The 128024-nt window shown below is 40.6% G+C and overlaps 2 protein-coding genes across 9 annotated transcripts; one reads left to right on the top strand and one right to left on the bottom strand.

Moving 5' to 3' along the window:
* Positions 1-6112: 6112 nt before the first annotated feature.
* On the top strand, positions 6113-14938 carry LOC133881998 (inositol-tetrakisphosphate 1-kinase 4-like). Of its 7 annotated transcripts, none has more exons than XM_062321082.1 (11): positions 6113-6698; positions 8035-8116; positions 8319-8351; positions 11745-11865; positions 12007-12099; positions 12334-12453; positions 12549-12725; positions 13109-13164; positions 13265-13341; positions 14281-14486; positions 14583-14938. In XM_062321082.1, exons 1-10 carry the CDS (start codon positions 6565-6567, stop codon positions 14378-14380), a joined length of 993 nt encoding a protein of 330 aa, XP_062177066.1. In that variant the 5' UTR covers positions 6113-6564; the 3' UTR covers positions 14381-14486; positions 14583-14938. The 7 variants fall into 7 exon arrangements, with proteins under 7 accessions (XP_062177066.1, XP_062177063.1, XP_062177064.1 ...); XM_062321079.1 differs by having other exon boundaries at positions 6557-7076; XM_062321084.1 differs by lacking the exon at positions 6113-6698 and adding an exon at positions 7108-7908.
* Positions 14939-20184: 5246 nt separating this feature from the next.
* Positions 20185-117738, bottom strand: LOC133881396 (serine/threonine-protein kinase TOR). Of its 2 annotated transcripts, none has more exons than XM_062320313.1 (57): positions 117347-117738; positions 116416-116754; positions 116258-116332; positions 114276-114448; positions 113298-113396; positions 98734-98893; positions 98497-98640; positions 98169-98338; positions 97868-98072; positions 97596-97790; positions 91054-91206; positions 79745-79866; positions 79518-79620; positions 79333-79428; positions 66462-66592; positions 55535-55637; positions 55276-55455; positions 55116-55208; positions 54921-54956; positions 54226-54324; positions 54037-54135; positions 53758-53920; positions 50336-50460; positions 50148-50200; positions 45593-45716; positions 45237-45422; positions 38591-38743; positions 38364-38516; positions 37576-37647; positions 37302-37436; positions 37112-37173; positions 36875-36972; positions 35436-35545; positions 35184-35357; positions 35036-35101; positions 33326-33394; positions 33126-33236; positions 31798-31938; positions 31575-31703; positions 31335-31464; positions 31030-31244; positions 30329-30535; positions 29096-29209; positions 28773-28976; positions 28397-28477; positions 26480-26554; positions 26333-26399; positions 26087-26247; positions 25787-25960; positions 25351-25479; positions 25153-25236; positions 24718-24779; positions 24567-24639; positions 24349-24483; positions 21139-21312; positions 20795-21060; positions 20185-20343 (listed from the first exon to the last, which is right to left on the bottom strand). In XM_062320313.1, the coding sequence occupies exons 1-57, from the start codon at positions 117482-117484 to the stop codon at positions 20325-20327; spliced, it is 7407 nt and encodes a 2468-aa protein (XP_062176297.1). In that variant the 5' UTR covers positions 117485-117738; the 3' UTR covers positions 20185-20324. The 2 variants fall into 2 exon arrangements, with proteins under 2 accessions (XP_062176297.1, XP_062176298.1); XM_062320314.1 differs by having other exon boundaries at positions 79518-79617.
* Between the last annotated feature and the right edge of the window lie 10286 nt (positions 117739-128024).

The following is a 128024-nucleotide window of genomic DNA, read 5'->3' as shown; positions in this document are numbered from 1 at the left end:
GGTGATTGGTGGTTGGCCACCTGAAATAGCAAACTTGATGTTGCAAAACACATTGACTGGTTTGCTATGTATATATAAATTTAAACTGTCGACAAAACTTTTAATTCAAACCGCATTACTTATCGTTGTGCTGCACAACATATATACTCAACTTCCATTGAAGATTTAGCAACACAATTTTGTTTCTTGCTTAACCAAGAAACAACCATTTCACCAAACAGGAACACATAACCGCTGGTTGACTTTCTGTCATCTGCATCTTCTGCAAAATGCGCATCTATGCATCCTACAGTTTCTAAATCATTTAATCCAAAACATAACCTCATGTTTTTTATGCCTTCCAAATATTTAAATATTCACTTTACAATGCACTTGCCAATGTGTACTCCCTGGATTGGACTGATATTTACTCACCAATTCTATTGCATAACAAATATCAAGTAGTGTTTGTCATGACATACATGAAACTACCCACAACCTAGGCATAAAGGACTGATTTCATTTCTTCAATTTCTATCTCATCTTGTAGACACATTTTTTGACTTAAATTTTGACCCTTGCAAACCTGTGTATGTAAAGGTTTACATTTATCGATATCGAACCTCTTAAGCATATTTTCCTAGTCCAAGTAAAGGACCTCGAATCTGTATTTCTAGAAATTCTTAGTCCCAATACATAGGTAGCTGCACCCATATCTTTCATTTCAAATCTGGATGCCAATATTGATTTTGTCTTATTTATCATATTTGGACAATTTCTCGCTAACAATATGTCATCTACGTATAATGACAATATTGTCAATTTGTCAATGCCCCCTCCATATGTAAACACAATGATCTAGTAGACTAAACTCGAAAACAATCTCTAATATGACCTAGTATAAGTTCAAATACCATTGACTTGATAATTGCTTGAGTCTAAATAAAAATCTTTTTAACTAATAGACCGTATCTCATGTCCTTTCACTTAGAATCCTTCAATTTGTATTATGTAGATAACTCCCCACAATTCTCTGTTCAGAAATGTCGTCTTCACATCCAATTGATGCAACTCCAAATCTATTTTGGCTACCACCAACATGATTATCCTCACCGAGGCAAACTTTGTCACAGGTGAATATGTGTATCTAAGACCACCCATAATGATTTTTAAAGGCTCTTCATCCGGTTTGCCAATGGATTAATAGAGATTAAAAAAAATGTGATTGTTGATGCCAAACCAAAACTTGTTTGTGATTGTACACTAAATTTTCGGGAGAATGTTTTTGGACTCTTAAACTTTCTCTTTGTCTTTTAAAGCTTGGTGCTCTAATAGCATTGTTGGAACTTTTGAAAAAACACTAAAGAGAAATTTATGGAAGGATATTCCCATTAGGATGGAAATCCAAGAGGAAAACAAATAGAGGAATGCTAGAGAATGGTTGTGTGGAAAGCGTATCTAACCCTTATCTATTTATAGACAGTTGTGCAACTCTTCTCCTTCTCTTTTAACCTGTATGGAAGTTATTATATTCCCTGAAGATAATTAAGTGCCAGGATGAAGAGGAAGCCAAAATGGATTTGGAGTTGAAGAGGTAGCCATTTAGGCAGTAAGAGCCAAGAGGCAGCCATTCACTAATAGCAAGTCACCTTTAGTGCTGGTATTTTTTGACACGTTTGGCAAACTCGACACGAATTCAATGCAAAATTAGCAGGTTAGGATTGAGAGGTCTTACTCATTTAATTAAATAATTTTCTATACGATCTGCGAACTCGACATGGACCCAACATAAAATTAGTGAGTTAGAGTTAAGGGTTCTAACTCGTTTAATTAAATAAGTTGAATTATGTTAGCCTATATAGTATAATATCCATGTCTTTGACACTTTCTAATCCCAAATACAAATTGCAATCTCTAGTCACCTTCCAAGATGCAAGCCTTGTTGGTTAGAACCTATACCATGCAAGTTTGAAAGAAAAAAAAATGTTTTCAATTTCCACTTACTAGACAATCTATTTAAAACTACAAGTTTTGCTTCTTAAATCCAACTTGTTTAAGCTGGTAAAACAGCATTTGAATTAACTCACAAGTAGGGTTGGCAATTCGGGTTCACGAGTCGGGTTCGTGTCAACCCGACTGACCCGATTACATAAACGGGTCTGACATGAACCCGACCCGATTATTAATTGGGTTGTGACCGATCTGCGAACTCGACATGGACCCAACATAAAATTAGTGAGTTAGAGTTAAGGGTTCTAACTCGTTTAATTAAATAAGTTGAATTATGTTAGCCTATATAGTATTATATCCATGTCTTTGACACTTTCTAATCCCAAATACAAATTGCCATCTCTAGTCACCTTCCAAGATGCAAGCCTTGTTGGTTAGAACCTATACCATGCAAGTTTGAAAGAAAAAAAATGTTTTCAATTTCCACTTACTAGACAATCTATTTAAAACTACAAGTTTTGCTTCTTAAATCCAACTTGTTTAGGCTGGTAAAACAGCATTTGAATTAACTCACAAGTAGGGTTGGCAATTCGGGTTCACGGGTCGGGTTCATGTCAACTCGACTGACCCGATTACATAAACGGGTCTGACACGAACCCGACCCGATTATTAATTGGGTTGTGACCGATCTGCGAACTCGACATGGACCCAACATAAAATTAGTGAGTTAGAGTTAAGGGTTCTAACTCGTTTAATTAAATAAGTTGAATTATGTTAGCCTATATAGTATTATATCCATGTCTTTGATACTTTCTAATCCCAAATACAAATTGCCATCTCTAGTCACCTTCCAAGATGCAAGCCTTGTTGGTTAGAACCTATATCATGCAAGTTTGAAAGAAAAAAAATGTTTTCAATTTCCACTTACTAGACAATCTATTTAAAACTACAAGTTTTGCTTCTTAAATCCAACTTGTTTAAGTTGGTAAAACAGCATTTGAATTAACTCACAAGTAGGGTTGGCAATTCGGGTTCACGGGTCGAGTTCGTGTCAACTCGACTGACCCGATTACATAAACGGGTCTGACACGAACCCGACCCAACAAACACGATTAATAAACGTGTCACCCGTTTACCCGACACGACACGACACGACCTAACCCGACCCGACACGGCATCAATTTCACTGTTTTCACATGTTTCAATCTTCAATTTTAGTTTTTACCTTCAATTTTTTTTTTTTAATCGGGTTATAATCGTGTTGGCGGGTCAACCCGCGTAATCGGGTTCTAAACGCGGGTTGACCCGCCAAACGCGATTATAATCGGGTTCAAGTCATAATCGGGTTGACCCGATTATGACCTGAACCTGATTATAACAAACCCAAACCTGGTTTTTTCGTGTCGTGTTCGTGCCGGGTTTGCGGGTCGTGTCAAAAATTGCCAACCCTACTCACAAGCGATTAGGACTGTAAAGAATCGAAGTTTAGACTACTTGAACTTAACTGAATGATAAATTATGTAGGTTTGAGTTTAGCTCCTTTGCAATCATACTAAGAGCATCATCAATGGCTTAGCCATTTTTGTATTTTTAGCTAAAATATCTAATAAAAATGTTATATCTACACTATCACTATAAAAAGATTAATAAATTTGGAGTTTCCCTAAAATCCCTTATAAAGCCGAGTTTCATCTAGTAAGTAAATAATGTGGGACTTAGCACCAACTCACTCTCTATGTGGACTACTCATCTTCTCAATATGGGATCGGAATGTTACAATCGATAATACATGATGTCCTCGCCAGGGCCACATCATGCAGTGCTCCAGTATCACATGGCATTACTATGTAGCTCTGATATCATTTGTAACAACCCAGGGAAAAGCGTTAACTACATCTACGCTATCACCACAAAGGACTAGTCAATTTGGACATTCTCTAAAATTTCTTATAAAACCCAATTTCACATAGTAACTAAGCATTGAGGACCTGACGAGTATGTTAGGAATTTAAAGAAGTGAGATTGTAACACCTCGGTTTCATATTGGGAATATAGGTAGCCTACATATAGAGTGTGTGGGTACTAAGTTCCACATTCCTTACTTATTAGTTGAAACTGAGATTTATAAGTGATTCTAAAAAAGCTCCAAATTGACTAGTCCTTTTAGGGTAATAATGCAAATATAATTAGCGTTTTTCCCTGAGTCATTACATTTTCGTTGATGTTGGGTTTGGGGTTGGGTTGGTGATGGTGGGGAGCAGTGTGGTGGTTAAGTTGCTGGTAGATGGGTGTTTCATTTGGTGTTTTTGAGAGAATACAAATAAATCTAGTAATTGGGGGAAAATTGCCTCAATGTTCATACATGTGAGAGGTAGAAAACATTGCACGAGGTGATTTAGGGATTAGAATCCTTTCAAATTATTTACTTAAATTTAAGAGAATTCGGATAGGTGATTGTGAGATATCATTTATAAGACTTACTTGACAAAATAAAAATTGAGCTGTTCAACCACTTATCCAATCAGATTTGTCTCACCCCTTATCCGGTCAGATTTGTCTCATAAATTGTCTTTCAAAAATTATCAGATTAAATTCTTTTAAATAAAAAAAATAATTTTAAAAAAAATCTTGATCCGTGACGTACTATATCTCACATCAAGTATAAATAAATATATATTTATATATAAATTCAGAGAACTAATAAAGTGTGATGCGTCCCAAGTCATCACACTCTCTCCTCGTCTGAAATCCACTCATTTGTCTGTTCGGAACAACCAACATTTGTTTGGCCCAACAGGCCTCAAATGTCAGATTCCCACCCTGAAAAGATGCACCCACCTCCATTTTGGTCGGCTTCACCCGTTATCACACTACGGCAGGCAAAAAGCGACCCGAATTCCTCCATTTGCCGATCAAATAAGAGAACTTTTATGAGGTTCACGTGCTCGTGTAGAACAGGTTGATTGAGACTTGTGGTGCGGATAATAGACCTGATAAAAATTTTTAATTCAGGCCTGAGAAGAACAGGTCATTGGGTCCTCCTTTTAGCATTATTAAAAGATATCATAGCGAATGTCATTGATATTTTATAATCACGAGTGTCAACTAAATAAGATTGTCATTTGTAATTTAATAAATGATAAATTTATGTAAATTATTATATCAGTTTAAACTGTTATATGGTAGTCTATATTTTAATAGTCGACGTAATAAATATTATGCAAACTGCGTCAATTTTGAAGAAATTTGTACTAAAAATTATAGTACCCGCACTTAGGGGTGTTAGATGAGCCAAACTGCTCGTGAACTTGGCTTGACTCGACTTGTTTAAACTCGATTCGGTTTCGATTCAAAAAATAAATGAGTCTTTTGTGAATACAATAATTTGCTCGTATATTAAATGAGATATACTTGTATAAATTCGGTTCAAATAAAGCTCGTGAACTTGGTTTGTGTAAGTTCGACTCGACTCGTTCAGCTCTAATCGTTAGTTCGCTCGTGTATATATGTGTATAAAAATAATCTTTGTAAATATAAGATTCTATAATTGTAGTGTATAAATATTAATATAGTAAGCATAATATATGTATTACTACAAACGTTCCCTTTAAAATGTGAAATATAGATTAAAGTTCAACTTATACTGAATTTTAATATTAATTATTTTTTTTGAAGTAAAAAATATTACAAAACTCCAATCGAGCTCGATTTGAGGCTCGACTTTGTTAAGTTAGTCAAGTTCGAACTCGGTTAGGTTCTTAACAAGTCGAATTCGAGCAACCCTTCAAAATTCAACTCGAGCTCGAGTCGAGTTTGAACCCCTATACTATGCATTCGACTCTAGCTCAATTGGAGGATAAACTTATTTTCGACCCAAGCTTGAATTCGGCTAGACTCTTAACAAACTAAATTCAAACTATCCTTCAAAAATCGACTCAAGCTTGAGCCAAGTTCGAGCCCATATTCTATGTATTAGAGCCGAAACCGACAGCCCCAAACTCAGCTCGGCTTTGAATTCAACTCTCCCCACACTAAGAAAAAAAAAAAAGAAATTAAGCAGAAACAAAGGGCAAAATAGGAAAAACGTAAAAATCAGAAGCGAAGCTTCCAAACGCTCTTTGCCCTCCACCCCTTCACAGTCTTATATATACCAACTTCGCTCATTCTCTCAAAATACTCAATCAGTCAATCTTCTCCCTCTCTCTCCCTCTCTCTCTCTGTTTCTCTGTGCAAACTGAATTTTCTCTATAAAATCCGTCAACAAATATATGAATACACGCGCGTCTACATATATCTCTCTTTCAGTCTTTCTATATATACAGAGAGGGAGACAGAGACAGACAGAGGGAAATCTCTCTCTCTGAGAAGGTAGAGTAGAGAGAGCAGGGAAAGCAAAACAATTCCCTTGGAATTGGAATTGGAATCCGCCGCCCGAGGCATTTCATTTTCCCATTTTGTCGTTTCGATTCGTTTTCATTGAACATTCCGCTCCCAAACCCGTAATAAAAGAAAAGGCAAAAACCCCTCAAACTCTTGGACAAAACGAACAGGGGCAGAACGAGACAACGCGGAGAAAGGAAAACGAATACCGATTCCCGGTTTGATCTCTGGGATTAGGGGTTTTTGTCCGTGGGCATGAGGTTGAACGGCGAAATGGGAGAGGAGGAGGAGGAGGAGATCGGCGTGGCTGATAAACTCGTCGTCGGCTACGCCTTGACCTCCAAGAAGAAGAAGAGCTTCTTGCAGCAAAAGCTTCTCTGCCTCGCTCAGTAAAATCTCACTCATACCGTTTCCTTTCCATCTATACCATCGAAATTCACGAGTTTTGTGCAGTTCTTGATGATTCCCTTTTATCGCATTGAAATTTGCTATTTCTGTCATATATAAATATCAATACATATTTGTATGTGTACGTCCGTGTGTATTTGGGAGTCCAAGGTTCAGCTATTCAAATTTCGTTACGTGGGGTGTTTCCCCAAAGATTTGGGTGTTTGTTTTTTAGTTTTTATTTGTTTCGGGTGCTTTTGGGTAAAAGCGGCTTTTGCAGTGGTGGTTGTCTTTGTCGATAGTGGCGAGATGCGATCACTTTCGCTAATCGATCTTTGGCAACTGTTTGGATTGACTTATCTTATCGGCTTCACTTCTGGGTATCTGGAATCTATTGGTCTTTTTTTCCATTTGTTTTTTCAAATGAATTGGAATATTCTACCATAATATGCCTTTCGGATTAGTCCACAAATTACGAACCACAAGCCAATTCCTGTTGCCGTGCTCTATAGTTTATGTGATTATTCTTTTATATAATTTAGTTGTTTCCTGTGGAATCTTGGCTTTTCCTTATCAACAATGGTCATTTTCCAATGTGTCCCAAGACTTTCTGCAATTTATATTTTCTGTGATGTATTAACTGCTAGGACTATCAGCTTTTGTTCCCTACCAATGGAATCTGTATGAGGAAATTGTTTAATATTTACTAGGACTACAACTTGTGTTCCCTACCAATGGAATCTGTATGAGGAAATTGTTAAATATTTTTTTGATGAATAATAATTTATTAGAAGAAGCAAAGCTCTCATACATGAAAAGTATACAAGAGAAGCAACTTCATAAATATTTAATCAGGCACTCATGTTTGTATAGGTAGGAACTTGTGTTGTGTATGGTAGTTAGACCCTTGACGTCTGTCAGCAGCTTGGAGATTCACCTGGAATTATTTTATTCTGACCATTAGACACATACACACACACACATCGTAGTTATTCCTTTGATATTGCATTGGAAATTAGCATGGCCAAACATTACTTACAAGCTCGTTTCTGTTTGTTTACTTGATTTGAGTCCCTCAAAATGTTTAAATAGCTTAGCTCTGGTTTGTTGCTTTTAGCTTTGGCATTTTCGTTAGTGGCAACACTTTGATGGCTATCTGATCTGAAATGCTTTGTCCCGTTTTCTTAATTATGTGTGATCTCTTTTAGCTAGGTAGAAGCTACAATATTTAAATTTCTTTGTTGGGTACGTTTTGGAGGAAGGGAGCTTTTATCCGTTTGATGACTAAAGTTCCCAGACTGTTCTCCGACCAATAAAATGTTGTTATTTGTGCTGCAGGAATAAGGGGATATCTTTTGTAGCCATTGATTTAAAGAGGCCTCTGTCAGATCAAGGTCCTTTTGATGTTGTTTTGCATAAGGTTAGTAATGATTTCTTTTGGAACTCCTCTTGTTGTTCCACTTTGTGAAGTTTCTTTGGGTTTCTTGTAGTTTTGTTGGTTGTCTATGGTGTTTTGACTATAAGCTGGTGACCAGTCCATTGCTTTGCCTTTTTTCTTTTAATGTGGATAATACATATTTAGCACTCAAGTAAATGTCTCACAAGCCTTATGTTCCTTCCAGTTGTCAGGAAAGGACTGGTGCGAGGTTATTGAGGTTCGTCCATCTATACCCATCGATACTGAATATTTTAAATTGAGACATCGTAGCAGGAATTGAACCTGTGATACTGCAGTTTCTTGATATACAAGTTTTGGTATGAAGTAAATAGATGCAATCTATTCATGCTGGAGATTGAGTATCAACTAAAGGGTGACTGGTTGAACAACCAGATTTTATGACCCTCAACGCTAATTTGTGTCTGCTATAAATTGCAGAATTCTCTCTCTCCTCTTCATGAATCATGATCATATAGTTGAATCAGTGCCCATGGATCCAAGGGGATTTTACTTTCTAATGATCAATCTAGATAACTTATTTAGGCATTGGTGAGCTTGGTTGCAAAGCTTTTCTTACACTTCTGAAGTTATAAGGTTATTCTTGACTTAGTTGGACTAGAATGTTTTGTAAACGTAATTTTTTTGGTCATAATATTCGTTTTTCCAGTCAATTAAATGTGTAATTTGAATAGTTTGACTTAGTAAGCAAGATAACTAACTCAATCCTCTAAGTTCCTATACGTAATAGTTAAAATTTCACAAAGGAAGTAAAAATTGAGTAAACATGGCTCAGCGGCTGCCAAAATGTGTTCTTCATTAAATTGACATGCCTATTGAAAGGATATCTTTGACCCTCGTTCTATTTCCTTCCTTTACCTTAATTAGTCTAATGGAATTATATGATATTTAATAGTGGGCTTTTACGTGCATAACATGTACTTGTCTTGGCTTCAGTATTACAGAGAATAATGTTAGAATTTCATGCTTGATTTTCTGCTTATGCATTTTTATATATTGATATCTAATGATTTCTTTAATATTTCTATTCACGTTTCTTGGTGATTGAATTGTTGAAGATAGATTTTGATTGTATTATGTATCTATTTTTTATTTTTTATTTTTAAAAAAAAGAGAAAGAAAAAGAAAAAAAGCCACAAGCTGTTTCGGGTTTGCTTTATCCTTTTCAAGCAGTGCATTTCATTATTCAATCCAAGGAGAAGTTATCTGCAATTGGTCAATAGTATAATTAAGTCACTCATAGTATAACTGTCTCATATGCCTGCCTCTCCTTTTTCCAAAGGTTCTGGCATTCTATCTAGAGGGACTTTCTGAGGTTTATGATCGTAGAGGATGGTCCATTGTGATAACCTTCTGCCTGATCTGCTGTCTGGATTGAGTTTAGAAGGGTTTTCTTTCTATTCATTATAAGTAGATTTTTACTTATCAAAAAAAAAAAAAAAAAAAAAATTTATAATGTCCCTTAATCTTGGTATGATTAGGTATTGCCTTGACTCTTGCTGTATAAGTCAATTTCTTGATTTGAATATAGTTGAATAGGTGAACAGTGTAAAAGATTTTATACGCATATGGCGATCACCCTTGCTTGATAAAATTAGCCTTACTGTTACTGGAATTAATTTGAATGGTCTGTTCATAAAAAATAAAAAAAAAAAAAATGGTTGACTGCTTAGTTTTGCTAGACACCCTTGACAACTCAAATCGACCACAACCTCATCTTAGAAGCTGTAGGTTGGCTGTACTTAGTTCCAATGCTGATTCTCTGCATAATTTTGTTTCTTTCTCCTTCAGATGACATACAGTTTGTAGGAGCCCTTTTTATTGTCTGGCAGATCACTTGCGCAATTAGGAATTAGATAATGTGATTATTTTTAATTGACGAAAATATTTATACATCTCTTTGCTTTTTCAATCTGATAACATTCTTAAAATTGTGTTTGACTTGTATACCTAAGCTCAAGAATGTATTGTCTTCTATTCTTGAAATAGGGATCATCAATCCATCAAGGCTTTTAGAGAATGAGAAGTGCCTTTAGCCATTTTTCTATAGGGAATGAAGACATCTATATATCATTTAGGTGTCCTTTTCCACAATCCAATTTCTCTTGCAGTGCTGATGTATTCATGAACAAGTCAAAAACAAGTGACTGGGAAATTATATATATATATATATAAAGTGGATCAGTTAAAGTGCTCAGGTTGAAGACTAATTTTGGCTTTGGAAGATGATAAAGTACTTTTGAAAGGGAGGAGCCACTTTGTCTCTCCTTGAAAGGGGCTTGCTTATCAGGGACATAGGTGCCTTTCTAATCTCTTAAAAGAACCTTCTCCATTATCTGGATCTACAATCCCCTTAAATGATATCCCAAATGGCTTGAGAATGGACATCTCAAATAGTAGCTCAAATTCCTAGCAAACAATTGCCAAGGCCTTTGATCCAAAATTTTCACTGCCTGACAATATCTATGAAGGATGTCGGCAACAAGTGAAAAATAGCAGAGAGAGAATCTTGTCGCACCAACTCGGAAAGGCAAGGCTCACATGATGTAGTGTTCAGTGCCTCGTGGGTCTTAGGTCTTTTGGAGTTTTGGGATTTTAGTGTCTCGCGGGTTTGTTGGGTCTCTTTCTTTTTGGGTTGGTTTAGTTGCTCCCTTGTATACTTCCTATAGACTTAGGGGCGTATTTACGTTTTTTTAATAAAATTTATTACTTAAAAAAAAAAAAAAAACTCTTGCTAGAGTGTCAATTCACATAATTATTTGTTAAGTTCATTTTTTTTTTCTTCTTTTGGAGTCTTGACTAAATTACCTGACAAAGAATCTCTTCATTTAAGGTCCATCGTAAAGTTACGGGCACCATGCAGGATCTGTTGACCATTTAAAAGATATAGGAAGAGGGGGCAAGATACTTCATTGCTTACGTAACATGAGTAGAGTGAGCATTGAATAAATTTCTGTAGATGCTTCTCTCCAACTAAATGACTTATACAAAAGCTGTTTCATTGACTATTTCAAGGTGTCTTATTACCTTGACCTTCCTCTTGCTGCTGTAGAATCTTGGAGACCATGAACATTGAATTCAGGGCTGACTGATTTTTACAGAATTGTAATGTTATGCTCAAAATTTTGCTATTCTTGTCTTGAAATTTGTTTGAAACGCAGATCAAAACGCCTCAATCATTCTCCAGGAATCTGGACAGAAATATTCTATCCATTGTGGTTCTAGATCTGTAGAGAAAATGTTCTCCCTGACTTTAAATTGAGTATAACTGGTTCAAGTTCAGTATTTTTCAAGCTAAATCTTCATAATTGGGCACACTAGTAAATTCCTTCGAATATATTATCTATGCCAAAAAAACAAAAAGAGCTGGTTGACAGCTATTAACCCAATAATGTGGTGGTATAGGTATTAAAATTTTCGGGCATTAAATTTGTGTCTTATTGACTACCAGTGGCTGGAATATGACTGATTCCTTGCAATTAACATTTAAATTCAGTAATTTTATTGTTATTATAATAATTTGGTTAAGATTTGTTGTGTCGGTAAAGTGGGGCTTATTTTTCCCTTATCCGTTTCCTTTTCCCTTTTGAAGGAATACAGGCAAAAACATCCTGAAGTAGCAGTCCTTGATCCTCCAGATGGGATACAACATCTACACAATCGCCAGTCCATGCTTCAGGATGTGGCAGATCTAAACTTGTCTGACTGCCATGGTAATGTTCTTACTACTCTTCTTGTGAACTGAATTTTCCCCCCTTTCTAAGCCTGTTCGTTATATTTTTTCTTCAAATTGTTGATCATATTTGGTCAGTGATTTTGACTAATTTTTGCATGACTATTAATTGTTATTTTAGGCAAGGTTGGTGTTCCAAGGCAGTTGGTCATTACAAAAGATCCATCTTCTATTCCTTATGAAGTTACTAAAGCTGGGCTAAAGTTGCCACTGGGTGTGTTTCGTTTTTTTTTTTTTTTCCTTTTCTTTTTAATTTTCCTTTTTTTTTTTTTTGGGGGGGGGGGGGGGGTATAGAGAAAGTGGAGGGGGGATTTGTGTCCTAACTTTGATTCAGATTAATTGTACTTTAATAATTATTTGTGTCCTAATGTCGATTTTTTTTTTTTTTTTTTTTTTTTAAAAAAAAAAAAAAATAAAAAAATCTTTCCCTTGTTTAATTATATTTCAGTGGCAAAACCTTTAGTTGTGGATGGAAGTGCCAAGTCACATGAACTATTTCTTGCTTATGATCAATTCTCCCTAACAGAACTTGAACCTCCTTTGGTTCTCCAGGAGTTTGTTAACCATGGTATATGTTTGCAATTATGCATGAACGTCTTCCTTTCCATTCTAGCCACTATAAATAATGTTATTTGAAACTAATTTTTTACTGCTTTATTATAGGTGCCATCCTCTTCAAAGTTTATATTGTTGGGGAAACCATAAAGGTTGTGAGGCGTTTCTCTCTACCTAATGTTAGTAAATGTGAGCTAGAAAAAGTTTCTGGTGTGTGCCGTCTCCCAAGGGTTTCATCTGCTTCAGCTTCAGCAGATGATGCAGATTTGGAGCCTGGTGTTGCTGGTGAGATTACTTCTTTTTTTTTCTTCCCAAGAAATATTTTGGCATCAACTCGTTTGATTGCCTATTTTAACTACATTTTTATTTTTGGTGTAATCACTCAATATGTGTTGTTTCTTTTAACTATTAATTAATGTTCAATGGGTCGGTTCTAACTAACCAAAAATGTGATTCAATGCATTATCAAGTGACACTGAATGGGGTTGTGGTTGATCCCCAAGTTCACTCTGTTTTGGTTTATATGTAGAGCAGTTTCATATTAATGCATCAAATTTATGGTCTTTATTCAGTTAAATGAATTTAAATCGCTGAAGCACGCAAAGAGCTGCCTCAGAAGTTGGTTGGCCTTGGCAGCTCTCATCACTTTATGTAATATTGTAATGCAGAACATCCTCCACGGCCTCTGCTGGAGAAGCTTGCAAGGGGGCTCCGTCGTCGACTGGTAAGTTTTCTTGGCTCAACTTATTGTTATTTGTAGCACTAGTGACATAAATAGGTCATATGATATATTTTCCTTAACTATATTGTGCTATATTTTCTAGGGTCTCCGGCTGTTCAACATAGATATGATCCGAGAGCATGGAACCAGAGATGTCTTTTATGTGATTGACATCAACTACTTTCCGGGCAAGTATAACCTGTTTGTATTGAAGTCAAATTTACTAGAATTGAAATGTAATCAACCTATAACCTTTTTGAATCTGTTGCCTTTGAATTGAACTGGTCACTCTCTCACTGTGTTTGCATGTGTTCGTGCACAAGTGCACACTTCATGTTTATTCTGGGAATGGCATAGTTTTGCTGTAAAATCGGAATTGACTAGAATGGGAGGGTATTTGAATAATTAAACTTGCTCCAGGTTAATGCAAAACACTATGTATAATAACATCAGATCATTTCCATTCTTAGTTTTGAAAAGCATCCCTCTCCATTCCCACATTCTCAATTATGTTTTTAATAGGGCTGAAGAGACCCGTTTTATGACTTCATATCCCCATTAATACTCAACCGGTTGTATTCCTTTCTTCTTGGGCAGTCAAATACTAGAGAGCAAAATGCTATAGTTTCTTTTAGCTCTTTACTGAAATAAAATGATAAGAAGGTAATTTTGATGTTTCTCCATTCAAAAGTTCTGCTGTTGGTGATTTTAAGGCATGAGATACATCTTACACTGGACCAAATGCCAATCATTTCTTTTCATCCAAATTCTTTATAGAAGGTAATCACCTGCATATACCCATACCTGGCGGTTGACTGGAGTATGTTCACTGGTTGGACTAGTCCATAGCTAGGCCAGTGACACTGTTCATGAGTTCAGCTAAGCCTTTTTATTTTGGATATGGAAGCCCAGCTGAATTTTCCGTGTGTTTTTTCTCTAATGTACTTTGCAGTTAAACACAGGATGTAAAGACATCAACCCCCACCCCCAGGATGTATTAAAGCAAATGGAAATCTGTGTGTCTCACACGAATTCATGAAAAGTCACTGTTGTCTGTATATCCATCTGTTTGCCAAGATTGCCTTACAGTCTGTGGTGGTTGAACAAGCTTCTTATAACCTCTGCAGGGTATGGGAAAGTGCCAGACTACGAACACATATTTACAGATTTCCTTCTGAGCCTAGCGCAGAGCAAGTATACGAAGAGACCTGCTACTTAACAATTGGAAGTAGATATATCCATTGTCCATGATGTTTGTTGCAGGTGTGCTCCATGGAAATTGAAGAACACTCAAATCTAGTTTTTACGTCTGTACTAACTGACTGGTACGAAATGTCCTTTGCTCAAGCCACTACCATGTATAAAAGGTTCTCAAGGCTATCTAAGCTATTTATATTTCTGATACTCCATGCTGTTTCTAGGCCAAATGAGCAAATGTCTGGTGTCCATGTGTCCTCATAAACTTGCATTTGAGACAAATCACCACTTCCCAATCTGTATGGGGCACTGACCGATTCTCTCTTCTCGTAAAGGATTCAACCTGGTTGCCTTCCCTGACGGAAATTTTCTACATACCGAATCAAGTAAAAGAAGCGAAGCTTGACACTACAAATACCCTTCCGCTGTTTTTTAATTTTTTTTTAGTAGTTTTTGTAATTCCTTTTGTTTGTTCGTTGTTCTTTTCTTTTCCTTATCTTTTGGCTCCTGTTATTGCTATTAGCTTCGGGTTATAGACTTGCAAATCTTTATAGAAATGCCTTTTGTTCTTGATTTTAAATGTGGTTGCCAATTGCTTGTGCATTATTCCTTTGGTATTTCTTATAATTTTATCTTGTCTCAGATAGTTTTCTTCTGGAGCTTTTGAGTTAAAGAATATGGTATTATTTTCTGCAGCTTCGAGCTAAAGAATCAGTAATGAAACTAAGCAGTTGCCTGCTGCACATGAATTTTGAATTCTCTGGAATGTATTGTTGGGCCATTTAATCGTTTTGAGAAATGGTCAATTATCGTTCTGTATGGTCTCAAACGGTCCTTTTCATTGTACCAGAACATTTATTAGTTTTTCACAGCAAACGAGTTGTACCATGTAACATGTACTTCAAGCCAATGGAACATGCAATGGAGAAGAAAACAAGCACAGGTGATCTCGTCAGATGTGTTGGCAAGGTAACACTGATGCATTGGTCAATATTTGCTTAGTAAAGTAGAGAAGGAAACTCGGAAAGCTATTTTTGGGGGGAGAGAATGGCCTGTCCATATCTCTCGATATGTCGTTTTTTTCATGTCATGAGTTCTCTTTCCTCTGCACGAGCCCCGTCAGATTTCTCGCTGATATGTTGTTTTTTTCATGTCATGAGTTCTCTTTTCTCTGCATGAGCCCCGTCAGATGTCTCACCACCATTGGGTAGTGCTCTGACTAGATATGGTGTTTGGTTACTAATCATGACGAATTCAATATCACATGTTGCCTTTTGGCACGATCCAGTTTTGGCAGGGTAATGATATTGAATTCAAATGTCACTTGCTATTGTTGCATGGGGGTAAGGTGCGTGCATCAAGGTGTGGGATTGTTTGATATTCTGCCGAGAATATAAGAAGTGATTGAAATGACACAATGTGGTGGGATGAAGTTTTTATTTGGATTTGTGTATCGAGTTGTTGGGCTCTCCAGAAGCATAATTAGGTATAGCTTGCTTGTAGTGTTGCTTGTGAAATGGGCCTTAATAGGTCTATCTTTGACCTGAGGGCCCACTACCTGGAGATTATTCTTGAGTACACCAATTGTCCCTCATTTCTACATCGAATTAGACCATTTAGTCAAACAATGAGAATTTTGTCTAATATTTTAGAGGGAGATTTGAAATTTAGGTGGCCCCTACTCCCTAGGTTGGGAAAATGCATCGTTGCATTAATGAGTCGTACACCTGCTAGCTCCCTCGCATGCCCCCTCCACAAAACATACAACGCCCTTCATTGGGGAGAACTTTACATATTATAATAATTCATAGACATGCATATAAACATAACCATTTATTCATCTTTTTCTTTATCTTGTTAAGTGTGTCAAACTTGATTAATCACCGGATTTGTTAGTCTTTTTTTTTTTTCCTTTCTAGCATCGGTGTACTAAGTGTATAAGCCAACTTAACCTTTGAGTTTTGTTAAGCGTTTTACCCCACTAAACTGTTGGATTGCTAGTTTTTTTTCTCCCTTCTTATTATCGGGGTTTTAAGTGTATTGCCCCATTTAACTGTCAGGCCGCTAGTCTTTTTATCTCCATTTCTAGCATTAGTGTTAAATGTACGACGCCCACTTAACAGTTACTCAACTCAAACTTTCATAAACTCTTTTATAAAATCACATTTTTCCTTCCAACCCTCTTTCATTTGAAAAATCCTTTTTCTTCCAAAAAAAAAACTTTTTAATTTAAAGCAAGTAAATAGCACGGTAACATAACTTCATATTTATGACCATATTTAAATTTAATTTGCAGTGCTCAATATCGTAGTTAGACATGCTCATATATATACATCGTATAATGCAATATGTAAAACATTTCAAGTGCTTAGTCAATAAGTTTGTGCTTACCACTTGTTATCCCTTTTCCTTGAGAACACCCTCTTAGTATGTTTTCAAGTTCGTCTGCATTTTTCTTTTTATGTTACTTTCTAGTTTCATCTCCTAGCCCTAAGGTTTATTGGATTGTCTTCTACACAATCATTATTTTCCTGTTTCTAAGTAGCTCGTCTAGGCTGTAATGAACATGGCACTTTGTAAAATATCTCATCTGAATTGATATCGGTGTACATGTGGATGCAGTTATTTATAATATTTGCAACCGCATCCTCAAAATGCGAATCACTTTTATATATTTGTATCCGTATCATATCTTTACTAATTGTATCCGCATGGTTATTAAACACGGTTATTATCCGCTATCTGCATATGAGGTAATAGACCTTTTGGATTTATTTGTCTTTTAGCCCTTCTTTGGATCTCTATTAGGGCCTATATAAAATAATTTAAACCAATTTTTTTTTTTTTTTGTTTAAGCACTAATCTTTTGAAAATATATTGATTTTACATTACTTTTGCCTTTTTGCCCAAATATTACACGAGAAAGTAACGCATCCAATCAAACCAATCTAAACATAACATATCCATAATCCAAAACTATATATGCCATTTTGGTATTAAACACCAAAATGACGTTGTTTCGGTGAATTTATTATATATATATATAATGGGTATGTGAACAAGATTATTAACTGCATCCGCATATCCTAGAATTGCTATTCGCATCTACATATATGGATAGTGATTTTTACTAACCACATCCACGTCTGCATGTGCGAATATGGATACAGGATAAGTGTGAATAGTGGATGCAGACAGTTAATATCCGCCCGCATATACACCTATCAACTAGGTCTGGATGAAATACCGAATGAAGCGCTCTATGGTTGACCTCGTCTGAACTGATTTCGAACGAGGCTCTTTGTTCTTTATTTATCACATAGCTCATTATAGACTCTAAACAGGTCCAAACGAGAATCGTCTAGTGTTCTCATTTTCAACAAAAATTCACTTTAACTCTACTTCTAACACTTCAAAAACTCCTCTTTAGTTTCATATAATGTTTATATATTGCAGATGCACGCAAAAACACCAACTTTTTACGTGATACTTCTCCTGTTTAGAGAAAAACCTAATTTTCTCTTTTAACGACCAAAACAATATCCACAACTCGTCAACACGCCACACAACATCATTGCCTTAACACTTCAATAACAACTATCCTAATTCCTAAGGAGGCAGGGTTGGGGTTAAAGAGTGGAAATATGGAACAAGGCAACAATGTTGAACCATATTCGGAACTTGTTAGTGCAAGCAGGTTCTCTATGGGTAGCTTGGGTGGAAACTAATTGGCTTAAAAGCAGGAGCTTTTGGTAGGTTGCCATTCCTAATCCCTGCCCGTGGAGTTGGAGACAATTGCTTAATCTTAGAGAAATTGCAAAACAGTTCATCCGAGTTAAAATTGGAGATGGGATGAAGACTTTCCTTTGGTTTGATAATTGGCCTCCTGATGGGGGTTTAATTGATAAGTATGGTCCTAGGGTTATCTATGAAGCTGCAAGTAATAAGGAAGCCAAAGTTTCTTCGATTATTCATAATGGGGAGTGGTTTTGGTCAGGAACTTGATTGAATAGTGTTGCAGCTATTCAGTTTTGACTTTCTGAGGTGGTTATTGAGGGGGATGTTGATGTCCCAATTTGGAATTCTAAGAAAGGTATCTAAAATTGTGCTAATTCCCGGGAAAAATAAGAACTAAACAACCATTTGTTCCTTGGTGGAAAGTGGTTTGGTTTAATCTAGCTATTCCCCGGCATGGATTTCTATTGTGGTTGACCTTTAAGAATGCTCTGATTACTTAAGATAGGCTGTGTAGTTGGGGTGTTACTGGAAGTATGGAATGTCTTTTCTGCCATGCTAGACAAGAATGCAGGGATCACCTGTTCTTTGAATATAGCTCGAGTCGTCGGATGTGGAAAGCTGTAATGGAGGCCTGTTTGATAACTGATCTGAAATTGGAATGGGAGCAAGTTTTCACTACTGTTCAACTTGTCCGGATTAAAATTAAGCTCGTTCAGATGCTGCTTGTGTCAGAAGCCACATCACTCAAACAGTTCTGCGACACCTAGATATCCATTCTCCTCCATACGTGTATTAGTCTTGTTCGGACGAGCATCTAGTTAGCATGCACTAACTCCCTATTTCGTCTGTCAAAGCACAACGTTCGCCATTATGGTCCATTCGATCATCATCTCGTCCGATTGAAACTTCTCTTTTGTCTAGTCGTGACTCAACTAAAATGTGCTCTCCAAGTTTGTTTTTCGTGAAGATGGAACCTCTCTCTGGTCCAAACATGACTAAGCTAAAACATGTTATCCATGTTTCCTTCAGCTTGTTCGAACAAGGTCTTTCTTTCGTTCGAATAAGGCTCTTTAGTATAATATTTTCCAAGTCAATTTCTTGACCATATTGGCATATTTGACTCGAGACTTAACTAGTCTTACCTACGTATGTCAATTCCCTTGTAGGCATGATGGTTTGAGTCTCGTCCAATCGCTTGGTCCTCGTTCAGCCTTTTGGGATTCTCCTTCTTGGAATGGGTGAAATATCTTTTCGTCTTGCTCTAAAGCTATCCACGATTTGTTTATCCTCTGTATGCATTTGGCATTACCCATTTTTGGCATCTGCTTCTCTTAACTGTTCTTCTTCTATTGATTTTCAGGCCTCTTTTCTGTTTGATTGGCGCCTTAACCTTACCGCCTCCGCTTTGATCTCCGACGGCTCGCAGACACGAAAACGTTCAGGGTGCCTCCCAAGCACTTCGGGAGGTATCTCCTTTCGACTGTTCAGGCAGCTCCCAGGGCGCTTGCGCCTGTGTAGTAAAATATGGCCGTGATAGGCAATGGCCCGTCGTTTGAGTTTGAGGGCTACAGTCTCATTTTAGAGCCTGTCTCATTTTAAATTCTGGCCATTCCCCCATAAAAGGGACGGGGTTGATTCCAACCCCTTTTCAGGATTTTTTTTTTTTTTTTTTTTTTTTTTTTTTTTTTTTTTAATAAATAAATAAATTGTGCATATGACATGGTGAGATAAAATATACCCAAGTTTTTTTCCAAAGTTTTTGTGCATATATGACATGATGAGATGACCATTGATACACGTGACAATTTTTATTAATTTTATGTAAAACAGAGACCTATTTAGATGAAAAAATATACCGGATAACCTATTTATCGCATGACCAAAACTCAAAACTGATTTTTATATACATGATTAAAACTTGGGAGTATGAGATAATTTCCCAATTTTTAATTCCAACCAAGAGATTTGATAAAAAAAAATTTATTTTTTTTCCCAACAATTAGAACTTGACCATCTTGGCCTTCAATTATGCTAGGTTGTACATGTACAAAGAGGTATCAATTTCTGGAGCAATTAAAACGCAAAGACTATATGAGAAACAAAACATCTTTTTATTGATAGGAATTGAATCTATACATAAAATACAATAACACACAAGTGGAGAAAGGACTTCCCAGAAGGTCAGCTCTGTACAAAATATATACACATCATATACAATTGCCCTTTGTTTACCAAAAGGGACACCACCTGAAACAAGCACAAATGCAGTGATAATAAGATATCAGAATTTCGTGTCGATCAAACACTATCAGCATATAGCCAGTTGCAGATTCAGAAATCCAGGAAGTTTCCATGAGTACTACTATTTGAAAGTTCGATAAAAAAAAAAAAAGACAGAACGGTCGGGTCAGAAAATCTTTCACTTTTTATTAGCCTAATAAGTTTTGGACAAACTAGTGGCTGACCCAATAATGATCCCCAAGTGTAAATTGGTGATTGTTTTTACCTTGATCGGGCAATACCACAAGTTATTATATATAAAATTACTGGAGATATAATAATAGGCAAGTATAATAGGTGTGTGATGTTCATAACTGGCAAAATATTTGTGCGCTTTATATAAATCATACCTAAATAAAATAATACTTCAAATGCATGTAAAATAAAAAAGAGCAGAGAAAATAAAGCAACATCATACCCGACATAATTTTGGCACAAATTTTCATGCGATCTAGCTTGGATAATCAACTTCTGAACTTGCAGTTTAACAGATAATCCATGATCAACTTCACGGGTATCGCCAGAAATTAAGGTGCTGTGGTTTACAACATGTTGAATAGAACTGGTGGGTGCAGAAGAGGAAGTAGAAAAATCACGTCCAGTGAGTTTATTACTCATCCGAGCCATTACAACCACAGCGCGCTCATTCAAGACCTCATTAGCATCGCCAAGTTGATTAACAGCCTACACAACCAACTGATAGTATGAGCACTACCCAGTAGAACCATTTCATATTATTTTACAATCAAGATTCTGAAATACCTGAAGAAGCTCCCTTTCCCGAGCCCCCCGCTGAGGTTGAGCAAGCTCTCTATTTGGAGCAGATTCCTCAGCATTCACAACAGGAGGGACATTAGTGCCGGCAAACACTGACATTTGTGGGACTTCATTGAAGTAGAAAAGACGCCAATTAATTAGAGGATCGTGAACGAAGGCCTGAAACAGGTACAACTAAGAATCAGCTTCCTTATTCAACTGTTTGAGCAAGCAATATTTGCTATTTCTATTTCGTAGTGGGTCAAAAGGACATACAACCAGACTCAACCCCACACCACCGGAAAAAAAAAAAAAATTTTTAATTTTTTTTTGAAGAAACCCAAAACCTCTTTTTTCACCCACCCTAAGAAATAAGTGCGAGTACCTTTACCCTCTGAATTTCTGAACAACTAAACAGCCATCATTTACTTGATTTTCAATTAATTAATTTATCCTTTGGGCAGCAAAGGCATAAATAGCTAATGGCAGGACACATTTGTTTATTCCCCTTTGTCCTGGATATTATTATCCAAATTGTTGTAAATTATTTATATCCCACAATTATATTAAATCATCATTTATCTTAAGCTGATTGGAAATTATAAATTTAATCATTACTTTAACACTCTTCTTACGTGTGGACTCAAACTTCCCCTCAACAGTAAAGTTCAACACAAAATATTTAATTGAAATGGAAAATAAACTATGGAGTAAAGATTTGAACTCAAGATTTCTGCTTTAATACTATATTAAATCTCCACTTATCCCAAAAGCTATTTTTTTTTTTTTTTTGGCAAGTAAGAAGACCCTCTACGCACACAGGAACAACCAAAGCTAACCTGTAAAAACCCAACAAAACCAACAAAACCTAAACCCCCGAAAACGAAGAAAAACCCCAAAACAAACTACAATAGAACCCAAGTAAGATACTAAACAACCCACCGGCCACCAAAGCACACAAACCTACATCATGTGTGCCTTGCCTTTCCTACTCCTAGAGGGATCTTTCACAACACTATAATTGATGGAGCTATACAAATTAAGTAGCTCCCTTTTTCCTTTAGACTTTTGGCATGCAATCATCTTCTTCAGCCGAAAATCTTCTTCCATGGCATTCCTAATTGCCAAGACCTCCTCCCCAAAAGCCCTTCCAATGCCCAATCCAAGGGCAATCCCTCCCAATAATCATCTTCCTCCTCCCAAACTACGACCTCCCCGTTATGATCAAAACCGATAGGCCAATTCCGAGATTGGGATAAACCATTTCCCTCAACGGAATGAGGAATGATGCAGCCACTCGGAGGAGAGGAAGGTCCTGCAACACCGACGTCCTTGACCTCCCGCGGCAAAACGGGAGGGACAGAAACAATCGGGGGAAGATTGAGAAATTCCTTCCAAAATAGACCCTGTTTTGTTGGAGTCTCTGTCTTCTTTTTCGCATGAAACTCTTCACCCGCATCCTTAAAAAGAGCAGATCCTGCAGATAGCTTCGAAGCTTCCAAAGAGTCTAATATAAACCCATCATTCCATAACACAAAATGCCCTACCCTGAGCTCCCTAGCCCTCATGTAATAATGCTGAAAAGGGCGACTTTGTAGCAAGGGGGAGGGGGAAAAACGAATCTTCCTCCCCAACTCAAAGGCCCCTAAGGGAGAAGGAATAGTTGAGACGGAGAGCTCTACACCACACAACAGCCCAGTCAATGCCGGAGAAGCAGCCAAAGTTGCCAGAGCCGGCATCTCCGCAGTCGGCAGAGGTGGGAGGACGAACGGAGGAGCCGACTTAACTAGAGACGACCCACCCCTAGGTTTGTCTTCGCACAAAGGATCCCCATAGGGAAACTCCATCATTAACTCCGGTAGAATGTCTTCGCACAGCCTAGAAGAGGCCCCCAACGTCGTCTCTGGCATGAAACTCGACGACTAGGAGGATCTGGGTTTTGGCATGAGACAACCCAAACGCAAGCCCTTTCGTCTCAGTCCATACCATGTTGAACCCTATGACCCGCTTACTCCACGTGCGCAACTTTGAAATTACAAATTTCAAACTTGCATGTGGAAGAAAAGTCTTACCCAGCAGACGGAGAGGCTGGTCCTTACCCAATAGATCAAACGAAGAAGACTCCAAGGTAGAATAGTCCAACGCCGACCTCAGATCTGCATCTAACACCCTCACCGCTGATAGAAGGTCAAGATCACACTGTTCCACCGGCGTAACATTTCTCCCAGAAAAACGATCCCCCACGATAGGCACCTTCTTCACGACAGCGGCCGAGCCTGCCTTTAACACCTCCACAAAGGAGGGCCCCTTCGTGAAAGGAACCAAACCCGGCTATGCCTCTACTTCCTTCCCCTTATTCTCCACTGACTCATGCAAGGACCCAGACCCCCAACCCACTAAAGCAGAGAAGGAAACTACGGCCTTTCTCAGCTTGTCGGAGAATTTGATCCAACCCCAACCTCCACGTCCCTCAGGGATCAGTATAAACCCTTTTCGGCCACCCATCCTGAATGATGCTACCTCTAAGAAACGACCGGCTTGGTTACACCTTCAAGCAATCAAGACTCTTAATCCTTCCCTAAAAGATTTGATGAAGACTTGATCTTCCGGATAACCCACGAGATTCTCCAACGTCGAAGCCAACCACTTAGAACACGAAGAACTAATGAAAATTTCACCGGAGAAGCTTTTTCTCTTCTCCCCCACCCTCAGCGTCGACACCCCATCCAGAACCGATAAAACAAGTCTTCGACTCCACGATAAAACTTATCTCCATCTCAAACAACACCCAGAACCCAAGCGGCCGACCCAGAGGATGTTCACATTTTCAACGAAAAAGAGCCACAGTCACGAGACCCACCGGCTGACACCCCTACGCGAGCTACTAGTGCAACACACAAACACCTGATGCTCAAAACACTATCCCCGCACAGCAACCGGACGTCTGATAATATCCCTAAGCAAAGGGGATTAGGCCTTGTAGGGCTATCCCAAAAGCTTAAGTTGATAGGAATTGATAAATTTAATCATTGAATTAATATTTTAACAAATTATAGCTTTCATAGACCAAATGATATTACCCATATGATAGTTTATCCTATGTGGAAGTGTGTCTCACCTAATCCATACCAAGTAATTAAATTTAGAACATGAACTTGTCCTAATTGCAAAGCTTACAGAATCAAAAACATAACAACGGAGTTCTGGTGTCCATACCTCCATCATAGCCATGACGCTGTCTTTATTCGTTCGGAGAACTTGCATCACATTTTCACAAGTTGAACGGAAGTTGCCCTCGATACCACTAACCTCCATAGCTTTCACAAGCATTCTAGTCAAGCGGAAGGGCACCTACATTATGAATTCTAGAATATAAGAATTGGAACCAATAAAAATCCACAAACATGAGGAATTATTACAATAAACTGAGATACCTTCTCGGGAAACTTCTCCCGGTTCATTGAAGATTCGAAGCAGTCTCCAAAATCAATGTGCAAAATCTTGCCACTGCAACAGAACATTAAAATGTAAGATGCTGTAAAATTAATTAAAAAAGTACACCTACATTTCTTTACTATATGGTACCTAGAGCGGTGTAGCATAAGATTACTTGGGTGACGGTCGCCTAAGCCAAGTAGGTAACCCACCTGCAATGTGAGCAACTTATCTTTAGCTCACCTTAAAACTTAAAATTAGATGAGCAAATATTACAAAAAAAAAAATAAAAAAGGAAATACTAGCAGGCTCCCTGATGAAATGAGTTGTGAAGCTTTGGTATGGATAACTTAACATCGTCGTGCTTAAAAGCTACTAAATTAGTACAGAACTCACATCTATGTGCAATAAGATCATTTGACAAAGTTATGGAATGAGACTAATATTATTAATTAGCACTCTAAAGATGCACATTTAATAAATAGACTGAACTTCTGAAGCTTTTTTTTTGGGGTTGGGTGGGGGGGTGGACAACAGAAAAAAAAAAAAAATGAAAATGAAAGATGGAACAAGGTAAACACATACCATGCTCATGACTGCTAAACTTCTAGTATAATTTGTCCTCCTCTCCAGCCATACCTCAGAAGTGCGACTTTTCAACCAAAGAACCTGTTAAAAGCCAGTTCAATGCAAGCTTGGAATTACATGATAACAGCAGAGCAGAAGCCAGCAGCAATTTATACAGAGAGGAAGAAGCAATAAGTATTTCAGATGAAGACATACCCTTTCAAGGTCATTTCCTTCAGTATTTTGCAGGGCATAATCAAACACTTCCACTTTAGCAATGAGTGGCAGATGGTCATAATCTGGAGCAAAACTCAGCATATATTTGTGTTCTTGATTCAGGGCAATCTGAAACCATGAAACATTTATAAAATAAGTTATGCAGCTACTCTGAAACCTCAGGCATCCATACACTAACACTTGCAGTTAAACACCAGTTAAAAGCATCTACCCTAAAAGCTCCATGCAACCACCGAACAATACATGCCAACAAAACACAAAACATCACAGACTTGTGAGTGTGCACAAGTGCGTGTGTAAGCGTACATACACACGCACGCACGGGTGCACACACACACACACACATGGGGAGAGGTAGAGAGAACATGGGGATTTCTGAGACTAAAATGACAGCATCCAATGAACTTCAACTGACCTTTCTGGCCTCCCTGTACTCCCGAATGAGTTGGTGAAGGGTGTCACAATGTGGGACCCAACCAATCAATCCACTGTTTGGAGATAATGGAATGACAGAATATCTTTCAATATAGAGATCCTTTTCTTCCGTTTCCCTAGAATTCTTCAGCAGGGTATTAACCAAACCGAAAAGCTGTGGCAAGATCAAGAATGTCAGAGCATGTTTGTGTCTGACATACTGAGAAATAGTAACATTTATAAAGACAACAGAAACAAGATATGCTTTCAAACCCCGGAATCCTGAACTTAACCACAATACCTGCATGACACGTTCATCTTGGCGTAAATCTTCATGTCCCTTTAGCAAGAAGGCATGATCCTTACCATCACTCCCATGAATCGTCAATTTCCGAGGTCGCTGTTTAGATGTTATAATACCGAGCTGGGGTGCGAATGATCTAATTGTCACAACTGGGGAATCTGAAATATAAAAAGCATGTATATATTAGAGGACAACTCACAGGGCTAACACCAACACGTCATGAAAATATATGCTTGAACTTACCAGCACGATATGTCCCAGGAACAGCAAGCTCCAAATTGCGACATTCTATCAACTCCGGAGAGACAGACTTGTAGGAAAGAAAGAAAAAAATGTTTAATGCAAGTCTAATGGGGAAAAAAATCTCATATGAAGAAAGATTCTTCTTACCTCCAGATCCAGGGTGGTAAGACTTTGAAGCTGCTTATCTATTCTTCTGAATACATGATAATAGAGATCCCATGCCTGACCAAGACACAAATTGAAATATTAGCACCCATTGTTACCACAATATATGAAACAACTACAAGTTGACCCCTTAAGCCCAGATTGTTGCCTTATAACCCGTGTCGTGATATGACTTGAATTAATCAAGTCTTGAGTGTGGGCCCCAGCCTTTTATGGCTGATTTTTTTATCCTTTTTTCTGCACGTCTTTTGTCTCATCCGTAGCATTACTTCATGAGAAGTAATTCTCTTCCTTCACCGTGAAGTACTTGGCTGACTCTTCTTTATATATAAGACTTATTGCCACTCGGTCATGCAGAAAAGAGGAGAGAAAAAGGCTAGAGAGGCAGCAACTTCTTCGTGGCAGTAGAGAAGACAGAAAAAAGAGAAGAAAGATTGCATCTCACTTTGTAGATTCTTACTATTTGTGTTGGCCACACAGTGGCCTAGAGAATTTAGAGTATTATCTCTTTTGTATAATTCTTTTTCGAGTGAGAGTGAGATTTGGGTATACTGAGCCTTTTGGATATGAGTGGTTATCTCTGTACTACTCTTTGCACTCTACCTTTCGTTAGTGAATATTCTCCGGATCGTCTCCGCCAGTGGATGTAGGCTTATTAAGCCGAACTAATTAAACCTTGGTGTCTTGTGTGATTGTGTTATCTTCTATTCTGCTATTTTCTGTTTTATTGGGGATCCCTAAAATTGGTTTTGTCACAACAACCCGTCTGGGTAGAAAGCAGAGAACAAGCATATAAACACATGAAATATAGATTCATCATATTATAAACAGTGTAACTTTAATTCAAACAGAAGAGCCCTAGGAACCACAAAGCAAAAAATCTGGAGCAGGAGCAACTGCATGCAGATAGAAGATTCAAAGTCTGGCTATGTGCAGAGCATTCATATTACACATATAAAGGTGCATAAGATATTCTATAGTGAACTATAATTTAATAGAATCAGATAATCAGTTTTCTGAATATTAAGTAGAAAACCATTTTTCCCTGAGATGAAAAGCTTCAGCAATTTTTAGAACAGTCTTACACAAACTTGTCTCGAGGTTCTCAACTTACTGTCACAGTCGAGTTAGGCAAATGCAAAAAGAGAACTATAGTTTTACAAGCCCCCGACTAACCAGCATAGGCATTCAACTCCAAAGGAGCATTAACTTGAATGGAAAAATTCTTGTGACTGAGATTAAGAATACATGATTAAATCTGATTAAGCTCATCGTAAAAGGGAGAAAAAAGAAGCTGAACATATCAAGTAAAACATCCCACAAACGAACTAGAAAGTAGTAATGCAAAAAGATGCGGGCAATGGTTCCCCGCCACCCTAAACATGGGCCGCTGGTGTCACTATTCACCTTCATCTGAGGTTCACCTCCACTATTATGAAGCTTCTGAAGTGACTGGAGATTCATAAGCCAATGCTTCCCCAGATTACCCTTCACTTGGCTTGGCCTTCATCTGGGATTTACCTCCACCTTGTCTTTATTGGAGGTTTAAGATGTTTTTTTTTTTTGAGTTTTAGGTATGATGGTATCACCCAATTTCGGGAACCTAAAGACCGACTCAAATAAGCTTCAATCCCAACTAATTGAAGTCAGCCACTTCAATCATTTTCTCAAACTAATTCATAGTGGCTCCATGAATCCTTTTTCATAATTCAGTATTATCTGAGACAATATTGTTTGTGCATCTTAAATAATCATATCCTTTTACTACTAACCCGCACCTATCTTATCTTTCTCAAATCCTTTTCACTACTCAACTTTTTTTTAATAAAGATTGGTAAGTAAAGATTGGATATACCTCAGATAATAAAGGACCAAATTTACATTTGAAAGATTTTATACCTGAGTAAGCTCAGCATCTTTTCCAGTTCTCTTATATTTCATGCAACACTCATAAGCCTCTTGTAGTTCATGACGATAAGCCTGGAAATCATAATGGAACAGAACCGCCCATTAAGAATTGGAAGAGAAGGTTATCTTTAATGCTTTAAAGGTCAGAAAGTGAAAGAATTTCTAGAATTTTTTTAAAGATTTCCAAGCTATGGTGATATGTGACTCCATCCAACAGTTTAGGAAGTTCACAACATTTAGGTAAGCTAAACATAGAGATTAGAAGTGAAACTATGATAATACTATCCGCACACGATGCAAAATAAGCACAGGCTATTAGTTTTGTAATATAAGAGAGGACACAAACGGGTGTCAATTATGCTAAAACCTCAATGAATGCTCTCTCTTTTATGGTCGTATTATTCCTCATAGTCCCTTCTTCGAGCATTTCATGCAATGGCTCCAACGCCTTTAGCATCCCCTCAATGTTATGTTCACCAAAATATAAACGACTAGCTTCTTCCAATGCTTCATGCCACATCTCATGCCAAAGTATTGCGACCCGAATTAATTCTATCGATACAAGCTGTGCCTGTAGAGAAGAATCTACTTATAAATTCTTTTCTTTTTCGTAAAAAAAGAAACGAAAAAGAAATAGAAGAAAAGGGAGAGGCAAATAAAAATAAAAATTAAATTTAGAAATCATTTCACCTGATCCACAAGTACACCATTATGCTGCCGAACTTTGTCAACCACTTCTTGGGCAGCTGCTTTACGTGAATTACTTAGCGATTTACAAGCTACTAGAAGTGGGTACATAAGAGCCTGTGAAAGGAATTTAATGACTATAATCACATGGAACAAACAAAAATAAAATGAGAGGAAACTGTAATAATACATGACCTGCGACAAGACAGTTGAGCACAAAGAAAGTCAATCCAAGAGGTAACTTGAAGAGGGATATCACCATTCATCCAAATATAAAAGCTTTCAATTGAAACACGCCAATAACCCAATGAAAAAAATGCAATTTAACTGCATACAGTGAGGCACAGACATGCCGACAAAATATCAGCCGAAAGCTCAAGGCCCTTTTTCACCGCTTTCTTTATGCTAAATGCTTAAAGGAGAAGCCCTTTCTGACATTTTACCTTATATAATATTTATATCTATTCATCTCAAGAACGGCATCCCACAAATGCCTATCCAGTGAATGTCCTGTCCAGGTTGCCCAGTGATTAACTAAATTCTCTAGCAAATACAGCCCTTTCGATCATTTCTTCGCATGTTTGAGATATTTTCAGTGGAAAAATTCTTGTTTCCAATAAAGTAGGACGAAGGCTTAGCTGAGTTTGATTCAGTTGCAGGATATATTCTTTGTTTCATCAACAAATTTGTTTGACGATTGATGAAATGGACATGAAAATGTAACCGGTTAAATGTAAGTTCTTATTCTTTTTGTGGGTAGAGGGAGAGAGAGGGAATGAGAGTTGACATATAATGAAATGAAACGAGCAAATGGATTTTTGAGAAGATAAAACACACAAAAGGGTGAACAGCTCATTGATGTAAAGTGCTTCCTCTATATAATAATATTAGTGTTACATAGATACAAATAAAGAACTTAAAAATCCATTGACTAGCATAAGCACAATCTCAACAAGTTCCTAATTGAAAACATATAATGAAATGAAACGAGCAAATGGATTTTTGAGAAGATAAAACACACAAAAGGGCGAACAGCTCATTGATGTAAAGTTCTTCCTCTATATAATAATATTAGTGTTACATAGATACAAATAAAGAACTTAAAAATCCATTGACTAGCATAAGCACAATCTCAACAAGTTCCTAAGATTCAATTAATTTATCCAGTCACTACTGCTAACACACCACTGTTAGGATTTGAAAATCATATAAGCATAGAAACCATTGAAAGCAAACCTGTGGATGACTTTGTCCAATTCGAACCAGAAGTGACTGTATTAGTTCTCTCACAGCATGGTTATTGGAATGTATACGGGCAATTATTTGAGGTAAAACCACAAGCCACGTGTTAATATTAACATGTTCAAATCCTTTCCTTAGTGCCATTTGAACTTCTGCAGTATCTCCATGGTTAAACCACAATGTAAGAAGGCGAAGTATATCCTGAAGAAGATAGTGGGATCCAAATAAAATATCAATTAGATTCAGAGTATTGAAACACAGCAACAAGGCATGATCCAGAAACCACACGAAGGATGAATATCAAATTTCCAGGCACATACGACATGCAGTGTACAACAGAAAGCTGTGATTAAGAAATGCGGACCATATGTAAATATATATGCAAATAAATGACTGTTAATAAATTGATGTACTGATACACAAGCATTTATAAGCATTATTTCTTACAAAAAAAAAAAAAACACTCAGATTTATCAACATCCATTAACATTGCAACTCCTTTCACAACAGAAAAATAGATAGGGTAAGTTGTGTATATGCCCACATAAGCAAATCAGTTTCCAAATGTAAAGCAGCTACATGGGCAAGATGTATCCTCAGAAAAATTAACCGCACAGAATCTCTTTAAGCAGAGTGAAAAAGCCAAGGAAAAGTTCATTTTGCAAGAAGGCCTAGGATACAGGGATCTGGTTTACCTGCAAACTATCATCAACACCTTGACCATTTGCTGCACATGCTATTGAATGAAAATATCCAGTGACTGCAGCAACAACAAACCGTGCAGCAACATCGGAAAAACCTCTTATTGTATAATGAGACATTACTGCTGTATTGAACAATGCCCACATATGCCATGCATGTGCCAATTTGTTTGCATATTGAGTGGCCTTCTTGAATGACACAAGGATATCTACAAAAAACTGAAACTAATGAATATAGGAGATCAATCAGATCCTCAAAGGAAATTTAAAACCATACGCGTATTATAATCACTCATTACCTTGAATAGACTCATCGTCCAATCCAGGAGACAGTGCCCACTGCCAAGTTCCAAGTTCAAGATATACAAGGGCAAGGAGTGGCATCACTGTTTGAGTACTTGGAGCACCTGAAAGCTCTACTGCCAAATTCTACAGAATAATTTTGGGCCAAGAAAAATATGTAGTCAGAAGGCTAGAAAGTAAGTAGTGCTAGCAGAAAGTGGTCATTATGAGGGCTAAACAGAGGGAAATATATATACCTGCAGCCTAACAAATGCTTCCTTGCGCTTAACATCCTCTCCAAGTGACCACTGGTATTTCAAGTATGCCAGCATTACTTGAGGAGGCCCATGGTACGTTACATTTTCTGGAGATGTTTCGGGGTCATACTGAAAAGATTCTATAAAAAGTTAGTTAAAAAAACAAGAATGAGTACAAGTCTCAAACTCAACATCCTTGTCGGAAAATATTTGCTAAATAAACCTGTAAGAGTTTAACTAAAGTAGATCTAGCCTGGCTGATCCGCCCACTTCTTTGGCAAAGAGAAGCAAACTCGAGCCAAGTGTCAACATCTTCTGTAGGAGGTAGAACAAGTGCTCTAACTGCCAGAAGTACCTGCCAGACCTGAATATTCAAACACCAAAGAAACTTAGCAGGAGAAGTCTTGCAGTTAAAAAAGGAAACCTCTCCCAACCCATTCCACGACTTTTCTAGAATCCAACCAAAAGCATACTCCTAACCACTCCATACCAAATGCTAACCCTGTCTAACAAAAACTTCTAAACCAATCAAGCATTGTTGTCGTGTATATCCTGAAAATACCAATTTATCGCTAGCCTATTAACACGGAAAAGATGGCCGAATCTGTAACGACCCAAGAAAAAGCGCTAGCCACATCTACGCTATCACCCCAAAAGGACTAATCAATTTGGAGCTTTCCTAGAATCTATTATAAAGTCCAGTTTCACCTACTAACTAGGCAATATGAGACTTAACACCTGTGAGTTATTCATCTCTTTCCAATATGGGACCAGGGTGTTACAAACTCCCTCCCTTAAACCCCTAACGTCCTCATCAGGGCCACGTCATGCAGTGCTCCAGTACCACATGACCTGACGTTACTATGTGGCTCTGATACCATTTGTAACGACCTAGGGAAAAGCGTAAGCTATATCTACACTATCACCTCAAAAGGACTAGTCAATTTGGAGCTTTCTTAAAATCTATTATAAAGCCCAGTTTTAAATAGTAACTAGGCAATGTGGGACTTAGCACCCATGAGTATCTTTATAAACCGCTCACTCTATGTGAGCTATTCATCTCTTCCCAATATGGGACTGGGGTGTTACAGAATCGCTGTCAAACCAATTTAGATTTTATTTTGTGACAACTTTTTATGAAATCTACAAAAATTATGAAAAGAGAACCTACACATGGTTAGCATTAAGTCAAATTGAAGGCCATCAAAAGCTATACCAAAGGAATAAGCCAAGCCTGGCTGCTTCGGAGTATCCATACATTGTAGCTTCATCATAGGTAGCATGCTCAGATGAACCAAACATTTCTTACTTTAAATTCTTGCTTTTAATCATAGAGTAAACTAACTATATTGACCCAAGAATTCCACCCTAATTCCCCATCATTTCCATAAACATCACACATTCACCCAAATCCTAAAATCTACAATGAATTAGCTTTACAGTCAGGGTAAACATTGTTTCTATAAAAAACTATGTTGAAAACTTAATGTCTAATCCTGATTATAGAAAAGTAAAAAAAAAAAAGTAACAACAAATGTTACGCATATCTACCTCAACGTTTCGTTTCACTCCTTGTATGCGCTCATTCCACATATTAAGAATAAGGGCCCGCCGCCCTTCAGCAACAGAGCCAGCATGAGGAAGTGTACAATAATCAATGACCTGTTGGAGAAACAGATATATTCCCCCATATTGTGATTTCTTTAATGATTAAAGCAGAAGAGAGAATTCCAAATAATATCAGGACAAACCTCCTCTAGTTCGGAGAGCTGCTGAACACGGACCATATTGGTATAAGCACGTTCATAGCTCTCCAGAACCTGAAAATCCAAAATACAAAGATGTTTGATTATCAACTCATCAAATATGAATAATTTAGCAATGAAAATAACCAGCCTGCAGAACCCATATCTTAGAGGAAATAGCATATATGGGTTAACATAAATGTTTGAAATAGTATGCACACATATACTATTCTGTTTCAATCTTCTTTATAATAATAATAATAATAACTGCAAAATTACACCATATCAAGCATGTTTACGGATGTTAGTCAATATTTATAGAAAATTTCTATACCAGTATCCACCAACAATTCTAAAGTTGTGGGATCAAATATATCACCAAAATCAGAAATCGACAGCCACATGGCTCTACTTTAGGTACAGAATACTAACCTCTCAACATACAAGCAATGGTGGAGAGATGTCAGATTGCTTAGTACATAAAGAAACTCCTTCCAGGAGGATGCCGATCATACTTCTAAAAAGATTGTTTTAAAAAGATCCTCAACTAAAGCAAGTATTCATGGAAAACTGTATGAGGATTTCTACAGAGTGAACTTTCACTGAGGACCATTGAGCTTCCTGAGCTTGACACTAAAAGGCCTCCAGAGTAGATGCCTTCACCGTGGCATGCTAGAAGAAGTATTGGGGAGATGCAATGGATGCTTGAATCCGTGCAACATGGATTTCTCAAGAAGAATTCCACATTTATTTTCTTATTGAAAATAAGTGAGAGTTGCAAGATTATTGCTCAAGTGCTGCACAGAAAATTAATCTCTCAACTTAGTGTTGTTTTCAAAGTTCTCTCTCCTTTTATAATCTCCATAATTCAGTGTGCATGAAATTTGAGTAATTAGGTGAGATATAGCCCAAATCAGGCAAAAGCTATGATTGTCACATAGGTTGATACTAAGAAGGAAAATGATTATTTCAGCTGACAGGTTCATTGTTGGGTCAAATAAAACCCGAAATTAGGACGACGCACCAATCTGATCATTAAAGGCATTCTTCACCTTTACTGCAGTGATGCACTTTTCTTTTTTCGTTTTTCTTTCTTTCTTTCTTTTTTTGTAAGAATGTCAAACATTGACTTGTATCATATTTTAAAAATAACCAAGATGTTGACTCACCTTTGCAACTGCAAAAAAATAGATAAACAAAATAAACCCAACATAGTAACATAAAAGCTATAAAAATGACATTATTTTTTCCTAATGTGGAGTCCACCTAATCTCTATATTACAGGAGAAGAAGACTCCCTAATAAGTAATAAGATCCAACCCAAACCCAATAAAGATGAAAAAACCTAGAACTGTAATGACACATCTACCCAGACACCAAACAACCCCAAACTTAAATAACTAAAATACCCCTAAATATAATAATTTCAATTTTTTTTGCAAATCCATGACTTGTGCTGTTCTGTTTTTTTTTTCCCCCTCTTTCCTAGAATACACTTTAATGGACTATTTTTCTTCATGACATGGTCAGTTCACAAAAAAGATTTTTTACCTACCCAAAAAGAAAAAAAATTAAAAAAAAGAGGACATGGTCAGTTCTTTTAAACCTCAAAATATAGTTCACATCAAAATGTGAAACCAGGATCATGTTTTAAAGTGGAATAAGAAAGTTACAAACAAAATGCTAAGGTTTCCAAATATTCAAGAAGAAACTCACCAAAGCAGCAAGTTCTGTTGCCAAGCATTTTCTAGCTCTCTCAACGTACTCGCGCGCTTCACCGTACTGAAGGAAAAAAATTGTAAATGATTCCCAAAATCGCAAAAGGTATAGTAACGAGTATTACATTTGTGGAACATAAGCATACCTTTCCTCTACGAACTAATAAGACAGCCCTGAAAAATGTTCCATTACTGCTTCCATCACCACCAGAAGTAGTGTTCCCCAAACCCCGAAGTTTAGTTTCATCACCATCATCCAATCGAGACACATAGTCGGCCATTTGATCCCACTCCCCCATGTTCCAAGCGGCATTTGCAGCCTGACACAACCGCATAAGGAACATAAGCATGAGCAGTAAGCATACTGATAACAAACATTTTAACACCACAAGCCTAACCATTGGTGCCATTTCTAGTCGAGCAGCTGGCTCTGCTGCGATCCAATATTCCTTGCACAAGCTGTTAAGCTCCTCCCATCGAGCCAATGCAGCAAGGCATCGCATCCGCCCTGTAAAAGACACTCATATGAAGCATTTTCAGAAACTAATACAACATAGAAGATCCCAAAAATTCGAGACTCTAAAACATGACAAGGAAGAATCAGGGAAAACCCAAAAACATATCTGGAAAAAGAACCAAAAAAATAAGAAAAACACATACAAAGGAAGATGAGAGGACAATGAGAGTCAAGGAATGGCATCTAACCTCTAAATGGGAATTTGGAAAGAGGTTAACAAGAACGCCAATTAAGAAGTCAGAAACAAATAAAGAAGAATAAGTATAATAGAAGTTTCATTTATTGCTTGCACCAAGCATCAGTCAATGCGTTATTATGAAATAAAAATGTATCTCTGATGCATAATATATAACTCCTGTTGCAGCCAAATGCAACTCTAAGCAATTCATGTAAGATACCACATGAAATATTACAACACATCCATATTTTTTGATTTAAAATACTGCTAGACAGATTCTGGTAACATCATCTTATAACAAAAGGGGAAACAAAGATCACTGTTCCATCATCACCGAGGACAACAAAGATTCCTTCTTCCTTTTTTCCCATTTTCCAATAGCCCATCAACTACCTTTTCATATACTAACTTTAGAGCTAAAGTTTTTCAGACTTCACAGTTTAACTTCTCTTCAGAATACTTTATCAATCCATGTTTGCTACACATCAAGCAGATTTTTTTGGTCAATACCATTACTAATCAAATCCATGACTTCCTATGTGTAGAAAACGTTATCCAACATATTTAGTGTGTGCTGATAGCATAGATAATCTCTTGATTAGTCAAAAGTATTTCAGATACACCATTTGCACCCTTGGCTCAGCTTTGGTTATTATCTTGACGCAATGTTATCTTCCAATGGTCTAAAACATGCCAGCAGTCAGACTTGACAGGTAAGACAAAAATTGTTTTCAAGCATTATTGTCCAAAAACTGAAAATAGTCCAAGGCACTAGGCTTTAGACATGCCCCAATTAGCGATTCAGAGACAGCAACAGTGCAGGCCTTGCCATGCAAGGCTTGAAGGGAATCTTTCACCACAATATGATCTTCAAGATGAAAGGACTTGGTCAGCTTAAGCTGGCAATAAAAATTTATTCCTATTTACAAAGGTTTTTTTTTTTTCGTGGGGCCCGGGCCCAGGGAAAAAAAAATGAACTCATTCATTCTGAAGTTATCATGCAAAATAAATCTCGATATTAAAAACATTACAGCAAGCAAGAAAGCGAGAGAAAAAAAAAAAAAAAGAAAAAAAAGAAAAAAGAAAAAAAAAGGGAATACTCCAAGCAATAGTAAAAAATAAACAAGTTAATTTATACGGACCCAAAATGGCATCCAAGACAAGATGTAGACTAGATGCTTGAGAGGCTTTGGCAGTGTAAGCCTTGAGTGCATCATCCCATCGCTGCAGTTTCTCATACCTACCCAAATACAATTTAGTGTGAGTACTCTGTATCTTTTAAGATTTTCACATGGAAATAATTGAAATTGCATATGCATAAAAGACCTCCATCATCTTCATGCATGAAAATGAATAGGTAGATGAATGGTCAACATTACCATGACTCCTTCAATTGAACATCCAAATGTTGCTGGGCGTAGGTCAATATTCCAACTGCAGCCTAAAAAATAAACCTCCATCAATCAAAAGGGAGCAGATATGTACATAAAAGTGGAAGATCAAAATTAGACTCAGAAAGTAGCAGCAAAATAATAAACTTTCGAAAAGGCAAGTTTCTTTTTAATATACCTCATGCTGATGTAATTGATTGTTTATATGTATAAGCGCTTCAACTACAGCAACAGGGTTAGCATCCATCTTCTTGGAATGTGCTCCTTCGAATTCCATTTCTTTGTAGTGCAGGGCTTTAGCAAATGCACGACACTGGAATGCCATATTAATAACGCAGAAATACAAGAAACATATTAGAGAAGATGATAACATGAAACAAACTTGACAGGAAAAAAGGTTGTTTTTGAGACAGAATGTAAAATTCCAGAAACTATATTAGGAGAAAGCACACCTTTTCTGCCAGAGCACCAAGAAGGCGTATGTCAATAGGAAGAGGTTTCTCATCATGTTCCATGAATTCTGCCTGCAGAATCAGTTAATAATTTCAATAGATTGAAACAAATGTTAGTTCTGATGTAGGAAGGCACTCCTAACCTACCCTCATTGGATTTTGGATTAGGGCTTAAACAGAAGAAAAAGGCATAAACTATAGAGAATAAGTCTCATTCAGTACCACCTTTCCAACATCCCTACCAACTCTCTACCTTTGTTAATCACTTGCAGTGTGGACCTCAGGAACACAACAGCTAGATGGTTCCAAGGCATCAAAGAAAACAAACTCGACTCAGCACTTGGTGATGAAAGTAATATCATATAATGGTTGGAATGCAAACATGGCCCTATCGAGTTGGAAAGAGAGGGGGGAGGGGGAACCATCTTTGCGATCCAAGTTTCTTGGATATATTAGATTTATTGTTGGATATGGAAATTATAATATCAAAAAAGCCGAAAAACAATAAGGTAGAACCATATCTCAGATGAACTAATAACCAAGAGAATAACAATATAGCATCGCCATTAAGTGTTACATATAAGAATCTTCAGTCCCTCCAATACTTTTTTGTTCCTGACATACCAAAACCATCACCTCATATATAAATCACCACTCTCCTAACAACGCTACAGTTACTCCTCCAACCACTACTCATCAACTTCCCAGATGCTTTACTTTTCAGAGGCAGTATGTAATTATGTAACAAAAATAGAAATAGTTCATATGGTGAAAGAAAAGAGATGTACCAAGTTAAGAAGTGTTCCCAATATTTCTGGAGGAATATTTGGAGATGAAAAAGCCATCTCTAAGCTACGAACTAACTGTTTCTGACTAGTCTCATTTAGCTGTGCCCAACAGCTAACAAAACCAGCTGCAAACAACTCACGCCCAATGAAAGGCTGCAAAAGCTAAGGATCAGAACCCAAATCCAAACTCAAAAGGAAGAAAGTACAAACAATACTGTTAGCAATACCTGCAACTGCGCAAGCCTTGCACAGGTTCGTAAGGCTGGAGAAGGAGATTCCTTCAGAAGTTCAATGCTAAAATGCCTCATCCATTCTGCCCAATCTTCCTTGGTACTACGCTGAGAAGCCTCCCCAGCAGTGCGTAATCGAGCATCATTGACCTGGATGAAAAATTTATAGCTCAAATCCTCTCAACCAAATAATATAAGAGACAAGAATATGCAAGCCAAGACAAACAGACATTACCAGATCTATGAAAGTGTCAAACATACATCAGTTATTGAAATGCTAGAATTATAATTCCCAGAACAAGATAACAGTAATCATGTTGTAATAGCAGAAATCAGCAGCCACGTGAAACAAATATGCTTGTTGCAGAAGAAAGCAGAACCAGTGCATTATAAAATTCCCAGTCAATTCTAATAACAAATGCTGTTCAAGCTTTGCTCCTTACAAAAAAGGAAAAAATGTTTTTTTTTTTTTTTATAAGTAAAATTTTATAGAAATGAAAGCATAAGGCATCCCTACGTACATAGGCAGAATACACAGGAGAGCCAAAGCTGACCCGAAAAAACCCGAACAAAAACCTAACAAAAAAGCCCCAAAGACAAAACCTAGAAACCGAAATAACACCCAAAAGACAACCCACAAAAGAACCCAAGCAACGCACCCAAAAAAACCAAGAAAAGCCTAAAAACCGAAAGAGCACCAGCGAACAACCCACAAGAAACCCAAAGGCATACAACCCTACGACCTAATGGCCTTGTCTTTCCTACACCTCGAAAAAGCTTTAATGTCTCCGTAATTGACAGAACTTTGTAGATTCTGAAGCTTCCTCTTATTTTTGTGTTTCTTGCGCTCTATCATCTTGCCCCAGATTTCAATGAGCCTCTGTCTCTGTTCCTTAGTCACCCCCGGATACATCTCAGAGATCCTCCCCCAAAGCTCTGCCTCCTTCTTCCAAGCCTCCTTCTCCCAATTCTGGTCGCAAACAAAAGGCGGATCCTTCTCCTCTAGAGGCTCTGTAACCTTCTTCAAAGGGAGCTCCCGCTCTGGCGTCAACTTCTCAGCCGAAGAGATCTTCTCGCCCAATTCATTCATCCCAGCAGATAATGGAGGGGCAACACCAGACTCTGGTACCCAACTAGGAGCCTCCAAACCTTCAGAAAACTTCTTCTCTTCTACTGGAACCGCCGGGGTTTGCGCAGACTTCTTTTCTACTGATGCCGCAGGGGCTTGAGAGGACAAGGAGGAGGAAGGATCCAACCCAAACCCAACCAGCAAGGGGACAGAACCCGGAAGAGCGAACCCAGAACTGCTAGGCAGTGGGGCAGCAGCAAACCCAGGAACATCGGAAGAATCAGACCCAACAATAGTCACCGGAGGACTCGCCGGAATCGCAGGAGCAACCAAATTCACCAGAGGTACCACTTCCAAAACCAGCAAAGGGAGGAAGGTGAAAGGAACAAGCGGCTTAACAAGGGCCGCCTGAGCAACCAAAACACCAACACTTGAGCTACTAGGCTGAGGAGCCGGAGCCGGAAGAGAATCCAGAACCACCGGAGCCACAGACACTGGTGCTGGAGAAGGGGGAGAAACCCGGGGCTCCTGCAAGCTACTTGACCCAATCCCGGAAGAAGACATGGCCGTAACCAACCCAGAACCTGCCAGTGACGAGAACTCCGGCCGAGAAGAGCGCCCAAAAACGGTCGTTGACACCGGACCCGCAAACTCAAAAACTTGTGTTTGGATTGCAAACTCAGAAATTTATTTTCAATTGCATTAGAAGCACTATAGAAATTTGTGTTTGATCAAAAGAAAATTAAGTAACTGTACCAAGATCAACAATTCTAGGCGTACTAAGTTGGTATAATTTTATATAATTTGGAAACAAAGCAAAATTCATTGAGTATTAAAGTGAAAATAAAAATTAAGCAAAAATAAAGGATAAAAAAAAACGAAAAACAAAAGTTCTATGAATCCCCAAAAAGAATTCTACCTTACGGAGTCCTCTAAAAAAAAGACCCAGGCAGCAGGATGAAAGGGGTTAGAGAACTCTTCAATCTGTCTAGCTCAGTGGATTATGCTTCAAGAAGAAGTCCATCCAAAACTCGGTCACCTCGGAATCAGGATAAGGCTCTTAATCCACTATGAATATAAAAATTCTAAGTGGAAATATTAGAGGCCTTAACGATGCAAGGAAACGTACTAGCATCAGTAATTTTAGAAAAAATTGTACTATTGGTTCATGTGGTTTGCTTAAATTATAAATCACTCATTGTTGTATCAAAATTAATTCATAGATTCCTGTGGTTGGCCAAAATTACAAATTGCTCTCTGGAGTCAAATTTCGTTAAAAATTTTGATAGATTCCGTGAGGCGCCACGTTAGCACCAATAAGATTGCAACATGTGTCACTCTTAATTAAAAAAATATAAATAAATAAAAGTTAAAAAAAATATTTTTATATTCAGAAAAGAAAAAAGAAATAAGAAAAAAAACAATTGGGAAAAGGATCGAGGTGGCCACGAGCCACCACCAGAGGCTGGCCCGCAGGCCACCTCCTAAAGGAACATAGGGGTGGCACACAGCGGCCCCCGACCCTTGGGGGTGGCTGCGCGCCACCCCGAGCCCCCATGGGTGGCCTGCGTGCCACCCATGGCCACCTCTACAGGTGGTGTGCGGCCATTCCCAAAGGCCAGAGGTGGCGCGCGGCCACCCCTAGGTTCCTTTAGGGGTGGCCTAGCAACCCCCAAAGGGTTGGATGCCATTTCTTTCCCAATTTTTTTTTTTTTAAATAATAATAATTTTTAAGTTTTATTTATTTATATTTTTAATATATTTACATTTTTTTATTAAGAGTGACACATGTTGCCATCTTATTGGTGCCGACGTGGCGCCTAACGGAATTTGACTCCATGGAGCGATTTGTAAATAAGGTCAATCACAGTAATCTCTGAATTAATTTTGATACAACGAGTGATTTGTAATTTAGGCAAATCACAAGGACTAATGGTGCAATTTTTCCGTAATTTTTTAAAAAACTGGACATTTTTTTGGTGAGCAAGGAAAAATTCATTAAAAGCGCAAAGAGCGATCAAGTACACAGGGAGTATACAAGAACGACAACTTAGAAGAAGAGGAAAACAATACAAGAAAAACATGATAATTAATCACTATAGGGACAAGGAACGTAGCTGTTCAAGAATACAAAGAAAGAAAAAAGAAATGAGCTTCTCAATGGTTCTTTCTTTGTCCTCGAGCTGTCTATTGTTGGGCTCTCTCCACAAGCACCACAAGCAACTAGGAAACAGACTTTACTAGAGGAAATTAAAGTCTAGATGGTTAGAAGATGAACGCCAGTTGGCAGGGGAGGAAAGAGAAAAGAGGGATCAGTTGAAAGGTGATTTGGAAAAAGTGGCCTATATGCAAGAAGTTGGAGACAGAAATCAAGGGCAACTTGGTTAAAAGAGGGGGACCATAACACCGGATTTTTCCATTGTCTTGCCAATTCTCATAGAAGAGACAATTTTATCTCCGGCCTTTGTATTGAAGGTGGTGTTACTTCAAAGCAAGAGTTGGTAAGAGATCCAATCACTCAATACTATAAGAAGCTCTTTTCTAAAACAGCCCCTTGGAGGCCCAAGTTAGATGGCTTGGTGTTTCTTGGTTTATACCCCTTAGATGTGGGTTGGCTTGTGCGACCGTTCCAAGAGGAGGAGGTACTTCAAGCTTTCCTTAGCATGGACGACAACAAAGCTCCGGGGCCCCGATAGCTTCTCTATTGCTTTTTATCGTTCCTGTTGGTCTATAGTTAAGGCTGATATTACGAGTGTCTTTCATAACTTTCATAGGCATGAGATGTTTGAGAAGAGTCTTAATGCTATATTTATCGCTCGTCCCAAAGAAGACGAGACAGCTTGAGGTCAGGGATTTCAAACCTATCAGCCTGGTGGGTAATTTTTATAAGATTTTGGCAAAAGTTCTTGTTGGTAGATTGAAGCATGTGTTGGGAGATCTCATTTCCAGCAGCCATAATGCATTTCTTGGGGGGAGGCAAATTCTAGATTCAGTTCTAATAGCCAACAAGTGCTTGGCTAGCAGGCTTAAATCGGCGGTTCTTGGTGTTATGTGCAAACTTGATTTGGAAAAGGCTTATGATCACATCAATTGGGATTTTCTCCCCTATATGTTTTGAGGTGATGTGGTTTTGGTGCTAAATGGAGAAAGTGGATTTTTGCTTGCATTTCCATGGCTCGCTTTTCCGTTTTGATTAATGGTAGCCCGTATGATTTCTTCGGGAGTTCTCGAGGCCTTCGCCAAGGAGACCCTCTCTCACCTCTTCTCTTTGTTCTAGTTATGGATGCTTTCAACAGGATGCTCCCTAGAGCGATGGTTGGGGGATTTGTATCAGGTTTTCGGGCTAACAATATCAACAAATGATTACACTTATTATGTGCAATGCAAATAGTGAACATATCTATAATATGGATCACATTCTCCAATGCTTTGAGGCCATTTCAGGATTGAAGATCAACCTCCAAAAATCTGAGTTAGTTGCTGTGGGGGAGGTTCCTAATATAGACGAGCTGGCAGGTATTCTCAATTGTAGAATTTCTTCTATTCCTATGAAATACTTGGGTCTTCCTCTAGGTGCACCCTTCAAATTGAGAGCTATTTGGGATGGGGTAATTGAGAGAATGGAAAAAAGGTAGGCGAGCTGGAAAAAAATCTACTTGTTAAAGGGGGGCATCTTATGCTCATCAAGATCACGTTATCCAATCTTCCTACACACTTCTTTTCCCTCTTCTCGTTACCAGTAGGTATAGCTAGGCAATTGGAGCGCCTTCAGAGAGACTTTCTTTGGGATGGTCCAAACGGGGATCCTAAAATACATCTGGTTAATTGGAAGACAATTTGCGACCCTGTTTCCAGAGGGGGGTTGGGTATTAAAAAGATGATGGTATTCAACAAGGCTCTTCTAGGTAAATGGCTTCGGAGATTTGAGCATGAGAAGCATTCCTTATGGAGATAGATGATTGAATCGAAGTGTGGGCTCAAGAAAGGAGGTTGGTGCTCAGAGGAAGCTCGAGGTCCTTATGGGGTGAGCCTTTGGAGGGATATTAGAAATGGTTGGGGTTCTTTTTCCAATTTCCTATCCTACAAGGTTGGTGATGGTTCTCACATTAGTTTCTGGCATGAAGTATGGTGTGGAATAAAGCCACTTAGGCATTCTTTTTCCGAACTTTATTCCATTGCTCGAAACAAGGAGGCCTCTATGCCTAATTGTATGGACCTATCAAGTTCCTTTATCCATTGGAATCCTAGTTTTATTAGGGTGGCACATGATTGGGAACTGAAATCTTTTGACTCATTCTTTAGTCTCTTATATTCCTCAAAGACGCATCCGGGGGAAGTGGACAACTTGTTGTGGACTACCTATAGCAGCCAAAAATTTACAATGAAGAGTTATTATACTCTATTACAATCAAGTGAGCACAGTTCTTTCCCTTGGAGAAGTGTTTGGAAGGTCAAGGGGCCTCCTCACGTTGCTTTCTTCTTGTGGACAGCAGCACTTGATAGAATTCTCACGATGAATACTCTTAGAAAGAGGGACTTCTCTTTAGCTAACTGGCGTTGTCTGCGTAAAAAGAATGAGGAAATGACTAATCACCTTCTCATCCATTGCGAGTATACTTCGGCTCTCTGGCAATTGATCCTTAATCTTTTTGAAGTCTAGTGAGTTATGCCTAACATCCACGAACTTCTTCATTGCTGGAAAGTACAAGGGAGGGGACATCCCAAAGAGGCCATCTAGAAAGTTATTATTGCCATCTTAATGTGGAGCATTTGGAGATAAAGGAATCGTCCTATTTTCGAAGATAGTGAGACAAACGTGAACTTTCTTAAATCTTGTTTTTTGATATCTCTCTTGGGTTGGGTTCTTGTTAATGTACCTAACTTTGTCTCTACATATTTGGTTGATTTCATTAGCTTTTTACATTGTAGCAACTTATAGGGTTTAGGCTTGGCAATTTTGACACAACCCGCAAATCCGACATGAACACGACCCGAATATATAGGGTATGGGTTTAGGCTATAATTTATGACTCGTCAACCCGTTTATGACCCGTCAACCTGTTTATGACACGTTTATGACCCGTCAACCCATTTATAACATATTTATGACGCGTTAATTCACATTTTTTATCAAATTAACTAAGCGGGTTGACACGGCAACCCGAATTGCCAAGCCTAATAGGGTTGAATCCATATTGTATACTTTTTGTGTATGTGGGTTTAACCCTTTTTTTTCTCAATAAGATCTGAATTATTCATCAAAAAAAAAAAATTAACTATGGTAGGCTTACTCATCTTTAGAAACTTACGCTAATGATCAATTATTTCAGTTAATAGTTCTAGATCTTTCAAGTGACCCCTACCCTTAGCAATGTATCTTTACATTTAGTTAAAAAATTAAAAATTTAAAAAAAAAAAAAAAAATGTCAGTATCTAGGCTTTCCCATGGCCAGTACATTGGCTTTCTAATATATTTAAACAAGTATGGTACATACCACAGCAGCAAAATAGACTACAGATTGTCTATTTAAAGAGAGATGTGTCTTTTGACAAGTATTCAAAGAAGAGATGTACCTGATGGCCTCTGAGAGGTTTCTGCACATCAGACCCATCCTCATAGGGGTCTATATCCTTATCATCTAAAGGATCACTGATAACCTCTGTTGGGAGCCGTCGACTTAATCTTTGGGCAGCCATACTCCCCAAGATTATTGGTTCACGTCTTTGCAAGCGCTCTTCAATTTCCTCAAATTCCTTATGCTAAAAAAAATTGTAGTTAAAATCTCACATGCAAAAGATAACAGCACCAAAAAAAAAAAAAAAAAAGAAAGAAAGAAAGAAAGAAAGAAGGAAAAGAAAAATAAAAGATATATAATTAGTTAATATGAATAATAAAAATGATCTGTAATGATTAGGAAGAGAAATGACACCCGCAAGCGATGTTTCAACAAAAGTTTATGTATTGACGGGATGAAAATGGTGAAGTCCTCCCCAAGGGCTTGAGCTAAACAACAAAGTGCATCAACAGCATCCTTCCGGAGCTCATCATTCTTCCTGTAAATGAACAGTTTACACAATTCAAGCCTCATAGATGAAGTAACATAAGGCAAATAGTAGATTTTTGTTTTTCAAAAAAGAAAGAGAAAGAAAGAAAAATTCCATCATACAGAAGATGCCAGATATCTAAAATAAGGTTATAGATTTAATGATAACAGAAGCATCAAAGAGAAGAAAATACTCAACGCTTAGAGCAAATCAAAATTGTATCTCCGAGTTTAACCAATTACCATGATCAAATTTCAGTAGTGAAATCTACAATAAAGTTAGAAACAAAGAACAAAGTTTCATCACAACATCAGAACCAGATAGAAGCACGCCGTTACTTGGAATTGGCTGCAAATGATCTAGAGAAGCTTTCTTTTGATTAAAAAATCAAATAAATGAAACATTACTTGGAAAAAAAATATAGAAAATAAAAGAAAACAGAACTTAACAGTCACGTGTTAGTGCTGGAAACCGCCAATAATTTTGGCTCAATTTAAACCTTCATGTCTAACAATTTGACTAAATTAATTTCCAGGCCTTAGCTGATGGTGATTTGTTTTACAGACAAGACAAAAGAATATTCCACGCAGACATGAGCAATGTAGATTGGAATTAACATTTATGACATGCCAATAGTGTTTCAGTGTATTCCAATTATTGAGTAAAGGACACAGTTACACTTTTAAAAATAATAATGTAAGTACAATTGATGGCCAGGAGAAACAAGAAGGAACCATGTCGCATTATCTCTGCATTTTTCTTTTCATCCTTTCTTCTACCATCTATAGAGTTTGCCTCCAATTACTACAAACAGAACGAAAATAGGAACAAAAAAAAAAAAAAAGGAAGGGGGGGGGGGGGGGGGGGGGGGGGGAATCATCTCTCAACAATCATACTTATAGGTTCTGATAGCACCCTCTTGTAACTTCTGGTGTTCAATCAACTGTATTCCATCAGAATCAAACGGGCTGGTGAAAACAAGCTTTGGTGGATCTTCTAAGAGAGGGTTGTTTGATGTGAAATCATTCTATAATGTCCTACTTCCCCATGATAGCACTCATTTCCATTGGAAGAGTATTTGGCGAAATAAAACCCCCCCTTGAGAGTGCCCTTCTTTGCTTGGTTGGCCACTTTAGGAAATATCTTCATTATGGATAACTTAAGAAAGCGGCATATCATTGTGGTAGATTGATGCTGGATGTTCAAGAAGAGTGGGGAAACCATTGACCACATTTTATTCCATTCTGAGATAGCTAGTGCCTTATGGAACTCTATCTTCGGCCTTTTTAGGTTAGCATGAGTCATGCCTTGTTGGGTGATAGATCTCTTCACTTGTTGGAGAGGGCAATTTGGTAGTCCTCAAAGTGAAGAAATATGGAAGATGATTCTGTCATGCTTAATGTGGCGTATCTGAAGAGAAAGAAATGACCGAAACTTTGAAGATGTTAAGAGAACGGTGGTAGAATTGAAGGCCTTTTTCTTCAAAACCCTATTCCACTGGATGGCTGCCTATGATTGTTTTCATATTTCTAGTTGTCATGCATTTCTTGATCTTTTCTTCTTTCTCTAGGTGTTTTTTTTGTACACTTCATGCGTACTAGGGAGAGCCCTTATGGGTTTTAATGAATTTTGATTACTTATCAAATAAAAAACTTGTGGTGGTTGGAAAAAAGAACTACAGAAATTCCCTGAAATGGATCCCTCCGCTAGGATACACTAAACAAAACCGAGTATTTCTATGATCCCTACAAGGCAACTAAATAAGACTCAAAAAGTTTTTTTTTTTTTTTTTTTGTTTTTTATTTATTTATTTTATAAGTAGTAGAGAAATATTATAAAAAGCATAAAGGCGCCCCTAAGCAAACAGGAAGTATACAAAAAGGATACCAAAAAGAAGAAGAAGAAAGAAAACAGAACTCACAAAACCCAAAAACAGAAGGAAACCTAAGCACCCTAACAGGAACCAGCCCACAAAACCCAAAGAACAATACATCACAACAAGGGCTCTCGTGCCTCTCTCTGGCTAGAATCAAAACCCCTAACATCATAATTAATCAAACACTCTTCAGCTCTCTCCTCCCTTTAAACTTAGGAGTAGAGACTGAAAACTCTTGAACCTGCTCTCCATCAATTTTAGACATTAAGTCCTAAAAGCCCATTGCATTTTCCTTGTGGGAGACCCCCAACGTTTGAAAACAGAAATCAGTGACCCCTTTCAAGATCACCTCCCCTCGAAGATTCACCCACCTCTAACTAAGACGACAATAGCAGGGAGCACCCAAACATTGAAGAGACCACAAGCCTCGACGGGGCACCAACGCCCAACATCTTCTCACCCACAAACTAGGACGACGGGAGAGAAGACCCACCCACTTTAGTCGAAGGAATGATCACATTGCTCGGGAGAAGGAAGCCACGCCGAAGAAGAGGCTTATAGACCTCGTCACGAAAAGGTGCAAGTTCCAGAGAAGAGCAAGGACCCAGAGACGAACGAGGGACATTGATCGCCTCCACAGCCTTGGCGATCAAGTTCTCATTCATCTTCGCACCTTTCAGCTTCCGAGAATACCTCAGCAGCTTCATGGATTCTGACGAGTATATTGGCATCCCGAACTCTGAAATCATAGGGAGAGAGAAACAGAGTCTATCACCCAGCTCAGCCGCCTCAGAAGTGGCCAAGCCACTGACATCCTTCCAAGACTGGGAAGGAATCGCTTGACTCAAAACCGTCTCCAGTGGAACATAGTGAGTCTTGATTTGCAACACAAGTGAACTGCCAGCACTAGGCTGGGGCTCCGGACCCATCAAACCTTGACCCATCAAAACCACCTCAGGAAATGGCTTGTTGGGCTTAAAGAGAAACCTGTTCTTGGGCTTAAGCTGAAAAGAGCACCCTAAATGCCTGCCAAAGGAAGGCCTACATTTACGGGAGAGCCAACCACACAAAAAGCCCAACTCCAAAAGCCCAGCAAGAAACCGCTGCACTACAGCCTTTGCCATTATAATTCCTTCAAATTCATGGAGAAGGAGAAAGATTCTTCTCCTTTCCGACATTACATCCAATTCCTTCAGATTCAGCATCAAACCAAAGCGCTGCAAACTTAGATCAGAGAGCTTCTCACTAGACCCTGAAACTCCAACAGCACACTCCACCATCCCTCGAGAATTGGACCCTAGCTGAGATTCGAAAAAATTACCCCACAGATCTCCATCAAAAGCCTGCTCAAAAACTAGCGGACCAAGAGGCACATCTGTAGAAGCCTCCACTCGCAGCGCCGCCGCGTACGAAGGAAACTTTGAACCAAACTTCTCCCGTGACTCAGGAAAGACAGAAGAAGAAGAATAAGCCATGGCTTCAAGAAAAGCCACAACCTTACTCAACTCCCCTGCAAACCAAGCCCAACCTCTTCCGTCACTACCCTTCGCCAATAAGATAAGCCCTTGCTGACCCCCCTCAGCACACACAGCCAGTTCCAAGAAACGGCCAGCCTTCTTCTCACCTCGGCGAACGATCAAGGCTTGCTGAACCTCCCGAAAGGATTTGATGAAATCCTTCATCCCAGTGTTGCGCAACACCACCTCCACCGTTGCAACCAACCAGACTGCACATGGAAGACACAAAGACACCACTTCGGCAAAACCCTTCCTTCTCTCTTCCAACCGCACCACCGCCACATTTCCCTTCATCGAGAAGAGAAAGGATTTCGCCTCGACAAAGAAACGCCACTCCATACCCTCGCACAGAAACCACCACATCCAAGGAGGACGCTCTTGACGCACCTCCACGCATCGCTTACATCATCGCCAGAATAGGGGATCTCAGCCGAAGAGACCCCCCCAAGAACCACCAAAGATGAGAGACAACAGACCAGAACCACCAGAAGGAGCGCCTGCCAACTTCGGTAGAAACCCTCCGACAAACCTCCAGCGGCTTCCCGAGCAAACAAAGAAAGGCCTACAAAGACTGGGAAAAGGACGAAACCAAAGTGTAGAACCCTCGAAAAAAAAAATGAGACTCAAAAAGTTATAGAAACTAATTTATAAAGTTAGGTCACCATGATTGGAATAAAAATTGAATTGCATGGTTGTGCACTTATAAACAAGAAAGAAAAGCATCCGATACACACAGACGCATAGGCAGTCACAAGTGTGAATGTCACGAGAGTATATCAGACTATGCATGTGTTCTTAAGATCTTTGTCTAGGAGAACAGATAGCTCATTCTTCTAGTTCTTCTCCAGAAATCTTGGATTTTCCAGACCTTGCTTTTAAGTTTGTTTGATTAGTTTCTGGGGCAGCTGTATCTGTATTTATAATGTGATCCAATGTTGTGCCCCCTTCACATCTTTTGTTGAATCATTTACTTGTCAAACAGAAATAGAAAGAGGCAAGCTTCTGATTTGATTTATCATTTGTGAGTATGGCATAAGGGACACTGACCCATCCAAAATGAGCTTCAGGTGATGCACAAGAGAAGATATGTGACCAGTAACCTGATGAAAGAGATTAAAATGTTACTGATAACATAATCAACATAAAATCGTAAATACTACAAATACAATAACTTCGGAAATATAACCAAATGTGATCCTAAAAGCCTATTAGCTAATAAAACCATCTTTGCCAACCTGCACACGAGGGATCAATGTTGTCAAGGTTTTGATAGCAGCACCTCTTATATCCACTGAAGCATCCACTTTAAACAAGCGAATAAGTGCAGGAAGAAGTAGATGCATATGTTCATCCAATGTCCCTACAATGCGAACCAGAAAATGGAAGTTCTTAAATGTTTCGATTTTCAAAAAATTTAAAAAAGAGAATCAAGTATGTGGTAGTAAAACAGTATTATTGAACAGCCTTGAGCTCCAAAAGATAGAACCAGAAATCTTTTTTTTTAAAAAAAATTGCATAGATCCAGCATTAATGCCTCTCTAAGCACCAAACTCATCAAAATATTCATAATTATAAATCCTAAAAAATAATAAAGTCAAGTGTTAAACATCCATTGCTCCATTGGAAAAAACAGGCCCATAATCATCCCTATAATGTATAATAATGTAAAAAGGAAGGCACATTAAACCAATGCTCCCAGGCATTTTGATTACAAACTTGAGAAACTACCCCCATCATTGTTTTAAGCTGCATGGCCAGGAAGCAAAGTTCATAGAAGTTAATACTCCTACTAGATCCATCAGTTCATCAGGTAAACATCCTTTATAACATTTGGACATCATTTAATGCATTACTTGGTTCATTCAATGCATCCATATTATGAATCTTCATGTTGTGTGTTTTCCTTCTTTTGGATATTTCATAAAAGTCGCAAATTATTAATTTACTTTTGGCAATAACTCCAAAAGAATGAAACTTCATGTGATAGCAAAGATAATATGCTCTACAAATAATTAGCGTTTGAAATTTTTTCCTCCTGTTTTTTCACTTGGTTACACGCCCAATGGGTCTTGAACTCATAACCTTGCCCTCCACCCTATTCTTTACAGGGGGAAGAACTGCTAATAAGCGCTCCATTTAAGCTAGCGCTTATTAGCAGTTTACTTTTTACTCCGGCTGGCTTTTACACTACTCACAAACTAAAGAACGCAGTTTCACCCATGTTGCAATTTCTTGCATTAGCTTAACTGAATTCATTTCCTGCACTTACTTATTCGACCAATTGCAAATATACTTAACTAATTTCAATGAAACAATCCAAAGTAAATTGACAAATCGTTATACATAATACATTTCAGTTTGTTAACCATGTAATCCCATACCATATTCAACAAGCACTATAGTTCCATATATTTAATGCATATGCCAGAAGTCTTTTTTTTTTTTTTTGATAAGTAGAGAATTTTATAAAAAGCGTAAAGACGCCCCTAAGCATACAGGAAGTATACAAAAGGACACCAAAATAGGAAAGAGAGGGGAAGGGGAAAAACACCCGAAAAACCCAAACAGAAGGAAACCCAAAAAACCCCAACAAAACCAGCCCACAAAACCCAAAGACTAATACATCACATTAGGCCGCTTTGCCTTGCCCCAGCTAGAACCAAAACCTCTAGCATCATAATTAATCGAGCACTCTAGGTTCTTCACTTCACGACTCCCTTTAAACTTATAAGAGGAAACAGGGGCCTCTAGACGATGCTCCGTATCAATTAGAGTCATGAAGTCTACAAAGCCCTTCACATTCCCCTTGTGGGAGACCCCCAAAGTATTACAACAGAAGTTAAGATCAATCGCCGCCTCGGGAGGACCACCAATCTCTTCAAAACCACCTCCTCGCGAAGATTCACCACCTCCAAGAAAGACATAAAAGGCGGGCACCCAAGCACAGACTGGACCGAAGAGAGTGGAACCACACCCACTTCTGACGGAGGAAGAGCCGCGTCTCTCAGGAGAAGGAAGCCACGCCGAAGGAGAGGCTGACAGCCCTCGTCTTGAGCAGACGTAGACTTAGCAGGAGCTGACAAGGGCTTGGAGACAACCCCACATAACGGCCTGAAAAGATCCTTGGGAACACTGAAAGTCTCAATAGCCTCCGCAAGTAGATGCTTATCCAATTTGCCAACCTTGTTCTTTCGAGAGAATTTAAGCACCGACTTGGATTCTGACGGATAAATAGGCGTGCCAGACTCTGACATCACAGGGAGAGAGTAACGCAGTCTTTCACCTAGAGCGTCCACGCCTGGAGAGCAGTTGCCGAGAGCTGGATCAAACCCAACAAGAGTCAGAGAAGGAGCCGTCTCAGACGAAGGCGGCAAAGGAGGATCCCCACCCAGAGCTGACCTCACCAAAGCAGAGACAGTTGGTTGAACACCTAGCGTCGCGGCCCTTGAAAGGACACCAAAGCCCTCGGAAACAGAAGTATCGGCCGTCGACGACATGTTAGAAGCTTCAAAACTGGACGGAGTAGAGGACTTTTCCACGAGTAACTCCGTGGCAGAAAAAACCGGAGGAAAGGTAGAGGAACGCTCTTTTAACACAGGAAAAGAGGCTGATGAAAAACCCACAACTTCCGGCGCCGGGGGACCCAAGCCCGAAGGAACAGAACCCATACCCGCATCAGGGCCATGAACCGGAGCTAACCCATATTTCTTAGCCTTCTTAATGTAATCCACTCTTCTAAGACCCGACCTTTTAGAAAAAGACCTACAGCCCACCCTTCTGGACCTAGCCCTAAAACACATTCTGTCCAACCCAAGGCAACACTTAGTCCTGCCCATGCTTCGCTTCAGCCCATCAGAGGAAACCCATCCCAAATGAGACCTATGCGCACAAGCCCAAAGAAGCCACTTTTCAAAAATATCAAGAAGCTTCCTAAATATCCCCAACTCTTGCACTGCAACGTCACCTGCAGCCTCAGCAACATCGACTGCATCCCGCTTCTTGGAACACGCAAAAAGGTCCTTACCCAGAGGACTGGCAGAGGATCTCTCCAAAGCATAGCAGTCGACCGCAAGGCCTTTACCCAGAGGACCGGAGGAGGACCTCTCCAAGTTGTAAAATCCACCGCCAGCCGAAAGGGCTCCTGCTCCCGACCCAGTGAATAGATCTTGTCCGCCTCGCACCAGACCACCGCCGCCTTCTGAGCCAGAGGCTCACCAACAACCAGTGAGCCCACCACCTCTGCGAACGAAAAAACACCCTCAACCTTGCCCAAACTCTTCCCCACCAGAACGCCACTCGAAGAAGACGACACCACTGAGGTTCCAAAGAAAGCCAGCACTTTGCTCAACTCCCCAGAAACTCGCCCCCAACCCCGCCCGTCACGGCCTTTAGGAAATACAATCATCCCTCTACAACCCCCGAAGGGGTTAGCAACAGCCCCACCGCCAAGCCTCACATGGCTGAAATCCAGAGAGACGCAAGCTTCCCAGAAAAAGATAAAGAGGAACCAAGAGGCAGAGCTTTTGGTTATGTGTGTGTGTGTCCCAGAAGTATCTTGTTCATTCTAAAAAAAATATTCCCATGCATTACAAAGGTACTTATCGGCAATAAAATTTTAACTAGTAAGACATGATATCCAAAACTGAATAGCACTAACCGCCAAACACTTTAAGAGTATGGAGGATATCAGGAACATAGGTGTAGTCATTACACCTTTCTGCATCACTTAGAACTTGGATACAACCCGGAAGAATCCGAGGAAGATGCTTTCTAAACTCGTCATTGAGGGCCAAGCAAAGCTGTTCCACTAGGTGCAGAACCTGAGCAAAAAGTAATGTATATGTATGAAAACAATAATTGCCATAGAAATACAAGTACGATAATCAATGTAACAATATGACATGCAGGTGATTGTACCCAAAAAGACCAAACTTACTGGATAGCCAAGTGGAGGACGGCTAGTAGCTGGAAACCCGAAGGATGACCATAATTCTGAGATTAAATATAGCAACTCTTCAAGGTATTTTCGAATATGCTGCACGTGTATCAAATTCCAAACATGACATCCCGAAAAACCACAATAATCATAATATGTGTGAAATTATTGCATGACATTAAAATATACCTGACGCACAATAGACACCAAAGTTCCAAGCTTCCATGTTATTAAATCCTTCAGAGTATCTTCACATGTACGAACAGTACGAAATAGATCAGGTAAAACCTACATGTTAGGGTAAGAAGCACAGTTAAATCAAGCATATACAAACCCGGGTACTCTAAATATCAGTCAAACCTTACTTCAAAAATATGTAATTAAAAATATTGTTTAGCATACACCAGTGGACCTCCCACAAATACTGTGTCTAGATCAATGATAGACAGACAAAAACACAAAAAAACATTATACTCTTTGTCTTCATTAGTCTTCTCCCTTTTATTAGACATCAATATCCTTTTTTTTCATGAACTCAAGCAGCAATCGCAACTGGATAGAATGGGAAAACAAATAAGCTGCAATTCCCACTATAACAGGATGCACTTCTGAAAATATTAAACCTTTTTACGTTTTCATTGAAGTCTTCTAACTCGAATTATACATCTAACCTTCTTTTTAGTAAACAGAAGAAGTATATCATATTTTGATAAAATGGGAAAACTTATCAGCTGCAATTCCCATATGCTAATAAGATGAACTTCCCAAGAAAAAATTATATTTTAATGTCAAGAACTGAAGCTGAAATACATCATCTTTCACGGTTAACAGACTAAACAACTAGAATAATATGAAATTACGGCTGAAAAGTTAAAAAGACTAACCTTTGGTAAGTATGGAACGCAACCAAGACCCATCGACTAATCATGCAAAACAAAAAGTATAACAAAAAAATGACATCAGAGAACAGGGAGATTAATAGCAGTTAGGAAAAAGTCAATATACAAAAAATGAGAAAAGATAATACAAAATAAATGGAAAAAATAAAAAATAAAAAAACTTCCTTGTGCTAGACATACCTTAAATATGAACATAAGAGATCCAACCACCTTGTAGTGGTAACTAGCAAGTGAAGGGTCCCTAAGAATTCGCATGAGTGAATTGATTGCAACCTAGAACCAAAGAAACTATTACAACATGAAAAAATAACTACATTCATATATCAGGTTGATGTACTACCGTGGAATAATAATCTTCAGATGTTGCGAAAGATGGCCACAGATCCATAGGCAGATCATCCATAGACTGAACATGACCTGAATCACTGGCAGCATGGGTTACATCTCCATGTGACCCTGGCAGACGTGCTTGATTTCGTTTATATACATGAGGATCCAGAGCACCCATAATACCAAGAACCTGGAGAAGAGCAAGAATATTCTTAGTAAAAGAAATATGTACAGCATACAACATAGAAATACAGTTCATAAGTAGTTACCTTCAGTACTTCCCGTCTGGTAGACCATGCTAACTCACCATTCAGCAATTTCAAGAGTAAGATAAGTAGCTCTGGATAGTCATTATATGGAGTTATGACATACCTGTCAAATTTATACAATAAGTCATCACAATCACATATATTAAATTACAAACTGAACAGAAGAATCACATACTTCACATATACATGAATCTAGATCCAGTTGTATAAATCATCAAGTACAGTATGGTGCGGCACTTGAATTTAATGCCATAAAGTCTCTGGACTGAACTTTGTTGCACGATCAAGGAAGCAGGAAAGGGTCTGAAGGAAGATGGAAGAGGACGTGAATTCACCAAAGTCTCATCATGATTTAGTACTCAATTGTACTATTTTGTTCTAGACAAATAAGAAGAAAAAAAAATAATGAGGACTGTATCCACTGTCGATGCACGATACAAAGAAAGAGAGATTGGGAGGAAATGCTTCCAGAGAAAAATTGATGGAGGCAGCCTATTTTGCTAAGTTGTACAAAGTTGAGTTGGCACTCCTGTAAACTTTGGCGGCTGACCAAGCACCGAAATTTTTGAGCAGCTTATGGATATCCTTGATGATAGGCACTATGTTACGGACCTATGTGCGACGTAGGAAGCGTGGGCAGGAAGCTAGGGTTCAAGGAGAGGATGTAAGTGGCGGCTGTAGTAGTGGAGGATGAGAATGGAAAGTCAGTGTTTTCCAGCAAGGGTTTCGGTAGTGTTTTCCACTAGAATAGGATATTGCTATAATAAGGAACATGATTTCCACTAGAATAGGATATTGCTATAATAAGGGATACATGATTTCCACTAGAATAGGATATTGCTATAATAAGGGATTTGATGTAATTCTATTCTGCTTGTAATCTCTATTTAAAGAGATCCTGATTGATAAGAAGGCATGATCAATTTATCCTAAAAATTCTCAACTCTACCTCGAATACCTCGTATCAATCCTTCACCCTACACCATAGGTAAATCTAGGAGGTTCTATCCTGCTGGTTTGCCCACCCACAAACCAATAACTCGATCCCAGGCCCAGTCACGCAACAACTTGGTATCAGAGCCAAGTCCTGAAGTAATGGAGCAACGAGTGGAACGCATGGAGAAGGAAATAGAGAAACTAACGGAGGGTCAGAAACGCATAGAAGAGATGATGAGCGCCCTTATCTCCAAGATTCCGAACCCTTGGGAGGAAGAACAGAGTAATGCAGCAAGTTCATCAAAGGGCCGAACTGGAGGATTCAATCGAACTGAATCAGGTAATTCCTTTCCTAAGGTGGCCAAGTTAAATTTTCCAAAATTTGACGGCTCAGAAGACCCAACAAGTTGGGTGTGCCGGGCGGAGCAGTTCTTTGAATTTCAGGGGACTGCCGAGGAGGACAAGGTGGGATTGGCAGCCTATCACCTGGAAGGAGAGGCCCAACTGTGGTATCAATTGTTTAAGGAAAGTGAGGAGCAAGTGTCATGGGAAACGCTGAGGAGTGGACTGCATGTGCGGTATGGCCCGACCCAATTTGACGATTTTTTTGGTGATCTCACCAAGCTGCGTCAAACGGGGACGGTGCGGGAATATCAGGGGGAGTACGAACGCTTGCTGAGCAGGGCTGGGCGTCTTTCGTTAACACAGCAGGTGAGTGGCTTCATTAGTGGGCTGAAAGAGAGTATAAGGCCGGAGGTTCAGGCTTCTCGGCCCTCCACCCTCACGGCTGCAGTAGGGTTGGCACGGTTGTATGAGGCAAGGATGACAGCGCAACGACGGCCGACTTACCCCTATGAACCCCGAAGAACCATGGGCCAGGCGAGTGCACCACCGTTACCATCCGCAAGCCTTATGTGGAACCGATCCCCGGTGATCAAAAAGTTGAACCCGGCTGAATTGAAGGAACGAAGGGAAAAGGGCCTCTGTTTTAATTGTGACGACAAGTTCTCTCCGGGGCACAGATGTAAGAAGTTGTTCCTGATTGAAGGAATTTATGAGGAAGACAATGATCCTCCAGATGAGGAAGGGGCGCGAGGAACTTGGGAGGACGACGAACTAGAAATTCCGGAAATATCTCTCCATGCAATATCTGGGGTACAAAACCCACAGACTATGCGCATCGCGGGAACCATCCGAAAGGCCCGGGTAATTCTGCTGGCAGACACGGGAAGCGCACACAATTTTTTGAACACTGAATTGGCCGAGCGGCTGGGCTTGGACCCCGACAAACAGACGGCCTTCGAGGTTTTGGTGGCTAACGGGGAAAGACTTCCCAGCAAGGGGAAGTGTTCTGCGGTGCCAGTATGGTTGGGAGGTACCTTATTCAAGCTGGAATTTTTTCTTGTTGATCTACATGGTTACGATTCAGTTTTAGGGGCACAATGGTTGAAGATGTTAGGACCCATTCTGTGGGATTTTTCCTCACTCTGCATGAGATTTCGGTGGCAAGGGAAGCAAGTCATGCTGGTGGGATTGGAGGCACCGAGGAACAAAATGCTGGAAGGTCCAGAAATGCAGAAGGAATTGAAGCGCAACGGAGAGGGAGTTCTCCTTCAGCTATTTGCAGTACAATTGGGGATTGAGCAGTGCTGCCCAGAAGTAGACAGCCCGGACCTTCAGCGCCTCCTGGAAGAATTCCAGGAAATTTTTGGTGAGCCCCAAGGGTTGCCCCCGGTGAGACCTCAAGACCACAAGATTCCCCTGATTCAAGGCTCTTCTCCAGTGAACGTGAGGCCCTACAGGTACCCCTACTATCAAAAGAATGAAATAGAAAAGATAGTGCTGGAATTACTTAACAATGGAGTCATCCGAGCCAGCAATAGCCCATACTCCTCACCAGTTTTATTGGTCAAGAAGCATGACGGATCGAGGAGGTTATGTGTGGATTATCGCGCCCTCAATCGGATCACTATCAAGGATAAGTATCCGATTCCGGTCATTGATGAACTGTTGGATGAATTGCATGGCGCGCAATACTTTTCTAAATTGGACCTCCGTTCCGGGTACCATCAGATTCGGATGCAAGAGCAGGACATAGAAAAAACAGCCTTCCGGACGCATCACGGGCACTTCGAGTTTTTGGTAATGCCCTTTGGCCTCACTAATGCTCCATCCTCCTTTCAGTCCTTGATGAACGACGTATTTCGAGACTATCTACGTAAGTTCGTTCTCGTTTTTTTTTATGACATACTAATTTACAGTAAGTCTTGGGAGGACCATATATATCACTTGACTTGTGTCTTTGGCATTTTGAGAACTCATCACCTGTTTGTGAGAATGGACAAGTGCAGTTTTGGCCAACAGCGGGTGAACTACCTAGGCCATTTTATTGAGCAAAATGGAGTAGCTGTGGACCCTTCCAAAATCCAAGCTATGCTGGATTGGCCGAGACCTTCCAACATCAAGGCACTTCGGGGCTTCCTAGGGCTTACCGGCTACTATAGGAAGTTTATCCAGCATTATGGAACGATTGCCCGACCCCTCACTCAACTCTTAAAGAAAGACGCTTTCGGGTGGAATGAGGAAGCCAGCAGCTCATTTGATCACCTTAAGGAAGCCATGACGAAAGCACCAGTATTGGCCCTACCTAATTTTTCCAGGACCTTCGTCATCGAGTGCGATGCCTCGGGCAGTGGAATAGGGGCTGTGTTGATGCAGGACCGTCGCCCCATTGCGTTTTTCAGTCAGGCCCTTCATGGTCGTAACCTCTCTCTTTCCACTTATGAGAAGGAAATGCTCGCCCTCGTCACAGCCATTCAGCGATGGCGCCCTTACCTCTTGGGCCAACGATTTGTGGTTCGGACCGACCACCATAGCCTCAAATACTTGTGGAATCAAACTATCACCACCGAGGCTCAACAAAAGTGGCTAGCCAAGCTCATGGGCTATGATTTCACGATTGAATACAAGCAGGGGCACGATAATCGTGTTGCGGATGCTCTCTCTCGATAGGAGGAAGGAACTCTCATGGCCCTTTCTATACCTCTCCCTCATTGGATTGCTCCTATCCAACAGGAAGTTCAGCATGATTCAGACCTCCAGACTTTGGCAAAACGCATTCAGCAGGATGAAGAGGTGGGACCGTGGCGTCTACAGGGAGGGCTGATTTACTTCAAAAACCGAATCTATCTCAAGGCTGAATCACCCACAGCAGCTGCCATAATCGCAGAATTCCACAACAGTACGCATGAAGGCTACCGCAAAGGTTTACAGCGCATTCGGGCTGTTTTTTACTGGCCTCACATGCAACGGCAGCTTCGCAACTTTATAAAAAATTGTGACGTTTGTCAGCGCCACAAAGCTGAAGCCACAAAGCCCGCCGGTCTACTGCAGCCCCTGCCCATTCCCGAACAGATTTGGACGGCTATTTCTATGGACTTCATTGACGGCCTTCCTAAATCCTACGGGCGAACTACTATTTTTGTGGTTGTTGATCGCTTATCCAAGTATGGCCACTTTACTCCTCTCAAGCACCCCTACACAGCACTGCAGGTGGCCCAAACCTTCTTTGAGGTTATCTTTCGTTTGCATGGTATCCCATCTTCCATTGTTTGTGATCGAGACCCCGTGTTTACTGGGCTCTTTTGGCGGGAGCTTTTCCGCTTGCATGGGACGAAGTTTAACTTTAGTTCCGCTTATCATCCGCAAACGGATGGACAGACGGAGGTTGTGAATCGCACTATTGAAATGTATTTGCGATGCTTTACTAGCTCTTCTCCCCGTCTATGGGCTAAGTGGTTGCCTTGGGTTGAGTATTGCTATAATACGAGCTTCCACTCTGCTACTAAGCGGACCCCCTTTGAGATTGTCTATGGGCGGCCCCCCCCACCTCTCTTACCATTTGTTCCCGGGACTACTCGTTCAGCTGCTGTGGAGGAGGCATTACTCAGCCGAGATCAAGTCCTGCGGGAGGTCCGCCAGCAGCTGCTCGACGCTCAAAATCGCATGAAACAGGTGTATGATCAGTCTCATGTTGAGCGCATTTTTTCGGAAGGCGAATGGGTGTATTTACGGCTCCAAGGTTATAGACAGCAATCTGTCCACAAGCGGAGCAATCTGAAACTTTCCCCTAAGTTCTACGGTCCTTATCGAATTGTCAAACGGATTGGTCCTGTTGCATACCAGCTGGCTTTACCTCCTAAGGCTAAGATTCATGATGTTTTCCATGTTTCGGTTTTGAAGAAATGGGTTGGAAACGGGGTGCCGGTGCAAGACCATCTTCCCACTCTCCACGAGGACAGCCAGCTCCTTCCTCAAACTGTCATCGACCGACGTACTCACCATGGCGTCCCGGAAGTACTGGTACATTGGCAAGGTCTTTCCCCTGCCGAAGCTACCTGGGAACCACTCTCCGACTTTGAGCTTCGTTACCCTTCCTTTGCCCTTGTGGACAAGGGCAATTTGAAGAGCGGGGGAATGTTACGGACCTATGTGCGACGTAGGAAGCGTGGGCAGGAAGCTAGGGTTCAAGGAGAGGATGTAAGTGGCGGCTGTAGTAGTGGAGGATGAGAATGGAAAGTCAGTGTTTTCCAGCAAGGGTTTCGGTAGTGTTTTCCACTAGAATAGGATATTGCTATAATAAGGAACATGATTTCCACTAGAATAGGATATTGCTATAATAAGGGATACATGATTTCCACTAGAATAGGATATTGCTATAATAAGGGATTTGATGTAATTCTATTCTGCTTGTAATCTCTATTTAAAGAGATCCTGATTGATAAGAAGGCATGATCAATTTATCCTAAAAATTCTCAACTCTCGTGGTTGAATTAGGAGGCAGAGGTACCTCGAATACCTCGTATCAATCCTTCACCCTACACCATAGGTAAATCTAGGAGGTTCTATCCTGCTGGTTTGCCCACCCACAGACCAATAACTCGATCCCAGACCCAGTCACGCAACACACTATTGCCCAATCCATTGAGTTTCAGATTTTCGATAGCAAGTATAACTGTTGGAGATTCTCCTTCAATGATTAGGTCTTTCACGCCAAGAGTTGAAGCTTCTGGGATGGCTATGAGTGCTGCTTTTGCTTCCCCTATGCTTGAGTCCTCAGGCTGGGTTGTCGAAATCCATCCATGAAGAATATTTCCTTTGGAGTACCGGCATAAGGAGGTTAGAATGCAGAAGTTTTCTCCCCAGCAAGATCTATGTTTAGTTTCAAGTATGACTCAGGAGGCTGGGTCCATTTTTCTTGTTTAGTCGGGGCAGGCAACATGATGGTCCATCCCTCAGTGTTTTGTAGATCCCATTGATATGGCCTAATCAACCTGCCCTACTTCCCCTTTCAAGCACTCCTCCAGCTCTGGGAAACGGCCCCTCCCCCTTCCAGAAGACTGCATACCACCCGAAACGTTTTCTCATGACATGAACTTTCCTTCCCCAACCTCTCATATGCTTGACAGTCGCTCCTAAGACACTAACTTAATTGTAGTAGTCAGACTATTGAAAGACCCCTCAAATAGCCAATAATCCCACCCCTTAAAACCTGCCTCCTGCCACTCAAGACTTAAAAACTCTCTATGCCTCTCAAGTGTTCATTTAATGCATTTTATAAATATCATTTCCAATGGTACAGAGAGAAATATTGATTGGCGTTGTCCACTGTGTAACATTAGTTCAAGAAAAGGTGGAGGAAAATCCTCAAGTACCTTAATCTTCTTCTCTTTCCTTTCTTTTGAAAAGTGTAGAAAAGTCTATTAAACAGCAAAGAAAGGAGAATTTTAACTACATAATGCACTGTGCCTCAAATCATGTACTCAAGAAGTACACAAGATATTACCAAAGAACAGAAAAAGGCAACGCAAATTACAAAGGTGCTCAGGGTTTGCCTTACAAAAGATAAGGTGTCATATGCAAATAGGAGATGAGACAAGGGGAGCTCATCATTACTCCTAGTCCTCACCGACAAGCATGATAAAAGCCCCTATTCATCAGCAAACAGCAATCTACTCAAAGCCTCCATAATCACAACAAAAGGCAAAGGAGACAAATGATCCCACTGTCTCAAGCCACGAGAACTATCTAAAGAAGCGAGGGTGAGTACTATTAATCAAAAGAGAGAAACACACAGGAGAGATGCAATGTGCTAGCCACTCACACCATTTCTCTCCAAAACCACATTTCCTCAACATATACAGCAAGCAATCCCAATTAACATGATCATAGGTCTTTTCTAAATCCCATTTACAAAGCACACCCGGTTCCCCTGATCTGATTCTACTATCAAGGGAATAAGGATTGAGTCTAGTTTTTGTCTCCCCCTGATGAAGGCATTTTGAGTCTTGGAAATAACCTTCCCCAACACCGTCTTTAGCCTGTTAGCTAGGACTTTCGAGATAATTTTGTAATCGCCACCCACCAAGCTAATAGGACAAAAATCCTTAATGTCCACAACCCTTGTTTTCTTTCAAACTTACCACGGACATGGAACTCATGGAAAACATTCATGATATCTTCTTCTTCTTTTTTGATAAGTAAAGTATATCCAAAAAGCGCAAAGGGGTGCAACCCATAGTACACATGACGTATACATGAAGCCCCTAATTCAAAGAAAAAAGAGAGCACTTATCTATAAATTCAAAATAAGAACACTCATGCATAAACTGAATTTTCTCTCTCCACATAAACAACATTTGTAGCATCATTTTCTTCAAGTTCATCAAATCAGTCTCACAATCTTCAAAACAGCGTGCATTTTGTTCCCTCCATACACACCACATCAAACACAATGAAGCCATGCGCCAAATCGGTATCAAAGTCCGATTACCCTTTTGCCCCCTCCAACTCCCCAACATATCTTTTACCGATCGCGGCATTACCCACTCCACCCCAAACATTTGCTGAATCGTCCTCCACAATTCTATAGCAACCATACAATGCAGAAACAAATGGTCAATAGACTCTCCAGAAATCTTACACATATAGCACCACTCCATCACAATAATGTTTCTCTTTCGTAGATTATCCAAAGTTAAGATTTTTTCTAAAGTTGCCGTCCACACAGAATGCCACTCTCGGGGGAACCTTAACTTTCCAAATACTTTTCCACAGAAAAGAAGACTGAATAGGACTAGATAAAACCTTATAGTAAGACTTTACCTGAAAAGATTTCTTTCGCGGTGGAATCCAACACATTTTATCCTCTCCCTCACTTCTAACTTTAAGAGTCTACAACAACAATCGGGGGGGAAGAGCATAAATAAATAACAAAACCCAAAAAAAAGCAGCACCAGCAACGAAGATGGCAGGGACGTACAGTCGTGTGAAAACCACATGGGGGCGCGTGAAGGCCAAGCAGAGGCGTATGAGTCAGCTACAGGGAGCAGAAAGGCAGATGAAGACAGTGGTGAGCTGCATTTGTGGGTGGAGCTGATGGTGGATCAAGCTTTGAAAGAACCAAATATGAAACCCAAAGCAAATCCTGTAGGAGAGGGCGACGTAGCGTGCCAGAGTAGGTGGTAAGGCGAAGGTGGATAGGTTGAGGATGCGTTTTTGGGAGGATCTTGGATAGATCACCTGAGGCAATGAATAAGGCCTTGTGAGTGGCGGATAGAGCCTCAAAAAAGGCGAGAGGATCTAAAGAAAACTCTAAAGAGAAGGGGGAAAACCCTCGTTGATGGTCACGTCATGAGGGAGAGAGGAAGGAAAATCAAAGGGTTGTCCCTCCTCCTCAAGCATAGACGTGTTGCTTGGAGAGCAAGACGAGAGAAAATTTTCGAGGAGAGGAAGTCGGCTTCAAGGAGAGAGAACCCACGAGAACTTGTTTACATGGGTTTAAATAGGAGAGAATACAAACTTACCATTGAAAGAAAATACTAGGAGATTACAATAAAATAAAATCAAGGAGAATACAATAGTTTTCATCTTCAACACTCCTCTCAAGCAGAGGTATAGATGTCTCGCATGCCCAGCTTACATAACATTGAGTGAAAAACACTACTAGACACTACATTTGTCAAGATATCCACAAGTTGTTCACCTGTCTTCATATACGGTGTGCAGATAATACCTGCTCAGAGTTTCTCTTTACGAAAGTGTCGATCAATTTCAACATGCTTGGTTCAATCATGTTGGACTGGATTGTAAGAAATAATAATTTTTGCTTTATTGTCACAATATATGAATATAGTCTCATAGAATCCTCGGAATAAAACCCAAGCTCTTTCAAGAGTATCTCCAACCATAATATTTCGCTCTCCATGAGCCATAGCTCTAAATTCAGCTTCTGCAGTGGATCTGGCAACCAATGTATAATTCTTCTAGATCTCCGTGATAAAATGCATTTTTCACATCAAATTGGTGGAAGGACCAATCCAAGTTTCCTCATAGTCAACCCCATAGGTTTGTGTAACAACTTTTGCAACTAACCTGGCCTTCTATCCGTCCACAGAACCATCGACTTTATGCATAATAGTAAACACCCACTTGCATCCAATAGCCTTCTTCCCATTAGACAATTTAACAAGATCTCAAGTCTTATTTTGTGAAGGGCTTTCATCACTTATTGCATCACTATCCTCCACTTTGGATCACTAAGTGCCTCCTGTAGATTTCTAGGAATAGACACAGATGACAATTTGGACACAAAAGAACGACATGTTGGTGAAAGGTGCTCATAGGATACAAAATCAGATATGGGATGGTGAGTACATGAACAAACTCCTATGCTTTGTGCAATAGGGAGATTCATCTCATCAACCACAGGTATTAGAGAATTTGATCAGGGATAGAAGGATATTAGGACTGTATTCCCCGCAAAAGCCAAACAAAATTATCATAGACGTTCCTAAAAGAACATGCAACAATACAAACCCCCACACACTCTACAATCTTTTCCACCACCATCCTATCCCACATTAACAGGATCCCCCTAGAAGCACCTCTTGACGCTAAATAACATCAATCTACATGCTGACAGCCCCATAAACTATGCACATCAACCCTAACAAAAGCTCCAATTTGGTCTCTTATAAAAATGCAATATCAGCCTTCCATTCTCTATGTAGGTTCCCAGCCCTACACCTTTTATCCCTCTCATTCAACCCTCTAACATTCCAAGATAATATTCTAGGCCTCATAAATAACATAATGAACCCCTCCCATTAGCTCTGCATGTCCACCCTTCAGGTCATAACTGATGGAACAAGACAATCTTTTTGACTCTCGATTTCATTTATTAATTGACTTAGACAGAGCGACGGGGTAGGGAATGAGAATGAAGAATTCAGATATCATGTTCCATTAATTATGATTTCAAAGGCGGAAGCACCAGCCGAGGCAAACTTGAGGGTAGGGGTTTCTTTGGTTCTTGATGAAGCCTAAGTTGCTTTCTTGAAATGTGAGAGGGTTAAAAAGGATAACCACAAGGAATTATTTTTTTTTTTCTAAGTAATCCACGGGGAAAGGATAAGCACAAGATAATTTAAAATGAGGTTCCACCCAATCCCAATACACTTCCGATGACTTATTCTAATACAGCCCAAGAAATTAGATGAAGTTAGAACTCAGCAACATTCCTTTATATAGAATTTTGTTTCAAATAGAATTTGGATGCCACAACAATTCAAGAGTGTCCTTGCGTAAGATTTTTCAATTGGACATCAATGACACCAAAAGACAAACCCGCACCGAACTCTAGCCCCAAACTCCTCTCATATGCAATTGCACCAATACTAAAATTGAAAGTCAGCTGATAGATGGAATAGAGCAATAGAAACGATAAAGAAAAGCAGCTCAAGTCTAACATGAATAATTAAACAATTGAAACCTAAACATCATATTACAACGAATTTCAGCATTATGCTGCTCATGGAACAAATCTTATGGGCAATATCCCATTTAATCTTAAATACTATCTCATGACTACATAAATATATCTTAAAATAAATGATATATCATAAAGCAACATCAGAAACATGACACATACCCAGTGCTCTGCACAACTTGACCAAGAGTAGTAACAGCCACTTCACGTTTTGTAACAGCTGCTCCATCCAATAAAGCATCAACAATTAAAGGCATAAGTTCAGGAATGTATTGTCTCATTGAATACCCACCCTATACAAAAAGTACAACCCAAAAACAAGTAAGAGAATATATGGGAAATAGAGAAAAGAAATTCTCATTAATTATGAGGCAATCATATAAGAACTCATCACCAAACATTATGAACACTAATTGTCAGTATACCGGGACAGCAAAATAGAAAAGGATAAGTATTAAACTAAAAAAAAAAAAAAAAAATCCTGAATTTAACTACCCACTCAGCCAAAAATTAATAAATATAAATAATCGAAATATCACTAAAAGTGCAAAAGACGCAACCCAAGTACACAAGCTGTATACAAGAGAAACACCTAACTAGAAATAGAAAACAAGTAGAGAAATTCATGAAAACTAACAAATTAAGATCCAAGGCACCTGTCCAATGGTAAAGATTTTTGAAGAAGAAATACTTTAGTTCCACCACCGTCTTCCCGTGGTCTTTCAAACATCTATCATTTATTTCCCTCCAAAGACACCACAAAAGGCAAGGCAGAACCATCTTCCACACAGCTGCGCACTGAAGGCTACCTCTCAACCATCTCTAACAAGCGAAAAGGTCTACTACACTTCTAGGCATAACCCAAGCTAACACAAGACAACTGAAGATAGTACTGGACAAAGCACTAGTGATCTCGCAATGGAGTAGAAGATAATTTGCAAGTCCTCCCACTCCTTTTTCACATACAACACTAGTTAACCACAATGACACATTGTTTCCTTAGGTTATCCATGGTGAAGATCTTCCCTACGCCAGTTGTCCAAGCAAAAAACGCCGCTTTCAAGGGAACATTAAGCCTCCAAATACTCTTCCAAGGGAGAGCAATGCTCTCATGGGGTACAAGGACGTTATACAGAGATCTAACATCAAACAACTCTCTCTTGGAAGGGACCCAATGTAGCTTGTCTTTCCATCTTGTCTCAATCTAAGAGAATACAACAAATTAAAAAAACAAAGTAAAGACATCCACTTCCCAATCATGAGCTGCTCTAATAAAAGTTATATTCAACTGGTGAAAACCACAAGATAACTCCAAGTAATTTTCCACTAAAGCATCTTATACACGAGCAATACTATACAAAAATGGGAAAGATTCCTTAAGTGCCTGGTCCCCTCACCACTAGCCGCGACAAATTTAATCTTGGAACCATCACCCACCTCAAACCTGGCATGACCAGAAAATTCCACCAGCCCCTCCTGATATTTTTCCATAACCCCACTCCATACAACCCATGAACCTCAATAGAACACCACCCACCCCACGAGCTGTCATACTTAGTGCCCACTGCGACTATCCATAAGGCCTCTCTCTCATGCACATAACACCAAAGCCACTTCTCCAAAAAAGCACGGTTGAACAAAAACAAGTTTCAGACCCTCAACCCTCCCTCAGAAATCGGGGAAAAAAACCTTGTGAAATTTGAACCTATCACCTAGCCCACCCCATAAGAAATTCCGTTGCAGTTTTTCTAGGCGATTGGCAACGCAAGCAAGAAGGGTGATGTAGGACAACACTGGGTTGAGAAGAAAGTTTGGAAAGTGAAGAAGCGAAGAAGGAGAAACTGAGAAGAGAAGAGAAAAGAAGCAAGAAGAAGCACCACAGAAAGTAGAAAACAGAAAAGAGAGAAGAAAAGAGGGAGACGACAAAATAGTCATTCAATTCTTAATTCATTGTAAGCTCAAGAATACAACAGAAAATTAGGTTTAAATAGACTATGGACTAAACCCTAACCCTACTCTTACTTAGGCTAATGGCCCACTAAAATAACAAAAAGTCCAAAATAAAATAATACAACCCGTCTCTAAAAAAACATAATAAAACAAAAATCCAAACTAATAAAAAAGACCAATAATGATCCAGCTCTCAATCACCCAACCACAAGGTCATGGGCTGGTGTGATCTGTGGCTCGTGTCGGGTGCCCCACATCAAAGGGGGAAAAGAGACATAAAATACATATGCAAATTGAAGATGATACTTTTGATTGAGATAATTCTCCCACCCTTAGACAAATACATCATTTTCCAACCCGCCAAACAGCACTCAATCTTCTCAACAAGACCATCCCAAATTGATTTAGCCTTAAAAGAGCTCCCAGCAGAAGGCCAAAATACTTCAAAGGTAAAGAAGACACCCCACAACCTGGATACTGGCCAACCCATCAACGTTATTGACATCACCCACAAGAACCAATTCTGACTTGACCAGATTAATTTTCAAACCTGATATAGGTTCAAAACATAAAAATAAGGCACAGAAATAACAGAGGTGATCTGGGTTAGCCCCGCAAAAAATAAAGTTTTCATCCGCAAACACAAGATGAGAGATGTGAAGCATATTAGAGATCCAAGACCCCAGTAAAGCCTAAAAGAAAGCCCCCATCTACAATAGCAGATATCATTTGACTAAGAGCCTTCCATTACAAAGATAAAGACCAGAGGAGATTAAGGCTGAGCATGGGGCGGGGGGGGCGGGGATGCCCCTTTTTTGGCACCGCCCCGCACCCTTGCCGGTTGCGAAAATCGCACCCACAAACCGCACAAAATGGGAAGAACCCGTGCGGTGCGGGGTGATGCGGGGTGGGGGTGATGCGAGGCGGGGGGTGCGGGTTATGCGGGGTTATGCGGGTTTAATACCTAGATCTAGAAAAATGAGAAACCAAACCAAAGCTAGATTTTCTCAGGAACCAAACAAGAAAATCAGATTCGAACAATACCGGATTCAAACAAAATCAGATTCAAACAAGAAAATCACAAACAAATCACAACCACCAGACTCAAACAAATCACAAAAAAAGGATGAGAGGCCACTGACCTCAGGATTGGCGACTCGGCGAGGCCTCCTGAAGCGAGCGTCGACGATCTTCCCACCGTTCCCGGTCTCCTCGCCAACCCTGACGTTCCCACCGTTCATGACGTTGCCACAGAACCGGTGACTCGGCGAGGCCTATCGACTTCCATAATTCCATTGGAGCAGACGTAGCACGACGGAAATCGTGAAGAAGAAGAAGAAGAAGAGGGGAAGGGGTGCGGCGCTAGGGATTAGGAAGAAAAGAAATGAAAAAATGGGAAGAGGGGGGGGGGGGGCGACACTGCTAGGGTTAGTAGGGTTTTTTTTTTTTTTTAACTGTGCGGGGCGGGGCGGGTCCCCGGGGTTTTTTAAAACCCCAACCCGCAACCCGCCCTGCACGGGTATATCAATTTTTGACCCGCACCCGCAACAAATCACCTAAAACCCGAGATTTTAGGGGCGGGTTGGGGCGGGGGATGCGGGTATTTGATCAGCCCTAGAGGAGATAGAGGCTCTCCCTGTCTCAGACCACCGGAGCTACTGAAGAAACTAGAAGGAGAACCATTCACCAAAATAGCAAAGTGCACTGAAGAAATACAATGTGCTATGCAATTACATCATTTCTCCCCAAGACCACACCTCCTCAAAAAGTACAATAGGAACTCCCAATTAACATGATCGTAGGCCTTCTCTAAATCTAGTCTGCAAAGCACTCCTGGAACACTAGATTTGATCCTGCTAACGGAAACTGAACCATTGACCAACAAAGACTCCATGGAGCTATTTCTCCTATTCGAGTTAGCCACTCGATGGAAAAACTTTGTGCATTTTATCCCCCCTCTCTTAGCCAAAGAGCCCTCGACTTTTGGCCCCAACTCAACTCCTCCGACAAGGTTATCATCTCCAAATAACCAATAACTATGTATTTCCTAATCTTCTCTTCATCACATAACACTCTCTCTTCCTCTAAAGCATCAAGAACACTCAACTCCTCCAAGAGATTCTTTTTCTTGTTCTCCACATTGTCAAACAAATGCTTGTTCTAGACTCTTAAGTCAACTTTCAAAGCCTTAAGTTTGTGAGCCAAAGTGAAGCTCGGAGAACCTTGAAAATGAGAGGAAGACCACCACTGTTTCACTCTGTCCACAAAGCCTTCGACCTTTAACCACACATTCTCGAACTTGAAATATCTTCCACTGCTCTGAATGCCTCCACAATCGAGGAGAATGGGAAAAATGGTCTAAGCAAAGTCTAAGCAACTTCTTCTAAGACATCTGGAAATTGGGCTTCCCATTCCAGAGAGACTAGGAATCTATCAGTTATGGACCAAAAGGAGGGGTCTTGGTTATTAGACCATGCAAAATTTCCCCGTACAAAGGGAATATCCATAAGGCCCGGATCAAAAATAAAGTCTAAAAAGTCCACCATAGCGGGACAAAAAGGGGCTTCACCTGATCTTTCACTAGGAAAAAACAAGTGACATTGGAGTCACCTCCAATGCACCATGGCAAGTTCCACAAACTAATCAAGCCAGCCGGTTCCTCCATAAGCCCCTCCTATCACAATCGGAATTAGGCCCATAGACAACCGCAAAAGCCCAAGAGAAGCCATCTTCAATGTTTCTAAAGGAGCAAGCTACAGTAAACTCCCCCACACACTAATCAACTTTCTCCAACACCCTTTATCCTACATAGTCAAGATAGCACCAAAGGCCCCTCTAGAAGATGCATAACACCAATCCACATATTGACATCCCCAAAAGCTACACACAACACTACTGGAAAATGAGCTCCAATTTAGATTCCTGCAAACAAATAATATATGCCTTCCATTGTCTGAGCAGGTTCCTGAATCTAAGGCATTTGTCAAGTTCATTCAAGCCTCTTACATTCCAAGCCAAAATCTTAGGCTTCATAAAAACCAAGCATTGCCCTCCCCTTGGCTCTGCCTCGACTACAATTCCCACCTTTCGAATCATAGTTGCTGGAGCAGGATAACCTTTATAATTCTCTATTTTCTTTATTACCCAGCTTGGAACTAGAGCCCAACTCATTATGAGAATGTCCCACTTCGACAGCAGTTAGCGAGGCCATATATTCCTCTTCAAAACCTTCACACAATACCCCCACACAATGCCTAATTTCCCTCACTTTCTGTAAAACCCAAGCTGAAGACTTTGCTCCTGCAGGTGTCTTCATCGGGGGAAAGGGGGCAAGAACTCAGTGGGATGGGTTCCACCCCAAAGAAAACTTCCAAATCTAAGTAGGGCAGTGTTGCATCAACAATAGAGACATTCCTTAGCCAAAATATTAGTTCTGCATTTGCACAGAACGGAAAATAACACCAATGTACAGCATACCTGGCCCAAACTACTAAAATTTTAATGTGATAGAGGAAGGGTCATAGATGAGGTCTGTGAGTCGATGGTCTGTTGAGTCTAAGGACTTCGACTTGTCGGTGGTGGGAGGTTCTACTGGGATTCGGATACGAGACAAGTGCAAAGGAGTGATGAGGTCTATCCTTCTACGTAGAGATGAGGCAGTCTGGCTGATCAAGTCGTTTGATGAGTTAGTTTCGGTACAAGATTCTAGAGTTTTTTGGAATCAATCCGTTGCTGGCTTCCCCCGTATTCTTGGACAACAATGCTCTAATAGGCATGGTTTTTTCCTGCTTGTAGAAGAATATGAGGGCAGGAAGAAAAATGGTTCCATTTTAGTGCCGAAAGGGAGATACGGTGAGGGTTGGGAGCGGTTTGAGTTGGAGCTCCGCTTAGCCATCAGTCATCTTCAAGCGGATCAGTCCAGGGTCACAAAGCAGATTAGTGCACCGAAAGTTCCACTATCTGGGACTAAAGCGGAGACAAGGAGGAGTTTTGCAGAGGTGTTAACTTCGGCTCTGCCAGTGAATGAAGAGCCGTTTGGTCCTTCCAGTCAGCCTTTAGCAAGAATTCCAAGGTCGTTGGAAGTTTCTAAAGAAACAGGGAAGAAGGAACTTTATCAGGTGTAGGCTCCGGTTAAGGATTTTCGTGCTCATGCAAAGGCTCCGGTGATTCCGGCCCCTACTTCGTCGATGCTTCCTTCGAAGGCGGCTCACGATTGCCTGACCAGAGAAATATTTCCGGCGAAGGACTTGAAGAAGAAACCAGCTCCGGTGTCTCGCGCATCGGGAAAGTCGCAGGTCTCATTCCCAAGGAGAGAAGCAGTTGGGTCTGCCAACAAGTCTGCCGCTGAATCACGCAATGTCTTCTCTGGTGATAGGCTACGTGTCCGTAGGCTAAGGGAGTCGTTGGCAGCTCTGCACGAGGAGATAGGTCATTGTCTAACGGATCTTCTCTTGCTGGAGGAAGGACCCCTGGATATCAGACAGAAGCAGTTTGCTTCTCACGCTTCTCCTAAGACTAAGCAGGCCATTATGGGTCCTAAGGATACCCGGCCCATCTCCAAAAAATCAGTGAGTACCTCTACGGTATTATATTCCTCTAAAGTGGCCCATGCTTCTAAAGGTAAAGCCCCACTGGGTTTTCCCATCAAAAAGCCCAAGTTTATTGTTAAAGCTAAAGCTGGATCATGCCTAAGACCCATTCCGACCCCTTTGTTTTCTCTGCATGCTGGAGCTTCAACGTCCGCAGCACATCAGGTGCGTAAAGACAAGGATTCCGGCGTCTCTGTTCTTGGGTCTGGTTTAGATCATTCCAGCCGTGTTTTTCAGCGTGTTTATCAACGTCAGAAGTCTGGAATTTCTAAGGCTGTTTGGACAAGAAAACAGGGACAGGTCCCTGTTGTGGGTCAGAGCGTGAGGTCTGAGAAACCAGAAAATTCTCTTCGGCTGAATCTGCCTGAGGTCGTGATGTGTGGTGAAGGAGGAGAAGATGCAGCAGTGGCTCTTCAGGTGGACGGTGGCTTTTTGAAGGGTAACAAAAATACTGAAGTAGGAGAGCAGGTTTCGGGAGTCTTGCCGGAGCTCCTGGTTACAGACTGTACTTGTAATGAGATGGATGCTCCTGCTGTGGGTACAAGCTCAGTGACAAAGATGATGGACATTAACAATTTGCAGATGGTAATATGTGAACCTGTTTTAGTGAGAAATCAAGTGGAGAGCTGCCTTTGAGAAGATTCAGGTGTAACTGATGAGAGAGAAGCTCTATTGGACAGTGGTGCACAGGATTTTAGAAGCGATCTCCTGTTAGAACTAGAAGAAAAAAATTCTAACGAGGAGGGGGAGAGTGGTGCACCGATGGAAATCACACCTTTGGCAGCAAAAGGGGGAGAAAAGCACAGGATATCACCTAGATGGGTGGTGGAAAAAGTTATGACATGTTATCAAGCTATCGGATTATCTTGCGAAGGATTTGAGGACAGAATGTTAGCTATGTTTGAGGAGATAGAAGCTGCTGGAGGAAGTTCCTCGGCCAGTCCTAAGACTTTGTGTCCGTCGAACCAAGGGGCAAAAGGGAAGAGAGAACTAAACAGGTTGGCTTGGTCCTTGAATTATGAGAAGAAAGGGGTTCTATCGGCTAGAGGTCGCACTAAAGGTAGGGGTTCTATTTGCAGTTATGATGCCTAAATTACTTTCGTGGAATATTAGAGGGCTTAATGAGATAAAAAAAAAGACTAGAAATTAGAGGGCTTCTAAGAGAATGGAGGGCGGATATTGTTTGTTTGGTGGAGACTAAGATGGCAATAATCTCAAGGGAGGTGGTGCGGAGTTTATGGGGTTGTAATCAGGTTGATTGGTGTTATTTGGGAGCCAATGGAGCGTCGGGTGGGATCTTACTTATGTGGGATAGGAGAGTGGTGGAGAAATTGGAGGAATGTATAGGTAGATATACGGTTGCTTGTTCTTTCCGCAACATTGGTGATAATGTTTCTTGGGCTTTTGGGGGGGTTTATGGCCCAAATGATGACAGGGATAGGAGGGATTTATGGGTTGAGTTAGCTGGGTTGATGAGTTGTTGGGAGTTGCCGTGGTGTATTGGGGGAGATTTTAATGTTGTTCGCTTTCCGAGTGAGAGGTCGGGCAATGCTAGTTTCTCAGTTGCTATGGAAGAATTTTCAGACTTCATCTTCACGCAGAACTTGGTGGATCTACCTCTTCAAGATGGCCAATTTACATGGTCAAATAACCACACATGATCTAGAATTGATAGATTCTTAATTTCTGTGGAGTGGGAGGAACACTATCCTAAAGTAGCTCAAAGGAGGCTTCCAAGACTTCTGTCCGATCACTTCCCTTTGTGTTTGGATTGTGGGGCACCAAGAGAAGGAAAAAGGTATTTTAAATTTGAAAACATGTGGCTGAAATATGAGGGTTTTGTTGAGCAAATCAAAAAGTGGTGGTCGTCTTATGAGTGTTCGGGTTCTCCAAGTCACATTTTGGCGTTTAAACTGAAGGCATTGAAGGCAGATTTGAAGAAATGGAATGCTGAAGTGTTTGGTGATGTAGGGAAGAAGAAGAAAGAATTATTGGAGGGCATTTGTGAGCTGTATTCAGTTGATGAAGGCCGAGGCCTAGAGGAGGAAGAGAAGGTTCGCAAGATAGATATGTCTAGAGAGCTGGAGAAAACTCTTCTTTTTGAGGAAATAATATGGCGACAGAAATCTAGAGCTTTGTGGTTGAAGGAGGGGGACAAGAACACAATTTTTTCACAGGATGGCCAACTCGCGTCGCAAATTTAATCAAGTGGACTCTATAAGCATAGATGGTGAAATCTCCAAAAATCCAAGGGAGATTCAGGAGCATATAGTTCAATTTTACAAAAACTTGTATGTTGAGAATTGTTCTTGGCGGCCAAGGGTTGAGGGCCTTTCTTTTCTATCAATTGATGACGATGAGAGTAGCTGGCTAGAGAGAGGGTTTGAGGAGAAGGAGGTGTGGGATGTCATCAGAGATTTCAATGGAGATAAGGCACCGGGGCCCCGACGGCTTCACTATGGCTTTTTTTCAGAAGTGTTGGGATATTTTAAAACTTGACATTATGGCTGTTTTTGCAAATTTTCACTCTCGAGGCAAGTTTGAAAAGAGTTTCAATGCTACTTTTGTCTCTCTGATTCCAAAGAAGAATGATGTTGTGGATGTGAGTGACTTTCGGCCTATCAGTCTTATTGGGGGAATTTACAAGATTATGTCCAAAGTCCTTGCGAACAGGTTTAAATCAGTTTTGGGTAAGATTATTTCAAACACCCAAAATGCGTTCATTGGTGGTCGACAAATCTTGGATTCAGTGCTTATTGCTAATGAATGTGTGGATAGTCAAATCCGTTCAGGGGATTCTGGGTTGTTGTGTAAGTTGGATTTGGAAAAGGCCTATGATCATGTGAATTGGGACTTCTTGCTTTACTTATTACAACGTTGTGGTTTTGGGGAGAAATGGAGAGCTTGGATTCGTTTTTGTATCTCTACGGTGAGATTCGCCATCCTTGTCAATGGAACTCCGTCGGGTTTCTTTACTAGCTCTCGCGGGTTGCGACAAGGTGATCCTCTGTCGCCTTTATTATTTGTGGTGGTTATGGAGGCTTTGAGCCGGATGCTGGCTGCTGCGTTGGAGCAGGGTTCGATGACAGGTTTTACTGTGGGACATAGAGAGTCAGAGGCAATAGTAGTGAATCATTTATTGTTTGCTGATGATACGTTGATTTTTTGTGGGGTGCAAGAAGAACAAATTCGACATCTGAGGTGCATTTTTCTTTGTTTTGAGGCAGTTTCGGGATTAATGATCAATTTAGGAAAATCAGAAATTGTTCCTATTGGTGAGGTGGAGGATGTTGAAGGGTTGGCTCAGCTTTTGGGTTGTCGGGTTGGGTCTTTGCCTATGACTTATTTGGGTATGGCTTTGGGTGCCTCTTACAAGTCCGTTCCTACTTGGAAAGGGGTGGTTGAGAAAATGGAAAGGAAGCTGGCTGGCTGGCTGGTTGGAAGCGTATGTATTTGTCAAAGGGCGGGCGGTTGACTCTTATTAAGAGCACGCTGTCCAATCTCCCCACGTATCTCTTGTCGTTGTTCCCTATTCCTTTGAGGGTGGCTAATCGTCTTGAAAAAATCCAAAGGGATTTCCTATGGGGTGGCATAGGGGATGAGGCCAAATTTCATTTAGTGAAATAGAACAAGATTTGTACTCCGTTGCATTCAGGTGGGTTGGGAGTTCACAACCTCACCCAATTTAACCAAGCTCTTTTGGGTAAATGGTTGTGGAGATATGGTAGGGAGAGAGAGGCTTTATGGCGTTTGGTGATTGACGCCAAATTTGGGAGCCTAAAGGGTGGGTGGTGCTCTATTGAGGTGTCGGGTTCCTATGGAGTAGGGGTTTGGAAATATATCAGGAAAGGGTGGGAGAAGTTTTGCAATTATGTTCGGTTTGTGGTAGGGGATGGGTCACATATCAGTTTCTGGCATGATCGGTGGTGTGGGGAGAGATCTTTGAAGCATTGTTTTCCAGTTCTGTATAGTCTTGTGAGGAACAAAGCGGCAATGGTGGTAGATAATTTGGTTGTTCATAATAGAAATATTCATTGGAATGTTCTCTTTACGCGGCAACTCCAGGACTGGGAGATGGAGATGGTGCTCTCTTTCTTCGAGCGATTGTACTCCACTCCGATTCGACAAGGAGAGGGTGACAAGTTAGTTTGGAACCTCTCTACAAGGAACTATTTTGAAGTAAGGTCATATTATGAAGCACTTAGTAGGAAAGAAGGTCCATCATTCCCGTGGAAGAATATATGGTGTGCTAAGGCTCCGACAGGGTGGCGTTCTTTGTATGGTCTGCAGCTTTAGGTAAAATTTTGACTCATGACAATCTGCGAAAGAGGAATATTGTGGTTATTGAGTGGTGTTGTATGTGTAAAAAGAAGGGGGAGTCTATTGATCATCTGTTACTTCATTGCGACACCGCCCATGAGCTTTGGAGTTTTATGTTTTCTTTATTTGGAATTGAATGGGTCATGCCACAATCGGTGCTGGATTTGTTGACTACTTGGGGTGCTTTTCGAGGGCATGGCCTAGCTAAAAATGTTTGGCGTTTAGTTCCTCATTGTGTTTTGTGGAGCATTTGGCGGGAGCGGAATGCGAGGCTTTTTAAAGATGTCGAGACTGTAATGGTAGTATTAAGGAAGCGTCTTCTTAACACGCTATATCTTTGGATAGCGCCCCATCTTTGCCACCTAGGTGTTTCTACTTATGTAGACTTTCTTAATTTATTAGTTGTTCCTCCCGTTTAGGGGCTCTCTTGTATACTTCCCGTGTATTAGGGTTGCGCCCCTCTGCGCTTTTTATTGAATTTGAAATTACTTAAAAAAAAAAAAAAAAGGAACAAAGAAGAGCAATATGGCCCACAAAACCGAGAGAACACCAACACTTCAACCACATTACAACAGGACCCAAAGACCTATAGCAGGACAAGCAAAAGAAAATTATGAAGACATATAAACCAGCTTATATGATGAGAAGATATGAAGAAATTATTTTTCTGGGAAGCCTAGTGTCAACTGCAAAGCCATCAACAAAAGATCTGACATTATTTTTGCCCATATAAATAGAAAAAGAAAAAAAAAACCCGCACCGCCAAAAAGGTAAATGTTGTTTTGAAACATAGACAACATGTAATGTCGAATATGTCAAACAAAAGCAATGACCAACAGATAACTCAACACTACAAATGACGGCATTTGAAGACCATTGACATCCGAATTTGACATAAACATCAACTGTTATTGTACCACAGAAATTATATAGGTAGAATGGTTTATGCATGCCAAATGTATGCACCAAAACAAAAATGTCATAATGAATAAACAAAGCCCAATCAGGTTATACAGAAGATCAGAATCATGTTTTAAAAACCAGGTCAAACCGGTCGGTTCAACCAGTTGAACTTTGACCGAGTTCAATGCTCCGGCTGAAGATTGAACCGAACAGTTTTCTGGTAAAACCGGCAAAAGCATTACAATTTTATCAAACTGGTTTATCTCTTGAAAGTGTAAAACATTCAGATTTTTCTGCTTTTTCCAAAACGCTCAATAAACTTTGTATATTTGAATATAATAAAAATTAAATAGATACACTACATTTCATATCACAGCTGATTTATTTACTATAATTATACCATTACAATATTATTTAAATATACTTATTATTATATTTCTATGGGGTTGAATAACTGATTGAACCAGTTGAGCTAGTTACCTTTCTCATCACTTACCAGTTTTTTCTTCTTCTTCTTGAAGTTAAATTAGATAATTCTCTGTTTCCAGGCTACTAGAACTCCGTAATGCAGTCTACAGATTACATTATCCATATTATCCACATCGATTACATTATCCACATGACGTGAGTAAATCCAAGAACTCAATTCAGTTATTCTTCCCTAATTTTAATAACCTCTTGAACCTTGAATTGTCTTGTCTTATTACACATCAATCAGATAGATGAATTTTTTGAAAGAATTGTTCAAAAAAAAAAAAAAAAAAAAGGTGTAAGCTCAAAAAGAGAAAGAATAAAAGTACATTCCACTTCGGTAAAACTCAAAGCTCGTGCTAGGACTCCAAATTAAATGTAATTTGAACTAATAACATAAGAAAATAAGAATGAAAATGGAACTTGATGGCTAGGTCAACAATATCATTTCTGATAAGTACTAGGTTAACAATATCATATTAAATACTAAAATGAAAAGGTAACTACTATACTAGAATCATAATTCATAAATGTAGTAAGAAATCATTGTATTATTATAATTACTATCTCGATTTCGACGAGGCTCTTGGCCCAGACAATGCCCTAGGCCTAGGAGATCAGAGCAACACGGAACACCAAATAAAACTTCATTTTCTCGTAAAAAATATTCTCTCTGGTTCAGAAAAAGAATAGTTGGGTGAATCAAAAATCCAAAGGAGCCAGTATAATGCTATAAACAGTAAGGCAAATAGACTTAACACATAACCAGATAATCTAGAAAAACATGTAATATTACCCACCACTCTGGTAAGATCCCCAACAGTTACAAGAACTCCACTTATAATGCCATGATTTGCATTGACCCCAGTGCCATCATTAAGCCTAGCCACAAGTGCCTGACCAGCAAAAGCCATTTATTTAGAGATGGGAATACGAAAACATAAAAGAACCCCATAAATGTCATAATCACAACATGACATTAAACCTTGTGTATTGGAGAAATGTATGGAAGAATTAGTCGTTCACAATTCCGTATTAGACAGCCTAGTAGCTTTGCACTTTCTTCTCTGCATTTGCTATCTGCACTGCTACACACAGCAAGAGAAGTCAACATCTGATTCTCTTTGACAGCCTTGATATATTAAAAATACAAATTTTTCATTCTAGCATATTTATGACAAAAATCAAATAGCAGGAATTTATTCACATCACCTATGCTCCAGATAGGTCAACAACTGTATGAGATGGCGACGAAGCGCCGGAAGTACATATGCAGGATTTTTTTCTGATAACCTCCCAGCCACAGAAATTGCATATTCTCGAACATCAAAATCCTGCAACAAACAAAGTAATATCTTAATATTCCCAACAAAAATGGAGTTCCAAGATGGACGGTAGAACATAAAAATTTCAGATTATTCGCCTTCAACAGAATTTTTTTTTTTGGATAAGTAATTGTAATTATATAAAAAAAGCACAAAGGGGCGCAACCCTTATACACGGGAAGTATACAAGAGAACCCCTAACAGGGACGAACAGAGAATAAATTTAAAAATTCTACATAAGTAAAAGCACTCAAACTATGATGGGGCGCTATCCAAAAATATAAAGTATTAAGCAACCGCTTCCGTAGCTCCACCATGGATGTCTCTACATCTTCAAACAGCCGAGCATTCCGCTCCCTCCAAATACACCAAAACAAGCATAAAAGAGCTAACCGCCAAGCCTCTATAGCATGACCACCCTCAAGCGCCTCCCCCCAACTATTCAGCAACTCCAACACCGTACGTGGCATAACCCACTCAACCCCAAATAAAATAAGGACGTAGCTCCAAAGAGCCTGGGCGACCTCGCAGTGAAGCAACAAGTGATCAATAGACTCCCCACTCTTCTTACATAAACAACACCACTCAATTACTATCACCTTCTTCTTACGCAAGTTATCATGCGTCAATATTTTACCCAAAGCAGCTGACCAAACGAAGAAGGCCACCCTTGTTGGAGCCTTAATACGCCAAATATTCTTCCAAGGGAAATACGGGACAAATGGGCCATCTTTCCTAATAAGCTCTTTGTAGAAGGATCTCACCTCAAATAAACCTTTTTTAGAGGGATTCCACACTAACTTGTCACCCTCCCCATGTCGAGCAGAACTGGAGTATAGACGATCGAAGAAAGAAAGGACCATATCCAACTCTCAATCCTGGATTTGTCGCGTGAATAGAACATTCCACTGAAAACTCATACCAAACAAAGTTCCTACTATACTCTTGAAGCATGTTATTATAAGATTTCACCAATAATTTCTCTATTAGTGCATCACCAACCAAATGAATCCTCCACAGGGGAAGATGATAACCTTCAAGAGTAGATCATAGATCAAAGGAAAGGCAATAAAACAACACTGCGAAACACCTGAGGTGCCATTTTTTCTGTTGCACTTGGCTGTGCCAAAACTGAGGAAAGGGAAAGCTGAAAATTTCCATTCCTAACTGCTTCTTATGTTTTCTCAAAGAATGAATGGAAACAGCTGCCACCAATACCACTTCTTTTTTCTTTTCTTTTTTTGATAAGTAAGAAAAGTTTTATTAAAAAAAGCGTAACGCGCCCCCAAGTACACAGGGAGTATACATAGGAACAACCAAAGCCAACCCACCAAAAGCACCCAACAAAACCCTAAAGCCCAAAAGGATCACCCAAGAACAACCCACAAAAAACCCAACAAAACACACAAGGGCAATTTGGTCATTTCCAGAGTTCAAGGTTGATCCTGAAAAGATGAAAAATCGGCTAAGGCAATTCAATCGATCGATTATTTGTACAGTTACTAATTCGATCGATTGATTCATCAGTCGAACCAACTTCGATCAGTCGAAATGCGATCGATCGATTCTGGATATTCTCGGAAGGTCCTAGAACGATGTCGACATGTTTTATGCGGATGAAATTGAGCGGTTCACAGAGGATGATGACACTATTTTGTGCGGCCAAAAATCGATCTTTGATGAGTCCTTTGTAAATTAAATCTCTATATATATAAGATTAAGGTTTAGGGTTAGAGGATGCATCTTTTGGGGGTTTCAAATTTTCTCAGGTGTATCACTTAATTTCTTTGTGTTTTTAGTTTCCTTTGATGCAACTCTCTGGGCGGAAATCCAGTAAGCTCAATTCCTTTGTTTTTCTTCCATTAAATTTCATGTCCTTGCTTAGTTTGCTTTACTTTTCGTTTTATCACTTTACTCCTCATTCCTTGAATATCCAGTTACGCAAAACAACCTCCCAATCCTTGTGATTCGATAACCCTTATTATAGTACAATTGATTCGTACTATTGCGAGTGGTTCAAATATATAAATTTAAAATCCATGTATCGTCGCGTTGAGCGTCGTACCACCGAGGAAATTGATCATCTTCCGCAATTCCCCCGCGACCCGAGCCCAGCCCCAACCTTCACGGCCTTAAGGGAGCCAAGTAGCCCCTTTTTCGACCACCCTCAATGAAGACTTCCACCTCTAGGTAGCGGCCAGACTTGTTCTCACCCCCTCGAACCATTAATACTTTCACATCCTCCTGGAAGTACTTGATGAATTCCTTCGCTGAAACCTTCAAAGCCTCCTCAACAGAAGCCAACAGCCAAGCTGAACCTTGAAGACCCAAAAATATGAACCCATAGAACCCCTTTCTCCTCTCCTCCAAGCGCAGTTCCAGCACTTCAGCCTTCGCTGAAAAGGAAAAACGTTTGGTTTCCACAGAGAAGCACCGCTCCATCTGATGCAAAACTGAAGAGTTAGAAGAGAAGACACCCTGGAACCATACCCACAAAATGAACCCTCAGTACTGCCAACCAGAACCCAGACCCAAGCGAACTCGGAGAAGAACAAACAAAGACAACCCGACTAACACACCCAAAAGAAATGAACCAAACGAGACTATAGCAGGACACGCCTTCACACGCTACCGCTAGCAGGGGAAGGAAGGAGCTATATGAAAACTTAGGTCTGGAAAAGATAGCCATTCGTATGAAACTATTACAAGCAATAATTATTTTTTCTCTTCTTTTCTTCTTCTTCCAACTTGGTATCAAAGCAGTAAAAATCCTTGCCCCAATCCAAAAAAACACAGAGAAACATTAGGTCGTAAAGTCGCTGAGCAGCACAAATGCTGACGTCAGCATAGAGCCAAATCCTCCGGCCGCTGCCAAGTGTGATTGTGACTCCTCTGATTGTTTGAGCATTTCTTCCGAGTATTATGTCAAGTGCGACATGCAAAGTAGTTAAGGAGACCCACATTCTGTCAAGCGCAACCGGAGAGCGGTGGAGGAGATCCGCGAATGAGACGTAAGATTTGGGCTGTCTTTTGTTGAATCGATTGATCAAACTAGTTTTTTTTTTTTTTTTTTTTTTTGGGGGGGGGGGGGGGTGTGCGTGGAAGGGGGAAGGGGTGTCACTAGCAAGTATTTTGAAAGGACAAGTCTATTAATAACAAATATATATCACTAATAGGTGAAACCCTGTAAAGTAATGTAATATTGCCATACAAAACAGTAATTATAAATTAGTAATTTAGGAGCTGATATTTATGGAAAATAAGCTCCATATGCAACAAATAATGTTCATACTCCTATGTCTTAAACTCAAGATTCTGGAATCTGATGAAGAAAGGATGTGCATATTCAGATTTAAACGAATCGTAAGCTTTAAGGGTTTCTCCCAATCTCGGAATTGGCCGATTGGTTTTGATCATAACAGGGAGATTGTGGTTTGGGAGGATGATGTTGATTTTTGGGATGTATTGCCTTTGGATTGGGTGTCAGAGGGTGCTTTTGGGGAGGAGACGTTGGCAATTCGGGATGCCATGGAAGAAGAATTTCAGTGTGACAAGATGATATCGCGTCAAAAGTCCAAAGGCAAGAGAGAGCTTCTGAATCTGCATAGTTCTATCAACTATGGCGACACTAAGCCTTCTGCTAGGAGTAGGAAAGGAAAAAACCTTATGTTGTAGAGTTGTATGCTTGGGTTGGTTTGTGGGTCGTTCCTCATGCTTTTGGTTTTTGCTTATGTTCTTTTGAGGGTTGTTATTCTTGGGTTTTAACCTTTTTTTTTTCTTTTTCTTTTTTTTTTGGTTTTGCTTGAATTTCGAGTTTAAGGTTTTGAGGGTGTTTTCATGTATTTTGGGTGGGGGTTTCTTCTGGGATGTATTTTGTAGTTTGGGCTTTTTGGGAGTTTCTTCTGCATATTGGGTTTTTGGGGGCTTTGGGTTTTGTGCGTGCATAGGTTCTTGTGGGTTTTTTCTGTGGGTTAGCTGGGTGTTCCTGTATATACTTCTTGTGTACTTAGGAGCGCTTTTCGCTTTTTTAATAAAGTTTTCTTACTTATCAAAAAAAAAAAAAAGAGTGTAATTACGTTCCAAAATATATGCATTAATGCCCCAAAGATAGACAAGGAACAATTTTTGTTTTTTGTTAAGTAAGAAAAATGTTTTATTAAAAAGCATAAGGCGTCACTAAATACACAGAGAGTATAAAGCAACAACCAAAGCAGTCCACAAAAAGAAATCCAATCAAACCCACAAGAAACAACCAACAAAAGAAAAAAGAACCCAAAAACAAACCTTCAAAAACCATAAACCCTCAAACCTGAACCCTTAAGAAGTAAACCCCGCTACCGCACGTATGCCTTCCATTTCCTATGTCAAGAGGACGCACTTGCATCACCGTAGTTGATAGAGCTTACCAAATTTTTTGGATTTCAAACTTGCAATCTTAACTTCCCAAAAAAAGTCCTCTTCAAAGGCATCCAAAATCGCCAAGGATGGATCCTCATCCTCAGCACTATCCACCTCCCAATCCAAAGCCATGCTGAGAAGAAGAACACCCAAAGGGTACAGGGAATCCCCAGCCTCCCCATCCCAAATCTCATCACCCTCCTCCCACACAACTACCTCCCCAGATAGATCAAACCCAATTGACCACTTCTGAGATTGGGACAAACCATTCACCCTGAATTCATTGCCCTTTTCAAAGATAGGAGTGACACAACCACTCAAGGGGGAGGGAAGCCCTATCTGTTAGTCAAATACAGCTAGCATATATTATATTTGATACCGTATATATTTAGCCTAAATTATATCGATAGATATTCTGTAATTATAGGTCGATTATAGTTGCATTATTTGGTTTCTTGATTGCTGTAATTGCTGATATTCAGCATTGTAATTACCGTTTATTTTCTATATAATACGACAACCCTCACAAATAGAGGTATTCAATCCAATTGACACTATCACCCCATCTTCCTTGACATATAATGTCGATGACGGCACAACCGACTCTAAAAGCGAGGAATGAGGAGTAGAAGCTTTCATAGCCGAGCTCGGATTGATAAACCCCCTCCAAAGGAAACCCTTCTTCGAAATATATGGCTTAACATTATCCTTCACTTGAAGCACTGCAACTGCTTCCTCAACTATAAAATTGACAGGCAACCTCATTACTGCCACAGATTCTGCTAATAAGTCCTCATCTGACTGCACTGAACGACCTTCCCTTGCCTTCAGGTAGTATTTCTGAAAAGGCTTAGATATCGGCGACACAGAAAAAGAAGAACGAAGCTTCTCACCAAACTCAGCCGCCCCTGAAAAAACTGAAGGGGCGAAGATAGGCAGAGAAGACCCCTCAAGTCTGGGTCAAACAAGTACCACCTAAGCAGCTAGGCAAAGGGGCAGAGGTACCAAAAGAACCAAACCCAACAGCAAAGCTTATCGGAGCCGGAGGAGCATCCAGAGCCACCAAAGACATTTCCAGTGTCGGCCAGGGGGAAAGACGAACCATGATGATGCAAACAACTTGACGAAATAAACTGTTGGATCAAAAACACATCCACCCCCAAAAGTCAACAGACCCAGAACCACCCCAGAAACAGTCGTTGAAGTCATCTCCGACTGATGAGAACCCGTCGAACATTGAAACCACTTTGTAGAAACGACTGCTTCAAAGTCCGACACAAGACCTGTAACCTCATAGACTTCCAATGTCTGATGCGTCTCTTTAAATCTGGGTTTAGGCAGGAACCAGCCCAAACGAAATCTTTGATCTTGTGGCCCAGACCGAACCCAGCAGACCGACCCAACAACTTCCCAACAACCTGGCCCACAACTAAGTTAAACCTAGCGAGTAGCTTCCTCCACGTACGCAAATTCAAACGCGAATTTGACCTCCTTGCAAAGCCTGCTGAGCCTCGAGTAGAGACCAACTTCGAGCTTCTTACCCAACAAACGCAACAGCTTCTCCTTGCCCATCGAATCAAGCGGAGGTATCTCCAACACAGAGCAATCCAACGCCAATCTCAGAACCTCACATAATACAAACCTCACCGCTAGAAGGAAATTACAGCACACAACTTTGCCAACGAAGCCCACAAACTGGAATGACGAAAACCACCCACAATGGGCATCACCAACGCATCAGGGCCCAAGTCCGACCTCACCACCTCCGCAAACAAAGGCCCGTCCTATTCAAAACCATACCCAATCTTGGCCCATCTTCCTTCCCCCCCTTCTTCTCCAACGAAAAACGAAGACCCACTCCCACACCCCACCGTAGCAAAAAAGAAGTCTTTTGCCTTACTTAGCTCACCGAAAAATTTATGCCAAGCCCACCCTCCACGACCCTCAAGGATCAATAGAATACCTCTCCGTTCGCCCATCCCATAAGCTACTGCCTCTAAAAACTGGCCATCTTTATTCCCACCTCTACGCAAGATCAAAACCTTCGTCCCTTCCCTCAAAGATTTGACAAACTCTTTATCTTCAAGGAAACCCAAAAAAACCTCTATTGTCGACCCTAGCCAAGCAGTGCACTGGTTGCTCAGGAGGACCTCACCGAAGAAGCCTTTCCTCTTTTCTTCCACCCGCAGCACCAACACCCCATCCAAGACCAAGAGCACAAAAGATTTCGACTCCACTAAGAACCTCCTTTCCATCTCAAGGCTCACCCAAACTCAGACAACCAACCCAGAAGAAACTCGTACCATCGCCAGAGAAGAAAACCACCCCATCACAAAACCCACCAGCCAAAGCCCCTTCATGATCTAACTAGAGCGACCCAAAAGCACACCTTTGTTGTTCAAACTCTGACCCCGCATAGCAACCGGCTTCTGGATGACGAAACGTAGTAGACCCCTAGCTTGACACGCTTTCACGTGCCAACTCTAGGGCAACGAGAGAAAGAGAAAGATGAGAGTTGAGAGGAGAGAGAGAAGGGAAACTATTACAATTGATTGGATGATCATATCCTCCACTCCTATAGAAAAATCTGAGAATAATTACAGCAATAATCGACAAGGAACAATTAATCTATCAAACAATTATCTTTCTTTCTTTTTGTCTTTTTTTTTTGTTTAATAGATTTTCTTTTTAAAATAAAAGTTTTTTTATGTGAGTTCCTATTATGAAGTACTGATTAGAAGAAATGGCCCATCTTTTTCGTGAAAGAGTATTTGGCGTGTCAAGGCTCCGACAAGGGTGGTTTTTTTGTATGATCAGCAGCTTTGGGTAAAAAAAAAATTTTTTTTTTTTTTTTTTGATAAGTAAAGTATATTCAAAAAGCGCAAAGGGGCGCAATCCATAGTACACAGGACGTATACATGAAGCCCCTAATTCAAAGAAAAAAGACAGCACCTATCTATAAATTCAAAATAAGAACACTCATGCATAAACTGAATTTTCTCTCTCCACATAAACAACGTTTGTAGCATCATTTTCTTCAAGTTCATCAAATCAATCTCACAATCTTCAAAACAGCGTACATTTTGTTCCCTCCATACACACCACATCAAACACAATGGAGCCATGCGCCAAATCGGTATTAAAGTCCGATTACCCTTTTGCCCCCTCCAACTCCCCAACATATTTTTCACCAATCACGGCATTACCCACTCCACCTTAAACATTTGCATAATCGTCCTCCACAATTTTATAGCAACCATACAATGCAGAAACAAATGGTCAATAGACTCTCCAGAAATCTTACACATATAGCACCACTCTATCACAATAATGTTTCCCTTTCGTAGATTATCCAAAGTAAAGATTTTCCCTAAAGTTGCCGTCCACACAAAGAATGCCACTCTCGGGGGGACCTTAACTTTCCAAATACTTTTCCACGGAAAAGAAGACTGAATAGGACTAGATAAAACCTTATAGTAAGACTTACCTGAAAAGATTTCTTTTGCGCTGAAATCCATCACATTTTATCCTCTCCCTCACTTGTAACTTTAAGAGTCTACAACATCTCAAAAAATCTACTAACCGCTTCCACCTCCCAATCATGAGCTAGGCGAGAAAACAAAATATTTCACAGAATTGTGCCATTTTGTCTCCGAGTATTCTCCTCCACCCAAGCATCCTTGCCTCTAGCAATGAGAAACAATTCTGGAAAAAGAGTCTTCAAAGGAATCTCCCCACACCACACATCATGCCAAAACAGAACTTTCGAACCATTCCCGATCTCATATCTCACATGAGCCGCAAAAGCATCCCATCCCTTCCTAATACTCTTCCAAACTCCGAACCCAAAAGAACCCCCAACCTCCTTAGAGCACCAACCACCCACCTTACTTCCATATTTGGAATCCACCACCTTTCTCCACAAAGCATCCCTCTCCAAAGCATATCTCCATAACCATTTACCCATCAAAGCTTTATTGAACATAACCATATTTCTCACTCCTAGTCCCCCCGAAACCTTTGAAGAACAAATCATATGCCAATTCACCAAATGAAATTTAAACTCATCTCCAAAACCACCCCAAAGGAAGTCTCTCTGAAGTTTTTCCAAATGATTTGCCACTCCCACAGGAATAGGGAAAAGGATAGAAAATACGTAGGTAAACTTGAAAGAGTACTATTAATCAAAGTTAACCTCCCACCCTTAGATAAATACAACCTCTTCCACCCCGCTAATCTAGCTTCCATCTTCTCAATAACACTATTCCACATATGAGCATCTTTATACTTAGCACCCAACGGCAGACCCAAAAACTTTAACGGAAGTGAGGCCACACCACACCCAAGAATACTAGCCAACTCCTCCACATCCCTTACCTCACCTACTGCAACCATCTCAGATTTAGACAAATTAATTCTCAAGCCTGAAGCTGCTTCAAAACAAAGCAGCAAACACCTCAAGTCTCGGATTTGGTCAGCAATAGGATCACAAAAGATCAACGTATCATCTGCAAATAAAAGATGGGATACCATCATAGTATCTTGCGTACTCGATCCCACTGAGAACCCCGATAGGCGCCCATTATCCACCGTCACATATATCATCCAACTGAAAGCCTCCATCACCAACACAAACAAAAGCGAAGACAAAGGATCCCCTTGTCGAAGAACCCGTGAGCTACGAAAAAACCCTGAAGGTGACCCATTGATATTTATGGAAAAACAAACATTAGAAATACAATGAGCAATCCAGCCACGCCATCTCTCTCCAAACCCGCATCTCTTCAAAACATAAAGCAGAAACTCCCAACTTACATGACCATACACCTCCAAATCCAACTTACAAATAATGCCCAGAGTTCCAGATCGAACCCTGCTATCCACGCATTCATTGGCCACCAAAACAGAATCCAATATTTGTCTCCCCTTGATAAAAGCAGTCTGAGAATGGGAAACAACCTTCCCCAACACCGACTTCAACCTATTTGCCAGGACCTTTGAGATAATTTTGTACATTCCACCTATTAAACTGATAGGTCGAAAACCCTTGATATCCACCACTCCAGCTTTCTTTGGAATCAGCGACACAAAGGTAGCGTTAAGGCTCTTTTCGAACTTTCCATTGGTTTGAAACTCCTTTAACACCGCCATAATATCAATCTTCAAAATCTCCCAACACTTCATAAAAAATGCCATAGTAAAACCATCAGGCCCAGGAGCCTTATTGCCTTTGAAATTCTGAATTACCGCCTAAATTTCATCTTCCTCAAACTCACGTTCCATCCATATTCTATCCTCTTCATCAATGGAAAGAAAAGATAAATCATCTACCCTTGGTCTCCACTGATATTGCTCACTGTACAGCTTTTTGTAGAACTCCACAATGTGATCTTGGATAACTGTCCTATCATCAGTCAATTGTCCATCCACCACTAGAGCCTCAATCGTATTATGTCTTCTATGAGAGTTAGCCAGCCGGTGGAAGAATTTGGTATTACTATCACCCTCTTTTAACCACAATGCCCTAGATTTCTGTCTCCAACTTACTTCTTCAAGAAGAACATGCCGCTCTAAGTTTCTAGAAAACTCTTCTCTCTTGAACTTTTCTTCTTCAGATAACGGCCTATCCTCTGCAATCAAATCCAGCTCACATAGACCCTTTTCCAGTTTCTTTTTATGAACCCCTACATTCCCAAACACCTCCTCATTCCATTGTTTAAGATCAGTTTTCAATGCTTTTAACTTACTGGCAAACACAAAGCTAGGCGTACCTTCATACATATGCTCCTAAAATCCTTCCGCTTGCAACCACATATTTTCAAACTTAATCAGTCAGAAGTCTTATGTTTTGGTCTTCTCTGTGATAATCTCATTTATACATCTAAACCATATTTAATGTAACATAAGGACCATATATATATGTCACACAAATATGTATAATATACATCCAATGCTCTAATTGTTCTTAGAAAATAAACAACTTTATTATTGAAAAGAAAATGTCGCACAAAACAATTTTGACGCATGATAACTTGCGTAAGAAGAATGTCGTAGTGATTGAGTGGTGTTGTATGTGTAAGAAGAATTGAGAGTATTGTTCATTTGTTGCTTCACTACGAAGTCGCTCGTGATCTTTGGAGTTACATTCTCGTCCTATTTGGGGTAGAGTGGGTAATGCAACGAACGGTGTTGGAATTGTTAACTAGTTGGGGCGCGTCGGTTGGGTATGGTCGTGATAAAGAAGCTTGGCGGTTAGCTCCATTGTGTTTATTGTAGTGTATTTGGCGGGAACGGAATGCGCAGCTCTTTGAAGATGTAGAGACATCAATGATGGAGCTAAGGAAGCGTTTGCTTAATATGTTGAATATTTGGATAGTGCACCATCATTGCTTGAATGCTTTTACTTTTGTAGACATTTTAAATTTATTCTATTCTCGTCCCATTTAGAGGCTCTCTTGTATAATTCCCGTGTATAAGGGTTGTGCCTCTCTGCGCTCTTAATGAATTGAGTTACAATTACTTATCAAAAAAAAAAAAATTCTATCAAACAATTAAGTGATTATGGGTCATCTACAGAAACCAAAAGTAAAAGAATCCACAGAGGAAAGGGAAGATGTAAAACAAGTTCATTCATTAGTAGACAGTAGCTCTCATAAGAAACTAAAGAATTTAAACTACTAATATCATTTGCATAAAACAAAAAATTATATACTCAGTCTAGTATTTCCAACTAAGGTATTCATCAAAAAAAAAGTATTTCCAACTAAGGCATAGATATTACAATAGTAGAAACCAAACCTCATCATTTAAAGCAGCAAAAACTGCACTCAAACTATCAGCCTGCGCCAAAAAATCATCAAAACCTCTATTACCATGCAGAGAGGAAAAGATAGAGCGGCGAACAGTAACATCAGCATCCGCAACAGCCGCAATGAGAAGCTTTTCCACAAGCTGCAGGGAGCCCAATACCAGTTAGCAAAGAAGAATATTTGAATTAACAGACAATACCTATGATATCCAAGAACAAGCCACAAAAGGACATAAACAGGGATATTAAATGAGATCCAAAATCCAGAACCATGACATCACATTCGCAATTAAGATATCATCAAATTCTAAAACTAAGAGTGTTAGGGATAGTGCCCTAAAACCCAAATTGTTTTGTGCGACATTTCCTTTTCAATAATAAAGTTGTTTATTTTCTAAGAACAATTAGAGCATTGGACGTATATTATACATATTTGTGTGACATATATATATAGTCCTTATGTTACATTAAATATGGTTTAGATGTATAAATGAGATTATCACATAGAAGACCAAGACATAATACCTTGTGACTTATAAGCCCTAGTACATAGTCGGTGATGGGATTAGCCATTCCATCTGATAAGGATATAACATATCAATTATGATGATCTATTTTGATCATGGAAGTAAAGACTTCTGACTGATTAATTGGTGTGGATAGAATACACTAAACTGAACTGCGTAAGTTATTATTCTATAAACTATCGTCAATTGAATAACTTGAACTCACGACTACTTGTAGCATTGACTCTCAATCCTAAGAGGAATGTGAACTCAAATGTAACATGTAGGTCACTTTGATACATTTAAGAAGGAGATCTTTTATAGGCAAAATCTCGATGTGTTGGGTGCTCACACGTGGCATTGTGGCAACACTACTCCTCAAGATGAAATCCATAATCACTTTGATTGGAATCAAAGTGATATGAAATATACCATTGAGATAGATTTAACAGGAATTGATTATTCTAACTCTTGGACTTGATATCGGCATGCACATCGTCAAGTTCTACCAAAAGCTTTTTACTGAGCAATGTTGGAGGAGGCCTTTGGTGGATGGCACCTCCTTTGATTCTATTTTGGAGTCTAAAGCCAGTTGGCTAGAGAGAGCTTTTGAGGAGGAGGAGGTTAGGAAGGTAGTGTCAACTATGGTTGGAGATGAGGCGTTGGGTCCTAATGACTTTTCTATGGCCTTCTTCCAATAGTGTTGGGAGGTTTTGAGGGGGGACATTATGGAGGTGCTTAGGGATTTTCATGACGGAGGTTTTTTTTTAAAAGAGTCTCAATGCTTCGTTCACTTCGCTTATTCTGAAAATTTCAGGTGTTATTGCTATCAAAGATCTTCGGCCTATTAGTCTTGTGGGTGAAATTTACAAGATCATTGCTAAAGTCTTAGCAAATAGATTGAAAAAGGTTTTGGAGAAGGTCATTTCCAAATCTCAAAGTGCCTTTGTCAAGGGGAGACAAATTCTTGATCTGATCCTTATTGCAAGTGAATGTCTTGATAGTAGATTAAGATCTGGGGAGCCTAGCGTCATGTGTAAAATGGATCTGGAAAAAGCTTATGATCATGTAAATTGGGATTTTCTCTTGTCTGTGCTGAGTAGGCGTGGTTTTGGGGGAAAATGGTGCTCTTGCATAGCTCATTGTATCTCCTCTATAAGATTCTCGGTGTTGGTAAATGGTTCTCCTAATGGTTTTTTCAGTAGCTCTCATCGGTTGAGGCAAGGGGATCCTCTCTCACCCTTGTTGTTTGTTTTTGTGATGGAGGCTTTGAGTCGAATGATTTCTACTGCGGTCAGTGGGGATCTACTTGAAGGCTTCAAAGTTGGTAATGACACCTTCTCTCATTTGCTGTTTGCCGATGATACTTTGATTTTTTGCAATGCCCGTCCTTCTCAGTTGCGCTATCTTAGAAGTCTCTTTCTTCTATTTGAAGCTGCATCAAGCTTGAAGGTTAATTTGGCCAAGTCAGCCTCAATTCCTGTGGGCGATGTAGATCAAATGGTAAGTTTCGCCGATATCTTAGGGTGTGGGGTTGCCACACTGCCGATGAAGCATCTAGATCTTCCGTTGGGGGCTTCCTATAAATCTATTCATATTTGGGACGATGTTATCGAGAAGATTGAACGTAAGTTGGCCAACTGGAAAAGGTTATGCCTTTCCAAGTGAGGTAGAGTCACCCTTATCAAGAGTACCCTTGTGAACTTACCCACGTATTTTGTCTCTATCTCCTCTCCCGGCAAGTGTACGTGCTCGCATTGCTTTCCTCTTGTGGACAGCGGCACTTGATAGAATTCTCATGGTGGATACTCTTAGAAAGAGGGGCTTCTCTTTAGCTAATTAGTGTTGTCGGTGTAAAAAGAATGAGGAAACAATTAATCACCTTCTCATCCACTGCAGGTATACTTCGGCTATCTGGCAATTGATCCTTAATCTTTTTGAAGTCTCGTGAATTATACCTAACAACATCCAAGAACTTCTTCATTGCTGAAAAGTACAAGGGAGGGGACATCCCAAATAGGCTATCTGAAAAGTTATTCATGTCCTCTTAATGTGGAGCTTTTGGAGAGAAAGGAATATTCCTTTTTGAGATCTCTCTTGGGTTGGGTTCTTGTTAATATTCCTAACTTTGTCTCTACAAATTTGGTTGATTTGATTTGTTTTTTACATTGTAGCGGCTTATAGGGCTGAGTCCTTATTGTATACTCTTCGTGTACGTGGGTTTAACCATTTTTTTCTCAATAAGATCTGATTTATTCATTAAAAAAAAAAAAAAGTGCAGGTGCTCGCAGTGAGAAGCTACAACGAGACTTTTTATGGGGAATGATCGGTGATGAGTTCAAATATCACTTGGTAAGTTGGTCTAAGGTTTGTAACCCAATTTCAGAAGGCGATGTTCAACCGAGATCTGTTAGGTAAATGATTGTGGCGTTACGGGATTGAAAGAGAAGCTTGGTGGATTCCAAGTGTGCAATTTATGGGGAGGTTGGTGCTCCTTAGAGCCTACAGGTGCCTTTGGGTGGGGTTGTGGAAGAACATCAATAAAGGGTGGGAGAAATTCTTAGGGCTTTGGAGATTTGAGGTGGGGGATGGGGCTAGGACCAAATTTTGACATGATCTGTGGTGTAGGGATACAGTTCTTAAGGAAGCTTTTCCTATTTTATTTGGTATTGCTCGTGCAAAGTATGCTTCTGTTGCGGATAATCTGGTACTCTTAGGTGATTGTAATCAATGAAGCATGAGCTTTTCTAGAGAAGCACATGACTGGGAAGTGGATATCATTGCTTCTTTTTTTCAGTTGTTGCACTCAATCAATATAAGGAGAGGTAGTGAAGATAGCTATGGTGGGTCTCCTCCAAAAAACGCTTGTTCAAGGTCGGGTCTTTTTTTAGCTCTCTAGCTTGCACTGGGAAAGTCACTTCCCCTGGGAAAGTCACTTCCCTTGGAAAAGTGTGTGGCGAACTCAGGCTCCTACGCGGGCAGCTTATTTTGCGTGATCGGCAGCACTAGGTAAGATTCTTACACTGGATAACCTAAGGAAGAGGTATGTTATTTTGGTGGATAGATGCTACATGTGCAAGCGAAACGGGGAATCGGTGAATCACCTTCTTCTTCACTGTGATGTGGCTTACGCTCTGTGGAGTGCTATTTTTACTTGTTTTGGTTTGTCTTGAGTTATGCCTAGGAGAGTCTTTGACTTGTTTGCTTGTTGATGGACGCCTGGAAGGCCGAGGAGTGCTGGGATTTGGAAGATGGTGCCGACCTACCTTCTTTGGTGTGTTTGAAAGGAAATAAATAATAGGTGTTTCAAGGATTTGGAGAGGTCCTTGGAGGATATTTTAACTACGTTTTTCATACTTTGTATCTTTGGACAGTGGCTTTTGTGTCCCCTTTGTCGCTTAGTTTTAGCAATTTTCTTGTTCGTTTTTCACTTTCTAGTTAGGTGCTTTCTCTTGTATACTTCAAGTGTAATGAAGAGTGCCTTACGCTTTTAATAAGACTAATTTATTACTTATCAAAAAAAACTCTTGGGCCTGATCATTTTAGTAGGATATGCTAAAATAAAATATGTTCAATGAAATTTGATTTCAAGAGTAAGAGAATATTTAAGAGATTAAATAGGAGACTCAAGAATTAAGAGATAATGAAATAAAGTGATAGATTTCTAACCCCCCAAATCGCATAGCACAACGAAGAACAAATTTTAGCCCAATTGACTAGATGGAATTTGAACTTATTGCCACCTCCACCCCACAAAAATCTCTCTTAAGTTTCTCAATCCAGTTAGCAACACCTACGGGAACAAGGAAAAGGGATATCAAATAAGTTGGCAAACTAGAAAGAGTACTTTTAATTAATGTCAACCTACTACCCTTCGACAAATAAAGCATCTTCAACCAGTCAAACGACGTTCCATTTTTTCAACAATACCATCTCATATTGACTTAGCCCTGTACGAAGACCCCAAAGGAAGACCAAAATACTTCGTAGTCAAAGAGGACACCCTACAATCAAGGAAATGAGTCAAACCTCTAACATCATCCACCACGTCAAGAGGGACAAGCTCTGATTTAGATTAATCAATCTTCAACCTTAAGACAGCTTCAAAACATTAAAAAAGAGAGAACACAAATACCGGAAATGGTTCAGATTTGCCTCACAAAAGATCAAAGTATCCGCAAACAAGAGATGAGACACAAGGAGCTCATCAGAATTCCTCAACCCCACCAAAAAAACCTGATAAGAGCCACTATCCACTGCAGCGGACAGCATTCCACTCGAAGCCTTCATGACAACCACAAACAACAAAGGAGATAATAGGGTCCCCTTGTCGTAGGCCACGACAACTATCAAAGAATCCAAAAGGAGATCCATTAATCAACACCGACAAACGCACTATAGAAATATAGTAAGCTACCAAACTCTCCATTTCTCCCGAAAGCCACATTTCCTCAACAAATACAGCAGGAAATCCCAATTTACATGATCGTAGGCATTTTCTAGGTCTGATTTACAGAGCACACCAGGTTTCCCTGATCTAATTCGACTACCAAAACATTCATTAGCTACAAGAGCCGAATCTCTCCTCCTGATGAATGCATTCTAAGACCTGGAGGTGACTTTCTCCAACACTATTTTCAGCTTGTTAGCTAGGACTTTAGCGATGATTTTATACACACCGCCCACAATACTAATAGGACTGAAATCCTTAGTATCAACTGCCCCAGCTTCTTAGGGATAAGAGATAAAAGTTGCATTGAGACTCTTTTCAAACTTCCTGCAAATGAAACTCTTGAAATACATTCCTGATATCTTTTCTAGGGACCTCCTAGCCAATCTGGAAAAAAGCCATGGAAAATCCATCAAAGCCTGGGGCCTTATCATCATACAGAACTCTCACCACCTCAAAAGCTCTTTCCAACCACATAACATCCTCAACACCAATAGAATTAAAAGATAGACCATCCAACTTTGGCGGCCAAGTGAACTGTTCTGAATAAAGTTGATTGTAAAACTGCACAACATGGTCTCTTAATATGTAGAATCTGAAGTAAAGGACCATTAGCAACTAAGGAATCAACAATGTTGTTTCTTCTGTTTTAGTTAACTGCACAGTGGAAAAATCTAAAGTAAGGGACCCATTTCCACTACAAATTTGTTTTGAATTTCCATGCAAGGATCGATCTCTCTCCCTCTAAATTTCAATTTTTTTTTTTTATAAGTAATAGAAATTTCATTAAAAAAGTGTAAGGCGCCCCTAGATACACAGGGAGTATGCAAAGGAACAACCCATCTAAATTTCAATGTTTCCAGCCCATGATACCTAAATTGACATCAATATTTTGTTCCATACATATTTGGATTGATGGAATTCAAGAGAATAAATCCAAGAATATATTACACTTAATGGAAACATGCAAAATTTTGACACCATAAGCCCTCATGGAGCAATTAAATTAGACTACCAAATTGACCTTCATTCACAAGATCATTATTGGTGCATCTTGCAACATCCTCAATTTTCTAGTGGATTATTTATCGAACTCCAAAAGTATATTTACACTTACTCCATCACACTAAATTTGTAAGCTACTACTCTCCAACCTCCCCAATTATACGAACAATTATACTAAGATAAAACCATAAGACCCCACATAGCAAGTGATACTTATTAATCTGAACTACCATTAGCAAACAACATATACTAATAGAACCCCACACTATGGCCACTTAATGATTCATAGCCAACACGCAGGCACAGACAAACCAATAATGGGAAAATAAAACTAAGGATGTCATACACAAGTATTCATTGAAAAAATTGTTCAATTACATGTACAAGTAGAAGTCTACAAGCAGCTTGTTTCAATTGCTGATATATATATATATATATTCCAAATGGTGGAGGGGATAACAAACAAACTAAAGAAACCAATGGTGACAAACTTTTTCAATTACCATTAATGACAAGTTATAAATGCACGCACACATACTTATTAACAGAAAAGTATAGTTAAAAGCCAAACCTCCTCAACAAGACGCCGTCTCTTTCCTCCAACTCGATTCAACCTGCTAGGAGCAAATGATATACATCCTATACCAGAAATAGAATTTGCAATTAATCTGCAACAACAAAGGGCAGCATCTTTTCGTGTGGCTCCATCATCATCATCCAAATATACAACAACTGATTCTCTTGCAAACTCAAGAAGGTCATGACCCTAAACCATACATTAGCTTCTTAGTGAAATCAAAGGTGCAATTAGGATCCATGTTGAATGATAATTTGCAGACATACCTTGGAATTAAAACGAGCAAGAGTCTGCAAGGCGAGTGGCACTAGGGCTGAAACACTAAAATCTGAAGCCTGCTGAGTGGTATTCATCATACTTCCTCTTCCCATGCCAACAGCCGGACTCCCCTGAGGGTAATGGGAATTCGAGAGAACCATTGAAATGCAATCAAGCAACCGATCTTGAATAGTAGGGAGCAAAGATGGAATACTGAAATAACAATCAATGACAACGAAACTTTAAAATCCCTCAAAGGATTTACACCCAAAATGTATGAGAAAGAAGGTTCATGAATAAGCATTGTACCTGATAGTTATTTGCTCAAGGGCTTCTACAAGTGTAAGGGAAAGACCAGCTGAAAACATAACATCCAAGAGACCACGAACGTGAGGTTCCATAGCTGGGCCCATAGCTTTTGCGATGCTTCCAACACAAGCTAAAGCCTCAGGCGAGGGTTTACCTCTACGTGGAGCAATCTACAAACAAAAGAAATTGATAACTGTCAGATACCATGTTCATTATCAGATTGATATCACTGAAACCAACAAAATCTCAAACTGCACAGAAACTGAGACGAAACAGAAAACTAAATCTATTGTGAAAACCAACATAGAAGACAGGCATGGTGACATACTGCGTCACGTAAGTGAGATGTAATTGTCGGCAAATAGTGGACAAGTTCCCCGTCCAAAGCACCAGCCATCTCCCCAAGGGCAGTGAATCCAGTGGCACGTTCAGCTGGTATTCGTAGAACTGCAAGAATATGATTCATGCATATCTGCAAGAAATTGCAGCCCCTTAACACACATGATTTGAGTAATGACGCTGAACAACAGTGACTAAATGAAAAAATGAAGCAAAGTAAACAAACTGTCAAGTAATTAGTGACAAATCGATCACGCAGGAAATGTGCAATGCGAGGTAGAAGCGAAGTTATGCTCATCCGAACAAGCCGATCCCGGTGCTCTAGATATCTGAGAACAATATCAGCAACTTCTCTATACCTTGACATCATGAACTCACCCGTATTCCTGCCCAGACGAAGTTCAATTATATCTAACTCAGAAACCACAACCAATTAAACGATGTAGTGAAGACAATAAATAACCTGTAATATTGAAATGAGAAAAAAGAATACTATACTTTTAATTTACCAATTGCTACAGTATGTGCAAAATTATTACAGTTCACAAAGTCCAAAGAGACATGTTTCTTTCAATGAATAAGATATCATTATGACTGATTTTTTTTGATAAGTTAGATATTATTATCAATGATATATACCAATACTGACGTTAGACGCAGATCTGATACAATGCAGATACAAGGCAATTATTGACAAACTGGAATACAATATTAATAGTGTATGTTTCTGATTTTGTGGATTTTTTTTTTTATAAGTTTAGTTTTATTGAAAGCGTAAGGTACCCCTACGTACACTGGAAGTATACAATAGGAAACACCTAACTAGAAAAGGAAAAAGAAGCAAGAAAATCAACAAGACTGATGGATAAAGGGTACAAAAAAGACATCTACCAGAGATACAGTGTATGGAGAAACAACTCTAACATCTCCTTTAGGGAGCTCTCTAGGTTTTCAAAACACCTAAGGTTTCTTTCTCTCCAAATACACCAAAATATGCATATAGGCACCATCTTCCATGTTGTAGCGCTCCTTGATCTCCCAGACTTCCACCAACAAGCAACTAGGTCTAGCACACTCCTAGGCATGACCCAAGAAATACCAAAACAAGAGAAGATGTTGTTCCACAGAGCGGAGGCCACATCACAATGCAGAAGAATATGGTCCATTGATTCCCCATCTCACTTGCATGGTAGCATCTATCTACAATGATTATGTGCCTCTTCCTGAGATTGTCCAAAGTAAGGATTCTACCTAGAGTTGCAGACCATGTGAAGAAAACTACCATCAGGGGTGCCTGAGACCGCCACACACTCTTCCAAGGGAACCAAATTCCTCCAGAACACGTCAAGGAACCAAAATAAGACTTAACCCTGAACACACATTTCTTGGAAGAGACCCAACTAAGGCAGTCTGCCCGATCTTGGATACAAGTCTAAGTACATGTAGCATTTCTCATCTTGAATTATCTATAGAAAATTTCTATACAAAAAGAAATTTTTGGCTCATCTTGGATACAAGTCTTGGCACTTCAGTACGGCCATGATCTTGATATCGACCTCAATGTCATGGTCCTCACCACCGTCATTGCTATCACCTAGGATCATTTGCTGATGTGGGTGGTGGAAGTAAGGGTAGTGAGGCAGCAAGTGTCATCAATTATCATGTTACGAGTGCCTTCTTTCTGGAAATCAATGGTGGGGCTTCTCAGGTAAGTACAAGGTCGTTCTGATTATTGCAGGAGATAGGTGTTTGTGTTTGCCCATTTTTTTTAGAAAGAGGAGTTTCTACGAAGATAAGGGTAAAGGTGGTAGAGATTTGGATATGTGGAAGTAAGAGTAATTTTTCTACAGGGATTGGGTGGAGTTTTCCCCAAGTTAGTTGTCACTTTTACCCCATGTGTCCCTTCCATATCTTGTTCACATCCTACTGTTTCCTAAACAATGTAAACATATGAAATTTAAAAAAATATATATACATATATATTTTTTAATTAGAGAAAACATATCAGGCATATATCCAACAATGTCCAAACCATAACTGCATCTGATACAAACAAACAATAAACCACAAGAACTTTGGAAGTTAGATCTTTTTTTAATTAGAGAAGACGTATCAGGCATATATCCAACTATGTCCGAACCATATCACATCTGATACAAACAATAAAGCACAAGAACTTTTGACATTTGTGTGCTTCTTAGCATTAAAAGGCTCAAAGGACACAATGATGTAGGACAATTAATGGGAAAAAAAGCAAGAAATTAAGAGGAAAAACAAGCAGAAATAGAGGAAGAAGAAACATAAATCAAGAAAGAAAGAGAGAAGAAAGCCGAAGGGGAGGGAGAAAATAGAGAGAAAACATGGCGGTGCACACTCAATTAATCAATATTTTTCATTCATCATAAAACTGTCTATTACAATAAAATATTATGCTTAAATAGGCTCATAGGCTAAACCCTAACCCAAACCCTAATGTGACTCACTTTGGGCCAAGGGCCAAGCCCATTATTAAATAACAAAAACTTAAGCTAATGTGACTCACTTTTGGGCTAAGTCCATTATTGAATTACAAATAACTCTAAACTTTGGGTCAAGCTCCTAATTGAACTATAATAAAACTAATAATCTAAATAAAATAAAACAACAAATTTATTCTTGTTTCACTTAGCATCATTCTCCCCCTCTTTGAAAAAACTCGACCTTGAGTTTAAATGAGAATACTTCGGACCAAGCCTAATTTGACAATTTTGAGACGCGCTTTCCCTTTTATTTTCGAACTTGCTACTGAATATGGGCTGAAAAATCTTGAATATTGTTGTAAGAGGCCCAATAGAAATTGTCTTTTTTCTTGCTATTGGGAACGTAAAACCTTTTCTTCTTGTCACGTGTCCTTTGGAAGACACAAAGGAATGCCTTCAAACCAATTGAACGACTCTTACCAACAAGAGTCATTTATTGCCTTTAGTTTCTTCTTCTTTTTCTTCCTTTTTCAGAGCCACACATAGGAAAAAACTGTTGCCTTTCTTCTCCTTCTGAACCAAACAGCAACACAATCTTCTCTCACACAACATAGCCATTCCGTAAAAGTCCAAATGAGGAGATGGTGGAGGGCAGCCCGACACGGAGGTTCGGTGGACTGGTGGAGAGAACATGCTAAGCGGGTGGTACCGCAGACTAAGGACAGCTGACGGAGATCAATGGCCTCACCACGCTCGTGGGTGTGGTACGTGACAGGAATCGGCGGCAGCACTGTGGTGGTCGACTGGTGTAGATTTGCGGCTAGGGGTGCTAGTTTATGGATGATGGGGACGGAGTGTAGGTTCGGTGTGATGGTTCTGTGGCCAGCGTCACAGCGAGGGATGATGACAGCAATGTAGGGCAAGGATGATGCGCCGATTCCGTAGGGGTCACGGCACAGGGTTGGCGGTGGCTCTAATATCAGATCAAGTGTTGTATGTGTATGGATTTTTGGCATTGGCAGTATCGGGTGTGCTAAAAGATTGAGGTTTTGTGGTTGTGTATGGGATTCTGCTTTGTGGTGGTGGGTTTTGGGTCTTTGGGTGAAAACGGTGGTGATGTGGGATGAGGTAGAGACAAAAACTCTAGTGTGATGGTGTTGTGGGTAGTAGGCGATGGGGCGGCTAACAGGCGTGGTTGGTGGCTGTGTTAAGTTTTTGTGACGGTGGGTTGGGTTTTCTTTTGAGTTGGTAAGGCTATGGTTTTGAACAATGGTTGTTCTGTTGGTTTGATTTGTGGTGGTATTGGTGGGTCGAATGGCAACAATGAAATTGGCAGTGGTTGGGTGTTGATTTCCTTTGATTGGTGAATAGCAGTGGTTGTTGGAGGGGCCATATGGGAATGAGTATCACAGTGTTTTGTGCTGGCCGAATCTTGTGAGATTTGGGTGGGTTTGTGGATTCGGGGGTACTGGGTACGATGGTCAGCCCCGTACTTCTCTTGCAATTTAATTTTCATCACTTCCTAATCGGAGATAGGAGGAAGACAAAGGCGGTGATGATATTCTTCAACACTGCGCCACCAAATACGTGCTTCATCCTTAAGCATCATCTTTACGAAACGCACCTTTCGATTTGGAGAGACACCAATCCATTCAAGATAGTCTTCCAATGCATCGAGCCAATCTTGGAACGCATATGGATCCCTTCCGCCATAAAAATCTGACACATCTTTGCCCCCGTATTGAGAATACCCGGGAAATCGACCACGATCAAAATCTTCATAGTGCCAATAATTCATGTTTGGATCGTTACTGGATGAGGCAGAAGAGAACAAATTTGTGTAAATTCAAAGGTAAGGATTGGGTCTTCATGGGGTGTGGGTCTATGTTTGGGGCTGATGGAGATGCTGGGTTTCAGGGGTGTGGGTCTATGTTGTTGAAAGAACTTTCTATGGAGGACTAAAACAACGGTGTTACAGGGGTGGTAAGGGTTGATGCAAAACTGAGAATATCAAAGCTTTGCTGGGTATGGTGCCTAAGATCATCAATTGCTTGAGAAAACAACCGGGCTTGTGGCTTTGATACCAATTTGACGTAGGACAATTAATGGGAGAAATAAAACAAGAAATTAAGAGGAAGAAGAAGCAGAAGCAGAAGCAGAAAGAGGAAGAAGAAACATAAATCAAGAAAGAAAGAGAGAAGAAAGCAGAAGGGGAGGGAGAAAATAGAAAGAAAACACGGCAGCGCACACTCAATTAATCAATATTTTTCATTCATCATAAAATTGTCTATTACAATAGAATATTCTGCTTAAATAGGCTCATAGACTAAACCCTAACCCTAACCCTAATGTGACTCAGTTTGGGCCAAGGGCCATTATTAAATAACAAAAACTTAAGCTAATGTGACTCACCTTTGCGCTAAGCCCATTATTGAATTACAAATAACTCTAAACTTTGGATCAAGTCCCTAATTGAACTATAATAAAACTAATAATCTAGATAAAATAAAACGAAAAATTTATTTTTGTTTCACTCTGCATCACACAAACTAAGTACAAAGAAGATCTATACAAAAGATTAAAGACTAAAGCACAAGAACTTTTGAAGCGTGTGTGCTTCTAAGCATTAAAAGGCTCAAAGGGCACAACGAAAGTACACAGGAGATCTCTACAAAAGAGCACCCCAAAAGATTAAAGAAAGAAAATAAAAATCAAAGCCTAGGATATAAGTCATCAATGAAACTAAAAAAGGAATGCAAAGCAGCAGAGAAAGGAATTAATTGAGAAGTATCTCGAATTGACTACTCTATGGCTTGGCTTCAAACCCTCTTTTCAACAATATAAGCCTCTCCAATTGAGCACTCCATGGCTTCAAAAACCCTTCTTCTTTTTTCCAACCAAATGCTTCATGTCCGAAGTGGAGGCACCACCATCAAAGCAATAAGGCTCCTCCAACCAGACAAGATTCAATTTTATTTTTTATTTTTTTTATAAGTAAATTTAGTCTTATTGAAAGACAAAATCCAATTATAGAACATGGAATAATTCAAGAAACCCAAAAGAGACCAATATCAAAGTCAAAATGGCTCTAGCCAACTTAAAAGCCTAAGAGTAAGGGGTCTACTCCCATCTCTCTTGCACTTGTTTTTTTTTTAAGCAAGCGAATTATCAATAAAAGTGTAAAGCGCAACCCAGGTACACAAGGAGTATACAAGATAAACACCTAATTAGAAGAAGAAAAAAGAACAAGGAAATCATTAAAGCTAATCACTTTGAATTCTATGATAGACAAGATTCAATTATAGAACATGGAATAATTCAAGAAACCCAAAAGAGACCAATATCGAAGTCAAAATGGCTCTAACTACTTAAAAGCCTAAGAATAAGAGGTGTACTCCCATCTCTCTTGAACTCGTTTTTTTTTTTTTTTTTTTTTATTTGTAAGTTAAATTTTATTGAAAAAAAAAAAAGCGTAAAGTACCCCTATGTACACTGGAAGTATACGTAAGGAGAACCAAAGCTCACCCACGAAAACCCAACTAAAACCCCAAAAGCTAGAACAAGACCCCGAAAAAACAACCAAAAAACAACCCACAAAAGAACCCAGAGCACCTAAGCAACAACTCTACAACTCGAGGGCCTTGTCTTTCCTACACCTAGGAAGAAGCTTCAGTGTCGCCGTAATTGACGGAACTTTGCAGATTTCGAAACTCCCTCTTTCCTTCGCACTTCTTCTTCCCTGCACTGGCTTCACACTTACAGCCTTTAATCATCTCGCCCCAGATCGCCCTATACCTTTTACTGTGATCTTCAGACACCGGGTACATCGTGCACACCCCCTCCCAAAGCTCATCAGCCTTCTTCCAAGCCTCCTTCTCCCAATTTTCATTAAAAACCTGGGTTTGGGAGAGGCCTGAATCCCAAGACAAAACACTTTGCCAGGTGTTGTACAGAACCTCCTCAAGAGAGTCCTCCTCTGGAAGCATAGAAGCGGTAGAAATAGCACCAGGAACTGTCGACAGCAAGATCACCAGCCCAGAAGTCGCCGGAACAGAAGCATATTTCAGCCCAGGAAATGCCAGAATAGGACCAAGGGAAGGACCGTCGGCATCCTCCGGTGAAGACAAACCAAGAGGTGGCGTCGACGATAGCTCCAGCTGAAGAGGGCACCCAAAACAAATCGACGACGCCGAACCCGCCCTCAATGGCACCTAACGAGGCAATCTCCAAACCCCCAGAAGGAGATCGAACCAGAAACAACCCAGAAGACATCTCCAACGTCGGCTCCGACTGGTTACTCGACGGACGGAGAGCTCTAGGTTTCAACAAAAATCGGGTCACGCGAAAACCAAAATGTTTTCCACCCAGCCCAAACCCCAAAAACCGGTTCAAAAATTTCCTACCACCCGACCCAAAGCCAAATTAGACCCAACCCCAACTTCTGCCACGCACGCAATTTTAAAATTTCAAATTTCGAAAACTCGAGATTCTGAAAATGACCGAGAAACTTCTTACCCTGTGGACATTGCATTTCTTCTTGACCGTCGGTACAAACGAAGGAGGCTCCAACGGCTTCTTCTTGTCCAACGGGTTACCCAGCTGAACAAAAGGCCAGTCTATGTCCAACAGATCAGATGGAGGTGACTCCAAAGAGAAATAGTCCACCGCCGTTCTGAGCTCTTCCTCTGCATGTCTCACCGACGGGAGAAGATCCAGAGCACACGGCTCCGCCGATGCAGCACTCAACATGGAACGACTACCCCCCACGATAGAAACCGTACCTGACCTCAACACCTCCACAAAAGAGGTTCCCTTCCAGTGAGGAAACAAACCCAACTTTGTCACTTCTTCCTTCCCCTCATCTTTGACCGACACGGACGGAGAACCATATCCGCAACCCACTTTGGCAGAGAGGAAAACTATCGCTTTTCTCATCTCGTCCGAGAATTTGAGCCAACCCCACCCACCATGGCCCTCAGGGATTAAAATGAGCCATTTCCGGCCCACCAACCCGTACACTACTACCTCTAGGAAACGGCCAACTTGGTTGCTACCTCTCCAAGCAATCAGGATTTTCGACCCTTCCCTAAAGGATTTGATGAACTCTTGATCATCCGGGAAGCCCAATAGAAACTCCATCATCGAAACATGCCATTCCGAGCACTGATAGCTGATAACAATATCGCCGAAAAAGCTTTTTCTTTTCTCCCCCACCCTCAGCCTCGATGCCCCATCCAAAACCGAGAAGACGAAAATTTTCGACTCCACGATAAAACTTATCTCCATCTCCGAACCCAACTTTTAAAAAAAAAAAAAAAAAAAGTAAGCGAATTATCATTAAAAGCGCAAAGCGCAACCCAGGTACACAGAGAGTATACAAGAGAAATGCCTAATTAGAATAAGAAACAAGAACAACGAAATTATTAAAGCTAATCACTAAATGAGCTAAGTACGCAACTATCCAAGTAAAAAGAGAATAAAAAAAGAAGGTCTGAGCTCCTCTAACATCCTTTCTTGGCCCTCAAAATTTCTATCATTTTGCTCCCTCCACAGGCACCACAAGAGGCAAGAAGTCACATCTTCCATACAACAGCACTCCGAGAACGTCCACTCGTCCACCAGCAAGCGAATAAATCAACCACCCGATGAGGCATAACCCAAGACAGCCCAAAGCAGCAGAAAATAACATTCTATAAGGCGCAGGCAACCTCACAATGGAGAAGAAGATGGTCCACAGACTTCCCATTCTTTTTGCACATGCATCACCTTCCAACCACGATGACATGCATCTTCCTAAGATTGTCCCTAATAAGAATTTTCCCTAGAGCAGCCGACCAAGCCAAAAAATCCACTTTCAAAGCAACCTTGGTCTGCCAAATACTCTTCCAGGGGAAAGGAACGTCATCTTTACAAACAATATCTTGCACTTGTTGCATCAGCTAGCGAAAAAATTTCATGTTAACCAAATTTTCCTTGTCATGAACATATCTCAAAGTTGCTTCACCAAATTTTCTTTGTCATGAACATATCTCAAAATTGCTTCACGCGCAAAGAAATGGCGCCTTAGTAGGGGCCTTGAAACCCACCTCCAAATCTTTTTTTTATATTTGTAATCAAAATTTATTAAAAATGAAAGGGCATAACCCAAGAACACAAGAAGTATACAAGATAAACACCTAACTAGAAAAAGAAAAATAATCAAGAAAATCAAAAAAACTAGAAATATGAATAAAATCCTAGGCAATTGTCTATTGGTAAAGAGTTTTGAAGAAGGCCTTTGGCTCCACTACCGTCCTCTCACAATCTTCAAAATTTCAATCATTTCTTCCTCTTCAGATACACCACATTAAGCAAGCCGAGATCATCTTTTGCACTGCTACACTTTGAAGACTATCAAACTGCCTTCTCCGACATGCAAAGAGATCCACCAGTCAATGATGCATAACCCACTTTAACCCGAGAAGACCAAAAATAGAATTCCATAAGGCACTGGCAATCTCACAGTAGAGTAAACAGTGATCTACAATTTGCTCACTTTTCTTCCACAAGCAACATTAATCCACCACTATGAAATTCTGCTTCCTTAAGTTATCCATAGTGAGGATCTTCCCTAAAGCGGCCAACCAAGAAAAGAAAGTCACTGTCAAGGGAATCTTATTTCACCAAATACTACAAGGAAAATGAGTACTATCATAGGGAGTTAGAACCTTATAGAATGATCTGACGTCAATAAACCCTCTGTGGAAGGGGTCCAACAAAACTTGTCTTCACTGCCCGACTTAAACTAATGGAATACAACAATTGAAGAACAAGCTGAAGAAATCTACCTCCCAGTCATGCGCCACTCAGATAACATTAGCATTCCACTGTTGAGAGCCACTAGAATGTTATAAATGATCCGCAATAGAAGCATCCTTAAAGCGAGCAATATTGAATCACCCTGGAAAAGCTGCCTTAAGGGTCCAATTCCCACACCACACATCGTGCCAAAAACTAATCCCAAAACCGTTGGCCACCTCAAAACTAGTAAATCAAGAAAATTCCCCCTAGCCCCTCCTGATATTTTTCTAGAGACCAACCCATGTGACCCAATAACATCATTAGAACTCCACTCACCCCATCGGATGCCATATTTGCAATCCACTACCACTCTCCACAAGCCTCTCTCTCTCTCTCTCTCTCTCTCTCTCTCATATTCATAGTGCCACAACCAATTCCCTAAGACAGCTCAATTAAACATAAGCAAATTACGGACCCACAACCCCCCCCCTCCCCCCTCTTTGAAATTGGAAAACAAACCTTGTTTTAACTTACCAAATGATATTTGAACTCATCACCAATACCACACCACAAGAAATCTAGTTGTAACTTCTCACGCAATTGGCAACACTACTAGGGAGGGGAAAAAGAGACAAGAAAGTAGGCATAGACAAGGTGCTCTTAATCAAAGTGATCATGTCACCCTTTGACAAATACTACCTCTTTCACCCAACCGAACGGCACTCTATCTTCTCAATAATATCATCTCAAATATATTTGGCCTTAAAAGAAGCTCACACAGAAGACCTACATACTTCATAGGCAAGGAAGAAACCCTGCATCCCGAAATTCAAGCCACACCTTCTACATTATTTACATTGCCAACAGGGACCAACTCTGATTTAGCCAGATTAATCTTCAAACCCAAGACTGCTTCAAAACATAAGAACATGCATCGCAAATAATGGAGGTGATATGGGTTTGCCCTGCAAAATATCAAAGTGGCATCTGCAAACAGAATATGGAAAATGTTAAACCCACCAACATTCCTAGCCCCAACAAAAAAGCCAAAAAGAAACCCTCGTTCACTATAGCAGAGATCATTTTACTCAAAGCCTCCATAACGATGACAAACAACAAAAGGGGACAAAGGGTCTCCCTGTCTCAGACCATGTAAAATATCTAGACGAACTGTCGTTCACCAAAACAGAAAAACACAGAAGAAATACAATGAGTTATCCAATTACACAATTTCTCCCCAAAACTGCACCTCCTCAGCATATACGACAAAAGGCTTCAATTTATTTTTTTTAATAAGTACGAAATGTTTTATTAAAAAGCGTAAGGCGCCCCTAAGTACACAGGAAGTATATATAAGAACAACCAAACCAGCCCACAAAAAGAAGCTCAAACCAACCCAACAAGACCTAAGCCCTTAAACACAAAGCCCACAAGGAGCAACCCACAAAAAGAAAAAAAAAAAAAAAAAAAAAAAAAAAAAAAAAAAAAAAAAACCCTCAAAAACCAAAAACCCTCAAACCCGAGCCCTCAAGAAGCATTTCCCGCTACCGCACATTTGCCTTCCCTTTCCTATGTCGAGTGGACACACTTGCATCACCATAGTTGACGAAGCTTACCAAATTCAAAACATCCCTCCTGCCTTTGGACTTCGGACGTGCAACCTTAACTTCCCAAAGAAAGTCCTCTTCAAAGGCATCTAGAATCGCCAAGGACGGATCCTCATTCTCATCGCTATCCACCTCCCAATCCAAAGCCATGCTGAGAGGAAGAACACCCAAAGGTACGGGGAATCACCAGCCTGCCCATTCCAAATCTCATCACCTTTCTCCCACTACCTCCCCAGACGGATCAAACCCTACTGGCCACTTTTGAGATTGGGACAAACCATTCACCCTGAATTCATTGCCCCTTTTAGCGATTGGAGAAGCGCAATCACTAAAGGGGAGGGAACACTCGGGAGAAGGAATCCTCGCCGAAGAAAGCTAGACGAAGGAGACTTACAGACCACTCCCCCACCTAGCTTCGACGAGGACTGGACGACGGTCCCTCCCAAGGCCTAAGAAGAAGCACCCAAAAACGGCATTATTGGAGCACTGAGGGTTGTCACAGCCTCATCAAACAGAAGTATCCATTTGAGCAGTTTTTGCCTTTGATCTCCGGTGATATCTTAGAGCCAATTTGGAATCTTGGACGGGTACATGGGAGCCCCACTCTTCGACATCACCAAAAGAGAAAAGCGGAGCCTTTCTCCCAACGCAGCCACCCCCGAAGAAAAGACACTGAAATCTGACCAAACTTCAGAGAACTCGAGTGCTGCAGAAAAACCCTCAAAAAACCCCTTATAATCCAAAATTGAGCACCCAAAGGGAACACTCACTAATACTGGAGGAGAAGCAGAGGAGGCCATCGCCAAAGAGGACACACCTGGAAACGCAGAGGTTTGCATGGGATAGGAGGCGCACATAGAAGACTCCGGAGCAGAAGAAACCAGCCCAACCCCTGTCGGCAATAGAAGAGAGAGCACAACATCTACCGCCCAATTTGCACGGCCCTCAGAAGCAGAGAGATCAGCGGCCAACAACGTGTTAAAGCAAGAACCAGTGCCTTCAAGAGGAAAGGAGAACTCTTCAGCACCTTTAGACACCTCAGAACTAGTCAAATCAAACAACCCGCCACCCATGTCAATCGTCGTCATCACCTCTGGCCATTGAAGACCCAATGTAGACCCAACAACAGCGATGCCCGACACTAAAGGAAATGCTACTGGAACTATGGTCACTGAAGACGTCGCCTCCGGGAAGAGAGACGTCGCACCCGGTCCTGAGACCCACCCCGCATCCGAACCAAAAACCAATGAGGGCACAGGACCCGAATCCACAGCAAACCTCTTGGCATTGGACTTAAGCACCAACCGACTGGACCCAGCCCAAAACTGGAACCCTTTGAGAGCAACCTTATACCTATTTATCACCCGGCCCGCCACAAAATTACCCACCCTACGTTTAAGCCCAAAAGAGGACTTAAAGCCCAATCTCTTTGAAAACCCACAAACCCAATCTAAAGCCTTGGAGAAGCGTCCAAACAACTCAAGAACTTTATGAACGCCCCATACTCTCCTAGCAACGAAGCGCCCCCAGATTATCCCTGCAATGAAGCATCAACTTCAACTTTTGCATCCCTAGACACGCAAGTCGAGATACCTCTGAGGTCTCGAGAACTGAAGTGATCATCAACACGAAGGTTCTTACCCAGGGGATCAAACGTTTGCTTTTCTAGAGTGAAGCAATCCACGGCCTGCCGAATCACCTCCATCTCCATACCCAACGGATGAAGCTTCTCCAACTCGCACCATTCTGCCACCGGCCATGCGTCTTCAACCTCTACCGCACCCCGCGAACCCGATGTCTAACCCAGAGGCTGGTGACCCATGACAAAGACGGTTGCTGCCGAGTGCACCACCTCCGCGAATGACAAAAGTCTTGCTTCCTTTCCCAGCTTATTCCCCGCCTGAGGACCACCAAAAGACAGAGACCCATCCGTGGCTCCAAGAAAGGCCAGAGCTTTGCTCAGCTCCCCAGAAACACATCTCCAACCCTGCCCATCACAGCCTTCAGGAAACAGAATCAGCCCTCTCTGGCCTCCCACGGCGTAAACCGCTACCTCCAAGAACTAACCGGACCTATTCTCACCTCTCCGAGTGATGGTCGCCTTAGACCCCTCCCTAAACAATTTGACCTCGATCCCAGGATTTCTCAATACCTCTTCCACCTTCGACAGCTGCCAAGCAATGCATCTCATCCCCAAAACAACCACCCTTGAGAACCCTTTCCGCTTTTCCTACACCCAAAGCTCTGCTAGCTCTTTCACCACCGAAAAACGGAAGGATTTAGCCTCCAAAAAGAACCAGCTCTCCATCCCCAACCACAAACAACAGCCCTTACACGGAACGCATACCTTTCTCGCTTTGCAGAGAGAAAGGGATGTACATGAGGGAGAGAACAAAGGCTATCCACCTCTGTTGTGTCGTCGGTGGAGAATGGTGGCAGTCACCTAGCTGTCTAGACAAAGTAAACTGACCCAAGAATAGCTCCGATGAAAGCACCGCTGGACGTCGAGCACCAGAAAGGCTTAAAGAAGCAAAACCCTAGCGTGACGCGCCTCCACGTGCCACTGCTAGGGTGGAGAGAGAGGAAGAGAGGCGAGGGGTGAGGGGAGAGAAGAAATAGGAAAAAGTTTCTTCCAAAAAAAAAAACATGATCATAAGCCTTTTTAATATCCAATTTACAAAGAACACTGGCTCCCCAGATCTGATCCTACTATCAAGACACTCATTGGCAATGACAACAGCATCTAGGACTCCTAAAGAATTGATTCAAGGATCTAGTAATAATCTTCTCCATAACTATTTTCAACTTGTTGGCAAGTACTTTGGCGACAATTTTGTAAACTCCACCCATCAAACTAACAGGTCGAAAATCTAGTTATGGAGAAGATTTTTGATAAGTGTAATATCATTAAAAGCACAACCCAAGTACATAGGGAGTATACAAGAGAAACGCCTAAGTGGACTAATGGGTCTAACGAAGTGAACTAATGGACCCGCTTCACTTTGGATGTAGATGCACATCAAAAGGACCTCCCCTAGAAGAATTAGAAAAATTAAAAGCACAGTGCCACATGTAAAAGTTAGAAAAATATCCACTAAAAAGGAAGAAACCACAGGCAAGCATTCACTTGGTGCATCAATTGTAAAACCCAAATTACCAAAAGCAAATGGTCAAAAAAATTGTAAAACTTTTTTTTTTTTATAAATAAAAAATTGTAAAATATTAAGGAGGGAAAAAAAAGATTAGGGAAGAATAGCTACTTGAGGGAAGTGGAAAACAATTTTCTATTAGCCGTACCTAATCCTATTCCTCAAGCTTTGACATAACCAATTAGATGAACTTCCCAGTGTCAGGATCATGGATATAAGCTTTCATGATAACATACAATTGATAGGCACCGGAGCTCACACCAAACCCAGCATCCAAGTTCTTGAACAGATGTATTTATGTTGTGGATCAAAATTCTTCAAAATAACACAACCCAACAACAATTCCAAAACCAAAACCAAAATTAAATATATCTTGTAAGATAGAGAAGTTAAAACAATAAGCCCCACTTAAACAATCAGTTACAAGTTTTCTCAAATGAAAGACACGCACAAATTGATCTAAGTCTTACTGTAATGGGAAAGAGTTCCACTTTGCTACCACACATACACATTTGACTTTTTCTTTTACATACCATAATTACCTCTACTAAATATATGAGGTTCACTAGTAACACTGCAACAGTTGCTCACATAAAACACATGCAAAGACTTCCGCAATTTAAGCCATCCAGCTTATAGATTCATACAGAATGCATAAGCACAATAGTAAAGATTACTAAAACATTTAAAATAATTGAAGAAGCGAATTGATGTGCATCTCCAAATTCTAATCTACAAAAGCTAGAAAACTCATACTATCCATCAAAAAATGCAAATTCAATCATGTCCACCAACCTCAAAAGCTCCCCAACTGCAAGTAAAGAACCATGTATACTGTGAACAGGAGCATTTTTACCCAATCCATTTTGTGTATTCTCAAACATACGATAATACCTGAAAAAACAAGGAAAAATAGAATGCAGTGTCTAAATAGGCATTTAGAAGGGGGATGGGGGGGGAATAGACTCAATTTGTGTGTCAACACTCATGACCATGTACCAGAAAGCAGAAGAGATAAATAAAAAGAAGCAACAATGTGCAGGGCAATTTAAAGTCTTGTGAAGTTTTGCTTTATGCAAGGAACAAAGTTTTGTTTCCGTATATTGTTTAGGTCAGTCCAAAGACAGAAATGCTTTTGAAACATTTTAGAAAGATCACAGAAATGTAAAATATTTCAAAAACCCATTAAACTACTAAATATTTACAACAAACTCCGTTTAGACATAACAAATGTTTGTACCTGAGCTGGAGTGTGTGTGTGTGTGTGTGTGTGTGAGAGAGAGAGAGAGAGAAAGAAAAATAATTAACAACACAATATGCCAGGACCCTTTGGATTAATGGCATTAGCCCCTTTTTAACATGAAAAAAGTCTTAATGATCAAATCTTGATAGGATGGGATAGAGGTTCATCCTATAGCAATAAGCTAAGAGGAGTGCTACACATACTCCAAAGTGCTCATTCTTTGACGTGGCAGTGAAAATCACCAATTGATGAAATAACAAATAAAAATACATGTAATATCTAATGGTAATTTTCACAGCCACATCAAGGAGTGAACGCTTAGAAATGAGCACTTGAGAGTAGATGCAGCATTTCTCATAAACTAAAGAGCATAAGCTTATCAAAAGGGTGTGTGTTAATAATCAAAACCAAAGTCTTAAATGGACCATAAAGAATTCCCATGTGCAAGACCGACTTGGTTTACACATACTCCCAAGAAGAAAAAGAAAAACACAAAAGTCACCACATATTCTCAGAAACCATGGACTAACCACTGCACACGCCAACGTGTCTCACGCTTTTCAATAACTTTAAGGCAAGCGCGCAAAGCCTCCACAGCTTTCTCTCGAACAGCCACTGTTGGATCCCTTAGAGCAACCCAAATAGCATCAACAAACTCAGATACATGAACATTGAACACTGTTGAAGCATTTTCAGCCATTTCCTACAATGGAAACAAATATCAAGCATACTCTCAGTAAGAGGAAACTTATTAAAATCCAAACAAGGACCATAGCAACAAATGGGCCAATCAAATGGTAATTTTCATTGAAACCAAGCTTTCTTAAAGCAGTGCAAGACCAGGAATATGAATCCTGGGTTTGCTTCATTTAAGCACTATATCCTACAATGGTTATCTCATGAGTGTGAGAACAAAACGATTTGGACTCCTACTAGAAGCCACGGCATTGAGGTTTAAAACTACTATAAGGCTTTAAGGTCCGGGGATGCTAGTCCTTTTCCTTGGAGGAGTATATAGAAATCAAAAGCTCCGCAAAGTAGCATTTTTCAATTGGACAAAGGTATTAAGGAAGATTCCAACCACAAACAACTTAGGAAAGCTTGAAATAATCATTGCATATTGGTCATGAATTTGTAAATCGCAGGGAGACAGTAGATATCTATTTCTTTTCTTTTCTTATAAATGATTCAATCTCATTAGAAAAGCGCAAAGGGTGCAACCCTACCACACATGAAGTATACAGCAAATCATTTATTTCCTCACAATGACATCGCTATGGAAGCATGGATTCTTATGCTTTGTTTGTTCAGGGTTAGGTGGGTCATGCCAAGAACAGAGGTTGAACCCAGATAAAGATTTCCTCCAATTGGGTCGGAAGAACTTCCTCCAACCCAATCTATAAAAATAACATGTGTCCATTCTCACATGCTTTTTTTAATTGTAAGGCATGTGCCGTATGAAGTGTCATTTTCAGCTGCTTTGGGTTGTCTTGGGTTATGCCTCATAGGGTGATTGATGTTCTAGAAGTGTTGTTGTGTGGAAGATGGTGCATTCTTCTCTTTTGTGGTGCCTGTGGAGGGAACGAATTGATAGAAATTTTAAAGATCAAGAAGAGACGTTAGAGGAGCACAAGACCTTCTTTTTTATCCTCTTTTTTCTTGGACAGTTGCATACTTTCCTCCTTTAGTCATTAGATTTAATGATTTCCTTCGATTTTTTCTACTAATTAAGCATTTCTCTTATATACTCCCTGTGTACCTGGGTTGCACTTTTAATAATAATTCGCTTACTTATCAAAAAAAAAATGACAAATTTGAGAGAAATTTTATTAAAAAGCATGTGAAAATCACATGCAAAGGGACCCGTCATTCTTATAGACTGGGTTGGAGGAAGTTCCTCCAACTCAGTTAGGAGGAAAACTTTGTCTGTTAAACCCTAGGCATGTTAGAAAGGATATTTTGAGAACGTTACAGTGTTGGAATTCAGTGTGCAATCCCTCAGTATATAATGTGGTGTCTTTGGACAGAAAGCGTATATTTTTGCAGGGTGCGAGGTGTTCTTGGGGAGGCTGGAACATTTCTTTTTAAGCTCTCTTTATGATTGGATGGCAACTATAGTCTACTAAATTCTTTCTCGTTTTCAAACATGTTGGGGTTCTTGATCTTTTGAATTTTACATATTAATTTTTATTTTTGGGTATTTCTCTTGTATACATACATCTTGTATACAAGTGTTATGGCCATTTTTTTGTGCTATTCTAATGCAATTTATTAATTATCATCAAAAATCTATAGCAAAGAACTAAAATTTCCTTATATGATATGGGATGGTCTGCTAATTTCTAAATTAAGAAGAAGAAAAAATGTTAACTAATTGTAACGACTAATCTCATGACTCAAAAAAATCAATTTATTTTTTTATCAAGAAAAAAGATAAAAATAAATCTTCCATCTACCTCATAGTCTTATGCTTGCCAATAACTGAGCTCAAAGGAACAAATGTCACACTTACTTTCAAGATTAAGACAGCAGCAAATCGGCGATACTCTACTCTATCCCCACGAAGCCAATCCAGTGCAATTTTTACCTGAGAAAACAAAACATATCATACAGTCAAGTGCTCCCAAACAACCACATTACAAAGTACCAACTGAAGAATACGCAACAAACCTGGCGTTCCACTTCATCTGCAGTCATTGCTCCACCAGCCCTGGCTAGATGGCCCAGGACTCTACTAGCAAGTTCCAAAATATCAGTATCCCGCTTCACCTCGAACACAGTCCTCATGTAATTAGAAAACTTCGAAACCTTGGAGGCGTTCTCACCAAGTGCTACATCTATCAACTCATCAATAGCTCTTAAAGCTCCCAAATTTTCAGCGGGGTCATTACTTTCTAAAAGAGTAGAAATTCGATCATACAACTGATCCATAAAGCGAGAAAAAGCTTCTCCACTAAGATCACGAGCTTCTTCCTCCAAATGTTTCCTTAAAGCCAGTGGAGCTCCCTCCTACAAAAAACAAAGTGTAATTTTCCAGTAAATCAAGCAAACACACCAAGTGATACTATAATAGTAAACAAGCTAAAACATAAACTAAGCACATAAATCAAATACTCTTAAGATACGTGAAAAGAAATCAAGATAAAGCATTGCAAAGTGCCCAAAGCTTTCTATTAAGAACAAAACATCAAAAAGCTCAGAACTTCTCTCTCTTTGTTAGTATGTTCAAAAGGAAAAGGCCTTGACTTCAGAGGGGTGGGGGGGAAAGATGATATATGAAAAGAAGTTCCAAGAGAAAATTATAAATTGCCTCAACCTGAGCTGAACTCAAGAAAGGTAATTCTACCATTAATTGAGAAACCCATACAACACGAAGCTCAAAACTTTCACTTTCCCTTCATTTCCTTCACCTTTCTCAACAATCAAACAGATAGTCAGGGAAAAGTTTCGAAATTGCCTTCATCCACATGCTCTTCCCAGAAAGTGAGTGAAAAACTTTAAAGCCTACAAAAACTACTTCGAATTTTCCCTTTCTTCTGATTCAATTTTCTGGGCAACCAAACGGAAAGTGGCGAGAGAGAAAGAAAAAAAAAATCGGTACCTTAGGGTTGCCACGGGTGCAGAGGTCAGCGAGGATTCGGTTGAGCGCGTCGAAGCTGCCGCCCCCAGCCCCGGCGGCGGCTGCTGCAGCGGCTGCTGCGCCTGCGGAGAAGCGGAGGGACTGTGACGTGGACGCCATGTGGCTCCCACAATCGAAGAAAAAACCCTAAACCCTATCTCTCTCTCTCTCTCCGTCTCTCTTCGTCTCTATCCTTGGCTCAGATCTTCAAGTTCAAGGCATCGTAGTGGAACACAGCCGTTGTGTATGGTTTTTTGGTTACGGGCGTAATGAGTACGCGTGGTGACTGCTGAGTGTGTTAAAGAAGCTGAGAGATTAGATGGAGAGGTTCATTTGTTTGATAAAAGGCCGGAAAGCAAAACAAACGTGGTGGCTTCTGTGTCTGATGCTTACAAGGCTGACGATTGATGATGAGCTCAAATCTGCAACCAATTTCAAAAATAAAAAATAAAACAAAAAATTACAACACTATAAAAAGTAATGCTTTTTTTTTTTTTAATAGATAAAGAGTGATGTGTAATGCTAATATGCTATCGACATTTTTTTTTTTACTTTTAAAATTATTATTAAATAGGCACAATAACTTTAAAAGAATAAGAATATCATACTTAATATTAGTCCCCTATAATGTGTCAATTGACTCGTGGAGCTTTAACTGGGATATTATAATCAACCTCTGGCAAGCACATATCACAATGGAAAACAGAGAAATCTTTAACAAATAAATGGAAACTGGGATGGAAAAGACAGGGTTTTGATATTTTTGTGTTATTAAAAAATAAAAATAAAAAATCTAGAATCTTAATTCGTCTATATAATAAATCAATTGGGTGTGTTTGATCAACTTTTTGTAGTATATTTATTTTTTAAATACTAATAAAATGTGATTGATGTGATATAAAGTAATAAAAAATTTGAATTTTTATGTACCAAAAAATAAAAAAGATTGATAAAAAATAATTGATGTGGTATAAAAAGTGAAAATATATATATATTGTTAAAAAGTAATTGATGTGATATAAAAAGTTGTAATGTTTTAAAAATTTTTTTTTTTTTAAAAAAAAAAAAAGTAGGGGAGGGGGAAATGGAAAGGATTTGCCAAACCGCCTGTATCTCATCAATCTATATCTAAGAGTTAAGATGCAAGTTTAGGGTGTCACGTGTTCTAAAATCTCGTTTTGTGTCATGTTTGCCCACGTGAGATTAAGATTCTCTACAATTATTTGTTCAAATTTGAAAAAATTCGAATAGGTAATTGTAAAAAATCACTTATAGGACGTATCTGACCAAATAAAAATTTGGATACTCAACCACTTATTCCAGTCAGGTAGGTCTCATAATCGTAGAGGATCCTGATCAGCCCACCGCCCATGTGACATAGGACACAAGCCTTACTCATTAATGATAGTGGTAGCTGAGGGTGGAGCCACCAAGCCTTAAGGTTTTCTAAAAAAAAAAAAATCTAGAAAAAAATTAAATTTTATCTCTAATTTTTTTATTTTATTAGTTTTACCCCTCAATTCTTTTTTTTTTCAATTTTACCTACCCAAATTTTAAATGCGAGCTCCGCCCCAGGACCGGTAGCAATTAACAACATTAATGAATAACTGAGAATACCTACTTCAAACTTTCTAGAGTCAATTTATTGACTTGGTTCGTTTCAAAGTGAATGAGAAGCTTTAGGGTTAGATAAGTATGCATTCTAACTAGAAAAAAGGAAAAAGAAAAAGAATGCATTCTGAAAAGATGAGAATAACCAATGAAAACGTGTGAATAATTAAGACAAATAATCTCTTAAAAAAAACAAATAATAAAAAAAAAATCAGTAAACATGATGTATTATAGTGACAAACCTACCTTCTATTGGTTAGATAGCAAGGATGACCAAAATTCTGAAAATTTGATTCAGAAAAAGTTATAGAAACTCTTCCCAAAAAATAAAAAAATAAAAAAATAAAAAAGAGCAAAAAATGTCACAAAATACGAATTCTTTCTTTGAGACTGTAGGGGAAAATATTGTACTCCTCAGTAGCCAGGCCCCAGCCCGAGTACAAGGCCCATTGGGTCCGCCCGACCGAGCCTGAGCGGTTCAAGAATTTCATCCATCCAGGCCCACCAAGCTCATCAGGGTCTAACCTGTTCATCCGACCCGACTATCCGACCCGGATACCAATCGGTACTAACATCCGCGTTTATCTCGGGAGTACCCGGGATTTAAGGGACACAACGCACGACATCAAACTAGATCGTGCGCCCGGAGCTTCACTAATGTCATGCCGCCCGTATAAGATCGGATGATTTAAGGGACACAACGCACGACATCAACCCAAGGTCTCCTCATTCATTAAGATAGGATGATTAATCAATATAACCTTACTCTGCGCATTTTCTCTAAAAACAATACACTTACTTAAGCATCGGAACGGGGTTGTCGGCGTCCCCCCCCCCCCCCCCCCGACGCAGTGTTTGTTCTTGTTTGCAGATCGAAGAAGAAGAAGGAGAACTCTGACGAATCACTGATCTACACGTCACCTATCAAAAACTGTCTCAACAGTTTGGCACCGTCTGTGGGAACGACTTGTGACGTTTCTATACAAAAATCCGCTATGGTGAACACTAGATCAGAAGCGAACAGAGTGTCTCGGGATGCTCAAAAATGCCCGAGAGGAAGGAAACTCAAACGATCCTCAGATCACTCAGCTGAACGAGAGGATAGAGCAGATGGCCAAAAGTATCGAGGATTTGGCTACTATGAATGCCATTCTTCAGGCTCAGGTTCCGAAACTCCACTGGACAGTCACAGATCCCGAAAACCAAGAGGTCTGTAGTAGCCACATCGGAGAGCGACGGGAGGAGGAAAGACACGGAGGCAGCCGAGTTGAGGGATCCGGAGAAAGAAACAACCAAGAGGAAGAAATCCCCGCGCACGTTCCCCCTCCTCAAACCGAGGCCGAAAGGGCGGTGCAAGGCATGATCGCCCGGTTAGAACAGAGATGCAATGTTCTGACCGCTGCTATCCGACGAAATGATAAGGGAAAAGCTTCCCTGGTTGAAAATCTTTGGCAAAAGTCTACCTCTCCATTTACCGAGGATGTGGCTAACATTTGTCTTCCTGAGAAGTTTAAAATCTCGGAAATTTCGTTCTATACAGGCCTTGAAGATCCCGTGGAACACCTGGATAATTTCCGTGCTCACATGGACCTCCACAGAACACCCGAGATGGTAGCATACCGAGCCTTTCCACTTACCCTCTTGGGTAACGCCCGCGACTGGTTTAGGAAACTTCTGCCGAACTCCATCCATCACTTCGACGACCTTGGAAGGGTGTTCCTAACACAGTTCATGGCCGGAAGGGTCAGGAGAAAGCCATCTGGGTCCTTTATGTCATTGCATCAGGGACCCGAGGAGTCTCTAAAAGATTTTTTCATGAGATTCAACCAGGCGCGGCTTGAGGCTGAGGCAGCAACCGATGACTTCATATACGGAGCCCTCTTCCAGGAAATCCGAAAAGATGGCGCCCTCATGGCTGACATAGCCCGGAAGCCTCCACAGAACCTAGACGGCTTCATGAGTAAGGCCGAGAAGTACATCAACCAGGAGGAAACGCTCCGGGCACTACTGGGATCCGAGTAGACTCACCCTTCCAATTCCGAGCGTCAAAAGAAGAAAAAGGATCCTCGAAAAGAAGAACGTAGGCGAGTCCCGGAAAGAGAGGGGGCAAAACCAAAACGAAACCAGGAATCCCTCCGAGACCACAATTGGACACCCCTCAACGCTCCCATCATGGATGTCCTTATGGAGATAAAGCGAGATCCCATGTATCGGAAACCCAGGCCAGTACTCGTGAATCCAAATTCACGATATGCCGATCAGTACTGTGCTTTCCACGATACCACCGGGCACCGCACCGAAGCCTGCATCACCCTGAGAATCTTGATAGAACGCTTCATAGAGAATGGGAAGCTTGTTCGATTCCTTGCAAATCAAAGGATTCTACCAAACCAGGAGCACGGTAACCAACTCCGGGAAGATCGCAATCGGTTCCGTCCGAATCAAAACAATCCTCAGAATGACCGAGAAAGAGATCGGGAAAGGGCCAGGGAGCCAGAGCGTAGGCCAGATCATCGGGTTGTCCGAGAAAGAAGCAGGAGCCGAGCCCGACCAGCACCACAGGGGAACCTTCCAGAGATACACACAATTTCTAGGGGTTTCAGAGGAGGATGAGAGTCCAGCTCGGCACGGAAGGCATATGCAAGGCAGATAAAGGACTTCGAAGTGTACTCGGTAGAGAAGCCTCCAAAATCTCAGAAACGCGAGGATCAAGTAATCGGGTTCTCGGACGATGATTATGCGGGGGTATCTCTTCCACATACCGATGCTTTGGTTTTGAGCTTAGCCATTGCCAACCACAAGATACACCGCATCCTTATTGACATTGGGAGCTCGGCTAACATCCTTTATAGGTCAGCCTTTGAGCTCATGAGAAAGAAAAATGGTTCCGGCTAGACATTCACTAGTGGGATTCACGGGAGAACAGGTGCTCCCTCTCGGGTCGATATAGCTCCCGGTAATGGCAGGGGTATACCCGAGGCAACAGGATAATAATGGTCAGGTTCGTAATAATAGATCGGCCTTCGGCTTACAATGCCATCCTCGGAAGAACGGCTCTCAATGAGCTCAAAGCTGTCACCTCAACCCCCCACCTGAGCATGAAATTCCCCACTGAGGAAGGGGTCGGCATTGAAAAAGGGAATCAACGAATGGCGGGGGAATGCTACAACACGAGCTTGAAAAAGCTCCCTGAAGCTGTGGGTCTCGGAGAGAGGACCAAAAAAGACGGAAAATAGAAATCACAGTTGGGGGAGCCGGTCGAGGAGTTGGAAGACTTCGAGCTCGGTGACTCGAAGAAAAAGATCCGAATAGGCTCGCAACTTACCCCTGGAATGAATGAAGCCTTGGTAGCATTCCTGAGGCAAAATGAAGACGTATTTGCATGGAGCCGCGATGATATGCCAGGGATACCTCCCTCCGTGATAGCCCACAAGCTAATGGTCGATCCGAGCCACTGTCCAGTCAAGCAACGAAGGCGAACTTTTGCTCCAGAGAGGAATCAGGCCGTAGCCGAGGAGGTGCAGAAGCTCCTACAGGCCGGGTTTATCCGAGAAGTGGATTATCCCGAGTGGCTAGCCAATGTGGTTTTAGTCAAGAAATCCACTGGGAAGTGGAGAATGTGCATCGATTTCACCGACCTCAACAGAGCATGTCCTAAGGATAGCTTCCCGTTGCCACGGGTCAATCTGCTGGTAGATTCGACAGTCGGGCATGAACTCCTCACGTTCATGGACGCATTCTCCGGCTACAATCAGATACACATGGATGAAATCGACTAAGAGAAAACATCCTTCATTACCGACCGAGGCATATATTGCTATAAGATGATGCCATTCGGTCTGAAAAATGCAGGGGCCACCTACCAGAGGCTGGTCAACATAATGTTCCGAGATCAGATCGGACGAAACGTAGAAGTTTATGTTGATGACATGCTTGTCAAGAGCATCCGAGCCACCGGCCATATAGCAGATCTGAGGGAAACTTTCGAGACGTTGAGGACTCATTAATGAAGCTCAATCCAGCCAAATGCGCTTTCGGTGTTTCCTCCGGGAAGTTCTTGGGATTTATATTCTCACAGAGAGGAATCGAGGCAAATCCCGATAAGGTGAGTGTTGTCCTCAAAATGCAATCTCCCCGGACCACCAAGCAACTGCAGCAACTGACTGGGAGAATAGCAGCCTTAAACCGGTTCATCTCCCGATCCACAGACAAATGTCTCCCATTTTTCAAGATTTTGAGGAAAACCTTTAAATGGAGTAGCGAGTGCAAAGAAGCCTTCGGGAAACTAAAAGAATATCTGACCAATCCGCCGCTCTTGAGCCACCCCGGCGAAGGAGAAATACTGTATCTCTACCTAGCAGTATCTCCCTCGGCAATCAGCTCAGCATTGGTCCGAGAAGTCTCAGGTATCCAACAACCGGTTTATTTTACCAGCAAAGCACTCCATGGAGCCGAAGAGAGGTACCTTCGGATCGAAAAGTTGGCCTTCGCCTTAATCATCTCGGCACGAAGACTAAGGCCATATTTTCAAGCGCATGCTATACGGGTGTTGACCGAGTATCCACTGAGGAAGATATTACAAAAACCAGACCTTTCTAGCAGGTTGGTGGTCGGTAGAGCTGGGGCAATTCGACATAGAATTCCATCCTCGAACTTCTATCAAGGATCAGGTCCTAGCTGACTTCCTTTTGGAATTCAGTAATACACCCGAGAGCGAAGAACTGCCCAAGAAGGAGACCTGGGTAGCATATGTAGACGGTTCCTCAGCTAATCGGAAGAGTGGAGTCGGTGTCCTCTCGCAAGCCCGGATGGAGAAAGTTTTCAGTACACAATCAAGCTGGATTTTGTGACCACCAACAATGAAGCGGAGTATGAGGCCGTGTTGGCCAGGCTTTCCATAGCCTGGGAGATGGGAGCAAAGAACGTAGAAGTCAGAAGCGATTCTCAGGTGGTAGTAAGCCATGTGCAGGGACTTGCCAAGGCCCAAGGAGAAAAAATGATTCAATATCTCGACAAGGTGCGTGAATATCAGTCTAACTTTGACAGAACTATCATGACAAAAGTTCATCGGGAGGAAAATGTCCAGGCTGATGCTCTCTCCAAAATGGGCTCTGGAACCGGGCCCGTCGTCAAAACATCTTCACGGGAGGTGGTAACACAGACCGAACCTTCAATCCTTCCGAAGCTTGATATGATGGAGGTCGAAGAAAGATCAGACGATCCCGAATGGGCCACTGATGTTGTTCGGTACCTCCGCAATGGATCTTTACCCGAAGACAAGCTGCTGTCTCGTAAGGTGAAAATGAACTCAGCCCGGTACGTTCTTATCAGAGGATTACTTTACCGAAGAGGATATACCGAACCACTTTTCAAGTGTCTCACGAAATCTGAGGCAGAATATGTGCTAAAAGAAATACACGAGGGGGTCTGCGGGAACCAAAGCAGTGAGAGCCGGGTACTACTGGCCAACAATGAACAAGGACTCGATCAGGTTGGTTTGACAATGCGACAAGTGTCAGAGGTTTGCTCGGGTGATGAAGAAACCCCCTGAAAAACTTAGCCCGATCACCTCGCCCTGGCCATTCGCAAAATGGGGGGTCGACATAGTCGGACCCATGCCACCGGGAAAGGGAAAGCGGAGGTTCCTTCTTGTCACAGTAGACTACTTCACCAAATGGGCCGAAGCCGAGGCATTTGCCACCATCACCACCGACAACGTGATAAAGTTTCTTTGGAGCTCGGTCATATGTCGATTCGGCATCCCATATGCCTTTGTTACTGACAACGAAAAACAGTTTGATTGCGGACCGTTTCGTAAATGGTGCGCCGCACTTCGAATTCGAAATCATTATTCCACTCCGATTCACCCACCAGCAAATGGGCAAGTGGAAGCCACGAACAAAACACTACTCAAGACACTGAAAAAGAAGCTCGGCAGGAAAAAGGGAGCTTGGGCAGAGTATGTCCCCGAAGTACTTTGGGCTTACCGTACCACAACACGCACTCCCACTAGTGCTACTCCATTCTCTTTAACATATGGATCTGAGACGATCATCCCGGCTGAAGTTGGATCGCTAAGCTTCCGGGTATCACACTACAATCTGGGACTCAATGATGAAGGAATCAAGCTCAATCTGGACTTGTTACAAGAAAGAAAAGATGAAGCACAAGTCACATGGGCAGTGTACCTGGACCGAGCCGCCCATTACTTCAATAAGAAGGTGAATCCACGGAAGTTCCAACTCGGTGACTGGGTCTTAAGGAAGGTAAGCCCGATTACCAAAGATCCAATTGAAGGAAAACTCGGACCTCAATGGGAGGGGCCCTACAAAGTCATACGATGTCACAACAAATGAGCTTATCACCTAATCGATACGGCCGGCAAGGAACTACCGAGAGCATGGAACGCAGAGCATCTGAAGAAGTACTTTATGTGAATCACCTGTAATCAAATATTTTGTCGGTACATTCAATTGCTTTAAAATCTACAGAGATCTTTCTTTCCGGATTATTGTCTCAGATCAAATCAAACCAGATCAAATCAAAGTGTTATTTCCACTCGGTTTGAAACACAACCGACTCGGAACGCACGCCGGTCAAGTTCCTCGGTAATGACTCAGACAAATCCAAAATTTGTCTAAGGCATTGGGGGGTGACTCGGTTCAAATCAAACTAGATCAAATCAAAGTGCTATTTCCACTCGGTTTAAAACACAACCGACTTGGAACGAATTTGTTTAAGGCATTGGGGGGTGACTTGGTTCAAATCAATCCAGATTAAATCAAACCGGCTCAAATCAACGTGTTGTCTCCCTCGGTTTGAAACATAACCGACTCGGAACACACACCATTCATGTTCCTCGGTAATGACTCAGGCAAACGGTAATTTTAATTACAAAGTAGTACTTTTAGTTACATGCTAACTCGGTTGTAAAACTTAAAACTTCAGTTCAAAATACAACCGTGTATATATAAAAATAAAATAAAATTACAAGTTCGGACTGCCTGGCGAGTCAACTTTGTCACCAACCTCAAACTTCCTCGACATCTTCATTCCTGGGAGTACAGTCAGAGATAGAAGGCCCGGATGTCAAATCATCACGATATGGATTGGGAGCATCGTCGGTCCAATCTGTCACGTCCGGAAAGAACTCCACGCCCAAGGTTTGAAGCTCGTCAGTAGCAGTCTCCAGTATCCCGATAAGATCGGGAGTCACGGTCTCTAGATCAACTTTAAAAACATCCGAGGGAAGAAGCATAGTCCTCAAGCTCTCAAAACCCTAGTTTGATCCTCGGCCCCAGCTGAGGCCACGGAGCCAGGGACCAAAGCGAGTTGCTTCTTTAAGCGCTTGGACTTGGACTTGTAATGATGGCTCTTCTTCCGAAGCTTCTTGGTCCTGGCATGAGCCTCCTTTTGCTTTTCAGATAGAATTTGCTTTTCGGCGGCTAGTGAGTCCACCTCCGACTGCATCTTTGCTACCTGGGCAAAAAGAGCTGTCTTTTCCTCGTTGGCCTCGGTTAGGTTCGTCAAGACTCGATCAAGGGTCTTTTCACTTTCAAGCGCTTGGGCCCGAGCCTCTTCCACTTGCTTCCGAGCAGATGTCAGGTCCTTGTCCCGAGCCTCTAGGGTCTGATCATGGATCTAAATGTCCTATTTTAAGGCCTCAATTTGAGACTCCAAATCCTCGGTCCGGGACACCTCAAATTCTAGCTCCTGAACTCGGAACTGCAACTCGGTAATCTTAGCTTTCAAAGAAAGTTGATTCTCGATAGATACTTGGTGGTCTCGCCAGAAAGCAACCGACCTTATTATGCCCTTAAAAAGAGAAAAAGAAAACAGGGCTTTGTGAGAAGAAAAATAGTTAAGTGTAAAAATTTATCTTCAACTCATAAAGCTTACTTGAAGTTGGGCATGAAGAAGTGCCTCCGCAAGTTCCTCCGGCGACCCGGTCCCGGACATAGATAAAGACTCTTCCGGGAGTATTTCTAGCAGCGACGCTATCAATCTTGCCTATCGGGACATGCTGGCTTCCCCACGACTGGGCAAAGGGTTAGAAGCCTCAGGTTGTGGGTCCTCAAGCTCCTCGGCCCCTGAGGGGTCCCTCACCAAATTCGGGTTTGAGCTTTCTCCGATCGGCTCCGGTAAATCCTTAGCCCCGGATTCTAGACTTATCTCGGTCTTCGCTGGTGGATGGACCCCGGATAACAATCCGGCCTCGGGCTCTAAAATAGCCTCGGTTTCTCCAATCGGGGATTGACTCGACGGCTCCGCAGTAATTGGCGCCGCCGTAGCAAAGGAATCGGGTAGAACGGGTTTTGCTTGAACCTATTGTGTAACTGGAATGGTCGGCAAAATGAAGCGCGGTCGACCGAAGAGAAGCTCGACTTCACTCGCTCGAGTGAGGGTGTATTCCATAGGGTCTGTGGTGAAACGGGTCCTCTTCGATGACCCAAGCACCTTTTCCTTTCCTTTACGCTTAACCAATTTTCGAACCTCCTTCCCGGATTCCTCGGGTTCATCTTTTATGTGGATCACATCAGGGACGGGTGCTTGGGTAACCTCGGCCGAGCAATCGCCGGACCAATCAACCCGAGTCTCTTTCTCGATCTCAGCCACCTTCAAAGAAACGGCCGAAGCTAGAGCAGTGTGAGACTCTTCTCCAGCAGCCTCAGCCGACTCCTTCTCGGGAGCCTCTGCAGATGTCGAAAGCTCCTTCTCGGGAGCCTTTGCTACCTCCAGTGCAAGTTCAGTCAATTTAGAAGGAGCGGCTGTGGAAGAAGCACCAACCGGACGACTCTCAGATATAACCACCCTTTTTTGGATAGTTACAGGTTTGTGGACCCTCTTCGGCTTAGAGGAACCCGGCATCGGCATTGCGCCCTTCTTTGACACAGGAGCAACCTTCGAGGCCCTGGCTCGGGGGGTAGCCGCTGCTTTGCTCCCGGACTTCTTCACCATTGTTTTCCCCTTCCAGTCGTACCAAACTTTGCCGGTGGGAATTTGATATTTGAGAACTTTTCGCATATTCTCATCGGTAACGATGTTATCA

Source organism: Alnus glutinosa, chromosome 11, assembly GCF_958979055.1.
Source record: "Alnus glutinosa chromosome 11, dhAlnGlut1.1, whole genome shotgun sequence".
In the NCBI taxonomy this organism is placed as follows: domain Eukaryota; kingdom Viridiplantae; phylum Streptophyta; class Magnoliopsida; order Fagales; family Betulaceae; genus Alnus; species Alnus glutinosa.
This window is presented reverse-complemented; position numbering and strand designations above follow the sequence as displayed.

What these genes read in the sequence shown, in the direction of transcription:
- LOC133881396 (XM_062320313.1), bottom strand. Translation starts at nt 117,484, where the DNA reads ATGGCGTCCACGTCACAGTCCCTCCGCTTCTCCGCAGGCGCAGCAGCC. An exon ending in AACCTCTCAGAGGCCATCAG is followed by an intron (nt 38,744 to 45,236) that starts GTACATCTCTTC and finishes TTTTTCATCCAG; the next exon opens with GTCAATGATGCTCGATTACG. An exon ending in TGGGAACACTTCTTAACTTG is followed by an intron (nt 37,648 to 38,363) that starts GTACATCTCTTT and finishes CTGATTCTGCAG; the next exon opens with GCAGAATTCATGGAACATGA.
- LOC133881998 (XM_062321079.1), top strand. Translation starts at nt 6,835, where the DNA reads ATGTGTACGTCCGTGTGTATTTGGGAGTCCAAGGTTCAGCTATTCAAA. An exon ending in AAACTTGTCTGACTGCCATG is followed by an intron (nt 11,866 to 12,006) that starts GTAATGTTCTTA and finishes TTGTTATTTTAG; the next exon opens with GCAAGGTTGGTGTTCCAAGG. An exon ending in GGGGGCTCCGTCGTCGACTG is followed by an intron (nt 13,165 to 13,264) that starts GTAAGTTTTCTT and finishes TATATTTTCTAG; the next exon opens with GGTCTCCGGCTGTTCAACAT.